This window comes from Lathyrus oleraceus, chromosome 2, assembly GCF_024323335.1.
Source record: "Lathyrus oleraceus cultivar Zhongwan6 chromosome 2, CAAS_Psat_ZW6_1.0, whole genome shotgun sequence".
In the NCBI taxonomy this organism is placed as follows: Eukaryota; Viridiplantae; Streptophyta; class Magnoliopsida; order Fabales; family Fabaceae; genus Lathyrus; species Lathyrus oleraceus.
Genome location: NC_066580.1, coordinates 443,602,346 through 443,715,213, shown reverse-complemented (window position 1 = coordinate 443,715,213; position 112,868 = coordinate 443,602,346). Strand labels below are relative to the sequence as shown.

At 38.6% G+C, this 112,868-nt stretch overlaps 5 protein-coding genes and 1 pseudogene across 9 annotated transcripts; 2 read left to right on the top strand and 4 right to left on the bottom strand.

The window, feature by feature from the left end:
* The first annotated feature begins 13,973 nt into the window (after positions 1–13,973).
* On the top strand, positions 13,974–14,732 carry LOC127123633 (uncharacterized). Its single transcript, XM_051053836.1, has one exon. The coding sequence runs from the start codon at positions 13,974–13,976 to the stop codon at positions 14,730–14,732; it is 759 nt and encodes a 252-aa protein (XP_050909793.1).
* Positions 14,733–36,976: 22,244 nt separating this feature from the next.
* LOC127123632 (cytosolic sulfotransferase 5-like) lies at positions 36,977–41,018 on the bottom strand (annotated as a pseudogene).
* Positions 41,019–44,883: 3,865 nt separating this feature from the next.
* On the bottom strand, positions 44,884–58,135 carry LOC127120176 (uncharacterized). 5 transcript variants are annotated; one of them, XM_051050583.1, is made up of 15 exons: positions 57,699–58,135; positions 57,356–57,437; positions 55,485–55,982; positions 54,951–55,116; positions 54,698–54,850; positions 53,023–53,120; positions 52,745–52,836; positions 52,558–52,628; positions 52,331–52,466; positions 46,738–46,797; positions 46,570–46,652; positions 46,149–46,225; positions 45,970–46,040; positions 45,369–45,426; positions 44,884–45,181 (listed from the first exon to the last, which is right to left on the bottom strand). In XM_051050583.1, exons 1-15 carry the CDS (start codon positions 57,920–57,922, stop codon positions 45,041–45,043), a joined length of 2,010 nt encoding a protein of 669 aa, XP_050906540.1. In that variant the 5' UTR covers positions 57,923–58,135; the 3' UTR covers positions 44,884–45,040. The 5 variants fall into 5 exon arrangements, 2 of the variants coding, with proteins under 2 accessions (XP_050906540.1, XP_050906542.1); XM_051050585.1 differs by having other exon boundaries at positions 44,884–45,194; positions 57,699–58,133; XR_007803148.1 differs by lacking the exon at positions 44,884–45,181 and having other exon boundaries at positions 45,970–46,067.
* LOC127120177 (uncharacterized) lies at positions 56,011–56,975 on the top strand. The gene is made up of 2 exons (XM_051050586.1): positions 56,011–56,407; positions 56,537–56,975. The coding sequence occupies exons 1-2, from the start codon at positions 56,177–56,179 to the stop codon at positions 56,729–56,731; spliced, it is 426 nt and encodes a 141-aa protein (XP_050906543.1). The 5' UTR covers positions 56,011–56,176; the 3' UTR covers positions 56,732–56,975.
* A 35,279-nt stretch (positions 58,136–93,414) lies between the features above and the next one.
* On the bottom strand, positions 93,415–94,425 carry LOC127123631 (uncharacterized). The gene is made up of 2 exons (XM_051053834.1): positions 94,347–94,425; positions 93,415–93,959 (listed from the first exon to the last, which is right to left on the bottom strand). The coding sequence occupies exons 1-2, from the start codon at positions 94,423–94,425 to the stop codon at positions 93,415–93,417; spliced, it is 624 nt and encodes a 207-aa protein (XP_050909791.1).
* Positions 94,426–94,468: 43 nt separating this feature from the next.
* LOC127123630 (uncharacterized) lies at positions 94,469–94,978 on the bottom strand. Its single transcript, XM_051053833.1, has one exon. The coding sequence runs from the start codon at positions 94,976–94,978 to the stop codon at positions 94,469–94,471; it is 510 nt and encodes a 169-aa protein (XP_050909790.1).
* Between the last annotated feature and the right edge of the window lie 17,890 nt (positions 94,979–112,868).

Here is a 112,868-nt window from a genome sequence, read left to right as displayed (position 1 = left end):
GATGAATACTCAGACCACTTATATAACCTTCCTCAAGAATACTCTTAAGCTCCGGTACATCAGGTACATGAACCTTGTCTCTGAACCTCATACACCATTCTCGTCAATTCTAAAGTCACCTCTTTTACCTTGAATAATTAACATAATTCGGACAACCAATCCCACATCTATCTTTTGACCTTCTGTGATCTTTTCAAGGATACCACTAGTAAGCTTCAACATATCCAACTTCACACTATTAGGAGTCTTTTCACATATCAAACTCATATCTCTGAATTTCTCAATCAATTCCAACTCTTGAACCACCATCATTGACATATGCAATGACTTCCTGCTCAATGCATCAACTACAACATTGGCTTTACCAGGATGGTAGTTCAAACCAAAATCATAATCCTTTAGAAACTCTGTCATATCCCAATTTTGTCCAAGCATTTCAAACTTTCATGCATCTAACTTCATTTTGTTTTTTTTAGAATAAAATTTCGGTATTACAGACATACTGTTTGAATTGATATTCAATTGCGTGTAGAGTTATCGGGCGAAATTTTTTGAGATCGGGCTTGCAGTTGTTTGTTTTATTAATCTAAGGTTTGTGTTGTTTAACCCGACATGCTCGTTTAATTTTTTTCGATCTCATTTACGTTCACAATTTGATCAATCTGAACCTTTTCAACTGAGCCTTTTTCACTACAAAAGTTGATCTTTGTCTGTCTGTTTTATGGAAGTATATTTTACGTAGATTATTTCAATGCATTCTTTTTTACTTTTTCGCGCATTTTTGCGTCCGATTTTTATCCATTTTAATTCCTTTTATTTTGTTCTTTTGTTAAAATATCAAGAAAAAATAAATAGAGACAAATAAATAATCATTTGATTTTTATTTTTATTTTTATTAAAAATATTTGAAATTTATTTCATTTTATTCTTTTAAATTCATATTTAACCATTTAAAAATATCCAAGGGGTTTTTTGGCAATGCATTTAATTGTGAAAATCCTAATTTGCTTATAATTTTGTGCTAACTCTCTTGGCCATTGGATCAAACTCATCAACAACTCACAATTGTTCCCATCATTTTCACTTGGATCACTATCCATATTTCTCTCCCATAACCAAATTACAATCTCATTTCAACAAAATTAACTTTAACAAACACACTTAGATGCAATTCTAACCCTTGATTAAACACTTTTTCACAAGGATCACTAATTGGTGCAATCCTAACCATTCTTCATTTTCATTTTTCACATTCTAACTCCCTCCAAAACTCACTCTCACATTTCACACAAATTTAGATTCATTCACATTCATCTTAGCCTATTTAAACAACATCATATCACCACAATGGAGAAAGAAAAAAATTCAAAAGGATAGCATATTCACTACTTGAATTTTGCTCAAAAATGGAAAATAATTGAAGAATTTTAAAGAGCAAAAGGACATTGAAGAGTGATTCAGATCACAATGATTGGTACCCGTTTGGAGCTTTATCGGAGGGTGACCGGAGTTTGCAAACTCGCGAGAAAACTCATCGGCATTCTTTGTGTTCTTGAGGCTTTTAGTGTCGGTAAAATTTGATTTTTGCATTTAACCTGATTTCTTGACATAAACTTGTCGTTGCACTTAGTATGTTTCATATCCTTTAATCATTCGTGCAAAATAGCTTGAAATGTGAATTTTCAAAAAATTGGTGCTCTTGAGCATCCCACTGTAAACGATTAATTTTTGAAAATTTTAGTGGTTGTTTGTTGATTTTTTAGCATGTCATTGTGTTCGTGAGATTAAGTAGATGAATTTTCATTATTCATTTGTGTGATTTTGTGGAAATTTGAGATAGTTACATGTGGATCAAATAGACTAGTAATGTGTTTTTCAAACTTGTCTTACTATTGTTATTGCATTTCTACAAATTGCTACTAAATATCCGTGTTTAGCATAATCAGAGAAGATGAAGTATGTGCGGCCCACGTGTCACCTACCACTTTTTTCTTTCATTTTTTCTTTTTTATTTAAATTTTGTTACTTTTTCTTTATTTATTTTTAGTTTTTTATAATTAATTGTTAAATTGGTTTTAATTAATTAATTTTTAATTAATTTGATTAATTGATTAAATTTATTTTAATTAAGTAATTTTGTTAATTGATTTTTATTTAACTTGATTTATTGATTAAATTTATTTTACTTGATTAATTTTGTTGAGTGATTTTTTAATTAACTTGATTAATTGATTACATTTCATTTTAATTGATTATTTTTGTTAATTAATTTTTAATTAACTTGAGTAATTGATTAATTTTATTTTAATTGATTAATTTGGTTAATCAATTAATTAAATAACTTGACCACATAAAATTAATCTTTCCAAATCAAAACCATCAAATGTCAAGCGGTAATTTTCAAAACTTGTTTCGTTTCGATTAACTTCGAATCAATGTGAATCAAACCTCGATTTTTATCGAGTGCATTTTTTCAAATTCAATCAAAACATCTAATCATTTTTAAATATATTTTCACAAAGGATGAAAAAGGAAATGGCTCAGTGCCTACTATTCTTTTCTCCGATTGTTTGGATACGAGTTGCCTAATTTGACCATCCGAACAATTGTCATCCGTTAAAAACCATCAACCTGATTCATCTCAAACCACTTTTGTAATGAAATCTTAAACAACCATATTTTCACAATAACTTGGACGAAAAAGGAAATGGTTAAGTGCCTACTATTCTTTTCCCCAAATACTTGAATACAAGTTACCTAACTCGACCATTCAAGTCTTTGTAGTCTATTCAAAACACCATAATGATACCTAATCCTTTTTCAATAAAAAGGATGAAAAAGGAAATAGTTTAGTGCCTACTATTCTTTTCCTCGATTGTTTGGATACAAGTTGCCTAACTCGACCATTCAAGCAATTGTCATCCACCCAAAAAACATCTCAACACATCAAACCATTTTCAATTCAAAAAGCCGAAATACTTGATCAATATCAAGTCCTTTTTTCGAACTAATCTGAAATCATGCTCCGCCCAAGTGTGAATCCTTTCAAACAATTCTTTCTTTGCCCAAGCGCAAACCCTTTCAATCATTGAGTCTTTATTCTCCCAAGTGCGACTAAAATAATTTTCGAAATTAAAATCAACCAACAAACAAAGTTCTTTCAACAAAGAACTGTGTAGCCTTGAGTTCCCCATCACACCTGGGGATACGTAGGAGCAGGGTTTTGAAATCTTGTCAGGTCATTAACAAAAAAAACCCTAAAAATTGTTTTTCTTTCTTTCATAAACTCGCAATAAGTAAAAGAAAATAATAACATAAGCTAACATTAAATCGCAAATTTAACTAAATGGTTCCCGTTGAGTATAATGAACGTGAGTGGTGCTAATACCTCCCCCTTGCGTAATCGACTCCCGAACCCGAATTTGGTTGTGATGACCATCTTCTTTTCCTTTTGAGGGTTTTATTGATATTTTCCCTTTCCTCTTTTGGAATAAATAAAGTTCGATGGCAACTATGTTCAACCATTTCCGTGAGCGTGCAAATGCCTCGTGAAAGATCAGATTTTTCGAGATGTGACAAACTCGAGCCATCTTCTCTGCCTCATATTCAACCCATTCTTATTGAAAAGATACTTCAAACTCTTGTGATCACTGAACACCTCAAATATGGAGCCAAACAGATAATGTATCCAAATCTTCAACACAAATACCACATTTGCCAACTCCAGATCATGCGTAGGATAATTGCTTTCATGAACCCTCAATTGCCTAGAAGCATAAGCCACCACCTGGCCATTCTACATTAACGTATCACCTAGACCCATCTTAGAAGCATCATAATACACAACAAATGACTCACTTGGATTTGGCAATATCAAAACTGGAGCAGACATCAACTTATTCTTGAGTTCTTGGAAACTCTCTTCACAATGTACATCCTAAACATAGGTTTGATCCTTTACAGTCAACTAAGCTAACGACAATGCTAACCTCGAAAAGCCTTCGATAAACTTCTTGTAGTAACCAACCAAACCTGAAAACTTATAATCTTTGTAACTAATTTCAGAGTCTCTTATTGCAACACAACGTCTATCTTTGATGGATCAACAGTAATGCCACCACTTGAAATCACGTGACGAAGGAAATTCACTTCCCGCAACCAGAACTCGCACTTGGACAACTTTTCATATAACTTCTTCTCCTTCAAAGTATGCAACATAATTCTCAGATGCTCCTCATGATCTTCATTTGACTTCGAATTTATCAAGATGTCGTCGATGAACACAATCACAAACTGATCTAAGTACGGATGGAATATTCTATTCATGTACTCCATGAAGACTCCATGCATATTAAACACTACAAACGACATCATTGAATATTCGTAATGACCATAACTCATTCTAAAAGCAGTCTTCGGAATATCTTATGGTTTCACACGAATCTGATGATAACCCGAATGCAAATCAATCTTGATAAACACACAAGCACCCACCAACTAGTCCATCAAATTAAAAATCCTCAGAAGTGGATACTTGTTCTTGATAATCACTTTATTTATTTGTCGATAATCAATACACAAGTCTCTGGGGCGGGATATTGGCCGCGCCTCTGGGGTTGGAAGAAGTTTAGTTGTGATCAAGTCTTTGGGGATGGATATTGGCCGCGCCTCTTAGTCTCTGGGGCTGGATATTGGTCGTGCCTCTGGGGATGGAAGAAGTTTAGTTGTCAATAATCAACACACAACCTCATACTACCATCTTTCTTCTTGACTAGCAACACTGGCACACCCCACGACGAAACACTCAATCGAACAAACTTCTTCTCAAGTAGATCTTACAATTTCTTCTTCAATTCAATCAACTCTAAAGTAGACATTCTATATGGATCTATCGACACGGGACTAGTACTAAGTAATAAGTCTATAGCAAACTCAACCTCGTGCTCCGATGGAAAATCACGGATATCATCTAGAAACACTTCTGGAAAATCACACACCACAGGTAGCTTGCTAATCCTAGCTTTGCAGCCTTCATAGAATCTAGTATCATAAACAACTTTGCCTCGTCCTTCACGAGCTCATCCACTTGCTTGGCTGACACAAATAATTCATCACTTGCATCAAACTTTGGAAATGACATCATCTTGTCATAACAGTTGATATGGACACGGTTGAACTTCAACCAGTTCATCCCAAAGATAACATCGAGATTTCTCAAAGGTAGACACACTAAATCTATACCAAAATTCTTATCGAAATTACTAAGTGGACAATTCAAACAAACCCACTAAGTGGTTACCGGACCTAGAGTCTGGGTATCAACAACCATATTCCCAACCATAGAAGACAAATTCAAACCCAACCTCTCAATACAATCAAGCGAAACAAACGAATATGTTGCACTCGTATCAATAATAGCAATCAGTAAAATACTATTAATAAAGCATGTACCTCGAATCAATCGAGCAGCTCTAGTAGTCTCTGATCCTAGCAAAGCAAATGCCTCTCCCTAGATTGTGCTTTCTTCGGTTTCTGATAATTAGCGTTGATATTTCCCTATTCTCCACAGTTATAACAAGTCCTCCCAACACTTGCAATCTATAATATGGTAACCTATCTTTCCATATTTGACACACCTCAAAACATTATTCTTGCACTCATTAGCACGGTGGCCCAACTCGCCACACTTAAAGCACTTGACAGAAGCGATAGTCTCTCCCCCACTTGGATTTTTCTCATCAGAAGCTCTCTGTTTCCCTTTGTCAGCTGAAGCACTATACAACTTCCCACGAGAATGGTTATTTCCCTTCCTCTCACTAACACTCTTGTAGTGAGCGGAACAAGCCTTGCAACCCTCGTTATAAATCCTACACTTATTCACCAGTGTAGGGAACTTGAGAATCTCCTGATAGTTGATTCCTTGCTTGATTTCAGGTTGCAGACCATTTTCAAACTTAATGCACTTCGACCCCTCCACATCCGCACCATTGTAGTGTGGACAAAACTTCAAAAGTTCCTCGAACTTTGCAACATACTCAGTAATGGCCATGTTTATTGTCTTAAGCTTAAGAAATTCAATCTCCTTTTTGCTATACACATCTTTAGGAAAGTGCTTCTCCAGGAATTGCACTCTAAACACAACCCAAGTGATCTCATCACCAACAGTCTCTAGTCTCTAGCATGCATTGTCCAATAAATCTTCATCTTCCTCAGACAACATGTGAGTCCTAAACAATAATTTATGTTCCTCGATACATGACATCACTCTAAAAATCATCTCAAATTCTTTGAGCCATACATGAGTAACCTCTGGATCGTAGCTACCCTTAAACGTTGGTAGGTTATTCCTCTGAAATTTCCCCAAACCACGTAACTAATCACCAATCTGATTTTGTTGACCCTACAATGCTTGAGCCATTAACTCCAAAGCTTCCTCAATAGCGCGGTCGTTTCTTCTAGTCATTTTTCACACCATCAAACATGCATTTGAAAAAATAATGCATCGACAGTGTACACATACATGTCACATTCTAGGGAATATACAACATTAAAAAACCTGGTCAGATGGATTGATCTGCTCTGATACCACTATGTAACATCCTAAACCCCAAAAACATATAATAAAATATTTACACGACTATTTAAGGTGCCACCAACAAAATTCTTTTTAAAAAATATTAAAATAATTGAGGTGGGAGGTCCTCTTGGTGGGTGACGATGTTAGGTTGCAGACAGACGGTTAGGTCGATGTTGTGTTACGACTACTGAGAACGTAATGCTCTTTGAGTAGTGGTGAATATGTATGACTTGATAATATGTCCTTCTTCTCCCTTGGGTAGAAGTATTTATGGAGGCCAATGGGCCAAAAGTGGGGGGAGTTATTTGTGCCCCACTACTAGATCATGGGGATGGGGGAGTTATTCCTCCTTTGACCCATTCCTCTAGTTTATTATCATGGGACACATAACCTCCCATGTTTATTTGGAAAAATGGGAAATAGTTTGGATGTACTAAGCCCAACTGGATAGTCGGTTACTGAGATATGGGTTGCCTCATGGCCCATTTTGGGCAGCCGATGACTTTGCCAGGTACCTCGCCCCATTGGTCACCTTCCTTGTTTTTACCTAAGCTACCCCTTATTGAAGCCCAAAAAAATGATAACACTAGACAATCCCTCATGCACGAGGGCTTGGTAAAAGGCAAAGTGTTTGATAGAACTCACATAAGGAGAGCTTAGGCCTATAGGCGATACGTTCAGGCAAGCCTATTTGTTGAGACTCTTAGTTGAGTCTCTTAGGAGAGACTTTATGTCGGGTTTCTTAGGTGATAATTTATACAAGTTTCCTCCGGAGAGACTTTATATCGAGTCCCTCAGGTGATACTTTATGTCGAGTCCCTTAGGCAAGACTTTATGCCAAGTCCCTCAAGTGAAAACTTATGTCGAGTCCCTGAGGCGAGATTATGCATTAAGCCTGACTGATAAGACTTAGAGTCTCTCAGAGGAGGCGTTGAGTCTCTTGGATGAGACTGTATGTTTCATTCTCCCTTGGGAAAGTCTAACTCCCTCAGGAGAGACGTTTGACGTCTCATGCGAGACTTTTATCGAGCCGTTAGGCAAGACTTGTGATCAAGTCTCTGGGGTTGGATATCGGTCGCGCCTCTTAGGCGATATTTATATGTTTTAAGAACAAGTCTCTGATGAAGGTGGAAAACCTTTTGATGACATTGACTCTTATAGAAGTTTAATTGGTAGATTGATGTCCTTAAAGACCACTAGGATGGACATTATCTTTACTAAAAAAAACTAAGTCAATTCCTCTATAATCCAACCATGATTCATTACCAACCTGCCTGCAGAGTTATTAGATATTTGAAGTACATATTTGGTAGAGATTTCATGTTCCATAGAAACTCAGAATTGCAAATCATTGGCCATTCAGACGTAGACTGGGTTGGGCGTATTTGTTCTAGAAAATCAATTTTTGGTTATTGCTTCTTTCTAGATTCTTCATTGATTTTTTGGCATGTAAAGAAACAACAAACTAATTCTCGATCTTCTTTTGAAGCCAAGTACATGGCATTACCATCAGGTGCTTATGAATTACTTTGGATGATGTATACAATAAAGGACCTTTGTATCAGTTGTTCTAAGCCTTATGTCCTATATTGTGATAGCCTAAGCGTCATGCATATTGCTTCCAATCCAATTTTTCATGAGAGGAAGAAACACTTAAATTCTTGACAAGAGCAACTTTCAAATTTCTTGACAAAAGCTTTACCTATTCCTAAATTCAATAATTTTATTTTTAAATTTGACATGATAAACATCTATCATTCTCGGGTTGAGGGAGACTCTTACAAATTAAAACCTAAGAATAATGAATTCATTGAATAACTAAAGTGCCATTGCATTTTCTTGCATTTACTCAATTTGAAGCCAATTGAATAAATAGAATTTCCCTCAATTAAATTCATTCAAATTGGTGAAATAAATTAAATTATTTGTCAATGCTTCCATTAGCTCATCTAATTGCATTAGTTCAATAAGCATCAAAGGATTAGCCTCATGATTATATCCAATATCTTAAAATCAGATTGAATTGGTCAATCAAACTGGCCGAATCGGAGATCTAAGAGGTCATCAATCTAATTTTATTATTGGATCGAGTAAACTATTAAGTCAATAGAAATTGAACAGAACAATTTAAAATCAATAAAAATCAACGAATTGATGATTTTAAAAAACCGACAAATTAAATGTAACTCTGAGAATTGATTAGCACGATCCTAATTCATTATGCAATATAAATACTTTCTGTTACAACTATTTACTCAACTTTTAATTAGATTTCATTTAACGTGGGTGGAATAATTTAACTAGTAGTAATAATCAGGATGAATGAAAAAACAATATAGTAATCTCATTAAAAAAACAATCTTGTAAAAATAGAAGTTGTCAAACATAGTAGCTTAGACTAAATAATACTTGTGGATAGTACAGTGAAGAAATTAGGACAGTGTGAGCATTACTCTTACTCTCAATCAAATAGAATTTTTATAAATCTAAAAATCGAGTCCATGTTTAACTAATTCCTTTTCCACAATAGTGTTTAACTGCTCAATCATTTCAGTTGTAAGAAGATTTTTCCAAAATGCTCCAAACGGACAATAGTGATTGGCACTATGAGAGTTTTCATCACTTAATATAATATAAGAATATAAATATGATTTTATTATTAAATAATTTTCATAATTCTTTTTGAAAATCATTTTATAATATGAATTCCAACTCCCACCCCACCACGTTCTGATTCTCCCTCCAAGCCAGACACGGCTCCATTATTTTTTTCCTCCATGTATGTCAGCGTGTATTTACTAGTAATAGAAACAGCCAATTTTTGCTACAGTATTAAAAAAAAATTGTTTGCAAGCAAATGTCATGATCAAATTGGTCCATAGTTAATAGTACAATAATGCTATTCTTATAACACATGTTACATTCAATACTTATACTATAATTATTTTTACTTTTTTAATAAATAAAAAAATATTTATAATTTTTTTTTAGATTATTTTTATAACATAAATATAAAAAATTTCATTAACCAATTTTATTATTGAATTAACCACAAAAATATAGATTATTAACTACGTAATTTTCTTATAATTTATTAACCAAATTTATTATTTCATTAACTAATAAAATACATAATATTAATTAAACTCTGACATTAAAATATGAAATACAAATTTTGGTCAAAAATTAATTATTATATTTTATATTAGAATTTGGTTAATATTATGTATTTTATTGATTAATTAAGTAGTAAATTTGGTTAATAAATTATAAGTAAAATATAGGGTTAAACCCTATATTTTTGTGGTTAATACAATAATATAGTTGGTTAATAAAAAAATTATAGTTGTGTTATAAAAATAATTATAATTTTTTTTATAAATACTATTTTTTTATTTATTAAAAAAATAAAAATACTATTCACTGTATAAATAGGATGAACAATATTTGGTGTAAGTATTGAGTATAACATTTAGTGTAGGAATAGCAATCCTCTTAATAGTAATAAAGATGATTATGTAGTCTTTATATCATTTTTAGGACTTTCTTAGATTTATGTTGTTGAATTATTTAGGAATATTGTTAAAGTATCTACAACTATTATTTTTCCATTTATAATAATAATAATAATAATAATAATTATTATTATTATTATTATTATTATTATTATTATTATTATTATTATTTATAATAAACCAAAACAATTCGATTTTATATTTATAATAATTTCTGATAGAAACCAGTTGGAAAGTCATCGGCCCCCGTGCCTTGAAGGAGAATAGCGATCCAAAACGCAACGGAAATTAAAAAAATTCTCCTTTAGTGATCCTTACGAATGAGCATGATCAGTGATAGAATCGTTACCTCTTGTGGCGATTGAAACCTTTGATGCGGATCTAAGGAGTGATCACGAACGTTGAATGGTGACAACGCCTCTACTCAGTCCACACGAACGAATTCCTTCAGTCTCAGTCCTAGCTGCTACGAATGAAGGCTTTGAGTGAGAGACAGAGAGAGAGAGAGAAACAAAATTTCATCTGAACAAATGCTTCTGCACAAGGGTTCTATTTATAGAACCACTTGTGTGGGTTGTAAGCTAAAAAACACACTTAAGTGTATGTGGCCCATATCTTATGATATACCAAAATCACTTAAGCGCGTGGTACCTTACCATATTTCGTATTCTACTTAAGTGCACTGTTACTTACGATGTTTTACAATTAACTTAAGTGTACCGTACCTTACGGTGTTTCTTATTTACTCTATCTCTCATCAATCCGTCCTTTTGTGTGTGGTATCTAACATAATAAATAGTGAGCGGTATCTAACAACACATCACTGCTACCCAGGACACGAAAATGTCATGTGATGTCACAAATCCTTTTGTGATAATACTTGTATGTATAATTACCCTTTTTCCCTTATGTCTATATTGAACACAAGGCATAGACCATGTCATCCTTGTCCAGTTAAATATTGGGCTCTTAGACAATTATCCTGTTACGCAGGATGGGTAAATTTTATCTAGGTCACTCATGTCCCTCAGCATGCTTCGTGGAGTACCCATCAACTGTTTTTATGGTCATCCAATTATGGACAACGTTTGATCAACAATAAAGCACTCGACTCTACATCTAGGGTCCATAGTGGTTTCAGGTTGAAGGGTGATATACACCACTATCACCATGAGAATAACTTATAACACTTTACATAACATTCTATATAGTATTCTCATAGTGGGTCAATCCAGTATGAGTATTACTCCTAATATTCATACCTATGTTTAAGACTTGATAACTCCTTATCCATGATCCATGAGATATGATCATCAGTCTATATACATAATAGTCTTAATGCTTTAATGTTATCACACTTCACAATAAAGCTCGACTATGAATACTTTAAGAATAGTGTCCTTATGTTTAATGTGATCTCATGATTAAGTCACACTTGATACATTAAATGGACTAGCTATTCTAGGGACTTTATTAAACAGACATAATAAAGAAAAAACATTTTATTATTAATAAATAATTTGATACAAGCACCAAAAGTATTGGCCTATAGGGCTTACATCAACATGCCTTCCACAGGTTCATAACGAAAACAACATTTTTAATCTCTTCTTTTTTTACCGTCATCTTGAGTTTCTCCAAATCCTCACTATTCAAGTTAGGAAGCGTGTATTGAGTTTAAGTCCACTCATTCCTAGTATCATGCAGAGCGGAGAGCCTCTTATAGTGCATATTAAATAGTTCATGCACTTGATTCTCATCTTCCATTCAACTGTGATCATCATTCGAAATGGTAATAATTTATTCTTCCATCTCCATTGCACGGTTTCCAGGTGATAGTACTTCGTATTCCTGTCCCCGTCGATCAACCATTTAGCTCGAGACCTTTGGAACCACGTTAACTCTTCCTTCTTCAATAACTCACTAAGCTCATACTGTGATTTATGTTCAAGGCTCCTGAGACGATCAACATTGTAGTGTGTATAGATACTTTGTTGGATACCTTTCAACCTTCTAATAATTCTATTCTTTTCTCGCATAACCTTATCAAAAGTGTAGAATCTTCATTCCTTCACACCTTCCTTTATTCTCTCAAGGTTATTCTACAATGATATATCATTATTCCATGTCTTATTAATCATATCTTCATACGTGTTATCAACCAACCACGCACTTTCAAAACAGAATAAAGGAGTGGTATTACTCTTATATGCCCCAAAAGGGAAAATAAGGATCGGATGATGATCAGATAACTCCATCCTAGGAAGATTTCTAATATACCCATTAGGGAAACTCAAGTTCTCCCATTTACATACTGAACCTTCATGTGCATAAACTGAAATTTCTTTTGAACCAATGTAACATACATATTATCCTCTTTCCAAACCATATCAATCCCCCTTACATAACCATTAACTTTCGTTGCAAGATAACCATCAAACCCCATTTTGGAAAAAGAAATCCTAAGCTTTTTAGGGTCACACTGAGTCTCTATGATAACCAATATTCCAGGTTCATGTATTCTAGTATATTGACTATAATACCAGTAAAATGCAGAACTAGCCGATCCTCTATAGTTCTAGACCATAATATCTTTATTTGTATTAACCATAATGACATGTAGATAATTGAAGTAAATTCCCAAGGTGTTAGCTGACAAATTTTTCCTGAGAGATTGGAAAGCATGGTCGACCAGAAGGTCTGTCGGAGGACTAGGTCGACGAGGAAAACTTATAGTCCAAGGTCGACATGGAAAGGGACCAATCGAAGTCGAAGGCCATTACTCCGTGATGGGGAGCGATCATGGGTGTTTGAGACGTGGGAAGTTACCTACAGACGTGGGGGAAGTGAGCCGACACGTGTCATCTCAGGAAAAGGTTGCAACCTCCCAACGGTTATTTTCTACTAGTATTTAAGCAGGTTGTATGGATCATTTCAAAGGGTAGAATTTTTAGCATTTGCAATAGGAGTACACTTGAAGTATCAAAGAGTTTACGAGAAAAGAGTCATCTCCCTACAAAAATTATTTTTGCTTCCACTTATATTTACCAATCATTTAACTTACAAAATTGTCTTTGTTTATTTCTTTTATTTCCACCAGACTTTTGTTTTTTATTGCATTACTTTATTGCATTACTTTATTGCATATTTTAACTTGCTAAGAGTTACATTCACTCCCTTTAAACATCCCAAATACTTTACCAACAAAATAGCCATATACTCAACACCAAGTCTAAGACTTTGTAGTCGGTCCTGCAAGTAAACCTCTGATAGGAAGGCTAGAGATTGTTGGTGAAAAACATATTGACACACCTAGTAGGACTCGAGGTGTTCTGTATATGCAACTACGCATTGGAAAAATGGTGTCACCTCGACCAGACGAAGATACGTCTTTGGCGGGAGACACAGTTGCGTCACAAATGACTGATGTTGGTTCTGGCGCGGTGTCGGGGGTTTCGACCGCATTTGTGGGGTGAACTTTAACACTGTGTTAGCCACAAACGTCGACGCCAACAATAATGGGAATTTCTGGGCAATACATGCCCAACTTTACAGTCCCCATGCACAGGACATTGGGAATGCCGACTGAGTTTATGGCAAGTATGCATTATCTCGCTTCGACTTTCGGTGAAGCATCATCATCGCCATTCCCACGTTACCAGGGGTTAGGACCATTGGCAAATCAATTTGGTCGACTCCCGGGGTTTGGGTTGTCGTCTCAGTCAGTCCCAACTTTCACGCCGAGTTCTATCGCTATCATGAGACATCAGATGGAGGAAAGTAATCATGAAATGGTCCATATGTTAACTCAGCAAATGGGTACCATACTGAAACCTTTGATCCAAGATTCTACGTAGAGTTACCAATAACTGGCAACTCAAATGACAAGAATAAGAGACTTTATGGGGGCTCCAAGGGCGCCAGTTCGTCAAAATCCAATGCCTCCTCCTCGATCGGAAACCCAAGTCCGACAAGAGGAAATGACAGACGACATAGTCGAACAAGAGTATCAGGAGTTCGAACATATTCATAGGGTGGCTCGAAGGCCTCCCATGGTTTTGGTCAACAGAAACCAGGATCCCGACCATGTGGTCAGGCAGATTCGACACGAGGTAGCTGTCGGGGAACAAAACCTAGAGACTATCATCGAACGAATCATAACACGAAATAGAATAAGCTCAGGCCTACAGCGGACGACTTACTCTTCACCCTTGTCAGACTTTATCTTACATACAGAACTGCCTAGGGGATGGAAAGTCCTGAAATTTACCAAGTTCATTGGGGATACTGAGGAGTCCACCATCGAACATGTTGCCAGGTATCAGACTGGGGCTGGCGACATAGCGAATAATGAGGATTTGAAGTTAAAATACTTCCCAAGTTCTCTTATAAAAAATGTGTTCACATGGTTCACAACGCTACCTCCACAATCGATCCAAACGTGGACACAATTGGAGAGATTATTCTATAAACAATTCTACATGGGGCAGTCGAAGATTAGCCTTAAAGAACTAGCCAACGTCAAACGAAAGATTGCTGAGTCGGTTAATCAGTACTTAAACAAGTTTAGACTGTTGAAAGCGCGATGCTTTACTCAAGTCCCTGAGCATGAGTTAGTTGAGATAGAGTCAGAGGGTTAGATTATTCTATAAGGAAAAATTGGATACTCAGTATCTTAGAGATTTAGCATAATTGTCTGACAGAGTTCGACGCATCGAACGCCTGAAAGATGAGAAGACCAAAATTGGTCGATATCATAAGAGTTGATCGAAGGATGCTCTTCCGACGATGAAGAGTTGATCGACATAAGTGAGGTTAACGTGATGGAACTTAAGACTGGACCTCCATACACGTGTAAGGTTTTAAAGCCCTTGAATGGGAAAAATCCCATCGAAGCTGAGAAAATAGATAATACGTAGTTAAGACTTACATGTTTGACGTGTCTAAGTGCGACGAGATCTTTGATCTATTAGTTAAAAACGGTCAAATTATCGTCCCTCAAGGTTTAAAAGACCCCTCTCTAGAACAAAAGAAGAAAAGGGGATTCTTTAAATTTCATAATTTCCTTGGTCATAAAACTCACCAGTGTGTTATTTTCAGGGATTTGGTGCAAAAGGCTTTGAAAGAAGGAAGGCTTCAATTTGGCGAAAGGCCAAAGATGCAGGTGAACTCTAACCCTCTAAAGGTGGAAGAAGCTTTGTATTCGGAGCCTCTCGAATGCATGATGGTCGAGACTACTAATGGTCTCGTGGATGCTTCTGATGTGGATTCCTTAGTTGAGTCTTTTGAAGTACTGATGGTCGAAACTACTGATGGTTTCGACAACAAGGCCGAAAAATAATTGGAGTCGTACTTTCCCTAACTAGGAGAAATCTTATCAGACTTTCAAGAGAAGTGCAGGGTAAATGGGTCAAAAGCTTTGATATGTCCTAAGTGCAATGCGGTGTTCGACGGGAAGACCGCTGAAAGATTGGGGTTTTGACAACAAGTCATTGAAAGAAGAAAAACATGTCGTCCCATGATTCGTGTTCGAGAACGTGGAGCACCTCGACGGAACGAAGAATACAGGAGGAAGTTTCAACATCCCCAAACAAAGACTTTCATTCCGCTGACGGACGTTCCACAGGAGAAGTGGGTAGAGTCAGTCAGCTAAAAAGGGGCAAGAAACCACAGTGGAGGTTGTTGGAAAAAGAAACAGTGTCTCCGGAGAAGAAGGGGGTTATGTGGTATCTTCTAACTACAAAGGGAAGAACCCAATAGAGGTCTTACCAGCGGAATAAAAAAGCTGGGAAGGATGTCACAACTCCACATTTGTAACCTGTGGAAATCTCTGAAAAAAAAAGCCAAATGCCAAAGGCGTTGCGGGTAGTACAAGGAAAAAGGTGGCTAATCAAATAATAGCCATGATCGTCGATCCGACCGTAAAGAAAGTCGTAGTAACTTCCCAAAGTAAGAAGTGTTTGTCTGAGGTTGAAAAACAACCAAGGGACATGGGTGAATCGAAGGAGGAAGAACCTGAGTACTCCCCTCAACTAGAGGAAGGAGAGCCTGAATACTCCCCCCAGTCCGATGAGGAGTTCGACAAAGACATGCACGACGAAACCAATAATGACATCTATGGTGATGACTTCGTTGTAAACTATGACATTGTATCAGTATTGCCGGCTGAATACGACATGGTATCTGAAGTCTCTAAAATGGAGGAAGACTTTATGCCAGATGAAACGGTCAGAGGGAAACCACTGTACTACTACATCATGAATATCGGTGTAGTGGAGGGACAGAAGGCCACGTTTGAAAGACCCAGCCCAGGGATGATATATCATCTAAAGCCTTTGTTCATAAGGGCAAAGGATGATGGAGTGGCAATAAACAAGGTATTTATCGACAAGGGCGCAACCGTCAATTTAATGCCTTATACTCTATTTAATAAAATGGGGAATGGCGACGAAGATCTCCGACAACACAACATGGTTCTATCAAACTATGAAGGAAAAACCAACAATATAGTGGGTGTTGTCTAGGTTAATCTAGCTGTGGGAATAACAATACACTTAACATTGTTCATGGTAATAGATTCCAAAGCTAACTTCAATTTACTCCTGGGTCGAGAATGGATCCATGGGATAGGAGTGGTACCTTCGACGGTACATCAGAGACTTATAATCTGGCGTAAAGACAAAATCATGGAGAATATTAAGGCTGACCAAAGTTATTATCGAATCGGTGATAGGGGTTCGAAGAAATCTTTTGACCAACACTTGGAGAATATCGCGTCGTGTGATGACGAATCAGGATCCTATACTTCCGTCAAAATCGGTCGTGTTTTGAACTGATATCCCGATCATGGGTTCATATGGAATACTGAGGAGGAGGTGTAGCCAGAGACTGTGATTCCACCTTCGGGGTGGTCTGCAGTCGATGAAGATGATTGCGGAGTCAGAAAGTTTGGCTCGAGTTTCGGCTTATCTGATTGAAAACAAGAGAAAGTCGACCCTGGAAAAGGAGAGGCTTCAAGACTTGGCTCGTAAGGACAAAGAAGTGGAAGATGGTCAACAAGACCAAATAACAGCTTCAGAAAGCCAGAGGCTTGATTGCATATATGACAATGAGCCTTTGGGGTTCGAGAAGAACCCATCGAACGAGTTGCAGAAGATGCAAGCACAAGATCCCCTCAAAGAAATCAATCTGGAAGATGGGGTCACAAAAAGACCAACGTACATAAGTAGCAAGTTTGGGTAAAAAATAAAGGCGAAGCTGATTGAAGTATTGACAGAATACATGGACTATTTTGCTTGGAATTATAGCGAAATGCCCGGTTTAAATCGAAATATTGTGGAGCATCGACTGCATATCCAACCTGGGAAAAGGCCAGTGAAGCAACACCCCCGACAATTTGCTCTGGAGATCACCTCAAAAATTAAGCAGGAGATCGAAAGGCTCCTCAAAAGTCGTTTCATCAGGACTCCGAGGTACGTCGAATGGTTAGCTAATATAGTGTTTGTCATTAAGAAAAATGGAACTCTTAGAATCTGTATAGATTTTAGAGATCTAAATAATGCCACACCAAAGGATGAATACTCGATGCCCGTGGCAGAAATGTTGGTCGATTCGGCCGCAAGTTTTGAATATTTGAGCATGCTTGATGGTTATTTTGGCTACAATAAAATTATTATAGCTGAAGATGATGTCCCCAAGACAGCATTTCGATGACCTGGAGCTTTAGGGACATAATGGGTTGTGATGCCGTTTGGTTTAAAAAACGCATGAGTGACCTATCAAAGAGCTATGAATGCCATATTTCATGACTTCATTGAAAATTTTATACAGGTATATAGTGACGACATTATGATAAAATCGTCATCACAAAGAGATCATCTTGATCACCTTCGACGCTCGTTTGATGGAATGAGAAAATATGTGTTAATATCTCAGGATTGGCATTAATTTTAGAAAACAAATAATGTAATCACCTCTGTTGTTTTAATATGTTGGGTTGAAGAAATTCAACATCTGGACCAACATGTCATGTACGATGTCACGACATCAGGTCTGTGACATCGCACATGTGTAGGAAACTGAATTAATTAATTCAGTATATGTTTTGGGATCAGCAAGGATATCTGGTGAATATCCTAACTCCCAGGTGGAGGTCTTGAAGACTAAATCAGAAGATATATAGGCTCAAAATATGGAGATATATATGGAGAGAGTTTAGGAACTTGAAGACCTTGTTTGTAGCAGAATTTTTCTGCTGAAGTTGCAACAGCAAAGAACAAGTCTGCTGCAACTTTCTGAAGGCCCAAATCCAGTTGGGTGATTAGGTTATAAATAGCTGATTGTAATCTAGTTTTTGTAAGCCTCTTAGAATGAATTTTTAAGGGTGTGTGTAAGGTAAACCTCCCAATCTGTGGGAAGGTTACCATGTGTCTCTCAGTGGTAAACCTGAGAGTGTTTGTCACTCAAAGCCTGTAGGCAAGAGTGATTATGTTCTTGAATGAAGCTGTGAAGCAAGTTCAAGGTGTTTGCACATTACATTGTATTTGTAGTGATAGGAATGGAAACTGGAGGTTTTTATCTAGGAGTTCCTAGGTATAGATTGCATTGGGTAGGGATTAAGTGATGAGTTGTAAACGGGGGAGTTTAACTCTGAATTGATACTACTAATAGTGGATCTTCTTCCTGGCTTGGTAGCCCCCAGATGTAGGTCATGTTGGACTGAACTGGGTTAACAATTTCCTGTGTTTGTTTACCTACTGTATGTTATAATCATGTCTGCCATAATTCAGGTTGTGTTACAGTCTGCCAATCAAGTTAATAACAAACCTGATACACAGCCTTCTGTTGGTATGTCAATCAGAATGTTTTGACATTCATCAACAACAGCACATACTGTTTAATAAGCTGATGAATTCAGTTCAGTATGTAGTGAAGTCTGGTTTTAAAAGGCATATCAGACCTGGCCAAAAGAGCAGTGTGAAATTGTCAAACGGGATGTCTTGACAGTTCTTCCAGTAAGCTGATACTGAAGTAGAGACTGGTTGGTCTTTTACAGTACAGTAAATTTAGCAGTCTGTGTTCAGGAACTAAACAGACTGAGCATATGGCTCTGGGCTTGGATGTCAGACGGAATGCTGTGACATTCATTCCTGACAACATATGCTATATTGTTGGATGGTTAGTTTTTCTGTTTCAGGATTTTTCTCAGGCTATTCTTCAGGAATCCACCAGCTGATCTAAAATCTAGGAAACTAACAACTAAGCTACAATTAATGAACCTAACAAATAATCTATTTGTTAGCTCCTTAATAAGTGGAGATTAGTTTAACTTGTTACAACCTTTAATCTAGGAAATACAAGTACATGACCAACAAACTGGAACAATGTAACAGAGGATGTCCAAAACAGGATTGAGACATCGTGCTGATAACTGTGTAGGAAAACAACAGTAGTGAATGTTATGGTGCCCATAACAAATTGTTCCTCCTCTATAGGATGACATAGAAGGAGAGGTTGTGACACTGTGAAAAGGTGCACAATAGTACAAAGTGTAATAACTGTCTTGCTGTAATAAGTATAATGTTAGATCAGATGTCATGACTTGAAGTAGAACATCTGAATACTGACTACACCAGAATTTCAATTGGTATCAGAGCAGGCATCATGTTCTGTCTCTGGATGAGATCCATGGGTGATACTTTCTGGTAGCTGGCAAGGAGTTATGTTAGTACTGAAGCTGGACCCTGTGTAAGGTTCTGCAATTCCCTGAATGGTCCCTTGAAGTAGGTGGATGGACTGTTCATGACAGGAATGGTGTGTTCCTGTCTCTGGAGATTGGCAATTGGCCTGAGTGTGAGACAGCTGTGCCAGTACTTAATCACATTCAAACCTGGTATGGTCTTGGAGGCCAATCTGGTGAAGTGTGTGTTCACAGGTTGAGTTGTATTATGATTTCCGCTGCATAATACCTGGCAGAACTCAAACTCTGATGTAGTTTCCCCTCATGTGGATGAAAGGCTGCTGTGTTCAAGATCTCATCATAATCTACTGAAGATGTCAAAGATACTTGAGTCTCCTCAAGTCCTCTCATCATGACGTTCTCACTTCAGGATGGTAAGAGTCACTTAATTACTGATTCTCTTACTCTCTTGAGTAGTGTATATGAAGACCTTAAAGACCTTCAAGGAAGGCTTGTTCCAAGGAGGTGGAACCAATGTTCTATGTGATGTTAGAACATGTTGTTCAACAAGTATGCAGCTACTGGTTGAAGAGCAGATGTATTAGGGTTCAAACAAAGGGATAATTCTGTTTGGAACCTACTCCTGACCTGGAAGAGGAGACATCTGTGTGTGCTAAGTTGACAAGAGCAGGGTCAACTGGGTGTGTGCTCAAGAAGGTCATCCCTAGAAGTTGAGCTGGTTGAGATGTGACATTGTGCAATCTCCTGCTGTTAGGCATCTTCCTGCAATTTGATCAGGATTGGATAGTTGTTCCCTGAAGTACTATGGTGTGTTGGAAGACAAGTCTCCTGGATGTTAGCAGTCAATAATGGGGTAACCTGATTGTGATATCATTTAAGGGGGTTGGAACCATGAATCTTGTTATTCAAACACCACGTTCAGAAGTGGCAGTTCTTACTAGGAGTGAGAATATGAAGATTCAGAGGTTGGTTGAGGTAATATGCTCTGGCAATGCATATCTACTATTGACTGGTGTGTGTCTCACAAGTACTTATGATCAGCTGAAGTCTGATTGGTCTAATTGGAGGAGTTAGTTGCCACTGGTAGGGATAGTGTATGTCATATTGAGACATATGTATACAATGCATGGATACTAGTGTGGAGTCTCCATGATTGTTAAGTTGAGGGGGAGTTTTGGTTAACCTCCTCAAGTTTGGTCAGCCTTGGGTCTGGTTGGCTGTTGACCTGTGTCACATGGGTTCTGGTTGATGTGTGACACATTTGCAAGGAAGGATTCATCTCTCTCATTCCTAAGGGTGAATCTAATCTGGAAAGAGTCTCAAGACTGTTGAGGTGCTTGCAAGCAGAAGATGTTGACACTAGAAGAGTATTTTCAAAGTATTCTTATGGTGGAAGTATCTGAAAGGATAATTGGGAAAGGATTTAAGATCAATGTCTACTTGTGTCAAGTACAAGTATTTAATTGATTATCCTTGGAGCTCAAGACAACTGATGTTCTTAAAGATATTGGAACATCTCTTCTTCAAGACCCTGTGAAGAATCACAGGAAGGATAGTACATTGAGTTATGATCTATCTCTTTGGTGGCAGCAAAAGCGTATGATCTCTGAAAAGGTTTCCTGGCAAGAAACATGTTCAGCCTTGGCATGTCCAAGAAGAAGAAGACATCGGAGCCTTGATGGTGGTTACTTGGATCAGTTTATTTCTGATCTAGGTAAGGAAGTGCATTGGCTAATGCACACTGTGGAGTCAAGAACAAGTGACAGCATTCTTGACATCATGGAAACAGCCTTGCTTTAGGAAGTGGAATCCTTGGCAGAGCTGAAGGGTTAGTTTCCAACTGGTCCTTCTGAAGACTCATACATCAGAGTGTCTGATGTCTTTGGAGAAGAAGCAGGGATTCATCAAGGTGTGAGCTTGGATGACTTAACTGCAAATCTACAGGATGGAGGTTGTTTACTCAAACTTGGTTCCACAATCAAGTCTATGAGAACATTGAACTCTTGTTCTGTGAAGGGAGGAAGTTCTTTCAAGTGGCAGAAGAAGGAGCTGAATTCAACAGCTGGATGTCAAGCACAATGTTGTGACATTCGGTTCTGCATCAGATTCTTAGTTGATGAAGTGGCACATCAACTTGAGATAGAAGGATCTACAGGGTTGTAGATTGGACACTTCAAGTTCAAATCTCACTTGAAAGGTCAGAATATCTTTGGGAGAAGTCTGATAAACTTGGGAAGGTCAAAAGGCAGCATTTGACCTTGTCATATGAGAATTCATGAAGGAGGTAATCAACCAGTGGCATTTGGTCTATCTCAGAAGTGAGTTCGAAGAATCAAGATAATCAACATAAGGCAGCTGATTATTCTTGAGGAAAGTCTAAGACAAATTACTTTTGGGCAGAAAAGTATTAAGTTGAAGACAAAAGGAGGTGGTTCCCATTCATCCCTTGGAGCTTGTGGTAGGAGTTCTGAGCTATCTATGGAAGACTGTCTCTGGTAGTGGGATGAGAGTGTATATATCCCAATGTATGTCTGGGTTCCTCTGGCCCAAGCTGAGGACTCAGTAATATCTGAAGTCTATCAGATAGTGCTCCCTGTGATGTTGTGAAGGAAGTCTCAGCTGATGTTCAAACATCTTGTGAAGTGATCTTCTATTCTGGTTAGAAGAGAAATTGACACAGAGTGTGGATGTGTTCAGCCAAGAGGGTTGGACAGAGGGTGCGCTCTTGAAGACATGAAGATGCGTCTTATGTTTTCCTTTCATCAAGTGGTCTGGAATCTCTTTGAATCAGGAAGTATGTGAAGGTCCAACCTTGGGGTGTTGGATATGATCATGTGTGACCTCCAAGAGAGTAGGTTGTCCATGACAGGGGGAGTTGTGCCTTTGTGCTGCAAGCAATCACCAAGCTTGCGGTCTGTGTGCTCTCAGATGACAAGGTAGTCATCAGGAAGCTGTGATGGTGTCAAGGCTGAGTGAGCAGAAGAATGTCTGACCGGATGTCATGACATTGCTGTTAATTCCTTCTGAATCTTAAAGTCATTAGGAATTATGAGGGTGATGTGGCTATGTCTGATAGACCAGAATAAGCCTGATGGCTACAGCTGTGTGGTACAGGGGGAGTAACCATCAACTGAAGTGTGGAAAGTTGGCTGTAGCAGTGCTAGGTGTCTGGAGGTATGACAGAGGTCTAAGTTGAATACAGGCTGAATGCAGGAATGTTAAGACATCGCGTGCAACGTGTCTGACTGCATATATGGAATGGTCTCCATGCACTGGAACGGCTGTTTTGGAAAAGAAACAGTCAAGAGCTATAAAAGGTATTCAAAGATAGTCTGAGATTTTGTTGGTGATTCTCTGACTGTTTCTCAGCAAAAATAAATGCATCTTGACCAAGCATTTATTGCTACCGGAAATTCCTAAGCACAGGCAGGGCTATTTAAAGGATGCAATAGCCCTCTTCCTCTCACAAGAAAAACACTCCATTCTCAGAATCATGGGGTATGTTAAGGTTTGGGCAAGCTGCGCCTGGATCTGGTTTTGTGAGGGCTTCCTTTACAAATGTTTAGCTAAAAAGGGGGAGAGAAATATAGTCCTGGGGATGAGAATGTACCAGAAGAAAGCCAACTGTGGATGTGGCAGCAAACAGAAGTTGGCATCAGGCACAAAATCCACCAGCTGGGGTTTCCACTTGTGTCTTGTGATCTGAGTTAAGAAGACAGTTGTGCCTTGTGATATGAGTTACATTGTCTATGTACTCAGCATTACATATTCTTCTGGAAGCTCTCCGGGTGAGGGGAAGGGTTCTGGTACAACTGAGTAGTGTCCCTCTTCTTCCTCATGTACACCAACGTTGGTGTTCATGGTGGGGGAGATAATAACAGAGGATTATTTGTTTTAGCTAAAATTTGCCAAAGGGGGAGATTGTTAATACCTCAGGATTGGCATTAATTTTAGAAAACAAATAATGTAATCACCTCTGTTGTTTTAATATGTTGGGTTGAAGAAATTCAACATCTGGACCAACATGTCATGTACGATGTCACGACATCAGGTCTGTGACATCGCACATGTGTAGGAAACTGAATTAATTAATTCAGTATATGTTTTGGGATCAGCAAGGATATCTGGTGAATATCCTAACTCCCAGGTGGAGGTCTTGAAGACTAAATCAGAAGATATATAGGCTCAAAATATGGAGATATATATGGAGAGAGTTTAGGAACTTGAAGACCTTGTTTGTAGCAGAATTTTTCTGCTGAAGTTGCAACAGCAAAGAACAAGTCTGCTGCAACTTTCTGAAGGCCCAAATCCAGTTGGGTGATTAGGTTATAAATAGCTGATTGTAATCTAGTTTTTGTAAGCCTCTTAGAATGAATTTTTAAGGGTGTGTGTAAGGTAAACCTCCCAATCTGTGGGAAGGTTACCATGTGTCTCTCAGTGGTAAACCTGAGAGTGTTTGTCACTCAAAGCCTGTAGGCAAGAGTGATTATGTTCTTGAATGAAGCTGTGAAGCAAGTTCAAGGTGTTTGCACATTACATTGTATTTGTAGTGATAGGAATGGAAACTGGAGGTTTCTATCTAGGAGTTCCTAGGTATAGATTGCATTGGGTAGGGATTAAGTGATGAGTTGTAAACGGGGGAGTTTAACTCTGAATTGATACTACTAATAGTGGATCTTCTTCCTGGCTTGGTAGCCCCCAGATGTAGGTCATGTTGGACTGAACTGGGTTAACAATTTCCTGTGTTTGTTTACCTACTGTATGTTATAATCATGTCTGCCATAATTCAGGTTGTGTTACAGTCTGCCAATCAAGTTAATAACAAACCTGATACACAGCCTTCTGTTGGTATGTCAATCAGAATGTTTTGACATTCATCAACAACAGCACATACTGTTTAATAAGCTGATGAATTCAGTTCAGTATGTAGTGAAGTCTGGTTTTAAAAGGCATATCAGACCTGGCCAAAAGAGCAGTGTGAAATTGTCAAACGGGATGTCTTGACAGTTCTTCCAGTAAGCTGATACTGAAGTAGAGACTGGTTGGTCTTTTACAGTACAGTAAATTTAGCAGTCTGTGTTCAGGAACTAAACAGACTGAGCATATGGCTCTGGGCTTGGATGTCAGACGGAATGCTGTGACATTCATTCCTGACAGCATATGCTATATTGTTGGATGGTTAGTTTTTCTGTTTCAGGATTTTTCTCAGGCTATTCTTCAGGAATCCACCAGCTGATCTAAAATCTAGGAAACTAACAACTAAGCTACAATTAATGAACCTAACAAATAATCTATTTGTTAGCTCCTTAATAAGTGGAGATTAGTTTAACTTGTTACAACCTTTAATCTAGGAAATACAAGTACATGACCAACAAACTGGAACAATGTAACAGAGGATGTCCAAAACAGGATTGAGACATCGTGCTGATAACTGTGTAGGAAAACAACAGTAGTGAATGTTATGGTGCCCATAACAAATTGTTCCTCCTCTATAGGATGACATAGAAGGAGAGGTTGTGACACTGTGAAAAGGTGCACAATAGTACAGAGTGTAATAACTGTCTTGCTGTAATAAGTACAATGTTATATCAGATGTCATGACTTGAAGTAGAACATCTGAATACTGACTACACCAGAATTTCAATATGGATTGAAAATGAATCCATTAAAATGTTCTTTTGGTGTACATGCAGGGGACTTCCTGGGTTTCGTGGTACACAAATGAGGCATCGAGATCAATCAAAGCAAGACAGGGGCGAGCTTAGATCTCAAAGCCTCGTCGATAAAGAAGCAGCTACAATCTTTGTTGGGGAAGATAAACTTCTTAAGGTTCACATCGAATCTAAGTGGCAGGACGGAGGTGTTTTCGCCATTGCTCAAAATTAAGAAGGAAAATGATTTTCACTGGGGACTGAAGTAACAAGAGGCTTTCGACGCCATCAAAGGATACCTTATAAAGCCTCCTATTTTGTTACCCCCTAGTAGGAGTAAAAATATGAGTTTGTATATTCCTGCGTCGGATACGACCATAGGGAGTATGTTAGCCCAAAAGGATATTAGTGGTGTCGAAAGATCCATATATTACCTCAGTAGAATGTTAATAGATGCTGAAACTCGGTACAGTCTGATTGAGAAACTGTGCTCATGCCTGTACTTCGCATGTATGAAATTAAAGCAATATATAAAACCAGTTGATGTTTATGTTTCGTCTCATTACGATTTTATAAAACATATGTTGTCTAAACCTATCCTGCATAGTCGAATTGGAAAATGGGCACTAGCTTTAACAAAGTTTTCTTTGACATATAAACCTTTAAAGGCTATGAAGGGCCAAATTATAGAAGATTTTATAGTGGATCATGCTATGATCGAACCTTCACTAAACATGGTTGACACAAACCCTTGGCGGTTATATTTTAATGGGTCAAGCCACAAAGACGGAACATGAATTAGGGTGTTGATATTATCCCCACAGGATATTCTGACAAGATTCAAGTGTAGAATCGACGAAAGATGTTCCAACAATAAAGCTAAGTATGAGGCCCTAATAACTGGTCTTCGAATCCTGAAATAATTAGGAGCCAGTAGAATAGAGGTGAGAGGAGATTCAGAGTTGGTAATTAAGAAAGTCACACGAGAATACAAATGCATTAAGTAAAATCTGTTGAAGTATTACGTGATGGAAACACGGTTGTTGGAGTACTTTGAGGTCGCTGACATTATGCATGTGCCAAGAAATGAGAACCAAGAAGCCAAATATCTAGCCCAGATTGCCTCTGGGTACAAGATGTCAAAGTCGAGACTCCAGGAATTTATTGAGTTCGAGAGAAGATGGTGTCGAACCCACCACTATTAAGGGAAGACATCCTCGACGGCAGTATCAGTTGTGATGAAGGTTTCGACGACGAGCGTCCCGAAGACTTCAAATTTGAAAATTTCTGGGGACATGAAGTTTTTACTGTTAGCAATTCGTCACCATCAGATTGGAGAAAACCAATTTTGGAATACTTAGAGAATCCAATCGAAAATACTGACAGGAAAATCAAACACAGAGCCTGAGCTATGTGCTGCTGGGGAATGAATTACTGAAGAAAACTCCATAGGGAGTATTGCTTAAGTGTATGGGAAATACATAAGCATATTTGGCCATATCTGAGGTGCATAGTGGAGCATGTGGTACACACCAGGAAGGCCACAAGATGAAATGGCTACTGTTTCGACAAGGCGTTTATTGGCCCAATATGCTGAAGGATTGTATCGAGTTCACCAAAGGATGTCAGGAATGCCAGATGCATGCAGGTGTTCAACACATACCAGCAAGTGAGCTACATGCGGTTATCAAGCCATGACCTTTTAGGGGTTGGGCGTTAGATGTCATTGGTGAGATTCGACCGACCTCATCTAAGCAACAAAAGTTTATCCTAGTAGGGATAGACTACTTTACTAAGTGGATCGAAGTTGTCCCTTTGGTAAAAGTAGGTCAGGAGGTCGTGATCTAATTCATTCAAAAGCATATTATATATCAATTCGGCAACCCAGAAACCATTACCACAAATCAGAGTTCAGTTTTTGTGGGGCAAAAGATGCAGGAATGCACCGTCGAAACAGGTTTCAGGTTGGTCACTTCCACGCCTTATTATGCGCAAGCAAATGGCCAAGTCGAAGCAGCCAACAAGGTGATAATAAGTCTAATAAGAAAACATGTTTCCAAAAAGCCAAAAAGTTGGCACAAGACTTTGGACCAAATCTTATGGGCTTGTCGAACATCCCCAAAAGAGGCAACAAATTCGACGCCTTTTCGACTAACATTTGGGCACAATGTCGTATTACCAATAGAAATTTGTTTGCAGTCAGTCAGAGTGCAACGCCAGAATGATCTTTAGTCGGAACAATATTGGGAGCTGATGTTTGAAGAACTGGTTTATTTAGACAAAGAAAGATTGGTTGCGATGGAAACATTGGTACGACAGAAAGAACGTGTGGCTAAAGTATACAACAGAAAGGTAAAAACAAAAACCTTTGTGGTAGATGATTACGTTTGGAAAATAATCTTGCCTATGGATCGAAGAGATCAAACCTTAGGAAAATGGTCTCCAAAATGGGAGGGACCATTTCAGATAATCTGAACGTTTACCAACAATGCTTATGAAATCCAAGAACTCGGTATAGATCGAGGGTTTTAAGGGTTAATGGGAAATATTTGAATAAATATAAGCCTATCATACAAGAAATCCAAATCTAGACATGACGAAAGATTCATTGATTCGTTAAGTGGCCTAAAAGGCATTACAAAAAATGGTTTGTTGACCTTACAAGATCAAAACAAAAGAAAATCAGGCGAGAAATCTATTATCTAGAAAAAATATCTTCCCATGCAGCAGCTTGATGTTGGCCTCAATTTTTAGGGCCTTTTCACCATGAGAGATTCCCTTCAGAACTTCGGGTTCGAGGGCTTCTTGGGCATGAAGCTCTTCAGCCGTTTCCAAGGAAGCCTTTTTTGCTTCCACCTCAGTAATTTTCTTGTTAAGTTCAACTATTTGCGCTTGGTAGTCTAAAATTTGTTGGTCGAAGATCTGTTGTTGGCGGAGATGCTCCTTCTTCTTGGCTTCAATGTCACTAAGTTTTTTCTTGCATGCTTCAGTGGAATCCCACTCAAGCCTCATTTTGTTGAGCTTCATCTTGATTTAAAAGTCAACATTTTGACGGAGGTTAAGGTCTTTGACAAATTATGTGAAGAAAGCCTCAAACTCGACAAAATAGTTGACGATCGAGTCAAGAAGCTCATGAAGTGCAAGGGCGTCAAGGAATTTGAAGATGTCGCGGGCTAGCCCTTCTTCTTCTTCAAGAGCAAGTAAAAATTCGCACTCGAATAGTGACACCTTCAGTTGTTGGAGTGTGAAAGTGGTTGTAACATTCAGCTCTAATGAAGGAGTCATAGGTGAAGACAGAGGTGGCGCCTCAGTCGAAAGTTGACGGAGTTGTTGTAGTTTCTGAAGAGCCTCTGTTGGGTTCCGTTGTTTGATGACCCTGATTACACCCGGAGTCAGAACGCTGGTGGACACACCTTCTTCAACAACATTTGGAGGATTTTGAGTTGGTTGGGAGACAGGATTCTGGTGGACCTCTGGCGAGACACTTTGGAACTCAATCTTCCTTTGTGGTCTCAAGACAACTTTGGCAGTTGGATTGTCGGCCCTATCTTCTGCCACAGGTTCGGCTGGAGTCGAAGCGGCCACAGATTCCTGGGGGATAAAAAATAAGAACTCACGTCAAAAAGAAGCCCACATGTTGTTGGAATAAAGACATACGAATACCTGAAGGGCCACGTGAGGTGGAGAAACTGTAGGAGTCTTCTCTGGATCATGAGATACGAAAACCTCCTCGAGATCATCTTGGATTGCAGAAGTCGAAGTCGAAGGAGCCACCTTCGAAGGAGTCTTTTTAGCCTGAGGTTTTTTCCTTCGAATGGGAGTAGGGGGCATTTTGGGTGGTGCCTTCGACGTCGGGAAAATGTACGAATGCACACTACCATCGGACTCCTCGTTATCGACCGAAGGGACTTCTTCAGGGACCTGGACTCCTCGTTGATGCGAAATACCTTCGGGTTTGGAGTCGATGGCGCCCGTTGCTTTTTTGAGGGCTTGGCCAAAGCTGGTTCAGATGAGGGAGAAACACTCTTTTGACCCTAATAATAGAAACTTTTAGCTTTAAGTCCACAGGAAAAGAGGGAATGAAAGAGTAACATTTACCTTTCTTGGGGCTTCATCGACATTGTCAATTTGGATTATGTTGTCAGGAGCATTAACAGACGGTGGCGGAGGCGGTATGTCACCGACGATGGTGGAAAGAGCATCTATCATATTCTGAAGAAATTGGTCACTAGAAAAAGGCTTGACTTTGGTAGGCAGCCCATCATTCGTCAAAATCAACTGTTGTTAAAAAGGACTCTTAAAATTTGAACACAGGAAGTTCATAACGTTTGGTAGACTTGCAGAAATGAAGGCAGGATTTGTGGTTATCAACATTTAACGATCGACCATACCACACAATATCAGTCACATGTGATACTAGAGGCTTCTGGACCATTTGACTTAATCCAAATTGGCGAGCCACTAAATAGGGTTGATAGCTCATAAAACCGTACCCCTTCGACCCTGTTTCAATTTTGAAAGATAGCAATGTAGGGGTAAAAAATTCTCTCCATATTTCATTTGATTGTGCTGCAACCTGAGCAGAGCCACTTGGGAAGGGATCTTTGAACCATTTTGGGTCGAAGGGTCAATCAACAAATGGGGCCATTCCAGGGGCAAACCTATCAGCCTCGACAAACATATTCAGATACTTCATGAAGAGGTGTTTGTTGGGAGTCTCCTAGCATGTTATCAAAGCCAACCTTTCCCATTCGATTGGTCGATCTTCATTCAACATAAGGATGCGTTTTGACACTAGGTAGCCCAACTAATACTCGAAGGTGGCATTTAACCAGTTTTGTAAGAGCCACAAGGGACCTGACAGATTCAGGGCATTGGGAGTGTTATGGAGGAATTTCAGTTTCAGGGTTGCAAGCCCCAAAGATTAACACAAGGAGGCTAATATAAGTTTACCCAAAGAAACCTATCGGCCCTCGTGAATTTGGATCGCCGTGTTGATATAGCTCTTTGCTATCTGCAACGAGTCGGGACAAAATACGTAATACGAAAACCACAATATGAGGAAGGTTATGCGTTCTTCGTTGGATACTTCGACGGAGTCTTTGTTGTGGTGATCCTCGATATAATTCTGGAGACTGGCTCGACTGAACGAGAAAGTGTTTTCTGTCGGAAGTGTGGGGTCGAAGGTATCTCCCAACGGCGAAAGGCCAGTAATGGATGCTACATCGAAGAGTGTGGGCGTCAGCATCCCACATGGTAGTTGGAAGGTGTTGGCCGAACCCTCCCAGAAGTACATAAAAGCCAGTAACATGCAAGGATTGACGTGATGAGCATACCTGGATATTTGGATGACATCGAAGATCCCTGCACTCCTCCACTGATCTTAGCGTTTTCTTTGGACTTTGTTAAGCCACGCCAAATACTCTTTATTACATGGAGTAGGCATGGATATGAAGACTCTGGATTTAGCCTCCATAAACCTAACGCCAATAACACCGAATTTATCGAAGGAAGGAGGAGCAGCAGGTTCATAACCAGGGAAAAATCTTCGAATGCTTTTGGTGAGGATTTTGGTTCTGCAAGAGGCCCTTGAAACGCAACTAACTTCCTATCAACCACAAAAGGAATCAGTATCTGGCGCTGCCGGATTTTCATCACCGCTTCATCAGAAGAAGCATGTTTAGGGATGTAGTTCATGCTCTCCTTTGTAGTGAGCTTAAAATCGATTGGGTTGTTCCCAGTAGCGAAAGAACATGCGTCTTTAGTATGTGTAGAAGAAGCCATGGATAAATAGTTTGAAGGAAATGTGGTAAGGTTGAGTTTTGGATGAAAAGGTCGCTGCAGAAGTTGCTGAAGAAAGATGCAAGGAAAAATGCGTGTACTTAGTTATGGAAGCAGAAAAGTTTGGAGAATGAAGAGATAGCTATTTATAGGCTAACAAGGTGAACAGTCAAGTACTAGTCGACTGACAAATGTTGAACTAGGGAGTAATGAGAAAGTTAGTGGTGTTGGTTGTAATCTCACGACCTAGGGGGTAGCTGATAATGATGATAGTGTGTATGGGAAACCGCACTGCAGGAATGCCATCATCACACATAAAACCATCATTAATGATTAGAAGGTTAACCGAAATTTGGACAGTCAAAAGTCAGGTTCCTTGGTCGACGAGATCAAGTTGAAACCATCCTTTTCAGGGGGCAATTTGTTAGCTGACAAATTTCATATGAGAGATTGGAAAGCATGGTCGACCAGAAGGTCTGTCGGAGGACTAGGTCGACGAGGAAAACTTATAGTCCATGGTCGACATGGAAAGGGGCCAGACGAAGTCGAAGGCCATTACTCTGTGATGGGGAGCGCTCGTGGGTGTTTGAAATGTGGGAAGTTACCTACAGACGTGGGGGAAGTGAGTTGGCATGTGTCATCTCGGGATAGAGTTGCAACCTCCCAACAGTTATTTTCTACTTATATTTAAGCAGGTTGTAGGGATCATTTCAAAGGGTGGCATTTTTAGCATTTGCAGTAGGAGTACACTTGAAGTATCAAAACTGTTATAAGAAAAAAGTCATCTCCCTTCAAAAATGTACATTTTTTTCCACTTATATTTACCAGTCATTTAACTTACAAAATTGTCTTTATTTATTTCTTTTATTTCCACCAAACTTTTCTCTTTTGTTGCATTACTTTATTGCATCTTTTAACTTGCTAAGAGTTACATTCACTCCCTTTAAACATCCCAAATACTTTACCAATAAAATAGTCATATACTTAACACCAAGTCTAGGACTTTATAGTCGGTCCTGCAAGTAAACCTCTGATAGGAAGGCTAGAGATTGTTGGCGAAAAACACAAGGACAAACTACTGTGGAGTTTCATTCACAATTTCCATGTCTGTTTCAACGTTTCCATCTGTTTCTTGACTGGTGTTGTTCACATTATTATGCACGAGGTGGTTATTTAAGACTTTATCATCATCCACTATGCTCCACATGTCACCAGGCGAGCTAGGTATGTTAGAAGGCCTGGGCATATTAGGGTTGATAACTCCTACTATGGAGTTTGCATACTGAGTTTGGATTGGTCCACTTTCTGGCCTTGATGACATCGAAATGATCTCTTTATTATTTTTTACATGTACTGGTTCCACATTACTTACTCTTATGGTACCCTTAGTAAGGTGGGCAATTGTAAATAGTTCCTCAGCATGATTACCGTTAAGAATCCTTACTATATACTACTTTTCTTTTTTTTATTGGTTGAAGCCTTTACTTTGAAATTAACCCTCTTAACTCAGTTTTTTTTGTAATGAGTTGGAAGTGATGAATATGATATTTATTTTTATAGAATTAATTAAAAAATTTAATTAATTTTCTTAGAAATTTATTTGAAAATTAGGGGATTATTTTTCCATCCTTGTTGGTGTCTTCCACACCCTTGAAAATCCGAAAATATCACTCATGTAGTTGCATGTCCCTAATACATTCAGGGGGAACACCCTGATACAGTTATTTTGTTGCTTTTCTTATCTATTTTATTTTGATTTACTTTCGATTACTGAGTCAGCTTCATAACTGCACCTCTCTGGATCAAGTTTTGAAATGATTCGTTTTTAGCATGCATAAATCATTGGTTAGGTTTGAACTTAATCATGATGCTTTTAATAAATTGCATGAGTTAGTGGAATAAAAGTCATATATGTTATTGATTCAAGTTAGGTGGAAATAAAAATCTCAAAGTCTTTAGAAAAACTTGAAAAATTGGGATTTTGGGTGTTTGATTCGAATCAAACACAAATCCTGATTTAAATCATTTTGGACAGAGGCAAACCAGAAAATTTTAAAACAGTTTGATTCAAATCACATTTTATACATGATTCGAATCATCAAACTCTGGGTCACCTCTGCCTCAATTGATTCTAATCAAATCTTACACCTGATTCAAATCATGCAATTTTTCCATATTTTCTTAGTTGAGTCTGCCTGTTTGATTCGAATAAAAAATTTAACACATGATTCGAATCACGAGGTTTTTATTCGAATTACACTTTCCACTTGATTTAAATCAACTAAAAAATTAGGTATTTTCCTAATGTGCATTTTCGGATATGCATCTCCAAACAAAGTTAGGTATTTTTCGGATGTGCATCTCCGGATTGTCCTAATAGTTTGAGTTTTCACATTGTTTTTGTGTTGTTGGTGGTATCAGATATGGTGCACCCGAATATGTTTCCACAAACTATTTTGAGTGTGGATGTTAAATAGGTCAAAGTGAAGCATGATATTAAACCAGATGAAGTGAATGATGATGTTAAACCAAATGAAGTGAATGATGATGTTAATCCAGGTGCTCGACCAGTTGTTGTCGAGGTAGATGTTCGTGCAAAATTTACAAATAAACAAGTGTTTATTTTTCATGAACATATGCTACAATAGGTTTGTAGGGAGGCCAAAAAACTGGGGTTTGGTGTTGTACTAGAAAGGTCCAACAATGGTTTGGATATAAGATAAGCATTTGTAACAATGATATGCAAAAGAAGTGGCATATATCAATAAAAGATTAGGAAGTTGAAACGAGACGACACTAGATCGAGGAAATGTGAGTGTTTGTTTAAATTGAACAGATATCATATAGTGGATATGAGACATAGAAATTTAATGTGATTCTGGTATGCATAATCATGCGTTGAATGACAAGCTAGACGGTAATCCCATTGTATGTCGCCTTGTTTTGGAGGGGAGGGAACTTGTTTCGGACATGACATCAAACATATTGGCGTCGAAAAACATACTCACATCTTTGAAACGGAAAAAACCTCTAAAATTTTCAAACATCAAGAAAATATACAATATGCGTGCTCGAGACAATAAGGTCGTAAGAGGACTGAAATTATGTTCCTTAGGGGACAGATGTCGGACACTGTTACACTTGGATTTTCAGCTACTGGAAAGTCAACAAAGAATGTCAATGAAAATATGTTTACTATGTGAAAATATTAATGAAGCGTCTTTAAAGGGGCATTAATGGCAAGTTGTTGATAGACCAACGGAGAAGGGTCGACCGAGCTGCCGACACATCGAGACATGGTTGGAGGACTCTCAAGGATAAATCCCCAAGACTTAGATCATTGGGGAAACATGTCCAAAATCTCGAAAAGGAAGGTCGACAGATACATGTTCAGAATCTCGAGAAGGACAGTCGATAGAAGCCCACATTCCATCAAAGGGACCAGTCGACAGAACAACGTGATATAACAGACCTAGTAAATTTACAAGTCTTTAGTCCTTGGTAAGTGGCATCGACAACACGTTAGAGCAGTTATCATCGAAGGTTCATGAAGAAGTGGAAAGCAGTTACCACTCAACGTGGGTTGCAAGCAGAGAGGGTCTTGGAAGACATGTAAGCACACTAGTGGGAACTTGAAGGATTGAACGTGGAGCAAATGCAACAAATCTTCCAGTGGTCATAACCGATGTCGATGGTTACTTTGTAAATAGAATAAATAGCTGACTCTTACATGGGATCGGGGTCACAAAATTGCATACATACTCTCCATGCCACTGGAGTACCCGAGTCAAAGAGCGAAACAATTGAGCGAGAAACATGTATACGTCTGCGTCCATTCTTTTTTCTTAGTCTTTTTTGTCTCCTCAAACAGAACATGTACTTTTTCCTTTGCTTTATTTAATGTTATTTATTGCACTTTACCTTATCATTTATCACAACTTGACTTCATTTAAAGTCTTTTGCTACACTGTATGCAATTTACATGCACGTGTGTTCACACAAATTATTTGCACAAATTGCTTTGGATATTTTTCGAGTTAATCTCATAGATTTTAAAACTCGTGATTGTTTAACAAAAACACCGCTAAATAAACTGGCACACCCGATGGGACTTTCTTGTGCGAATATCTTTGCAGAAAAGTAGTGTCTTACACTTTGTTTTTGTGTCTTCTGTGTTTGTGATCTTTTGTGTTGTATGCACTTGAGGAGTGGTAAGCGTTTTCTGGTATGTCTCAAAAAAACCAAACCCCTTTTCAAAGTAATACTTCAAACCCAGAAGAAAAATTGGAGGTTACTAGTGTCGGCAGTTTTGTGGCTCCAACCTCAGTCGAGTAAATGCCCACAATCATAAGTAAAGAAGTGGTGTGTTCTATACATCCAGATGTGAGAATTTCATCACCACAAGTGTCAACCGCACGAACCTTTTCTAGGGAATTACATAATCCATGAGAACAAAGACTTCCTTATTTAGTATTCTCGTTGCCTCAAAAGAAACAACCGTATGGCATGCCAACTGCAATGATGGCGAGCATGCACCCTAGTACGTCAATATATTCAGAGAGCGCGATGACAACATCATCGCCCTTTAATCCATATTTGGCTTCAGTGTCCACCATGGACAACTTTGGCCAACTAGGACAACCACCAGGAGGTATGGGGTATTTCCCTTCACGAGGTGTTTTGTCTTTAACCAATAACTCTCTCCAAGTCATGAGACAGTTAGTGGATGAAAGCAACCACGATATGGTTCACACGATTACACAACAAATATGCAACATGTTTACCCCACTTATAAAAAATAGGACTATGAGTTATCAACAGATAACCCACCAAATGGATAAGATTGCTGGCTTTTTTGGGGCGCCACAAGCGCCATCGACTCCGGTGCCTAACATTCCCCAGAGGGCTAACCCCCCATAAAATAGGGTTGTCGAAAACAATCAAAGGCCAGAAGGCCTCGACATGGTCTTAGTGCAACACAACCAAGATGTCGATCAAGCCCTGAGACAAGCCCAACATGACAACATAGGGGTACATGATAATATCATCAATGTCTTCGAACTTGTTTTGGTCCAGAACGGCCTCAACATAGGCCTCCACAGGCCAAACTATATATCCCCATTGTTTGGGTATGTAAGACAAGTCGAATTTCCTAGGGGCTAGAAAGTCCCAAAATTCACAAAGTTCATGGGCGACACTAATGAGTCCACCGTCGAACACATCGCCTGATACCAGACCAAGGCTGGTGATTTAGTCAATAATGAGAACTTGAAAATCAAGTATTTCCCAAACTCATTGATGAAGAACGCTTTTATGTGCTTCATCATTCTTCCCCCAAATTGCATTTTTACGTGGGCCTAACTAGATAGGGTATTGCACGAGCAATTCTATATGGGGCAATGTAAGATTATCCTCAAGGAATTAGTCAGTGTGAAGATAAAGGTGGCTGAAAGCATTGATGATTGCCTCAATAGGTTTAGAACCTTGAAAGCGATGTGTTTTACTCAAGTGCTAGAACATGAGTTAGTTGAACTGGCAGCAGGGGATCTCGACTACTCCATTAGGATGAGGTTAGACACCCAATACTTGAGAGACATGACCCAGTTGATCCATAGAGTTCGACAAGTCGAACGGTTAAAGGCTGAAAAAGCTATAACTTCTAAGTTCAATAAAAAGAAAGTTGCTTATGTCGAATTCGATAACATAGAAAACTCATCTGACTCAGAATATGAGTATGTGTAGGAAAATGAGGTTAATGTGGCAGAACTAAAGTCATGGCCTCCATATACATGCAAGCTGCTAAAACTCTTAAACGAGAAGAATTCCATAGATCCTAAAAAAGAAAAAACTTATTGCTAGAACATACATCTTTGACGTTGCTCAGTGTGACAAAATCTTTGATTTGTTGGTTGCTGATGGACAAATCGTTATTACAAAAGGGACTAAAGTTCCACCATTAGAACAGAGAAAGAAAAAAGGTTTTTGTAATTTCCATAATTTTTTATGTCATAATACTTCTCAATGTGTACTTTTCAAGAACCTGGTGCAAAATGCTCTCAAGAATGACAGACTCAAGTTTGATGGCAAACAGAAACCACATCCGGTGGAGAAAACTGAAACAAAATTTGAGGAGACCGTGGACATCATGATAGTGTTTAAGTGCTCAATCATATCAGTTGTAAGATGATTTTTCCAATCTCCGACTTGGCCGCATTGAAAAAAATATTTGTTTTCAAATCAGCGGTGGCCGCTTTTTAGATCTTATTGACTTCCAATTCGCTCAACTTCTCAAAACTACACAAGTATAATATATCATCAACCACGCCTTTGGATTCTTCTTCTTTAGAAAATGGACACTTTAAAAACTCATGAAGTTTTTTCAAATAAAAATCCGGCTTCATTTTCATTTCTTCATATTTGAGAAACATAACCTTATTTGATCTTTCCATCAAACTTTCCTTCCAATATCTTAGTATATGCTCCCAAAATGGTCCAAAACACTCACTCCTCTACAAAAACTTTTAAACAACTCATCTAATGTAAGTTTTCCCATACTTTCTGGTCTTAGCTTGTTCATGAAATGCCAAAATGAAACAAAATTGTCTTTAGGATCTCTACAAAGATACACAATCTCACATCTTGATTCTTTCACAAATTCTGGCAACGAACCATAAGGAAGATGTGTAGAAAAGAGTCTTGAATGGGATAATGAGTTGAGATTAGGAAGAACATTTTTATTAATGTAAAGATCATGCTCAAAAAATGGAACGAGATCATGAGGGTTGGAAATAAGCAATGGGTGGTTGTTAAGATGGATATTTGGATATTTGTTGCGGTTTAGCAAAGCAAAAGTCAAGATTTTGAGCCAAATAGTACCTTATTTGGGAGCAGTAACTAAGAGGATATGAGAATCAAATACTTGAAAATGTTGATGACAAGATAAAACATTTTGTAGAATTGTTGTGCCAATCCAGCATCCTTGATATTGATGAAAATGCATTTTTATCCACCTTTTTCTAATGGTAAGGTGGGATATCAGTTCCTTGTATTCTCCAGTTAAGTCAATTTCTTGCAAGTATATTGGCACTAGAGAGTTTTCATCATCACTTGATTTTGCCATAGAATGGTTTGGTCTTAGATGGTTTAAGTTGATTCATATATAAGTAGTAACATACCATTGGACCTGTAATAATAATATAAGAATACAAATCTAATTTTATTATTAAATAATTTTCACAACTTTTTTAAAATTATATAATATGATTCCAACCCCAGCATCACATCAACTTCCTCAAAAATCATGTGCATGCATCTCATGCTCTCTAACCAACACCACCTTCTGATTCTCCCTCTCCGTCAGACACGGATCCATATATTTTTTTTATATGTGTATATTATGAATTTTACTATTAATTTTTAGAAATTTCGTAATACATTCTATATTCTATATGTTTTTTCCGCACCTCGTGATAATACTAAAATACATTTTGATTTTTAGAGATATATCTTCGGACGCATCCAATATACATCTAGCACAGGTCATTCTGAGTGATGTCTTGTAAATTGGATATTTTTTAATTCTGATGATGCATCTCCAGAATTTTTCAAAAAATATATTCATAATTGATTAGTTCAGTAGAAATTCCGAAGATACATCTTTGGAAGTTTGTTACCATTGTTATCATTGTTGTATTTCTCTACAAATCTTCCTCACCAAAAATCCTTCCATTCTCAATCCATTTTTCACTCCAAATCTCCAATTTTATGGTTTATCACATCAAAATGAGCAAAAGAAGTTAGAATTTCGGGTAAAGATCATTTATTTCACACTGCATTGCTCACATTAATCATGATTTTTGTCTGGAAAAACGAGCGTTTTGTCCGAAAATGTATCTCCAGAACGAGTATGAACTTTTCTGGAGATACATTTTCGATAGCAGTCTGTGTTCATTTTCCAATTTTGTTTTCAGCAATAGCGCTTATATACTGTTATGTGGTAATTGTTTTCATTAGATATAGTGCACTCCACTATTTTCCCCAAACAAGTGTAGTTGACACATATATTTCTATTTGTTTTAATTTCTTACTTATTTGGACAAATAAATGTATGCAATTGTGTCTCAATATTAATGAAGTGATATATTCAACATTTGTTCATATTGTATTTTAATGCATTTTTTATCTTCCCCATAACAACATATGTTCTTTTGTAAAAAAAAAGGTTATGTTTCAAAGATTTTGTTTTCAAACTGTTCAGGAGAGGTTCCGAAGATGCATCTCCGGAATAAGATAGTAAAGCGCGAAATCAAAGATATATCTCTGGAATCAGCACGCCAATTTTTGAGTGGTTCATATTGATCTATGGCTTCTATAAATTAAGGTGCTCTTATGTTATATTTTACAAACTGAAAATGTCTCAAATCTCACAATTAAACATCAACAGGTATGTCGCAAATGTCTCCTTCTCCAGCTCGACACTCGGGCAAAAGTTTTAGCTCCCCAAGTACACCTCTCTCGCAGATATTAAATACGAAATCCATAATCTCCTACATTACGGAGATAATCGAAGGATTGTGAAGCTCGAGTACCGTTCACCGTCGATTAACAACGGAAGGAAGATTGAGTTCAGCAAATTTGAGCTCAAGACGCATGCAGATGTAAGGGCTATGTGGAATACGTATTTTCGTTTCGAAAAAAAAGTTCGGCTAGAGTTAGAAGCGACGATTTCAAGATCGGTCGAAGATATTGAAGTGTCAACCTGGATATTAAAGTCTAATGTTACATTTTATGTAGAAATGATATGTGTTACGTGTTTGAAACGAAGCAAGATGAGAGTTCAATCTCTGATTTCATTCTATAACAGAATTCTGTTATTTTCAGAAGTTAGTTACAATGAGTGATGACATCATGTTACTCACCAAAGTAAGTCTGTAGTGGCTTATGATAGGCTCATGAATTCTGACTCAGTGTTAAACCTGACAACTACGGGCTTCTTTTTAGACCACCAAGAGATCAAATTGGGGCCAAAGTAAATAGTTGCACCTGAGGTGCTTCTTCTGTCATCGGGATTAGAAGTCCAGTCTGCATCACATAAAACTTGTATGGATGGAGTTGTATTGAGGGGCAGTGGAATCAGATGACGACCATGAGAGAATGTGCCTTTACGATGCCTTAGGATTCTTTTCACAACCACCCAATGAGCTTCAAGAGGATGAGACATGAACTGGCATACTTTGTTGACTGAGTATGCAATATCAGGTCTGGTAAGTGTTGCATATTGCAGTGCACCAACAACTGATCTGTACATATCGGGATCAACAAAAACAGGAGTCAACTTTAGTTAGTTTACATGTAGATTGCATAGGTGTGTTAACAGAAGTGCAATCAAGCATGTTGGTTTTTAATAAAAGATCTTTGATGTACTTGGTCTGAGTTAGCACAAGAGATTTAGAGGTACCCTTTTTAACTTCAATACCAAGAAAGTAGTCTAAGTCATCTAAGTGTTTAAGTGAGAAAGCTACATTCAGCTTAGAGATGATAAACTGTACAACGACAGTGGAGCTTCCAGTGATGATGATGTCATCAACATAAACTAGAAGGTATAATGTTTGCCCTTGAGAGAAGTAAGTGAAAAGAGATGGATCGCAATTGCTTGGCATGAACTAAAGTTGAACTAAGAAAGCTTGTAACCTCTCAAACCACTACCTTGGAGTCTGCTTAAGATCATAGATGGTTTTGTTTAGTTTGCACATCATATCAGAATTTGAGTTTTCAAAACCCTTTGGCTGAACCATGTTGACTTCCTCATCTAATAAACCATTTAGGAATGCATTGTTCACATCAAGTTGTCGAATGAACCAATTGTAGGTGAGTGCAATAGATAGAATGATCCTGATGGTAATAGGCTTTACTACAGGAGAGAGTGTCTCATTGAAGTCAAACCCTTATCTTTGGTGAAATCCCTTGGCTACAAGTCTAGCCTTGTATTTGTTAACTGTGCCATTAGGATTTTCTTTTATCCTGAAAACCCATTTGATTCCAATGGCATGTCTTTGAGGAGGAAGAGGAACTAAAGTCCATGTATTGTTTCTCATGAGAGCATCATACTCTGCTTGCGTAGCTGTCTTCCACTGCAAGTCAGCAAGAGCATGCTTAACTGCCTTAGTTTCAAAGAGGGTAAGCAAAAGTTTAGGTTCCAGTCTAGGTTGGGAAAAGCCAAATTTGGCTTTAGTCTGCATAGCATGACTATTGACTAGTCTAACATCAACTGGAACAGCCTTAGGAGGAATAACAACTTGAGTAGTGGACTCTAAATTAGTGGAACTAAGGGACTCAGCAAGAGAGATAGACTGAGTGGAACCTGAACCAGGAAAAAGAGGGTGAGAGGTTGGGGAAGAAGTAGCAACCTCTAAGGAGAATGTGTTGTGGAAGTACTTGGACTTTCAGTATGTGCAGTGGTGGATACTCTGACATGATTAGAGGATTCAAAGGGACTGTTAGCTCTTGTAGTTGGGTTTGAAGAAACATTCTGAGTAGATGTAGAGGATGGCCTAGGAATGGAATTTGAAGGAGAATGAGGGAAACATGATAGAGAAGAAAGAGAGACAGTAGATAAGGAGTTATGTGTGATAGTTGAAGGGGAGATTGAAACAATTCAATATAAGGAAATCTTGACTCATTAAACAACACATCTTTGGAAATATAAAAGCCTACCACTAGGGGCTAGGCACCTATATCCTTTGTGAGATGTGGAGTAACCAAGGAAGACACGCTCTTGAGACCTAAAATCAAGTTTATAACTGGTGTATGGCCTTAATAGAGGAAAGCATGCACAACTAAACACTTTGAGAAATGCATAATCAGGCCTTAGGTTGAACAAGAGGGAATAAGGGATTTGGAAATTAACGGATGCAGAGGGAAGTCTGTTAATGAGGTAAACAGCAGTAGAGAAGGCAAAGTCCCAATAAATGAGAGGCAAAGAGGCTTGGCTGAGTAGAGCGAGACATGTGTCCACTATGTGTCTATGTTTGCTTTCTATCACACCATTTTGATGATGTATGTGAGGGAAATAACTCTGTTGAATTCCCAGTTCATACAGATACTTGTTAAATGGTCGAAATTCCCCTCCCCATTCAGATTGAAAGGCTTTAATAGGCAAACCATGTTGTAATTCAGCCATAGTTTAAAGCTTTTTGAAGATAGATAAGGCATCAGAATTATTTTTAAGAAAGTAAATTCGGGTGAACTTAGTGTAAGCATCAACAAAGGACATATAGTATTTGAAGCCTAAGGTAGATTCATTAGGAGATGGTCCCCATAGGTCACCATAAATTAATTCCAATGGTTTGAAGTATGCTGTGTGTGAGGGTGGTGATGGAATTCTATGAGACTTACCCATACAACAAGATAAACAAAAGGAAGCACAACCTTTATTATTGAATGAAACATTACAACTTTGCAGTACAAGTTTGAGGGCATGCACATTGGGATGTCCTAACCTAAAATGCCACATAGTGGTAGGACTAGTACTAACAAATGTAGAGTTGACACTATGAAACAATGAGCTAGAACACACAGTATTGGGAGTTGTCTTGGGACTAGAGCTGGACAGGTTGATAGAAGAAAACTCATATAGTCCATCAGTTCCAACAGCACTCTCAAGTAACACCTCATGGGAAGCCTGGGATTCGACAAGACACTTATCAGATGTAAACATAAAGTAGACTGCATTATCACGACAAAATTGACTGACATTAATAAGATTATTAGTAATTGAAGGAATAAGTAAAAGTTTATGCAAAGTGAGAGGTGTGTCAGAGTGAGTATTTGATAAAAAGATACTAGAATCGATTGAGTTGATTTGCAAACCTTGACGATTGCCAATGAAGATCTGATCAGGACCTTCAAATGGTGTCACCTGTTGCAAATTTCTTAAGTCATTGGTAACGTGATAGGAGGCTCCAGAATTTGAATACCAAGATGTGCTTGGAGAAGCAGATTACTAAGAGTTAGCAACAAAGGCACTAGGCACATTTAGTTGTGGAGGTGTTCGATTGGTTGAAGCAGGTCTTGCCCACACATTTATAGCCTACATAGTAGAGGGATTTACAGAAGAATTACAAGGTTAATAAAGATAAGCAAATCCAAAGTTAGAAGTAGGTTAAAACTGTTGACTAAATATGTGTCAGCAGTTGAGAGCTGGGTGGCCTACTTTGAAATACACCTGACATTACACAACATTACACAGGGGAGAATCTACCACTTCTGCCATGACATGAGCGACCACCTCTTGGACCATTGCCACCACGAAACTAATGAAAGCCCGTTTCAGAATTTTGTGCAACCACCGGAGAAACTGAATCTGGTGTAGAGGAATCGGTATCCTCGATGTGGGAACCTATGGAACCTGCATGTGTGAGATTAAGAGACACTATATCTGGAGGTGATTACTCTTGAACTTAGTGAGACGCAGTTCATGAGCAAGGAGGAAAATCTCTACTTCATCAAGATCCATCAATCCAAACTTGCTCTTAATGACAGAGACAACTGGTACAAATTCAGAAGGTAAACCTTCTAGAATGACATCAATGTGATGTGAACTAGGATTTGGATCACTAATCGATGCAAGTGCATCAACTGTATTATTTTGAGCAAATACTCTTGCATAGTGGAGTTCTCAAGTGTTGGGGCACGAAGCTCAACACTCAATTGTCTTGCTCTGGCACGAGTTTGTTTTTGAAAATAGTTGAATAATCAATCCCATAGTTTATGAGCATGAGTGTAGCCAAGAACGAGTGAAAGAATTTCACTCGACAACGTCGATTGCAGCCACCACAACAACATCTGATCTTTCTGTAACCAACAAGTGTATTCAGGATTAACACCACCAGAAGTGCGAGCTTCATCATCTGCGAACTAAGACGAAATGCGCGAGCAAACAACGAACTTCGTGAGGTTGTGAGCGTTGATGTACGGTTTGATTTGTTGACGCCACAAGTGGAAGTTCTTCTCATCGAGTTTGTGCGCAATCTTGAGCGAGAAATGAAAATGAGTCGAATCATCTGTGGATTTCGACACTTCCACAGCAGAAGCCGTCAACGATGGTGGTTCATCATCGTATGGCCTGGATCAGTGACTTAAACTAATACCATGTTAGAAACTAAGCAAGATGAGAGTTCAATCTCTGATTTCATTCTATAACAGAATTATGTTATTTTTAGAAGTTAGTTACCATGAGTGACACCTTCTTACTTATAAAGTAAAAAGGTGACTTGCTATAGTAGATAACTTATATACATAGAACTTGTTGATACACCTACACTAATGAGCTTAACTCTATATTTACTCTAATATTACGGAACTGTATCTACGAAAATATTTTTAAAATGCATCTCCGGAACTAAAAATACTCAACTTATAGGACGTCACTCAAAAATGACATGTGTTGAGTGTGTGTTAGATGCGTTCGAAGATGCATCTCCAAAAATTTGGAGGCATTTTAGTATTTTCACGTAGTATCTAAAAAACATATACACTAGATTAAGAAATCCCCTGCATTAAGAAATCCCCTAATTTTTTCTCTATCAATAATGTGACAGACAAATTTAATGAACCATGCTTTGATTTATGGTTGAAAATGATATATTCAAAAGATTAATCTCTCACAAACGATGCTCATTTATACACACTCATTAGATATCAAATTCATGATTACATTTTTGAAAGAGACTATTATACGACAACAATATACAACTCGTGCATATGAGAGAATCTAAATCCACTGAGAAGTGACACTAGAAATTTATCTTCCTTATATTCAGAAAAGAAACGGTGAAATTGGGATGGGTTTACTCTTTAGGAAGAATGCTGTTATAAACAGGATAATAAGTTTCCAGTTCAAGTTTATCCAAGATATGCTGTGTAGCCCACAAATAAGAAGAGTGACCTTCAATGTGATCTGTAACGTCAACCTGAAAATTCAGGGAACCGTTTGGGCAAAATGTCCAAATCTAATAAATTATGAATTTTAGCACTAATCATACAAATTAAAATATCAACTTGCAATTGTACACAATAATATTATTAGAAAAATATCCAAAAAATAGTAATAAATACTGTGTAGCAAAGAAGATGGAAAAACTTACATTTTGGATCCCAGGTATATCGATTGGCTGGATCCCAGCTAAACCTTGAGAAAGTAGGCTGCACAAAACTCGCAGATTAGTTTCTACTTTCTGTCTACTAAGAGTGTGCAAGTAGTCCTATTTTTTTGAAAAATATCTTAATAGAAAAATCTATTCAAATCACCTAAGCATGCACTTAATCAGGAAAAGAAACAATTGTGGCAACTGTCATGTGATGTGAGTTCAATATTTCTCTTCATGGATTAGTTGAGATGGTGGATCGCGGTCATACACAAAAGGTCTAATGCAAACTATAAATTTGAAGTCATGATAAGGTTTTGGGTAGATCAATAGATGAAAGTCATGAAACATTATCAATGAAAATATGAAATATCATTTACTGTTGCAGCATTAGAGTGCCCCGTGTTTTGCAACTTAATACATATAATTGCATAAAATACTGACCTATAAGATTTTGTAGAGAGACCTAAATACAACTTCAAGCCATTCCAAAAAAAAAATGTTTTGAACTGAGTTCCTACAAGAATTGTCCCTATGTACTGTGGACCAATTGTAAGAATCCACAGCCCAGCACAAATTCTATCACTACATTTTCACGTACCTGGCACGGAAAGCAACTCCAAGCATCCAGTCAGTCCTTGAATAAGCATTTATAAATCTTCCTGCTACCATCTACAGAATACCAGGGTACCATTGAAACTAATGAAAACTATAGTTTTGTCATACATGTAAGATTGAGAATGCACTAACTATCAAGAGCAAATTTGAATTCTTTTCTACCTTTCTAGCAGCTTCCCAATTCACATCTTTTATTGCAATGGGTGCTCCAAGAAGGACAACTCTTTCCACAAGTTCAGCTGCAAATAAACAGAAGGAGCACCTTTTGAATCAATAACAAAGGTAAACCGTGTTTAACTGATAAATTTCAGCATCCGATAAACAGAAGTGCCTTCAAATCAATAATAAAGGTAACATCTTATTAAACCGATAAACACACAAAAGACCCACATAAACACGAAACCCACATAGACATGAAGTTTTATGTAATGTTACCCCTCACCAGAGTTGAAAAGCTTTAAAGAGGGAAAAGCTTGTCCTTTGACCAGTAACCGATAAGATTAAAAATCCCCAAGCAAAGAAAGGAAAATAATCTATCATATTGAAGACAAAAATTTACAAGAAACAAAGTTGAAACACCTACCGTGGTTTTCTGTTTCAGCCAAACACTCTAAACATTTGAAAATAACTCTTGCTCCAAGTGAGTAACCTATAAGTGTCACAGGCCTGAAACTCAGATTAAAAATATTGCATATTCCATGGTTTTATGGGAGCTGAAATGTTTAAAGAAACTTCTAAACAAGATAAATACCTATTTCCTTGCAATCCTCCTAATAATACTTCAGCAAGCAGTATCCCTGCCTTGTCTGATCTGAAAAGAAAAATAAACTTACAGGCATAATAAATAATAAACTTTAAATGGAATCAAGACAGTGAAACATCCCTTTTTACCATGCCGCCTATCTAAAAAATAGAAACGTAAGATATATATCCTAGCCACCCCAAGCACATTGACTTTTCTAAATGGTTTTGGCTAGATATTTTTGGCATTAGACACAAAATAGGTAAAATGCAAGACTTCATGGATATGATGAAGCCTTGGAGCTATGAAATGCACATATGACAACATGCAGCTGTCAACTGCCATGGCAATTTTTCAAGCATATGCTTATTAGAATAGAATACTCTACCGTTTGTTTTATTCTCTTATCGTATGTATTAGTTTGTTAGGGCACAGCTGTAAGTTTGATAGTGAGCTGTCCTCTATGTGATAACAAACTATTCCAGCTATATATAGCTACTGATTGTTTTCTATTTTAATATGAATGAAATACAAATCAGTTCATTCTCTCTCTTTCTATTATCTTAACATGGTATCTTGAGCCTTTCTTTCCCGTGCTCCCATGGCTTCTCCCTTCAATTCCGATGGCGGTTTTCTCTCTCCTCACATCAAACTTTCGCATCTCATCTCTGTCAAGCTTGATGAGAAAAACTTCAAGCAATGGAAACAGCAGATTGAAGGTGTGATTCGCGGTCACAAACTGCAACGATTTGTGACGACGCCGCTTGTTCCTCCGCGCTTCCTTCCCGGAGCAGATCCGGTCACCGGTGGTGCGAATCCTTCGTATCTTGACTGGGAACAGCAAGATGCGCTCATCTGCACCTGGCTCCTCTCTACAATCTCTGATTCCATTCTTCCGAAACTGGTTGATTGCACGTACTCATGGCAAGTGTGGTCTGAAGTTCAACGTTACTTCAACACCTTGCTCACTACCAAGGCGCGTCAACTCCGATCGGAACTTCGCAATCTCACCAAAGGTTCGCGCACGATAACTGAATTCATGATTCGTGTTCGTGACATCAGTGAATCTCTGGTATCCATTGGTGATCCTGTTCCTCAGTGAAATCTCATCGAAATAGTACTCGATGCTCTTCCTGAAGAGTATGATCCTATTGTTGCTGCGATGAACAGCAAAGAGGATCTCAGTACGATAGAAGAGCTTGAATCGAGTCTCCTTGCTCATGAATCGCGTCTGGAGAAGAATCGTAAAGCTGTGGTTACTGAACCTATTTCGGTGAATCTTGCTCAAACACCACCGTCTTCTCAGTCGTTCTCGACTGAAGCTTCTGGTGTGGATATTGCCTCCAATTTTCCGGTTGGTACTAGTCATGTTAACGCCAACGCTGACAGTAATGGTTATGGATCTCGTGGTGGTCGATCTGGCTGTGGCGGTGGAAGATTTGGACGTGGAGGTGGTAGATCTGGTAAAGTTTCTTGTCAAATCTGCCACAAACCTGGCCATGAAGCATCTATATGCTATCATAGGTACTCATCTTCAGGTGCTCCGTCCTATCCTTCACCAAGAACTCCCTTCAATCCTTTCATGATGATGCCACGCTCACCATATCCTCCTTCTGCCTTTGGTTATGCTCCTGCACCAAGACCTACACCACCAAGGCAACCTCAACCTCAAGCTTTCTTAGCAGGTTCTGATCCCAGCTTTAACAACCAATAGTGGTATCCGGATTCAGGTGCTTCGCACCATGTCACGCCTGAGATTTCAAATTTGTCTGATGCATCTTCACTGCCTGGAACTGAACAAGTGTTCATGGGGAATGGTCAAGGTTTGTTTATTGATTCTGTAGGTTCCACGAGTTTTCCTTCTTCTAATCACTCTAACTCCTCATTAATCTTGCATAATCTTCTTCTTGTTCCTCACATAACTAAAAATCTTATCAGTGTCAGCAAATTTGCTCAGGATAATCGTGTCTATTTTGAATTCCATCCTCAATTTTGTGTTGTAAAATCGCAGGATTCTTATGAAATTCTTCTTCATGGCACTGTTGGAGCTGATGGATTCTACAAATTTGCCAAGCCCATTGCCTCTGTGTCCAAGTCTATTAGTTCTAAGCCTCCTAGTTCTAATTTTTGTTCTAAGTTTAGTTCTCATTGTAATCCTGTTGCTTCTAGCAACTGTCTATCCTATTGGAATGATGATTTTCACAGTAATGAAATTGCTTCTACCTCTATTTTTCATTCCTCTCCTGCTGTGCATTTATCTACTGCTCCTAATTCCTACTCTACTTCAGTCATGCATAATTTTGCTCCTATATCTAGTAGCAAATATGCATTATGGCATCATCACCATGCACTTCTTGAAGTTCTAAAACTTTGTCAAATTCCTATCCCTCAAAAGCCTCCCACTGATCTGTGTTTTGCCTGCTGTTTAGGCAAGTCTCACAGACTGCCATCCACACTGTCCAATACCACATTCACTTGTCCCTTTGAACTTGTTGTGTGTGACCTTTGGGGCCCTGCACCCATGGTCTCCTCAGGGGGTTACTCTTATTTTCTGACCTGTGTTGATGCCTTCTCAAGATTTGTTTGGGTTTTCCCTTTAAAACTAAAATCTGACACCTCACTCAATTCATTCATTTTAAGCCTATGGTTGAACTTCAGTTCAACTGTAAAATCAAAGGTATCCAAAGTGATGGAGGTGGTGAGTTCAAGCCTCTCACCAAATTTCTTGCTCCCTTAGGTATTACTCATAGGTTCTCTTGTCCTTACACTCACCATCAAAATGGCATAGTGGAAAGGAAACATCGTCATATAGTTGAAACAGGACTTGCTCTCCTTGCTCATTCTAAACTTCCTTTCAAGTATTGGGATCATTCATTTGTCACTGCTGCCTACCTTATCAATAGGTTACCTAGTGCTTCACTTCAAAATAAATCTCCTTATTCCATCTTAATGAACAAATCTCCTGACTACTCTTCCCTTAGAGCCTTTGGCTGTGCCTGTTTTCCTTTCCTTAGACCCTATACCTCTCACAAACTTTCCTTTAGATCTCAGGAATGCATTTTCTTAGGGTACTCTTCTGTTCACAAAGGCTATAAATGCCTTTCAGCTGATGGAGACATCTATATTTCTAAAGATCTTCAGTTCCATGAAGCTAGATTTCCCTATCCTGAGCTCTTTCCTAGTTCCTCTACTCCTGTTACTTCCACCACTTCTGCCTCTTGGTTTCCTTCTGCTTCTCCTCCTATACCTACTTTTAATATTCCTCCACTGCAACATGTTTCACCCATTGCTTCCTCTCAGCCATCTTCTTCTACTGCTGAGTCCCACATTGCTGAAAACCCCCCTTCTTCCATTCCAACTCAGCCTATATCTCCTATTGTTTCTAATGCAGGCTCTCCTTCTTCTCCCATGCATCATTCTGCATTCTCTGATCTGGCTGAGGCCAGCACCATTTCCCCTTCCTCAAACTCTCCTGACACTGCTTCTTCCCTTAATTCTGTCCCTATTCCTCCCATTCATCCTCTCAACATTCATCCTATGCTAACTCGTGCCAAAAATGGCATTATTCAGCCTAGAGTCAATCCTACCATGCTCTTAACTCATATGGAACCTACCTCAATCAAGCAGGCTTTGGCTACTCCTCACTGGTTTCAGGCTATGCAAGATGAATATCAGGCCCTTTTGAAAAATCAGACTTGGTCTTTGGTGCCTCCATCTGAATCCAAGAAACCCATAGGCTGCAAATGGGTTTTTCGTGTAAAAGAAAACTCTGATGGTACCATTCTCAAATACAAGGCAAGGCTAGTTGCCAAAGGTTTTCACCAACAGGCTGGAAGTGATTTCTCATAAACCTTTTCTCCAGTAGTGAAACCTGTTACCATCAGACTTGTGCTAACCCTTGCAGTCACAAATAGCTGGCAGATGCAACAAATTGATGTTAATAACGCATTCCTTAATGGGCTTCTTGAAGAAGAGGTGTATATGATACAACCTCCTGGTTTTGAGTCTACTGACAAGTCCTTGGTTTGCAAGTTGAACAAGGCTTTATATGGTCTAAAGCAGGCTCCCAGAGCCTGGTTTGACAGACTCAAGGGTTCCCTTCTGCATTATGGACTGCAACCTAGCAAGTGTGATCCAAGTCTGTTCTATCTTCACACCAGCAGCCTCATCATCATGGTCCTAGTCTATGTTGATGATATCATCATCACAGGGAATTCCACTTCCTATATTGCTCAACTTATTAAGAGTCTCAACTCTAATTTTGCTCTAAAAGATCTTGGTAAGTTGGATTATTTTTTAGGGATTGAAGTCTCCCATCTGCCTAATGGTTCTATCATTTTGTCTCAAACCAAGTATGTGAGTGACTTGCTTGCTAGAGTGAATATGGCTACAGCTAATGCTATGCCTACACCTATGGTATCTAGCAGCAAACTGTCTAAGTTTGGGTCAGATACTGTTGCTGATCCCACCTTGTTTAGATCTATTGTTGGAGCATTGCAGTATGCAACCTTGACCAGGCCTGAACTGTCTTTTGCTGTCAACAAGGTGTGCCAATTTTTGTCCAACCCTTTGGAGGATCACTGGAAAGCTGTCAACAAGGTGTGCCAATTTTTGTCCAACCCTTTGGAGGATCACTGGAAAGTTGTCAAGAGAATATTGAGGTATCTCAGTGGGACACTTCACTATGGCCTTCTCATTCAACCTGCACCTAAACAGCAGCCTCTTTCTCTCTTAGGTTTTTGTGATGCAGACTGGGCTGCAGATCCTGATGACAGGAGATCAACCTCAGGAGCTTGTGTGTTTCTTGGGCCAAATCTGATTTCTTGGTGGTCAAAGAAGCAACAACTTGTGGCTAGATCAAGTGCTGAAGCAGAGTACAGGAGCATGGCCCAGCTTGCCTCTGAGATGTTGTGGGTTCAATCTCTGCTCACTGAATTACACTGCACTTTTCAGATTCCCAAGATCCTATGTGATAATCTAAGCACTGTTACTCTAGCTCACAACCCTGTGCTTCATAACAGAACAAAACATATGGAATTAGATATTTTCTTCCTCAGAGAAAAGGTCATCAGCAAGAGATTAATTGTGGTTCATGTTCCTGCTCAAGATCAATGGGCAGATGCACTAACCAAACCTCTCTCTGCTGGCAAATTTCTGCCTCTAAGAGACAAGCTAAGAGTTTTTAGTAAAAGGGAGTTACTGAAAACACCCTCTGATTCTAAGGGGGACTATTAGAATAGAATACTCTATAGTTTGTTTTATTCTCTTATCGTGTGTATTAGTTTGTTAGGGCACAGCTGTAAGTTTGATAGTGAGCTGTCCCCTCTGTGATAACAAACTATTCCAGCTATATATAGCTACTGATTGTTTTCTATTTTAATATGAATGAAATACAAATCAGTTCATTCTCTCTCTTTCTATTATCTTAACAATGCTATCATAATCCAGTGACGATCAATTATGTCACAGTATACTGTCCAGCAAAAACGATAGAAACTCCATGAATTGCCTACATCATGTTAAGTAACAAAAGGCAAGTAGATGATTTTCCTTGAATTAGCAAAAGTTATATTCCACTTAGAACGAAGAGATAAAATTTTACCTGTCAATAGCAATCGACCAGGTGCTGTCTATGAAATCAGTAGCTGAAAGCAATGCAGCTGGCCAAGCCAATGCAGTTAAAAGTGCACTCATGACAGTCAGCATTGCCCCTTGCCTCATCAACTCCATCGCAAGTCCTAACACATCACAAAAATATTGATATCGCAACTCACGAGTCTACTTTATAATATTAAAAAACATCAGTAGCCTGAAACCCAAATCAATTACTTGAAGTTAGCCAATCCTGGATTGCAGTGCTCACGGCCATTAGATTCTTGGATTCCCACTGCAGTGCATACCTAACTTTTGGCAAGGATCATAAGTCATTAGGGTATTAACTTGAATATCAATTACTTTTACCTAAATAATGATTATTGAAACATGTTTAGGAGATTGAAAATGGAAAAATGTCTACCTCTCCAAATTGTCATTCTGCCCTTCCCATGGCCTTACAAAATCATCTTCCTCAAAGACAAATCCGGAGACCAATATCTCAACCCCCAGAATCTGCAAGCATTTGTCGAACAAAAATATGATATGGAACAATGAACTAAGTGCAAAAGTATTGTCATATAATACAAGAAAGGTTAGAAAAGGTCCGTGCATACATGTCCTTGCATGCACATAGATCATAACTCGATCAAGCAAAAAATATCACCAAAAAGTAAGAATATGAAATCAACAAATGCTTACGCCTTGGTTATGATTGTCTCCTATCGCTCTGAATTCAAATTCGTCAACACTCCCAACTCTCCTAGCCATTTTGGTTCCAGTAAGTCCTGCTCCAGCAGCTGGTAGAACAAAGAGATACATAAATATTTGTGTTATCTAGAAACGCAACATCATTTCAAGGTAAAAGTGAATTGTTCTTCGTATCATAAATATGTTCTAAAACAAATAGAAATAGTATGTAGTAGTGCTACAAAGAAATATTGTAAATTGAATGTTAAAGAGCTGTTAAACAAAACAACAACAACAACAACAACCAAGCTGTTTCCCACGGTAGGGTTGGCTACCATTCTCGTGTTTCTATCCAACTCATTTATCTCGAAACCATTCTTAATAGTTTCTCTTATAGGTTTTCTAAACCTTCCTCTACCTCTAGCAGTTTGACTACCCTTCAATTGGTCTACTCCCCTTTCTCCATTGCGTTTCTTCTCTTCTCGTGTTTTTCGCTCACTGCTGGTCTTGCTCTAACTCCTCCTCTGCCTCAACTGCTTCAAGCTTCTATTCTTCTTCTTCTCTAGCTTCTGACTATTCTTCTTCTTCTCTACTTCTGTATTCTGCTTTTCTATTTTATTCTCTATCTTGTTCTTCTTTATTCATTGTTTTTCTATTCGTTTTCAGGTTGTTTTTTCTTTCGTATCATTGTTTTTTTTCCTTTCTTTTTAAATATATTGATTATGGGATTAATATATGTAGATTATTCATATAATTAGTCCAATAAGTTATTTAATCTACGTTAAATATGTAGGTAGATTTTTATTCATATAATTAGTCTAAAAAGTTATCCCGCTATCCCATTTTTGGGGTTGGCCGCTCCACTCCGCTACCCGGGATTAATAACTCTGACTTTATCTAATAATGCCATTTTTAATCCCATATAATCTTTATAACTCGTCTTTTGAAAAGAAAATTTAAGCAGTTCCCTTTACGGCATTCAATAAATTACTGCAAACAAGTTATCAACAAATTGCAGCAACAAAATGTATAAATTGACCAGTAATGTAGCACAAAAACCACCACGTCAAGGATCATTCCAAAACCGCAAATTAAAAATGATGCCAGTCTAAACCTATACGACACACAAGCATATGAATAATGTCTAGGTAGTTCTGATATTATCATTAAACAACACAGAAATCACAGAGACCTACTTAGCATGAGAAGATTCTAAAAATCCAATCATATACAGGGGCATGTTTGTTTTATCTTTAAAAAAAATGTATTTTTTCTTTGTATTTTCAAAAATGGATTTTATAAAACCTTTTTTCAAAATATTACAAGTTTTTTTATATTTGTTTTTTCTAAATTGAAAGACTATTTCGATATCCAATAACATAAACATACACTATTGAAGATCAAACTATAGTCGAAATCACAATTTTTTCAAAAAATTGTATTTCAAAAATGATTTTTATGAAAAGCTATTTGAAATTAGCTTCAAAATTAAGTAGTTTTTTGAAATTTTGATATGCAAAAAAAGTTTCAATAAAATGATGAAATATCTAAAATAACATTTTAAGAATAATTATTCAAACCAAATTTTCACTATTATATTACACTATAAAAATCATTTTTGAAAAAAGCCAAAACTAACGGACTCATAGGCATATATAAATATATATACACAAACACACATACATACCTCCAAATGAGGCGGCAACAGCAACAGAACCAACAACAGTTCCTGCAGCACTAGCAGCTGCTGCAAATCCACCTGCTCCGATTACAGGGATCAAAGTACCTAAAGTTGGAGCTAAAGCACCAAGTCCTGCAGCAATTGCCGGGGCAGCTAATCCTGTTTTATGCTTAAAAGTGAAAACAGTCAAATCCACAAGAAAACTTATTCAATTCAAATCAAAACACAGAAAATATGTTTTGGAGGAATTCATTTATACCACCGGTAATAGCCATCAAAGTTCCCCCTGTTAATGCTGCAGCGCCAATAATACCACCCCGCTTCCATTTAGCCCAGCTGCTTTCTTTTGATTGAGTTTCTTTATTTAATATTTGCTCTTTAAGGATAGCCATTGCAGAACTAGAAACTATCATCTCAATGGCCTCCTGCAAAGTGAAATTTCACTATCATTATTAGAAGTAGAAGATATGGAGCTATGAGGCCAGCTAATACACAACAACTAAGCCTTATCTCACTAAGTGGGATCGGCAAATTTTGTCTTCAACTTGTAATAAGGTAATTTAAACCAGAGCTTATAAGATATAACAAGGTAGAATCAGGCTCAACATGTATCTTTAAAATTAAGATGAATTTATTGGCAGTATTCACCATTGTGAGGATTGATACTTTATATGCTTTTTAATAGATTATAAACTTTAAAAACAACTCTTATGGTCATATATCATGATCACTTCAACTTTAAAAATTTGGTTTACGATCACATAGTTACTAATCAAAAGATTTATTGACAAACCATTTTTGTCCACTTGATATTGAGCCAAGTTGCAAGCAACCGTAAAGCCACACGATGTCGAGCATCGTACCCCTTTCTTCTCCGAGTATATTTTGTGTTTTTCTCACCTATATCTGACAAACAAGCAGCGAGAAGTTGATAGAGAACTGTCATTTTCCTCTGATAGCTGAGCATCATTACCTCTTCAACTGGACCTTCATCAGTATAACTATTAGAAGACCCCTGTGGACCTTCACATTCAAAGAAAAGAGTATCTTCCTCTTGCTGAGTTTCCAAATGCGTGTCTACCTTCTCAGAGTTTGGTTGAACATCAGCAGTTGAAAACTTCTCACGACATTGATGCTCGTATTCACGCAACTTCTCTCTTTTTGACTTTGAAGACTCTGACTTGTTTTCCAAGCTAAGAACCATTGCTTCAACTGCTTCCGATAAAGCAAGTTCTTGATCTAACCTTTGAGAATTATCATTATCAAATTCTTCTGACAATAGTCTCAAGAACTGCAAAATTCACATGCTTTATTTTTAAGTGATTTATTTGGTTAAAAGAAAATCAACAAAAAAGTTATATGAACACAATAAACAAAAAGTTATGCCACACAGCACCAAACTCTATACACAAAATACACTGACTCCAATGAAATAGTAGGTAAAGAAGAAGACGGAAAAAAAACAAGAACAGTGGAACAGGTGACATGAGTAATAATAATAATGCTTGGTGGTTTTTTGGTCAAACATTTTGTGTTGTTAAGCTCCTTAAAAACAAAATGGAAACTTATATATTAAGTATGTTTTGGAAATTCTTTCTCTCTGCTCGTGCCTTAACAGCTGCTCTTCATCTTCTTCAAAACTCAAGCGCTCAACCTCTAGCCACCCCCGCCGCTCAACCTCCAGCCACCCTCTCGCGCTCCTCCTCCGCTCTTCATGTGAGTGCCTTTTTTCTATCAGTTTCCCTTTTCTCTTCTATTTTCTTCTATTTTCTTCTATTTTCCTTTTTTGTTTTTCTCTTCTTCTGTTTTCCTCTTGAGTTCTTTTTCTGTTTTTATTCTAGACAGTATGACAACATCTTCTTCTACACCGAATTCTACCTCGGTTGCTTCATGTGGCCAAGGCAACTTGAAGTTGCAAGTACATCTAGGGCAACAATGGCACAACAAGTAGTGGTAGATGATGTTGAAGAAGATGTTGAAGATGAAGAATTGGAGGAATATTTTGAAGAAGAAGAAGACCTCTTTGATGATGATCTATGATTTTTATGTTTCCTTGAATTTTCATATAATAGTACTAAGTTTGAATTTTAAGATGAGATGTTTGAAACTTGATGTTTTTAATCTTCTAGTATGTTTTGAGTTTTCTATAATGTTTTGAATCTTGATTAAGCATTGTTCTTTGACATTTGATTTTATAAATCTTTTATGAGTATTGTGTTATTTATGATGTTTTGAATCTTCTACTATGTTTTGAATTTTCTATAATATTTTAAATCTTAGATTAAGCGTTGTTCTTTAACATTGGATTTTATAAATCTTTTATGAGTTTTGTGTTATTTGTTTAATTTTACATTGACATATGTTTTATAGATTATTATATAATTATTAGTACACAAGTTATCCCGCTAACCGCTATCCTGCTATCCCACTTTTAGGGTCGGCCGCTCAACTCCGTTATCCGAAATTAATAACTCTGTCAATCATCACTGCCGCATCAAATCATTGAAAACGTTACTTTAATCATAACAACTTTATAAAGTTACACACACGGCTATGTGATTTGCTGACGGTAAAAAATTTACTCTATAATATGAGCACATAATTACCCTATGAGCATGTATACGACACATTAAGGGAAAGTGAAGAAATAGTAGAATGACATACTGGTCCCACATGACTACTAGCCAAAGAAGATCCAGAAGTTTCCTCAAGTCCAGACCATGCTCCAGAATCAATATCTAGAAATCTGCTCAGAGAAAACAGTCCCAAACACAGCACAATAATAATGTAATTAACTTCAAAACATTGATTAGGAAAAACCAAATACAACAAGAATGAAATTAATTTAGCCTAGTTTTCTACCATGTAGTACATCACTAAAATCATCATTTCCAAAACAAAATTGCAATGAATTAAAAAAAAAAGGAAGCAATTGTAATTTTGAATATAACCAATTAGGTATCGTGTAACCGAAAAGGTGAACACGAAAAAGATGATAGAGACGTACATGAAAATAGGGCGAAGCAAACCGGAGGTGTGGTGGACCCAAAGCTCGGGATCTTCGAAAACCGCACGGGTAGTGGAACTACTCGAAGAAGGAAATTCGTCGGTTGATAGACCTAACGGATGAGTCTGGTGAAGTTGCGCTTGATGTAGAGCCAGGCCAAATAAGGCTCCGGCTGCGTACTTCTGCGTCGGCGTAAGATACGACGACGGCGTTGGCGACACCATCGCTTTCGTGCGGTGTGATCGTGGTTTCGGTGATCGGAATTCAATTCTGATTCTGATCTTGCGGTTGGAACTTTCTAACGCGGTGGCTTTCGTAATTCAACGTCAAACTATTTCAAAGCAGTAGCTTTTTGTTTTTTCTGTAACTGATTTCTGTATATTTTTGTATTTGGTATTTCTGTACTTTCTATTTTTGTGGGTATTTGTTTTCTTTTCGAACAATAAATAAGTTTATTTCTTTGAGAATCACAGGCAGTTTGAGAAAATTACTAAATTTTAAGAGTTTAAGCAGATTACTAACCGTTTAAAATTTTGAATTTACACAGAATATATGATTATGTTATGTTATATAAATAATGAGATTAATTGAAATGCGATTTAGTGGAATAAATAATCATTATTATTTTAGTTTACATTATTAATATATTATAACTACTCAACATTCTCTTGTAATTTCAAATTAAAAATGGATTAAAGAGAAAGACGCTTCAATTGAATGAGTGTTCCCTATATTTTTTTTCAATTGTCCATAGATTTCCCTATAGTTTTGATGTTACTTACCTGGGATTTGTTTAATTTTTTGTCCGTAAATAAATTTGGAGATAAATCAAATATGCATTAAAAATGACGTATAATTAAAAAAAAATTAAAAATATTAAATTGGTGCCCTCTATTTAAATTTTTTTTGGAAAATTATGTTAAAAATTATGCGGAAGGTTGATTAATTTTGTGTCAAAATTTCAAAACGGAATGATTCATATAAAATTTTCAGAGTTTGAATTTAGCTTCTCTTTTAGATAGATTTTTATTTAGTGTGATTAACGTATTCTCTTTAGCAAGAATCAACATTCAGAAAGATATTACTCTGTGTCCGTCTATCTATTTTCTTAATAAACATAAGTGAAAATATATATGATATTATTTTATTTAATATTAATTTTAATTGGAAATTATATAAGAAATTAATAATAGGAAATTATGTGAAAAATGATAATAGCGGTTTTAATAGAAGTTATTAAAAATTATTATGTAAGTTATTTAAGGGTAAAATTGATAGAAAAATAAATTATACTGAAATCAATTTTTTTTTTATATATTATAGATTATAATCTTCATTTATTTTATCTTGAAAGACTCAATTTTTTATTTATTTCTCCTTCTTAATGCATTATCTATTGAGGTGGATAAATTGAAAGAAATTATAAGTGAAAATTTGGTTGAAAAGAGTTTTCAACTCTTATATTTCTTTAATTTTATTGTTTTGTAGATGAATTTTTTTTTTAAGATTTTGTTTTGAAATTTGAAAGAAAAGAGAGAGAGAGGCTGCTATGAAAAATAAGATGGTCAGAACAATGGAAAGGTTTTGCTGTTAAGAATTTATTTTTATCATAATTCTAAAATTTCCTAGTATAAAGAATTCAAAAACTTATATTAGAGATTGAGTTTGAAGAATTTTAAAAGATTTATATAAACTTTTCAATTATAATATATGTTGTTATAATATTTTAAAATTTTAAAATGTCAATGATAAATATTCATGTATTATTTTTTATAAAATTATTTTTTTTAATTATTTAAAATTTTTTTATTTTTTATTTAAATTTTTTTTCTTCGAAATGCTCCCTTCCTCTATTCTTCTTTGTAAAAATTCTTCTAATTTACAAAGAGAGTATAATTAAGCTTATTTATGTCAACAGTTCGCTTCATGGTTACTTTAAGTGTGCACTAGAGGAGTCCGTTAAAGACATTTTATCTCCATAAGTCTAATTAAGTTGGTCGTTTCTTCTGAAAGTTCTTCATCAGTTTGATTTCAATTCAACACTTTGTCAATGGATCAATAGTATTATGTATTTTGCCTGACTCTTTATTTCTGCCAATGGTTCGCTTCATGGTTACTTTAAGTGCACTAGAAGAGTCTGTCAAGGAGACTCTTTATCTCCCTTATTATTCTGCCTATCAGCGAAAGGGGTGCTCAACAGGAATATCTTGAAGTTAGTGAATTCTGGTTCTTTAGATTTGATCAAGGGTCCTAAGCAAATCAAAGTTCCTTCTCACATTTTCTATGATGACGATGTTTTTATTTTCTCTAAAGGTAATAGACCTAATATAAGGGCTCTTGTCTGTGTCTTCAAAGAATACTATTTAGCTTCTGGTGAAGTTGTTAACTATGTGAAGTCTTCTATCTATGGAGGGGTTATGTTTACTTCTTGGCTTAGTATATTATCGAATTTATCCGATTTCACCATAAGCACCACTCCTTTTAATTATCTTGGGGTGCCCATCTTTAAAGGAAGGCCAAGGCTAAATTTCTTCAATTGATAATCGATAAAGTCATCAACAAACTTACATCATGGAAAGGTCCGCTTTTATCCTTTGTCGGTAGAGTCGAGCTTGTTAAATCAATCATACAAAGTATGCTCATTCATTCCATGTTTATCTATGTGCGGTCGGTTACTCTTGTAAGATATTTGAAGCGTGTTGCTCGAAACTTCATTGGTGACTCTTCTAAGAGTAAATATGTCGCGGTGGCCTGGAAAACTATTTGTAGACCAATTTCTGAAGGTGGATTAGGTGTTAGATCATTGGTTTCTCTTAATGAGGCCATCAATCTAAAGCTTGGTTGGGATCTTTCAATTTAGAGGAACCTTGGGCAATTCTCCTTAGGCTTCGTGTTTTAAGGAAGAATAAAATCATTAAGCATCACATTTTCTCCTCGACTTAGTATAGTGTCAAGAGTGAGATTCCATTGACACGTGATAATTCTTCTTGGATCCTCAACAATGACAACTCGGATAACTTTTGGTATGATAATTGGTGTAGTTCCCCTTTGATCCTAGACATGAGGAACATGACTATTGATGAAGATTTACATGTCAACTCCTTCATCATTAATCACAATTGAATTTGGTCGAATACCATTTCACCCTCAAAATTGTTTTTGGTTTGGAGGTTGCTATTCAACAAGCTTTCGACTGATGGCCAATTAAAGAGAGGAAACTATTGTGTTCCCTTCCAAATGCAGCCTCTATAATCTTGTTGAAGAATTTGCGTATCACAATTTCTTTGAGTGTACCTATGTGGCTCACCTTTGGAATTGGTTAATCAAATCCTTCAAGATTAACACTCGGATTCACAATTGGGAGGACGTCTGGATCATTTGCAATAGGTTCTGAAGAAACTAGGACCTAAGACTCTAAAGTCAAAGGTTCTGAAGAAATCAAAACCTAAGACATCAAGATATAAGGTTTTGAAAGGTTTAGAACCAAAGGACAAGATGCATTCAAGACAACAAACTTTCAAATCAAAAGTCTTGGATGATCATAAGTCTTACTATATGAGAGCTACTACTACAAATAACACATGTCATATCGTACGCGAAATGGATTTCACCTCGGTTACAATGTCAAGGTAACGAATGGTGAAATGGATTTCACCTCGGTTATGTGTTTTCCAAACTAGCACCATATACCTCTCGGTTTAATAACAAAATCGAGGGAAAAGATATATATATATATATATATATATATATATATATATATATATATATATATATATATATATATATATATTACACTATTTACACAAAATATTAAAGTAAAAATATATAACAAACTTTGAATCTGATTCATCGTCATGCTGTCAGTGAAGAACAAATGTTGGACCCTCGTTTCATTGAATTTTGGGAAAGATCAAATGTTTGATGCAATATATTCTCTATTGCTTTTGCATTCATTTGTTTCTGATATAAAAAAATATTAGATAAATAAACTAAATATTCAGTTACGAGATTTTGTTAGAACACAAACCTTGAACCAATTATTTTTTTCTGCACTTGCAACCCATCACATAAATCTTTGACAAAGTAAATACACTCTCACCAACCACATATTAAATAAACCTAAATATTTTCTACTCTTGCAATCTATCACATTGATACTTTTACTTTGTAAAATCTCATGGCGCTTTGATTAAACATAAAGGGTTTCACAACAACGTTTGAGTTTCTTGTGAATTCACTACTATCAAATTTTAATATTCAGAATGATTTTATAATTAGCGTTTAAGGTTTCACGAGGATCACTAATGAGAGTGTCTTGAGCATTGATACTCATTAAATGAAACACAAAGATTTGTTTAAAGACGGTGAAGAAACTGAATAAACACATTTATATTTTACCTCTGATATTACTCAAACCGAGGTAAAATGTGTTTATTTTTAAATTAAAAAAAAAAAAAATTCAATCCAAGCGCCACATACCTCTCAGTTTCTGTTAAAAACCATGTGGGAAGCTTTTTTTTATATTTACATTGTTTACACAAAATATTAAAATAAATTGTTAACAAATCAAGAGTTTGACAATGAATTCTTGGAGAACAACCTATCTTTTCAAATTTCTAATAAGTTATTTGTTCCAAATAAAATAATTTTTTTCTGTACTTGCAATCTATATTAAAGAGATTTCATTATGTTGAGCAAATATTTTCATGGCAAATGCTTTCACATGAAAGAGAACATGAAAGAGAACGTAAAAGAGAAATGAATAATTGTTTTTAGGAATAAATTTCTCAATATTGTTAACCGAGGAAAGCAATCAATTTCTCAATATTTTCTTTGATTAACAACATAGGAAGTTTAGTACAAAAATATAACAACAACATCAACATCAACATCATTATATGAGATAGATTGCAATGGCAGAAAAAATGTTTTGTTCAATATTAAAGAACATTGAAGATTTTTTCTATCTTGCAATCCATCTCAAATAATGATTTGTAAGACTTTGGAGCCGCTACATATAAGTTAGGTTTAAGGTAAAATCTTATTAATGAGTGCTTTTATAGTAAAATATGATAATCTAATCCTTCGATTATTAAATAAAACCGAAGGAATAAATCATTAATATAAAAATTAAAAATTAAATAAAAATAAAGACACCATTTTTAAATAAATAAAAACATAAATTGTTGATGTTGGGATTTGAAGCATGTCCTGAAATATTTTTCCCCTTGGTTTTAATTAGAAACCGATGGGATATGTGGTATTTATTAAAAAATAATATAAAGCATGGTACACCTTGACCTTTTACCTCGGTTTTTGGTTGGGTGAGGTAAAAGTTTTGTCATAAAATATAATATTTGTAGTAGTGAGTTAAGGTACAAAGTAAGAAGAAATTTGTCAAAACTAACCCCAAAGGACCCATAAGACTATGGGTACCTAAATCTGAAATTGTTTTTGCAAAAAATACGCTTCAATGGAGAAGCAAAGCAGTGGTCATGGTACTTGGACAGTGGATGCTCACGACATATGACAGGAGAAAAGCATATGTTCCAAACCCTAACTCTGAAAGAGGGAGGAACTTCGGGATTTGGAGGAAACTAGAAAGGAAAGATCATTGGTACGTGTACTATTAAAGCTGGAAGTTCAGGAGCTAACAATCCATCAAAAGCTGAATGTTCAAAAGCTATCAGAACTTCAGAAGTCGGTGGTCCAGAAAGTGATCAAACCTCTGAAGCCCATCCAATTGAAGAAGATTATGAAGAAGCTCAAGATGGCTCCTCATAAGCATCATAGTGCAATAAGACATTCAAGTACAAGTCTTCACATCTAAAAGAGTTAATTATTGGAAACAAAGACAATCCTATAAAGATAAGGTATGCTTTCATAAAATAACACTTAATGTTATGACTACTCTCCATGGTTGAACCTACTTCTGTTGATGAAGCACTTTCTAATGATGGATGGATTGTGGCAATGCAAGAAGAGTTGAATCAGTTCCGAATGAATGATGTCTAGGATCTGGTACCCAAACGCCATCAGAAGAACATCATTGGAACAAAATGGATATTCAAAAAGAAGTTTTATGAATAAGTAGAAGTGGTAAGAAATAAAGCTAGACTTGTGCTCAAGGCTACAATCAGCAAGAAGGTATATATTTCTCTAAAACCTTTTCACATGTTTCAAGGTTAGAGGCAATCAAGTTACTTCTCTCATATGCTACTAATCATAATATTATTTTATACCAAATCGATGTTAAAAGTTCTTTTTTAAATTGAGTTATTTCTGAAGAAGTGAATGTAAAATAACCATTGGGTTTGAGGATCTAGTCCATCCAGATCATGTTTTCAAACTTAAGAAGTCACTCTATGGACTCAAACAAGCTCCCAGAGCTTGGTATGAGAGATTGGGTAATTTTATATTAGAAAGTAGTTTTTAAAAAGGACAAGTAGACACTACACTATTCAGAAATAAACTTAAAGTTGATATCTTAATTGTCCACGTATATGTGGATGATATTATCTTTGATTATAGTAATGCTTTCCTTTGCAAAGAATTTTCAAACTCAATGCAGGTTGAGTTTGAGATGAGTATGATGGGATAGTTGAAGTTATTCCTTGATATTTAAATCAATCAATGCAAGGAAGGAGTATATGTTCATCAGACAAAATACACAAAATAGCTTCTGAAGAAGTTCAAGCTAGATGATTGCAAGATCATGACAACTCCTATGCGTCCAACCTGCAATCTAAGCAAAGAGGAAAGTAGCACCAAAGTATGTCAAAAGTTGTATACATGTATGATCGGATCTTTACTTTATTTAAGAGCTCCCAGACCAGATATTTTGTTTAGTGTCTCATTGTGTGCAAGATTTAAGTCATATCCTAGAGAGACTCACTTAACTACTGTTAAAAGGATCTTTAGGTATCTGAAGGTAACAACCAATATAAGGTTGCTTTATAAAAAATCCCTAGAGCATAATCTAGTTGGATTATGTGATGCTGACTATGTTGGAGATAGAATTGATAAAAAATCCACTAGTGGAAGTTGTCAATTCATAGGTGAAAACCTTATATCCTGGGCTAGTAAAAGACAAGCAACTATTTCTTTATCCATAGAAGAAGCATAATGCATTTCAGCTACAAGCTATTGCACACAGCTACTCTTGATGAAATATCAGTTGGAAGACTATCAGATAAGTGGAAGCAGTATTCTTATTTTCTGTATTAATATTGTTGGTGTAAGCCCTAGAGGACAATACTTTTGGTACTTGAATCGAATTATTTATTAATAATAAAAGGCTTTTTCTTTATTATGTTTGTTTAATAAAGTCCCTAGAATAGCTAGTCCGTTTAATGTATCAAGTGTGACTTAATCATGAGATCACATTAAACATAAGGACACTATTCTTAAAGTATCTGTAGTCGAGCTTTATTGTGAAGTAGGATAACATTAAAGCATTAAGACTATTATGTATATAGACTGATGATCACATCTCATGGATCATGGATAAGGAGTTATCAAGTCTTAAACATAGGTATGAATATTAAGAGTAATATTTATACTGGATTGACCCCCTATGAGAATACTATATAGAATGTTATGCAAAGTGTCATAAGTTATTCTCATGGTGATAATGGTGTATACCACCCTTCGACCTGAAACCACTATGGACCCTAAATATAGAGTCAAGTGTCTTATTGTTGATCAAACATTGTCCGTAACTGGAAGACCATAAAGACAGTTGATGGGTACTCCACGAAGCATGCTAAGGGACATGAGTGACCTAGATGGAATTTTCCCATCCTGCGTAACAGGATAGATGTCTATGGGCCCAATATTAAACTGGACAAGGATGACATGGTCTATGTCTTGTGTTCAATATAGACATAAGGGCAAAAGGGTAATTGTACACATAAGTATTATCATAAAAGGATTTGTCATATCACATGACATTTTCGTGTCTTGGATAGCAGTGATGTGTTGCTAGATACCGCTCACTGTTTATTATGTTAAATACGTGATTTAATATAATTGTCAATGCCGCGAAAACCTACAGGGTCACACACAAAAGGACGGATTGATGAGAGATAGAGTAACTAAGGAACACCATAAGGTACAGTGCACTTAAGTGAATTGTGGAACATCGTAAGGTACGGTGTACTTAAGTAGAATACGAAATATGGTAAGGTACCACGCGCTTAAGTGATTTTGGCATATTATAAGATATGGGCCACATACACTTAAGTGGGCTTTTTAGCTTGCAGCCCACACAAGTGGTTCTATAAATAGAACCCTTGTGCATAAGCATTTGTGCAGTTGCAATTTCGTTTCTCTCTCTCTCTCTCTCTCTCTCTCTCTCTCTCACACACACACACACACACACACACACACTCAAAGTCTTCATTTGTAGCAGCTAGCACTGATATTGAAGGAATCTGTTTGTGTGGACTAAGTAGAGGCGTTATCATCGTTCAACGTTCGTGATCGCTCCGTAGATCTGCATCAAAGGTTACAATCGCCACAAGAGGTAACGATTCTACCACTGATCATGCCCATTCGTAAGGATCACTAAAGGAGAGATTTTTTAAATTCCGCTGCGTTTTGGATCGCTCTTCTCCTTCAGTGGTATCAGAGCCACTTACGAAACCATGCATCTGATAGCTGTTTATTTTCTGTATTAATACGGTTAAAAGACAGAACGAATCAAAGAATAAATGAGTAATTAAATTTGGCATCATGTGTGTACTGTAACAACCCATTTTTTTTAGTATTGAATTATTATACTATTATTATTATTATTTTAATTTAATTATGTGGAGTATTAATTAATTAATTGGTGTATTAATTCATTATCTAGTGGATATAAGAAATAAGTAAATAATTGAATTAATTAATTAAATTGGTGACATAGTGAGTGGTTAATTATTTAAATTTAAATAGAGGTATTTAAATATTAGGTATTATTGGGCCTAGTGATTAAATTAGATGATTTAAGCCCAACTAGAATACTATTATAAATAGTAAGAGGTGGAGGGAGTGAGAATTAGAATTCACTTGAGCACTGAAGGCAATAGAGAAAGAGGAGAGGAAAAGTAAAGAGGAGTCAGGGTTTCCATCAAATTGACAAGGTAAGGGGGGAATCCTTATTATTATGGGTTAGTATGATTGGGTCAATGGGTAGGAACATGATTTTGGCTGAAATCCTTAATTGACATGGTTTTGGAATTATTAGGTCTTGATAAATACTCTTGAACTGTGATGATTAAATTATGCTAAAACTGTGAATGAATATATAATTGGATGAGTCATAATTTTCTGAACGTATAGCTTTTTACGAAATCGAAATCAGAGGTCCGGAAGTCCTCCAACGATGAAAAATGTGGGGAAATCTGCATTCTGCTTCGTGTTAGTGCAGGAACAGCTTTCTGTTTTGCGTTAACCGGTTAACCCAGGGCGTTAACCGGTTAACACTGTTATAATATTGAAAAAAATTGAATTCTGTCTTGCGTTAACCGGTTAATCCAGGGCGTTAACCGGTTAACACTGTTATAATATTGAAAAAAATTGAATTTTGTCTTGCGTTAACCGGTTAACCCAGAGTGTTAACCGGTTAACACTGTTATAAATTGCCAAGAAGCACATTCTGTTTTGCGTTAACCGATTAACCCAGGGCGTTAACCGGTTAACACTGTTTGGAAAGTGAAAAATTGATATTTAAATGTTGTGTGCATTTTGGAATGAAATCTATGTGTACATATTTGATGATTGGCCTATATTAGTGAATAATATATTGTATGAATGTGTATGTATACCATTATTGAGTTGTGAATGATTTATGCGTATGGATGTGTATATGTAATCGTAATTGATGTGTTGTGATGAATGTGTATATGTACCAATTGTGAGTCATGGTGATATGTGGGATGTTAAGACGGTATATAGATGGTCTTAATTGCATATGTGTTGGTATGTGTGCATTCATTCATAGCATGGTTGACTTCATTGTGGAAGTGGTTAAGCGGTGATCCTTCATTAGAAACAGACGTAGCAGACGTTAATCCTTAATTGGGATTAGGCGTAGTATTTAAACGGCGATCCTTCATTGGAAACAAACGTAGCAGACGTTAATCCTTAATTGGGATTAGGCGTAGTATTTAAACGGTGATCCTTCATTGGAAACAGACGTAGCAGACGTTAATCCTTAATTGGGATTAGGCGTAGTATTAAGCGGTGATCCTTTATTGGAAACAGACGTAGGGCTTTGGTCTTGTCCGGATCGGAAGCGTGGCTTGGATTCTAGATATTGAATCGGAAAGCGGTGAAACTTTGAGTTCACATTGAGGTACCACATGCATAGAGTCACATTGTCTTGCATTGAGTCGTCCATAGTTATGTGATCATCGAATGCCTGTATTGATGTGAATGTGATGTATGTTTGAAATATGTGAAATGATTGTTGGTTAATATTATTGACGTGATTATACCAAGTGTGATGAATTCTTAAATTGTGTTTTAATTCATTGTGTCTTATTATGCTATTTCATAATGATTTGAATTCTCACCCTTTCAGTTTGAATGTTACCTTTACATGGGTATCGTGCAGATACTACAGAGTAGTATTGCTGGAGTAGGGGGACGGTAGCTCGCTTAAGATTAGCGGGAGAGTTTCCGTATTTAGTTTGAAATTAGGTAATGAGTCAATGCTCTGGTCATGTAACACTGGGTAGATTAGTGGTATTGAACTCATATCTTATTTTGATATGCTTTATATCATTAATTGTTTTATTTTATTTGAAGTGATTATTGAGAGATGATCATGGTATGGGACATGGATCATATTATGAATTACATGAGTATTCTTTATTTTCCGCTGCGAACGCATATTGCTTGAATATTCATGATGAGTGAAATGTGTTATTTGGAATGACCAGGTGTATTGTTGGTTTTTGAAAGTTTTAAGTTTCGAAAACGTCAATGTGACGCCCTTTTCTTTATATGCGTGCTTAATTACTCTGATTATATGCTAAATAATTTGGGGTAGAAAAAGGGGTGTTACATGTACAATTTGGATCGATCAAGTTATATATATCATATAAGTAATTCCGACGTTAGTATGGTGAAGAGCGATACATCGATCGTCCATAGGTTACGCAATTGCGATCGATCAAGTTATATATATCATATAAGTAATTCTGATGCAAAATATGGCATATATGATAAAATGTTTCTGTTTCGTTCATTCAAACACTTAATGGTTGTTTTCCTTTGAGCGATCAATGGTCATTTGCTTCTTGATCTGACATTAGTATGGTGAAGCAATGACGTGTTGATCAATCATACTGAATTAACAATCGAGGTGTGTTTGACGGTATGAAATTGGTGCATTAGGGTTAATGACGGCACAAGGGTTGTGCTGTCAAAGAGTTATGCGAATAGGGTTGTGACTGCGCAAGAGTTATGCTTTAAAGTATCAAGTTTTGATGCGAAAAACAACGTCGATTTCAAATGAATTGTTCATTAAAAAATTTAGTCGGGGCGCTGCCCCTACAACTCCGCAAGGGGGCGCTGCCCCGTTGATCGGTCAGCGGAACCCCCATCCGCTGACCGGGCAACGGACCCCCGGCTAACTCTACGTAGTGTGATTGGTCGCCGAAATTTAATTTGGTTTTAATTAATTAACAAAATTTAAATTAATAATAATAATGTGGTTATTATTATTTTCTTGTGGTGATCGGTTATGGCCTTAGTTTTCCTTTATTTTGTTTTGGGATTTTAAAATACGACCTGTGTGTCGTTCCTCTCTTTTAATCTTTTAATGTAACTTCTTTTCTCATCTCACTCCCTCGTATGTAAAACGATTTTCTTTTATGTAATGTAATGTTATGAAGAAAGAGAAGAATATAATATTAAAGGAGGACAACCTTGAAGATCTTGCTTGGAGAAGCTTAGATCGTTATTAGGTTAGTTTAGGTTCTCTCATTGACTTGGGAGAACAATTGCGCTAGGGGCCATAACTGTTTCATTATGTATGTTGATGCATGTGAGAGACGATTTATATGATAAATAAGTCGGTGAGATCAGAATAATTGCAAATTCCCTCAAATTAAATATTAAGTTTATGCTTTCCAAGTTTTAACACTCATCAAGACTAGTATCGGATAATGTAGGTTTCGCCTACGCGAGGTGCATGTTCTATATTAGTAAGATGCAATGGGATAATTGTAATATCCAATTGCTAAAACAATGGGTCAAACTTAACTAAACAAATTAAAATAAGATTATATATGTTTAGAAGCAAGAGTTGGAAATAATTCATGTGATGAATTGGAATAAGGAGTTATTCACCCAACTAAAATATTCGAGAGTTGTATTAGATACAATTGGAAGGAGTTCCTACCTAAATAACCTAGTTTTGTGTAATCCGCCTACGCGGACTTAAAACAAAGTGAAATGTGGATCTCGACCCACTAGAAAATCTTCCAACGGGATTTTCCGAATCAAATGGTGAGGGTCATTTGTTTTGAGTAAAATAGTGGGAGCATATTTAATTAAAGGCCTAATTAAATATGTTATTGATACTTATATTTTCATGTAGATTACCATGACAATAAACACCTCTAACAACATTTTGCGATCAATCCTTGACAAGGAAAAATTGTCTGGGACAAATTTTCTGAATTGGCACCGAAATCTGAGGATTATCCTCAAACATGATAGAAAGTTGTATGTCTTGGAGAAACTTGTTCCTGAAGAGGAACCTCCTAGCTCTGCACCTAAGGCAGAAAGAGATGCTTATAAGAAGCATGTCGATAATGCCAATGAAACTGCTTGTCTCATGCTAGCTACCATGAACTCAGAGTTGCAAAAGCAACACGAGAACATGGCAGCGTTTAATATGATCGAACACCTGAAGATGCTCTATTAAGAGAAAGCAAGGCATGAAAGGTTTGAAGTTTCAAAAGCCCTTTTTCAAGGCAAGTTAGTTGAGGGAGCCCCTGTAGGTTCCCATGTGCTCAAGATGATTGGGCATGTGGAAAACCTTGAGAGGTTGGATTTTCCCCTCGGAAAGGAACTTGCGACTGATTTGATCTTGCAATCGTTGCCAGATAGATTCAGTCAATTTGTCCTTAATTTCAATATGAATGATATGGACAAATCTCTTCCTGAACTGCTAGCCATGTTAAGAACTGTTGAGCAGAATATGAAGTCAAATGGGAAGTCCATTCTGATGATCGGAAATGGAAAGAGACAGAACAAAAGACCCACCATACAGGGTGATAAAGGGAAAGGCAAGGAAGTTGCCAAACCCAAACCCACTATTGCTGCTTTGAAGCCTAGTGGAGGCATAGCAAAGGAAGACACCTGCTTCCATTGCGGTAAGACCGGACACTAGAAGAGAAACTGCCCAAAGTACCTAGAAGATAAGAAGAATGGAGTAGAGACTTCAACTTCAGGTATTTTTGTTATTGAAATTAATTTATCTACTTCTGCATCATGGGTAGTAGATACTGGATGCGGTTCTCACATTTGTACCAATGTGCAGGGGCTAAAAAGGAGTAGAGATTTGGCAAAAGGTGAAGTTGACCTACGAGTTGGCAATGGAGCAAAGGTTGTTGCTTTAGCCGTAGGAACTTATGTATTGACTTTACCTAGTGATTTAATAATTCAGTTAGAGAACTGTTATTATGTACCCGCAATTAGCAGCAATATTATTTTCGTTTCTTGTTTGGATAAGTTTGGTTTTTCATTTATAATAAAGAACAATTATTGCTCAATTTATTTGAATGATATATTTTATGCTATTGCACAGATGAACAATGGACTATATGTCCTTGATCTTGAAATGCCTATTTATAACATTAATACTAAAAGGATGAAACCTAATGAGTTAAATCCAACTTACCTTTGGCATTGTCGATTAGGCCACATAAATGAGAAACGCATTTCCAAACTCCATAAAGATGGACTCTTGGACTCTTTTGATTATGAATCATATGAGACATGCATATCTTGTTTAATTGGAAAGATGACAAAGTCTCCATTCACAGGAAAAGGTGAAGGAGCTAATGATCTTTTGGCCCTCATACATACTGATGTATGTGGACCACTGAACATACCAGCCATAGGAGGTTTTCAGTACTTCATCACATTTACTGATGATTTTAGTAGATATGGTTATGTGTATTTAATGAAACACAAATCAGAGTCCTTTGAAAAGTTCAAGGAATTCAATAATGAAGTACAAAACCATCTAGGTAAGAATATTAAAACTCTTCGATCAGATCGAGGTGGTGAGTATTTAAGCCTAGAGTTTGATGACCATCTAAAAGAGTGTGGGATCCTATCCCAACTTACTCCTCCTGGAACACCCCAATGGAATGGTGTATCTGAGAGAAGAAATCGAACTCTGTTAGACATGGTTCGATCCATGATGAGTCACGCCGATCTTCCAAACTCCTTTTGGGGACATGCACTATTGACAGCAGCTTACACACTTAACCGTGTTCCATCCAAAAAGGTTGAGAAGACACCATATGAGATATGGAGTGGTAAGAAACCACATATGTCTTACATGAAGATTTGGGGTTGAGAAGTTTATGTGAAACGACAAATTTCAACTAAGCTTGAGCCCAAATCTGACAAATGCTTATTTGTGGGGTATCCTAAAGAAACAAGAGGGTATTACTTCTACAATCCTTTTGAGGGCAAAATGTTTGTCGCTCGAACTAGAGTTTTCCTAGAAAAGGATTTTATTTCCAAAGGAATCAGTGGGAGGAAAGTAGAGCTTGAAGAAATTCAAGAATTACAAAGCGTTGATACACCTATGGAGGAATTAGAGCAGGAAACGCAAGTAGTTATGGAAGAGCAACCTGCTCAAGTAGAACAAGACCAGCGTAGGTCAAGCAGGATACGTCACCTACCGGAGAGATATGGATATCTCATAACTGATCAAGGTGATGTATTACTCATGGATCAAGATGAGCTTGTGACCTACCAAGAGGCCATAACTGGTCCCGAGTCTGAGAAGTGGCTAGAAGCCATGAAATCTGAAATGGATTCCATGTACACAAACCAAGTTTGGACCTTGGTAGAACCTCCTGTAGGAGTTAACCCTATAGGATGCAAGTGGTTCTTCAAAAAGAAGACTTATATGGATGGTAAGGTACATACCTATAATGCAAGACTGGTTGCAAAAGGATATAAACAAATTCATGGGGTTGACTATGATGAAACCTTTTCACCAGTTGCAATGCTTAAATCTGTTCGGATTTTACTTGCTATCGCTGCATATCATGATTATGAAATATGGAAGATGGATGTCAAAACTGCTTTCCTTAATGGGAATCTTCTTGAGGATGTGTACATGACACAACCTGAAGGATTTGACATACCAAAAGAAGCCCAAAAGATATGTAAGTTACAAAGATCAATCTATGGATTGAAGCAAGCTTCCAGAAGCTGGAATCTTCGTTTTGATGAAACAGTAAAACAATATGGATTCATTAAGAACGAAGATGAGCCTTGTGTCTACAAGAAGGTTTGTGGGAGCATGATCATTTTCCTAGTATTATATGTAGATGACATATTACTCATTGGAAACGATGTCCCTACCCTGTAACAAGTAAAGTCTTGGTTGGGGAAATGCTTTTCTATGAAGGACCTAGGTGAAGCAACCTATATATTAGGAATCAGAATCTATAGAGATAGATCACAAAAACTGCTTGGCCTAAGTCAGAGTACATACATAGACAAAGTGCTAAGACGCTTTAATATGCATGATTCCAAGAAAGGATTCATACATATGCAACATGGCCTGTGTCTATCAAAAACACAATCCCCTTCAACTAAGGAAGAAAGGGATCGCATGAATAAGATTCCATATGCATCTGCAATAGGATTTATCATGTATGCCATGTTATGTACTTGACCAGATGTCTCGTATGCTTTAAGTGCAACGAGTAGGTATCAATCTGATCCCGGTGATGCTCATTGGGTAGCTGTCAAGAATATCCTTAAGTATTTGAGAAGGACTAAGGACTCATTCTTGATATATGGAGGTCAAGAAGAGCTTCTTGTAATTGGATATATCGATGCTAGCTTCCAAACAGATAAGGATGACTTTAGATCCCAATCTGGTTATGTGTTTTGCTTAAACGGTGGCGCTGTGAGCTGGAAAAGTTTAAAGCAAGATACAGTTGCTGATTCTATAATCGAGGCCAAGTATATTGTTGCCTAAAGTGTAGCAAAGGAAGCTATTTGGATCAAAAAGTTAATTAGTGAACTTGGCATAGTTCCTAGCATTGTGGATCCCATTGGTCTCTATTGTGATAACAATGGTGCTATCGCACAAGCTAAGGAGCCTAGATCTCACCAACGATCCAAACACATACTTAGGCGTTATCACCTCATTCGAGAGATAATAGATAAAGGAGATGTGAAAATATGCAGAGTACCTACACTTGACAATATTGTTGACCCACTGACAAAGCCTCTTGCGCAGCAGAAGCATGATGGCCATACTAGTTCTATGGGCATTAGGGGTATGCTTGATTGGCTCTAGTGCTAGTGGGAGATTGTTGGTGTAAGCCCTAGAGGCCAATACTTTTGGTACTTGTATCAAATTATTTATTAATAATAAAAGGCTTTTTCTTTATTATGTTTGTTTAATAAATTCCCTAGAATAGCTAGTCCGTTTAATGTGTCAAGTGTGACTTAATCATGAAATCACATTAAACATAAGGATATTATTCTTAAAGTATCCGTAGTCGAGCGTTATTGTGAAGTGGGATAACATTAAAGCATTAAGACTATTATGTATATAGACTGATAATCACATCTCATGGATCATGGATAAGGAGTGATCAAGTCTTAAACATAGGTATGAATATTAAGAGTAATATTTATACTGGATTGACCCGCTATGAGAATACTATATAGAATGTTATGCAAAGTGTCATAAGTTATTCTCATGGTGATAATGGTGTATACCACCCTTCGATCTGAAACCACTATGGACCCTAAATGTAGAGTCAAGTGCCTTATTGCTGATCAAACATTGTCCGTAACTGGATGACCATAAAGACAGTTGATGGGTACTCCACGAAGCATGTTGAGGGACATGAATAACCTAGATGGAATTTGCCCATCCTGCGTAACATGATAGTTGTCTATGAGCCCAATATTGAACTGGACAAGGATGACACGGTTTATGCCTTGTGTTCAATATAGACATAAGGGTAAAAGGGTAATTGTACACATGAGTATTATCACAAAAGGATTTGTCAGATCATATGACATTTTCGTGTGTTGGGTAGCATTGATGTGTTTCTAGATACCGCTCACTATTTATTATGTTAAATATGTGATTTAATATAATTGCCAATGCCACGAAAACCTACAGGGTCACACACAAAATGACGGATTGATGAGAGATAGAGTAACTAAGGAACACCGTAAGGTACAATGCACTTAAGTGAATTGTAGAACATCGTAAGGTACGGTGTACTTAAGTAGAATACGAAATATGATAAGGTACCACGCGCTTAAGTGATTTTGGCATATTATAAGATATGGGCCACATACACTTAAGTGGGCTTTTAGCTTGCAGCCCACACAAATGGTTCTATAAATAGAACCCTTGTGCAGAAGCATTTGTGCAGTTGCAAAACTCTCTCTCTCTCTCTCTCTCTCTCTCTCTCTCTCTCTCTCTCTCTCTCTCTCTCTTTCTCTCTCTCTCTCTCTCTCCCTCTCTCTCTCTCTCACTCACTCACTCACTCAAAGCCTTCTGTCATACGGTGAACTGACTTGGGGTGTTTTGCTTTTAATCTCAATGTCGCGGATAGCAAGAGTCGCCACCGACTTTTCTTTTATCCAATAAGGAAAGGTGGAAAAGAACAGGAAAGACCTCAATAGATTTTGGGTTCGGGAGGTACATTATACAAAGGGAAGGTATTAGCACCCTTTGTATCCATGGTTATCCATGGGCTCTTAATTGCTGGATCACTTATGTTATTTTTCTTGTCTGAAAAAGTGCTTGTGAACGGCTTAGAAAATGTTTTGAAAAGAGGGTTTAACTTTGTAATGATTCTCGTATGAATGTATACAAAGTGGTTATCTCGTTTAGTTTTGAAAATTGTTTAGAAAAACATAACTCGGTAATGATTCTAGTATGAATGTATACCCAGTGGTGATTTTCCAAAAGAGGTTTTGAAAGGTGTGAGGTGTTGAAAATATTTTAGGTTATGATCCAGTAATTGAGAGTTATACCTTCCTAAGGTCGTTATGAACGTTTCCTATCCTTATGAGGGTAAAACTGTCCTTACTATTGAGAAGTAAGTAGTTTTATCCTTTGGATGTAAAAGGGTCATCGTAGGGTCATCGATAGGTCATTGAAGGCAACAGTTGTAAGGATACCTTAGCATTCGGAGGGATGATCATCATTTAACCGCAGGCTACACCGAAGGGTCATCGAGGGACGAAATCATATATTCGAAGGCAACATCCGAGGGACTATGATTTATTTTATGATGATTTAATCGAAGGGCCATTGCTAAGTGTATCCCCACATTCGCGGGACATGACCGTAATACCGTAATATCATAAGGCAAAAGAGAGGTCCAAGATCACATATTTAAAGGCCGCATTTTAAAGTTAATTAGGTGATTATGATGAATCTCCACATTAAAATCAATACATTAAAAATAATACATTAAAATTAATACATTAAAATTAATTATTAAAATTAATTATTAAAATTAACACATTAAAATTAATTAAGCAATTTAGGGTGAGCCTCCCCAAGGGTATCCCACAAATAAAGTGGAAGACCTAACGGCGGTCTTTTTTTCTGGGACATATGAACCTTTGCAAAATTCAACAAACGGGTTAGCATACCAAATCAGGGTGCAATCGAGGATTACACCGCAAAAGAAATCACAACAGTAATAGGATCAAATAAACAATGCCTGGCTATGATAAAACATGAATGAAAAGTCATAACAGAAAAGATGGCTACTGTTAGGTTCGCGCCTGCCTCGCCTAGCGAAGGCCTAGCGAATATTCGCTACATGCTCGCTTAGCGATGTGCTAGCGAGCGGCTGCGGGTTTTGAATTTCATAATAGTATGACTTCAACCTGCGGCATGGCTTATGGCATCCAACACATAATTACATGGTTCAGCATTCACAATATTCAGGCACACTTAAATTCACATGCAAAACCTCCAATATGTTTATGAATTCAATTATAATATCACATGCAAGTTACGAACATAAAGTGGTATCACATGCAAATTAAGAAAATAAAGCGATAATAGTAGTGCAAACCTGTTTGCAATGGAGTGGTAATGCTGAATTGGCGAGCCGGATTGAGTTGGACGGAGGTAGCTTTGCGGCCGCCGGCTTTTCCTTCAGGGTTTTCCGTCTGTGAGCGCTAGGGTTTGCTTGCTAGAGTTCTCTTCTCTCCTTTTTTCGTCCTCCTTTCATTACTGAAGTGCTGGTATTTATAATGCTCTTTTTCATGACCTAATGGGCTCAGAATGAAGCCCGAAATTTTCTGTTGTCTGTCAGCTTCGCTAGGCGAGCTGGTAGCGAACGTTTGCTTCGCTAGGCGAGCGTGTAGCGAGCGCGTAGCGAACAGGCCAGTTTGGGCCATTTTTTGGATTGGGCCATTCGTGAGCTGGGCCTTCATTCCTTTGAGATCAGTGTCATAAAAATGAGTCGGAGTGCCCTGGAAAAATGTCTTGAACTATTGATGGGCAAATTTTGGGGTATGACAGCTGCCCCTGTTCAATATTCTTGAACCGAGAGAGTCAGAATGGTATGTGCCGTTCGTGGTCTGGAGGTGAAAGATTATTGAACACTAGAATGCCCCAACAATTTGCGCTTGTCCATCAGTCTTGACGGAGATGGGCTTAAAGATGCCATCCAGGAAGTTTGATGAGGAGATTTCCAGATTCTGTCGTACGTTAGACGATATCGGGAGACATGGGTGTCACACCGGGTCGTACATCAGACCGTATAGTGAGTCATCCATTATGCTGTCGACTTCGCCGGGGAGTCGAAGTATGCTATATACTGCTGGGGATAAGGGATCAGAATGGATCATACACTGGACCGTATCTGAATACCAGAGTGAGCTGTTCGTTAGGCAGATGACTTTGCCGAGGATGAAAAATCAGAATGGATCGTACGCTAGATCGTCTCTGAGTTGAAGATCCAAATGGGTCTTATGATAGACTGTATTGGAGTTGCAGGATGAGCCGTCCATTAGGCTGAATCTGACGATAAAAGGGGGTAGTCGTACACTAGACTACACTTCAGAAATGTACCGTACACTAGGTAGCATCTGAGGAGACGAAGGTCAAATTGGGTCGTACATTAGACCGTATCTGAGCAGACTGAGCCGTCCATTAGGCTGAATCTTGATGATAAAAAGGGGGTAGTCGTACACTAGACTACACTTCAGAAATGTACCGTACACTAGGTAGCATCTGAGGAGACGAAGGTCAAATTGGGTCGTACATTAGATCGTATCTGAGCAGAATGAGCCGTCCATCAGGCTGAATCTGATGATAAAAGGGGGGTAGTCGTACACTAGACTACACTTCAGAAATGTACCGTACACTAGGTAGCATCTGAGGAGACGAAGGTCAAATTGGGTCGTACATTAGACCGTATCTGAGCAGAATGAGCCGTCCATCAGGCTGAATCTGATGATAAAAGGGGGGTAGTCGTACACTAGACTACACTTCAGAAATGTACCGTACACTAGGTAGCATCTGAGAAGATGAAGGTTTAACTTGGTCGTACATTAAACCATATCTGAGCAGAATGAGCCGTCCATTAGGCTGAATCTGCTGAAAAGGGAGTAGTCGTACACTAGACTACCATTCAGAAATGTACCTGCCCGAAGGTAGCATCTGAGTAAGGGAGTAGCCGTATATTAGACTACCATTCAGAAATGTACCTGTCCGAAGGTAGCATCTGAGTAAAGGAGTAGCTGTATACTAGACTACCATTCAGAAATGTACCTGTCCGAAGGTAGCATCTGAGTAAGGGAGTAGCCGTATACTAGACTACCATTCAGAAATGTACCTGTCCGAAGGTAGCATCTGAGTAAGGGAGTAGCCGTATACTAGACTACCATTCAGAAATGTACCTGTCCGAAGGTAGCATCTGAGGAGATAAAGGTCTAACTTGGTCGTACATTAAACCTTATCTGAGCTGTCCGAGGACTTGATGGTCTAACTTGGTCGTACATTAGACGGTATTTGAGTAGTATTTGAAGATTTGAAGGTCTAACTTGGTCGTACATTAGACTGTCTTTGAGTTATTGAAGGTCAGAATGGATCGTATGCTAGATCGTATCTGAGTTGAAGGAGTCAGGTGTTGAGATGAATCAGAGTGAACCGTACGTTAGGCTGTATCTGATAGTATTTGTATATGTTGTATTTGCGATAAATGTCTGGGATGAACTCATAGATGCCATCGTTATGAGGATGTCAGAATGAATGTTGCCATGGAGTTTATCTGAAAGATGTATCTGAAGAAGAAAGTAGTCGTACGCTAGACTACACCTCGGAATGTACCATATGCTAGGCAGTATCTGAGGGATATAGTTGAATCTTGAATGTAATTGATAAGGATGTCCGTCTGAATGGACCTTTGTTTTGACTGTGTCAGGGGGATAATTAACCTGAAAAATAAAATTAACTTCATGCCATGTCATGATGCATGAGATGCAAATGTTGTATGCATGCGTATGCTGTGAAATGATGTAATGAGTGAATTATGCGTCTGGAATAAATGAGAGCATTGTATACATGTATATGTTATGAAATGATGTAATGTATATGATGCGGAACGAAAATTGTATGTAGGTATGTGATGTGAAATGATGTAATGAATGAATTATGTGTCTGAAACGTTCTTCCAGGGGACTCTACTGGGGAAATAAATCTCAGTCTTCTGGTCGGAGATATTTGTATTGATGACCCTTTCTTAGCTGAGGATACTTGATTTCTGTCTGATGGTGGAAATATCCAACAGAGCCTGACTGGGGGTGGAAGAGATGACCCATTTGTCTAGTAATGCCAATTTCTTCTGGGGGAATAACTGGCGTTGCCGGGGAATCGAATTAGCAATGGATTCATTGGGAAGCATGGTTAGACCTTCTCCTCGATCCTGAAGTCGTATAGTAATTGCTATTACCATTCTAGGCATGCATTTTTGGTAAACATTGATCGTATTCAAATGCATAAATCAATTCAAGTTAAATCAATGGACGTTTACGCAAACAAAACAGAGAAAGTAAGACAAAAGCATCTTTTTGGAAATGAAATTGTATTGATTTTGAAAGAGGGCCCATGAACAGGCAAATCGTGTACAAGGAGACAGAAATCCTAGTAAGAGGAAATTGCCGAGAAAACAAAGAAAAAGCTATGCAGGAAAAGTCCTATTGATTTTAAATCCACTACCGTCATTATGTCTTCAAGCATCTCATCTCCTGCTGTCGGATAGAAATGATTGGCTTGTTCGGTCCCTTGAAACTTGGGTGAAGCTGACAGAGAACGGGACATAGTCATACGCTTTAATCCCTAATTTTTGCCTGGACCGCCTTTTCAGGTTTTCAGTCCACCAGGATACCCTTTTTTGCCCAAGCCGCCTTTTCAGGTTTTCGACTTGTCGGGTGTACGTCTTTATATGTTTATCCCTAACTTTTGCCCGAACCCTTTTGGTTCGCCGGGATGCCCTTACTTGCCTAGGTACGTCGACCCAGCGGGTCTCTTTTATGCGTAGTATTTTTTTAACTATGCCCGCGTTCACAGGAGGAGGGAAGTCTTCGCCATCCATTGTAGCAAGCATCATGGCTCCACCAGAGAATACCTTCTTAACTACAAATGGCCCTTCGTATGTGGGAGTCCATTTGCCCCTGGGATCACCTTGTGGTAGAATGATACGCTTGATAACTAAGTCGCCGATTTGGTACACTCGTCTCTTGACCTTTTTGTTGAATGCCTGGGTCATGCGCTTCTGATATATCTGCCCATGACAAACAGCCGCAAGTCTCTTTTCATCAATCAGATTTATCTGATCGAGTCGAGTTTGAATCCATTCATCCTCATCTAAGCCTGCATCTTTCACAATTCTTAGAGAGGGAATCTGAACTTCCACTGGTAAAACGGCTTCCATTCCATAGACTAAAGAGAAAGGGGTTGCCCCTGTCGAAGTGCGGTAACCATGAAGAGCAAAAGGTAACATCTCATGCCAGTCTTTGTATGTTACTGTTATATTCTTGATATTGTTAGCAGCCTCCACGGCGCCGTTCGTCTTTGGCCGGTACGAAGAAGAGTTATGGTGTTTTATTTTGAACTGCATGCAGAGTTCAGTTTAGTACCATTATCAGTGATAACTCTTTCAGGAGACAACAGGTTTCTCGAATGTATATTTGATAAGATCCATCTTAGAAATCAATAAAGTGGTATGATTCAACATATACTGTCTTAGTCGGCGAGCAGCCTAAGCCAAAGCACAGCAAGCTTTCTCGAGCTGTGAGTATCTTGTTTCACAGTCGGTACCTTTTGCTAAGGCAGTGTATGACATGCTCTTTTCGACCAGACTCGTCATGTTGCCCCAGCACACCCTATTGAATTTTCTAACACGGTCAAATACATGATTAGAGGTCTTCCTTCAACTGGTGGCATCGGAATTGGGGGTTCTTGGAGATATTTCCTGATTTTGTCATTCATCATTCCATACCATCTCTTGATTTTTCCTTTTTAGTAATTTGAAGATGGGTTTGCAGGTAGCAGTCAAGTGCGGGATGAATCGGGCAATGTAATTCGAGTGCCCCCAAGAAACCTCTGACTTCTTTCTTGTCTATTTCAGTACCTATTGCAATTTCAATTGATTCCTCCTTCGGCTGTATGGTCTTTTCTTCTTGTAGTAACAGTCTGGCAAGTTCTCCAGGGACTTTACAACCTTCCTCACTTCCATCCTCGGCTTGGTAGATCGGATTTTCAAAGTCATAATGAACAGTAGTAGAACTATTATCAACAGGATCCAGAGTGGATATGGATCGACAAATTGTTACGTGGGTGTGTGCAAGAAAACATAGCTTGTTTGAAAAATGACAGGAAAGATAAAGAGTGCAATATTTGAATGCAAAAAGTCCATTGATTTATTGAATATGAATATGAAAATGACAAAACCCTTGAAAAATTAGCTATTATGCCCCGGGCCTAGACACAATGCTTTGAAACACTAAAATAGCAATAACAATTACTCCTGACTAAAGGAAATCGGGATAGTGTCTTCAGCCTTCCAATTATTGAGTCCATCATCAATTATTGGGAGAATCCAGCTATCCAAGTCACAACCGCTATCAGTATCCTCCACAGCATTGACAGTCTTGTCATGATTAGGCAGAGGGGCAGTGATGACATTAGGAGTCTCCGGAGGCTCGAACTCAATTTCCCCAGCGTCGATCATGTCCTGAATTTTATTCTTTAACAGCCAACAATCGTTTGTATCGTGCCCGGGGCTATCGGAGTGATATGCACACCTGGCATTGGGATTATAACGAGGCGAAGTAGTGTTGACATTTGTAGGAGGACCTCTGAGAGTGATTAAGTTTACCTTTAGCATACTTTGCAGTGCTTGTGCTAAAGTCATATTGAGCTTGGTAAACTGCCTTCTTGGTCTGTCTGGTCTTTGCTGGAAGTTTTGAGATGGTGGTGCTGCAATCGTAACTGCTCCAATGTCGTGGTCACGGTTTTTCTTGTTACGACCCTTTTGACCGTACACAGCATTTGATTCATTCCTCCCCTGATAGGACCTTTTAGTACTTGCAGAGGCAGCCGCCTGTATCTTTCCACTTCGGATGCCGCTTTCAACACGTTCACCTGTTAATATAAGTTCAGTGAAACCTGATGAAGAACTTCCCAGTAGATGGCTGTAGAATGGGCCGGTCAGTGTGCCCATGAACATGTCCACCAATTCTCTGTCAGTCATAGGGGGTTTGACTCTGCCAGCCAAATCTCTCCACTTTTGAGCATATTCTTTAAAGCTTTCTTTAGATCCCATAGTCATATTCTGCAACTGTAGCCGAGTAGGCGCTAGTTCAGAATTATACTGGTACTGTTTATAGAAAGCAGTTGCTAAATCAGTCCATGTGTGGATGTCAGAGCTCTCGAGCTGATAATACCACTCCAATTGTGCGCCAGACAGACTCTCTTGGAAGAAATGGATCCAGAGCTTCTTATTAGTGGTATACGGCTGAATCTTTCTCACGTAAGCTCTCAGATGCATCTGAGGACAAGATGCCCCATCATACTGAGTGAAAGCGGGGACCTTGAATTTGCGAGGAATGATCACATCGGAGACTAGACCCAAACTTTCAAAATCCAGACCGGGCGCCTTCTGACCCTCCATGGCTAGCATGCGTTCTTCCAGCAATTTGTACTTATCATCTCTTGGAGAGTACTGTTCATTTTCATAGTTCTCATCGTCATCCTCAAGGTTGGAGAAATCAGCGTTCTCTTCCTCTGAGTCATTCTCCGCCCCCTCCTCTGGACCATTCGGGATTCCAAACTTGATTCCCGTAGCCTGTCCTTTACGCCTTCTTCCTGGGTTAATGAAACTCACAGCTTTCTTGTCTTTCTTCTTTTCGACCAGAAGAGCCTTCAGTTCCTCCTGCCCCTTGGATAAGCTTAGCATCATCTCCTTGAATTGAGCATTCTGAGTCTGGAGATCTTTGACAGTTTGTTCGAGATCCATTTTTCTATTTGGAGGAAAACCGTGAGAACACTGATCCCTTTAGAGTATCTGTTATGCTATGTTATGCTATGCAATGTATGAAATGTTTTCAAGGACTTTTGGAATTTAACTTTGCATAAACTACCAAAAAAAGGAGACTTTTTTTTTTTTTTTTTTTTTTTTTTTTTTTTTTTTTTTTTTTTTTTTAAAACAGAGCAAAGTTAAATCCCTAAGTCCTTGAAATGGTTAGTACAATGTTATGATGTCATGATGTTATGATGTTATGAGGTTAAATAAATAACAAGCACAAGCAAGTCACACAACCATCATTCCTAGGTTTTAAGGCTTGCATGAGTTCTATAGGTAAGTACCCTCCCCACTGAAGTTTAGTTGGTTCAACCTGTCCTAGAATAGTAACCGGGTTCTAAAAGGATCTCAGATCATCGACCTTCCTTTAAGTCCACTTCAGTGCAACACCAAGTGGTTGACCGAAGCTTCCCTAAAGTCCAATCTCAAAGAGTGTAGTATCGAGTCTCAACCAACCCCAGTCGGAACCGAAGCCAGTTATCTCACTACTTTCTAATGGCTAGGATGAGTCAATTAGGGTTCTAAAGGTCTGGTTAATGCTTTAATGACACCACGCAGAAGCCAAATTTTTCCTCAAGTAAACATGAGGAACATCAGGACATCCAAAGTGTCACATTAACCGTAGCCATCATTTTAACCATTCCAGTATACGCCGGATAGTCGCGATGATCTATTGCTACTTACCTAAGGTACACTAGATCCGGGTGTAGGATCTTTCACTCAAGAATACCCAAGCAATCCCTTAAAAGTAAATCAGACAATTTGGAATAAGTGATCTTGTTTTTAAGGTAACCTCTCTTTTTAGAGCGTCCCCAGCAGAGTCGCCAGTTCTGTCATACGGTGAACTGACTTGGGGTGTTTTGCTTTTAATCGCAATGTCGCGGATAGCAAGAGTCGCCACCGACTTTTCTTTTATCCAATAAGGAAAGGTGGAAAAGAACAGGAAAGACCTCAATAGATTTTGGGTTCGGGAGGTACATTATACAAAGGGAAGGTATTAGCACCCTTTGTATCCATGGTTATCCATGGGCTCTTAATTGCTGGATCACTTATGTTATTTTTCTTGTCTGAAAAAGTGCTTGTGAACGGCTTAGAAAATGTTTTGAAAAGAGGGTTTAACTTTGTAATGATTCTCGTATGAATGTATACAAAGTGGTTATCTCGTTTAGTTTTGAAAATTGTTTAGAAAAACATAACTCGGTAATGATTCTAGTATGAATGTATACCCAGTGGTGATTTTCCAAAAGAGGTTTTGAAAGGTGTGAGGTGTTGAAAATATTTTAGGTTATGATCCAGTAATTGAGAGTTATACCTTCCTAAGGTCGTTATGAACGTTTCCTATCCTTATGAGGGTAAAACTGTCCTTACTATTGAGAAGTAAGTAGTTTTATCCTTTGGATGTAAAAGGGTCATCGTAGGGTCATCGATAGGTCATTGAAGGCAACAGTTGTAAGGATACCTTAGCATTCGGAGGGATGATCATCATTTAACCGCAGGCTACACCGAAGGGTCATCGAGGGACGAAATCATATATTCGAAGGCAACATCCGAGGGACTATGATTTATTTTATGATGATTTAATCGAAGGGCCATTGCTAAGTGTATCCCCACATTCGCGGGACATGACCGTAATACCGTAATATCATAAGGCAAAAGAGAGGTCCAAGATCACATATTTAAAGGCCGCATTTTAAAGTTAATTAGGTGATTATGATGAATCTCCACATTAAAATCAATACATTAAAAATAATACATTAAAATTAATACATTAAAATTAATTATTAAAATTAATTATTAAAATTAACACATTAAAATTAATTAAGCAATTTAGGGTGAGCCTCCCCAAGGGTATCCCACAAATAAAGTGGAAGACCTAACGGCGGTCTTTTTTTCTGGGACATATGAACCTTTGCAAAATTCAACAAACGGGTTAGCATACCAAATCAGGGTGCAATCGAGGATTACACCGCAAAAGAAATCACAACAGTAATAGGATCAAATAAACAATGCCTGGCTATGATAAAACATGAATGAAAAGTCATAACAGAAAAGATGGCTACTGTTAGGTTCGCGCCTGCCTCGCCTAGCGAAGACCTAGCGAATATTCGCTACATGCTCGCTTAGCGATGTGCTAGCGAGCGGCTGCGGGTTTTGAATTTCATAATAGTATGACTTCAACCTGCGGCATGGCTTATGGCATCCAACACATAATTACATGGTTCAGCATTCACAATATTCAGGCACACTTAAATTCACATGCAAAACCTCCAATATGTTTATGAATTCAATTATAATATCACATGCAAGTTACGAACATAAAGTGGTATCACATGCAAATTAAGAAAATAAAGCGATAATAGTAGTGCAAACCTGTTTGCAATGGAGTGGTAATGCTGAATTGGCGAGCCGGATTGAGTTGGACGGAGGTAGCTTTGCGGCCGCCGGCTTTTCCTTCAGGGTTTTCCGTCTGTGAGCGCTAGGGTTTGCTTGCTAGAGTTCTCCTCTCTCCTTTTTTCGTCCTCCTTTCATTACTGAAGTGCTGGTATTTATAATGCTCTTTTTCATGACCTAATGGGCTCAGAATGAAGCCCGAAATTTTCTGTTGTCTGTCAGCTTCGCTAGGCGAGCTGGTAGCGAACGTTTGCTTCGCTAGGCGAGCGTGTAGCGAACGTTCGCTAGGCGAGCGTGTAGCGAGCGCGTAGCGAACAGGCCAGTTTGGGCCATTTTGTGGATTGGGCCATTCGTGAGCTGGGCCTTCATTCCTTTGAGATCAGTGTCATAAAAATGAGTCGGAGTGCCCTGGAAAAATGTCTTGAACTATTGATGGGCAAATTTTGGGGTATGACACCTTCATTCGTAGCAGCCAGCACTGGGATTGAAGGAATCTGTTCGTGTGGACTGAGTAGAGGCGTTGTCATTGTTCAACGTTCGTGATCGCTCCGTAGATCTGCATCAAAGGTTACAATCGCCACAAGAGGTAACGATTCTATCACTGATCATGCCCATTCGTAAGGATCACTAAAGGAGAAATTTTTTAAATTCCGCTGCATTTTGGATCACTCTTCTCCTTCAAATACTGTTGCTATATGTTTGACAAAGAATCATGTTCAACATTCTATAACCAAACACATAGAAATAAAACATCATTTTATTATAGACTATGTTCAGAAGGGTGTGATAAATATACAGTTCATTGATATTAATCATCAATGAGTTGATATATTTACCAAGCCTCTTACTATAAAATAAATGATTTTATTAAAAAGAATTTGAACATGTATTTTGTAAACGAATAATGCTTGCTTATGAATGGAGGATCGGAGTCTGATGATGATCTGAAGCTATGAACTAGCTTATGATAAATAGGAGCCTCTGATGCTTAGAATATGATTAGTTGCCTCTGACAACATATACGTTGAAAAGTTTCTAATTTTTTTAACATATGTCCACTTATGTGTAACGAATAGGAAAGGTCTCCTGACACGTGGTTTCTTAGGTATTAGATAATAACTGCTGGATAATGATGAAATTATTTTTGAATATTGTGTCTCACACCCATTTGTCATTAACTTTTATTTTATTCAAAACAAAAACCTTTTTTCACTCAAGGAACTTAAATGTTTTAATATATCACACACATTCTCTCTCTCTCATATCACCAATCCATACTTTCGTTCTTAAGCATTCTAAAAAAACACCCATTTTTCTCTAAACCCCTTTAGAACCCTAAAACTCCATTGTAATGGCATCTACCTCAAATCAAGCTCCCATGGTTGTAGATTCTGAAAAAGAATATCCATATCAAGCATAGAACTATGAAGCTCAAAGGTGAGGATCTAAAGGTAATTGTAGAACAAGTTATTGACTTCAAATCTTTTAGGATTAATGGGTATCCTTTAAAAGAATATTTCAAAGCTCAAGGTTGGATGAACTTCTTTGATATGCTCAATGGTCCAACCTTTCCCTACCTGGTGAAATATTTTTAGGTTAGGGTTGAGGTCTTTGATGAAGGTGTTGCTGTTATTGAAGAAAGTCAAAAAATTACCGAGAATAAAGATTTCAAAGGGAAATCTAGGGTTGAAATGGGTCTGAATTAGTTCAAGGAGATGGAAATCAAGTCTGTTTTTATGGGGGTAGAAGTGACAACCTCTCATAATCACATTGCCAAACTTATGGGTATAGATAACAAAGGAAGATGTCCTCTGAACACAAAAGATGACGGCCCAGAATCAAGTGTGATCAAGCAACTTATATTCCTCAAATCTGATGATTTTGGTAAAGTGAAGAACATGAAGATTGAGAATAGGCTTTTGTTCAGAATATTGATTGGTTGTTTGATTCCAAGAGAATGGAGTGCTTATCAAATCTCTTGGGATCACAAACACTTTATTTGGTTTTTGATCAATATGGAGAAAATCAACTTACCTATTGTTTACCAGTGATTTCTGATAAACAACCGCTAGTCTTCCAAATTTATATATTTTTGGCAACTTACAGGATCGACTAGATTGATCCTAGGACTTGTGTCTCAAGAACTATCATTACGGTGATTTGCCTCATGGTTAAGTTTGTTTCTGGTTTATGGATAACGAAAAGTGTTTTGACAACAATTCTAAACGACACTTATGACTTTATGAATAAAGTAAATGACGGTCACTTTGTAGTAAAAGGTTTTTTAAAGATAACGAAAATACTTGGAAAGGGTAAAGATAAGTGACTCGAAGTAAATGCTTTAAGTTTCGAGAAAGTACTGGAAATGAAGACTTGGCGAAATGTAAATGCAAAAGTAAAAATGATGATAAAATACTGAAAATAAGGGCAATTCGACAGAATAAAAGGCAGTGAATAACTTTAATTTAAATGACTTGCATGAAATAGATAATATGAACGAAACTTATGGTGTTCTTCATACATACATTTTCAGCGTAAAACTCTTTTCTCTCGCTCTGGTACTTCGAGTATATTTTGTGAATTTCTGTATATCTGTTTGAACACACCTTGAAATCTAAAACTAAGACCCCTATTTATAACAATTCGACCCTAACGGTCTCTACATAGATGACTGCCACGTTCGACATTTTCAAGTGTTGCATGTCTCAGATGTTTCCACGTGTTGGTCTGACGAAACTGCTTCGTTTAAATTTCAAATCTTCCTGCTTGAAGCTTCGACTCTGCCAAAACGCCTACGTCGAAGAGAGCTTTGTGGAAATCCAAAAATCTTCTAAGTCTCAGGCTTCGACCATAAAGATTTGTTCACCCAAGAAAAGAATTCAACAAACAGCTTCGACACAGCCATTTTTTATTTATTCTCCAAAATTCAACATTTCCAAAGAGCTTCAACTATTTGTCGAAATCTCTAGTTAATAAATTTCCCCCAATAAATGTCCATTTCGAGTCAATGTAGAAATGGGCATTTTTTGTAATCACCAGATTTCGATCAGAGACCTTTCATAGACCTAAAATTCCACATTTGTCAGTTAATCATGATTAACTTTTTCAAAACGTCTCATCAGAACGTGTGCGTAGTTATTTGTCATCATGAATTTCAACTTCCAAGAAAATGAATAGTAATCCATGTACCCTTTTCTCAGAAAAACCACCACGTGGCCCACTACCCTGGTAAAGCGTGACCAGTCAGCTTCGTAGGTTGACACTATAAAAACTCACTTGTCATTTCTTTCTTTCTTTTTACAAAAATCTTCATTTCCAACCTAAGTTCATCTTCTAAAACCTCTCTGAAAACGTTTCTTCTTCCCTAAAACCCTAATCCTTCAAAATCTCCAAAAACCCATAACAATGTCTTCTGATAAACAGCAAAAGCAATCAAAGAACATCAAAGGTGATGGATCCTCAAAAAGTTCTGCTTCTCAGAACATTCCAACTAGCACAACCATCACTGTTGGGGATCGGGAGTACATCACTGTTCCAAAACTTATGAAAGAACAGAAAGCAATTTTTGCTTCTCAGGTAATGGTTCATTCCTTAATTTCTGGAAATGCTTTAGGGTTTTTAGGCCCATTAGTTTCTGAAGAACATTTAGAGAAATGTGCGAAGTTTTTTCCCTGTTATCATAATACCAAACCCATAGCCAACAAAACTATTTCCTCCAAGAATAATGAGGATCCAGTCCAAAGGGAGGCTTTTCAACTGGATTTTATTACTGATAGTTTCAGACCCTTTCGGTCTTGTCCAACCTTGGACAAATCCTATCTAGCTTGGTTAACTAAAGTTGAGAAGAAGAAAGCTTCATTTTGGAAAGAATTGGGTATTTTTGACCTAATCCAGATGTCGAAATTGGGGTTTAGTTTCTGCCAGCCTTTATTATTATCCAGCCTATATTTCTGGGATAACACATATAACACCTTTCATCTCCCTTGTGGAATGATGACTCCTACGCTTTTCGACGTAGCTGTCATCGCTGGACTTCCTCCAACAGGAGAAACCTTCGACCCCTACCAAGACTGCGAAAACTTGATTGACTTCAACGTCAAGAACGCTTCGTTCAGTACTTACATTAATCTGTATCACGCTGATGGGGAAGAAGTTTCTGATATAGAACATATAGCATTCTTAGGTCTATGGTTGTCCAAGTTCTTCTTTTGCTGCAAATCTCTGCAAGTTGCAAAGATATTATTAACACTCGCTAACCAATTGCATGCTGGTTGAAGACTGTGTTTGAGTGAACTCTTATTGGCTAGTTTGTATGAAAGTCTAGGATCGGCTAGTGCTAAGTTAAAGGAGTATGAAGATGGTACCAATTTATTACTATCTGGGCCTTATTGGCTTCTTCAATTGTGGCTTAATGCCACTTTTGAATCCTTTTTGCCAACACGAGGAAACATCGATGAAAGTGCCCCAAAGATAATAAATCGAAGCATTGAGGGCACCAGACTCCTTCGACTGACTCCAGCTGATGATGTTGATAACTTACAAACTTCCCTCACCAAATACACCTTGATGTTCTCGAAGCGTCACCATTTCCTTCCTTCGATGGCTACTTTTGCCAGTCGAACCCATGGTCCTTCCTGGTTTACTGCCTCGCTCGAAGATGTTGTGAAGGACGCCAACACAGAGATCGAAGATATATGGCGTGCCTTCCTCTTCTCAAGGTTGCTTGTTTCTAGGATCCTACCAGTAAAGAGCCATGTGTGTTTGTTGGCTTATCAACCTAATTTTGTCTCTCGATAATTTGGGTTGTGTCAACTTATTCCTGTTTCTTTATTCAAAGGAAAGCACGAGATCGGCTGTGCAGGGACTGAATGGAGCACTCGAGACATTGCCATCCACAAAGAATTCCATGCAAATTTTGCTGAATTCCAATTAATAGCCTACCAACCGTCGTTCTACTCCACCAATGGTTTTGCCACTTGGTGGACAGATTTCTATTCCCAAAATATGTTTTCTACTGCTGAAATCAAAGAACGTCTAACGAAGGCCTTTTCATCTTTGCAGGAAAATGTCCACAAGGGTAAGCTTACTCACTCTGAAGAAATCTAAGCATTCCAAAAGTACTTTGAAACTGTCTATGACCCAACGGACCTTGTTCGAACCGTTTGTGATGCAGCGCCAATTTTAAAAGAAAAATTCGAAAAGCAAATTGCCAAAAGAAAATCTCTCAAAGCGGTAAAACCTGAATTTAAATATGATTTGGCCTTTGAGTGCGAACCACCCAAATTTCCAAATTTACCCAGTGCAGATTTTGCTTTGTCATTTTTTCCCCTTATCCAGACTGGTTCATATGTGGGGACATTTTTCATATAATAAAAAATGACAAACAAAAACCTGCCAAAAGAGTAATTGCAACCAAACATACCTTAGACAGTTTCAAAGGCTTTCTTCACTTCGACTTAGATGTCGTGAGAATTACTTCTCCGACATGTAAAGGTGTGGAATGTTTGGATTTCTTGGTTTTACAACTCCCTTTCGTCTTTTTGCCAATCTTTTAAACATTTGCATGTTTCGACTAACTCACATTCTTCTTTAGCTGTCGAAAGGAAGGTGGCGAAGAAAGAGAAGCCTGCGGCAAAAGCTAGTTCGAATACTGCTTCTAAGCCAACCACCTCTTCAAGCCAGGGAGTGCCTTCTGGTGCTGCTCCAGAGAAAACGAAGAAGAGTTCAAAGGTATTACATCAAATAACTTCTTTGTCTCTTTCGTATTTTTCTAACTATGTATAATTTTCTTTTTCAGGGTAGTGGCAAGCCCCCTTTGACGCTCAAGAAAAGAAAAGTCTCTACTGCTAATATAATTCTTGTCGAAGATGATGAAAAAGATACTCCTCCAACTCCACTTAAGAAAAAGCAGAAAAAGATTAAGGCAACAATTGCCCCTTACCAAACAAATAAACAACAAGGTGTCGAAACCAACATTCTCCCTCCTCTTCCAAAGAAAACTCAATCCCAACCCTCTAGTGGCGCAGCGCTGGAGCATACTGGGAGCAATGCTTCTGATCCTGAGGCTCAACAAGTAGACTTCGACCTTGAGTGTTTTATCTTTCGACAAACTTACACTTTATTCTAACACTTTGCTTTCAGGACAAACCCAACACTCCCCTCATTTCTACCGCCAATCAGAGTGATCCTTCGAGCGGCATGAATCCATCTCCTCCTCCAACAATCAACGGTGTTGTCTAAAACAAAGGATCTTCGAATGGGGTCCAAAATCTCGAAGCAGATAACGCCCAGAACGAAAAAGAAACCTCTTCCCCTAGTGAAGATGGTAAAAGAGATTCGCAGCACGCTGATGAGAAGGACTCAGCAGAGAAAGAAGATTCTGAGGATACTCCCAGTAATTCTCCTGCAAGAGTTGCGTTTCCTTCGAATGATGCTGATGAGGATGATCAAGATTCTGATGAGATTGAGGGGTACTTTCAAGACGATGAAGACATGAATGTGGGAGAAGCTGATCCTGAAGGAAATCAAACTGGAGCTGGTGATGCCAATGTCGACACGGTCCCAAATCCAATTAAAGTTCGACCATCCATCACCCAGACTTCGCCTATATCACTTACTGAGGAGGAGAAAAAAGCTTTTAAAAAATGATCCCCTCAAGTATGTAAGGTTAATGATGGCTCAAAGAGAGTCTTCTTGAGAGCAAAGCATTTCTGGAGCTTCGACCCATTCTGGTGCTAGTGCAAACGAAGCATCACATGACGAACTCCTTCAGCAAGTGAAGAAGGCAGTTTTTGATGTAGATCTCTTTGAGGAATTAAGGAATAATGTGGGATCGAGATTTAGCATAAAGAAGCCGATAAGCAAGATTAACATCACTGCTTGCCCCACTGATATAGGTGAAGCCCTTATCGACATTCAAAACCTCATTGACCAGGTTTGTGCTGAATACCATAGGGAGGTGGATGCCAAAGCAAAGCTTCTATCAACTGAAAAAGCTTAAGCCACTGAGTTTGACAATGCCCTTCGAACTTCACAAACTTCTGAGGAGTTAGCCGCTTCCAGAAAATCAGCCCAAGCAGAATTCGACACTTATACTGCTCGATACCTCTCTGGGAATCTCATATTGCAGAATTGCAGAAGAAGATTTCCGATGCTAAGGCGAAGCAGACTGCTATTCAAGGCTTGGATAGTACTGAAACTGATGATCTGGCGAAGTAGAGCGTAGATCATGTCGAAAAGGCTACTGCTATGAACGAAGATATTGCACGCCTCAGAGGGGTTCAAGCGGCTGTTCAATATAAGATTGGCTTGGCGAAGAAAAAGTATGATCAGATGAGGGCCACTATTCCTTTTTGATTTCCACCTGTATTTGTTCTATTCGACTCTTGTTTATTTGTAATTTGATTAAGACGAAAGCCATTTTGGCAAAAATTTGGAGTTTAAATATCTTCACCATTTTGGCCTTGATAGTTCTTTGCTTACTATGTTGTTATGATTTTAACTTCATGCAAAAATGGTTTATACTTCTTTAAGTATTTCCCATTTACTTTTAGGATTCTTCGATCCTCTGTTAATTCTTCTATTTCGTATGCGTTATTTGAAAAGGCTTTTAAAATTTGAAAAGGTCCTTCCCAATGTGGAGACCATTTTCCTAATGCTTTATTCTTTCGATCCATAGGTAATATAACTTTCCAAACTAAATCATTCATAGTGAAAGTTTTACCTTTGACCCTCTTATTGTATGCCCTTGCTACCCTCTCCTTCTGTCTTCTTAATACTTCTAGCGCATGCAACCTTTCTTCGTCCAAATCCACCAGCTCATTTATCATCATTTCCCAGTATAAGTCAGATGGAATTTCTCCTTGGCTTTGGATTCTCACTAATTGCGAGTAGATTTCGACATGTAATACTGCATCATGTCCAAATGTAAGCTGGAAAGGTGTAGTGTTAGTAGCTTCTTTAGGGGAGGTTCGACAAGCCCAAATTACTTGATCTAAAGTTTTGTACCAATTTTTTGGCTTCTTCCCTACATGTTTTTTTATTAAACCAATTATTACTTTATTGGCTGCTTCGACTTGCCCATTGGCTTGAACCTAATAGGGTGTGGATGTTAATAATTTGAAACCCATTTCCTTTACAAACTCTTGCATCTTTCGACCAGTAAAAACTGGTCCTTGATCTGTTGTTATACTTTCTGGGATTCCAAATCTATATAATATTTGCCTTTGAATGAATTCGATAACAGTTTCTTGATCCACATTTACTAAAGGTACTACTTCGACCTATTTAGTGAAATAGTCAATTCCCACAAGTATGTACCTTTGACCTTTGGATGAATTGGGTCGAATTTCCCCAATTAGATCTAATGCCCACCCCTTGAAAGGCCAAGGCTTAATAATTGTATGAAGCTCACTTGTAGGAGCATGTTGAATTCCTGCATGTATTTGACATTCTTGGCAACCCTTAGCAAACTCTATACAATCCTTTAACATGGTGGGCCAATACATTCCATATCTGAAAAGCAACCACTTCATCTTATGGGCCTGCCTGGTGTGCTCCACAGGCTCCACTATGTACACTAGATAATGCCAAGTAAGCTTCGTTTTCTCCTAAACATTTTAACAGGATCCCTTCAGGGGTTTTCTTGAATAATTCATTCCCCATCAAAACATAAGATAAAGCCCTGTACTTGGTTTTTCTTTCTGCATCTGTCGAAGGGTCCTTAAGATAATTAATAATTGGATTCCTCCAATCTGTATCTATTAAAGTATCAATGGCCAGTACTTCAAACTCCTCTTTGTTAGAATATCCTAACTGAGTGCTTTCCAAATCTGTCGGAGACAATCTGGCAGCCATTGCCTTTCCTCTTACTTCGACAAGTTCTTCTAGCTTCTCTTTTGAAATTCTATACCCTGAAGCTATTTGTGCTAAGTCATTAGCTTCTTGGTTTTTTATTCTAGGGACATGTTTTATGTCGATATATTCGAATTTTTTTAGTAACCTATTTGCAATGCGAAGTACATAATCAAATTTTCTTTTATACATTTTTACTCCTTCGTCAGTTGCTTGATTACTAATTCTGAGTCTCCTTTAATTTCGACCCTAGTTGCCCCCAATTCCAACAAAGCCTCAAGTCCTGCAATAAGGGCTTCATATTCTGCTTCGTTGTTAGAACAAAGGGGACCTTCAATTCTATATTTGAGTTTTGTTGGAATTCCGTCAGGAGAAATTAACATGATCCCAACCCCACTTCCATCCTTATGAGTGGAACCGTCGAAGAATAATTTCCAAGGTTTCAACTCAACTTGAAGTTGAGGATTTTCGACCACTGCATGGTCTACAATAAAGTCTGATACTATTTGTCCCTTCATTGCCCTTAATGGCATAAAGGTTAAAGAGTATTCAGTGAGTGCTAAAGCCCATTTGCCAATTCGACTGTGCATTATTGGCTTAGATAACATATACTTGATGACATCAAAATGTGAAGAGACGTATAAATCAATAGGTTTTATATAATACTTGAGTTTAGTACAAGAGAAATGCAAACAAAGACACAACTTTTCTATTGAAGTGTATCTAGTTTCTGCATCATTTAAAACCCTACTAAGATAATAAATGGCTCTTTCGACGCCATCTTCATTCTCTTGCACCAACATGCTACCTATGGTAGTGTCGGAAGCTGATATATACAGTCTCATAGGCTTCTTTCCACATGGTGGTGCCAAGATAGGAGGATTCGTCAGATAATGTTTGATCTTGTCGAATTCCTTTTGATGTTCGTCATTCCATTCGAACTTGCCTTGTTTCAGGCGTAGGAGGGGAGAGAAGGCTTGAGTTCGACCATTTAAATTCGAAATGAATCTTCTTAGGAAGTTTATCTTTCCTAATAATGATTGCAATTCTTTCTTGGTTGATGGTGCTTTGGTCTCCATAATAGCCTTCGTCTTATTTTGATTGATTTCTATCCCCTTTTTATGGACCACAAAGCCCAGAAAATCTCCAGCCTGCACAAAGAATGCACACTTAAGAGGATTCATTTTTAAGCCATGTTTTCTCAATCTTTCGAATGATTGGCTAAGATGGGTTAGATGATCTTCATCTGATGTAGACTTTATCACAATATCATCTATGTACACTTGCATAAATGTCTCTATATAATCATGGAATATAGAATTCATTGCTCGTTGGTATGTTGCCCCAACGTTTTTTAGACCAAAGGGCATAACTATCCACTCATACGTGCCTATTTCCCCTGGGCATCGAAAGGTTGTTTTAGAAACATCCTCTTATGCAATGAAAATCTGGTTATAGCCAGAATATCCATCAAGCATGCTGAGATATTCATAGCCTGCGGCTGAGTCAAACAGCATCTCTGCCACAGGCATTGGATACTCATCTTTAGGAGTTGCTGCATTTAGATCACGAAAATCTATACACACTCGCAAAGAGCCATTTTTCTTGATAATAGGAACTATATTTGCAATCCAATCGACATACCTTGTGGTCCTAATGAAATTGCATCGAAGAGGTCTTTCGACCTCTTTTTTTTATCTTTGAGAGGATCTCTGGGGCGAATCTCCTTGGAGTCTGCTTGATGGGTTTCTTGCCATCCTTGATAGGCAGCTTTAATTCGACTAAGTCCCTCTTCAAATCAGGCATCTCGTCGTAGTCCTAAACAAAGCAATCTTTGTTTTCTCTTAGCAATTCAATTACTCTTACTTTCAATTTGGGGTCCAGTTTAGTGTTGATGTAGGTGATCCTTTTTGCACTCTCATTTCCGAGATCAATTTCTTCAAGAGGATCTTGCGCCAATATCTTCGCACTTGACATTACTGGATCTTTTTCGAATCCCATAGGCTCTTCATTATAGATGGCATCTAACCTCTGTTTTGTTAGTTCCACAGGTACTTGTTCGTCAAAGGGTTTTGGTTTAGAGTACTCCCCAGGTCCTGTATTATAGATTTCACCATATGTGGCTTTGTCAGCCATGTTTGTTATCTCGGCTTCGAGAGCCGCTTGTCTTTTGTTCTCAGCCATGTAGGCCGAAATCTTTTTGAGAAAAGAAGACTCAGTCATAGTACAGGTCTTCATCCCAGCCTATTGGCCGTATTTCATATGACTCCCCTTCTTCTGGGTCTCCCATAATCTCCCTATCCCACTGAAAGCCATTGGGATAAAGAGTCAAGAAGTACAAGGAATTTTTATTTGGGGCGTAGCCTTCTTCCGTTGGGTGGCATGGTCCTATGTGAGCCAAGTTCATGTCGAAGTTTCTCTTGTCTACATGGTTTACTTCTGCCATGAAGTAACTTTGGTTAGCTTCAACATTCTCTACCACACCATCTTCTCTCCAGATGGATATCCTCTGATGCATGGTCGAAGGGAATGCCCATATTCCATGTATCCATTCTCTTCCTAGTAGTAAGTTGTAATTTGCCTTCGCGGGTATTACCATGAACATTGTTGGTCTTGTGATTGAACCAACAGTCAGATCCACTTGTATGACACCTAGAGTCTGTCCTATCTTACCCTCATAATTTGACAATACCATATTGTAAGGTTTGACATCAGTGTCGAACATACCTATCTTCGTTAACATGAATTGGGGCATCAAATTGACTGCTGCTCCTCCGTCCACCAAAACTTTATTCACCCCCACATGTCCAACCTTGGCCCTAATGTATAGGGGCTTGAGGTGACTCTGCATCCCTTGGTGAGGCCTTTCAAAAAGAGAGTTCTGCTCTTCGACAGCGCCGCTGTTGAGAAGATAGTAGCACACTGGTTTGTGCTTCACCATCTCCACAGCATTCGCTTCCTCATTATCTTCAACCTCCGTCTCCTGGTTATATTCGTATGGCAGGACTGAGACTACGTTGCAATTCATATTAATAGAAAACACTCCGTCGGACTCGAAGTCGTCAGTGAGCATTTCCTCCTCTCTTACTTGTTCCTTCTGAACTTTCTGACTTATGTTTTCATCTGGAAACAACTTCCTTCCTACAGGTGGTTTGGTCGAATTCGTGACATTTGGGGGAACCTTGACGCTGCTAGATTCTCCAGTCTCTTTTAGATTCATCTCTCTTTCAGCCTTCCTCAACCTCTGATGTCTTCTCCACTGGGATCTTGACATAGGATTCTTTCCTTTGTAGTTCTCTAGCCTGGTAGCCTCTCTCTTGGATGCCTGGAACTGTTTTCTATAAGCCCAAGAGGTTCTTCCTCCATCCACAAAACTTCTCCACTTTCCTTTCTTTGGTCCCTCCTGAGTCCATTTGTCCTCAGGGACTTCTGCTAGCAGTTTAAACATAACTCTTTTCGCCCTTGGGTGAGGGTTGTCTAGCCTCCTAGGTGCTCCCCTCTTGTCGAAGCTATACATGTTTGGGTTACCTCCATGTCCGTCCCAACCTTGGTCATATGGGATTCTTTCGAATGCTTCAGCTAATTCTCCGTTGTACACTGCCCTACACCTGGGACACATCAAGAATTCTGTTTCATACTTGTAGCAACGCACAATGAAACCAAGAAGGCTTTCTCTTGGCGTGGGATACACCTTCTGTAATTGGGTTTCCTTCCTCCAGTTTCTCTTAGTCTTTGTTTGTTGCCATCTTTCATAATCCTCAGCCACCCTTCAACATATCCTGATGTTGCACCTTGGGCACAACAACATGTCAGAATTTCTTTTGTGACATCTCCAAAGGTATTCACGTAGGCTTTCGTTGGCTTTGGGATGGCCAAACTTCATCCCCTCTTGCTCCATCTTCAAACATTTCTCCACTTCCTCCATTTCTGGGGGGGGGGGGGGGGTTGTTTCAGATCCACCATGTTGACACCTAGACTGGCGCCATCAGTGATTGAAATTTCTTCGAATTTCTTTCTTAGGCCCTCAGTAGCCTCAGTTGCTTTCCCCTTGAGACCGTCAGTGGCCCTTGGTTCGACGTTAGCAACCTGTTTACCTTTGACAGAGATTCCAAAGGAAACATCGTTATTTAGGTCATCGGTAGCCTGCTTTCCATCCAGCGCATAGCCTTCAGTTCCTGTTGCCTTTACAGCCTCCACTTCCCCTACGTCAATCATGTTGATTTCGACAGGTTCAGCATAGTTTGTCTCAACAATGTTGAGGGGATCAGCATCAACCTTCAGATGGTTCTTTCCTTTGTCAGCTAACTTGAGGCGGTCATCCCTGATTGCATTCTGAATAAGATCCCTGAAAAGAAAGCATTGTGAGGTTTTATGGCCTAAAAAATTATGATATTTACAGAAGCCTCTTTTCTTTCGTTGTTTTAACGGAGGAATTTTGGTATTAGGAGGCACTATCATTTGGCCATCTTTTACTAATAAATCGAAGATCTCGTCACATTTGGTAACATCAAATGTGTAAGTCTTTTTGGGAAATCTATCATTCTTTTCAGTTTCGACAGGGTTCCTGCCATTCGAAGGTGTAAGTAATTTGCAGGCATAAGGTGGTGCTTCTTTTAATTCAGCCAAATCCACTTCGAATTCCTCAAGACCATACGGGTCATCAGAGATTTCAGACTCTCCGTCTTCGAATTCGACATAAGCAACCCTCTCTTTCTTATAATTCTTATTTGCTCTAGCATTTTCAGATTTTAAGCGTTCGACCTGTCGAACCCTATCTGCTAATTGGGCCATGTCTCTTAGATGCTGAGTATCTAACTTTTTCCTGATGGAATAGTCTAAACCTCCAGCGGCCATTTCGACCAACTCGTGTTCAGGCACTATTGTAAAGCATCTAGATTTCAACAAACGGAACCTATTCAGATAATCATCTATAGGTTCGGTGAATTTTCTTTTGATGTTGGCTAATTCCTTAAGACTTATCTTAGTTTGGCCCATGTAGAATTGTTCATGAAACAATCTTTCCAACTGGGGCCAAGCATCTATGGAATTTGGTGGCAAAGTTGTAAACCACGTGTAGCACCTCAAATTTGCACCTACCTTTTGTACATACATTTTCATATTAGGTCATAACATTAACATAGTCCGCTGCATAGCATTGCATTGTCCATTGGCCCAAGTGCAAGTTCAACTGACAAATTAGGTCAAACTGGTCAGGAGATCAGTCAGTCAAGCAAGCAAGTGCAATTTCCATTGAGACAAGGCCCTAGGGTTGGTCCAACATGTTCAAATGACCTAGGTGTCCTTTTGAAGTGTCTTGGTTAAGGATTGGGTGATCAGAAGTCATCAGTCATGGTTCAATTCACCAGAAACCCTAGAAAGTCAACTATAGTCAACTGTGGTCAACTGTGCCTGATTTTATGGATTTCAAGGTGGGAGATGGTTTGAAAGGGTTCATTCATGTCCATACAAGTCTCATTTGACATTTCAAAGATCAAGATTGGAGAAAATAAAGTCAGACAAAAAGTTTCCTAAAATGGCAGGTGACCTGTAATTGGAAACTGCCAAAAATAGAAAGTTTTTCTCCTCAAATTTACATCATTATACAAGCTTCAAATGAAATTTTGTCCAACATGAAAGTTGAAGATCTTGCTCTCACCTTTCCAATAAGTCCAAGAACACTCATTTCTCATTTATGGTTGGCAAGTTATGATCAAATCATTCTCAAGATTTTTTGAACTTCAAAGTGGCATATCTTCCAAACCATTTGGCCAAATTGGGTGAGGTTTTTTGCTACAAGTCACATTTGATATGCTCTATCCAAATCCTTCATCACAATTTACCAAAAATCATCCAAGCAAAATGGCCTTTTTCAAGTGGCATGAATTAAAAAAGAGAGAGGTGAAAAAATGAGCTTTCAAATTAAACATTTCCAATGCTTTTTACCATTTGCAATTGTTCAGAAATCACATTTGGAGGTTGTTTAAAGCCCATTTTCGTGCATTAGCATGCACCCCATGCATTTTTGGGTGGTTTTTAGCAAATTGGCAAAACATTTCATTTAAGCTAAAACCAATTACCATTTTCACTAACCACACTTAAGCAATGTTAAACAGAGTATATATTGATTATTTCAGACTGAAAACCCTAGCCACTATTCACCAAATCAGATCAAAACTTCATTTTCTCTCAAGAACACTCAATTCTTCACTTGGAATTTTTCTGAAAATCTTCAGAGGACTCTTGCTCTTTTCCATTGTGCCATCACCTACAAACCTTTTTGAAGCTTTTGCAAGCCTTGAATCACAACTGTAGAGCTGTTTCATAGCACTGTTCCATTGAACCCCTTCCATGGCAGTTGGATTTTTGAGCTGGATTTGAAGCAATTGGACATCCAACCTACTTCCATTCACCTCCTGGAGCATGGTAGAATTTCTGTTTGCACAAAACAAGGACAAATAACCGTGAATTCAACTGCTGTTCTTCATAAAGGTCAGATTTCGACCATCTCGATTCATGAATTTGTTGAGTGTTACTTGTAGATCTTTGAACGCTGAGTTAAACGAGCTTTGAACCGTTGATTTTCGTGCCAAGTCGAGTTAGTTACAAGCATTTAAAGTTTTGATGTTAATGTGTTTTTCCTTCGATTTGCATATACCTTTTGTTTTCTTGATGAATCGTTGTTGGATTGTGAATATATGCTGGAAGACGAACGCGACGGTGTGATTGTTTTTGAAATCGGAGAGAAAAGTTCTTGAACTGGTATTGGCATGATGAACATGTGGAAGGCTGGAAAATTTTCTTTGAAATTCCTGTTTTAATCTGCTGTTGGCCTTCATCCGCGACCTGCATGTGTTTTTCGCAAAGCACTTCATGCATTGGTCCGATCATCTGCCACGCGAGCAGTGCAATTGGCTGGAAAGGCGTTGATTGGGTCCAAGCGGCCACATGGGATTAGTGATACGGGGCGTTTTGGCCCCGACACTATTCATTTTATTAATTAATTCCCAAATCATTTTTATGGCATTAAATCATTTCATTTCTCAATTTTTATTTCATTTTGCATGGCCAACTTAGAAAATTCATAAGTTCTTCAATTTTAATCCAAATTTGATGGGATTTTTTGTGAAATGCTCCTCATGACCTCTAGTTTATTATGATGACTTTTCCAGATTTTTTGCACGTGTAGATTTTTAAATGTGCTAGGGTTTGTCATATGTGTCCATTTTGTGTATGCCTTGCCAAATTGCTTGTGAAATGATGATACATAATCCAATGCTTCTCAAATTTTTTGTGCTTAAACTAGACATGTTATTGGTGATTTTGGTGTAGAGTTTGTAATTTTATCATTGCTGGTTGTGGAGATATGATTTTTTGAATAGGGGTGTGACAATTTGTGTCACACCATGCATGTCCAACTTCATGATTTTAATTACCATGCTTAATGAACTCAAAATGGTCTGGATTTTTGCATGAAGACACTTGTGCATGTTGAGAATGTGTGTGAAGTTTTCTGGAATTTTTGAATGCATTTCTTAATTGATTGGCAATTTCTCCCCTGTTTGACCAAATTGTTGACTTTTGTGACACATGATGCCATATGATTTGTGAAATTCTAATGCTTAATTGGATGGACTTGAAATTTAACATGTGGATTGTAGACATCTTATAGCTTGTCATGGTTTTAGTCCCATTCATTTATCATATGTTGTTTCTGTTTTATGATTAATTGAAGTTGGTGCATGTTTTGATGCTTTGTATGAGTATGCTTTTGCTTACCATGACTTTCTGATTTTCATTGACCTACTTCCTTTGATCCAAATGAGCTGAAATTTGGTGTGCTTATCATGTTGTGAATGATGTTTGATCATGATTTATTTGAGGATTTTTTTGGAATGTTTGTGATTTAATTTGAGTTGAGACATTCTGTTGACTTCTTTGAGGTTCTATATGCCATGCTTTGACCTAATTTGCTTGTGAAATGATAATGGTGAATGATATGATTGTGAAACCACTTGGGTTTGTTTCTTGATTGATTTGTCTTGACTTTGGGCACTTGTCCCTTGCTGTTTTAATTTTTTTTATCTCCTTTTGACCCTAGGCTTGTCCTAGTGGTCTTGTTACTCATGTTTAAGTTTGATTTTTCAGGTTAAGCAGCAAATGCTCCAAAGAGATTAATACAAGTTGATTGAGTTTGATTGTTTATCATGAACTAACTTGTTTGTTTTGTAGGTTGCTTAGCTCACTTGTTATGAGCTTATGCTCTGCACATCTGATTGACTGTGTTGTCTGTTGGCTTATGCTGTTTGTTTTAACTTTGTGTCTGGTATACTAATTGTGTTTGACTGATTTCAGGTACATTAGTTGCTAATAGTTCTTTGAGAACTTTGCTTTGCTTTGCTTGATAGCAATTTGCATTGAGGTATAACTTCCTTACTTCATGTAGTCTGGAAGACCTGGCCTGTTACTTGGCCAGGCACCTGTCTGAAGTCCTCCTTAAGAGGCAATGTCTGTGACTGTTTACTTTTGTCCTTGCACATATTCAAAGACCTCCTAAGTGAAGAGGCATTGGCAGATACAAGGGATGTGCAATCCATCCCCTGCTATTCTGTGTGTCATCTGCTTTGCTCACACCACTGTGTTGATGCATTGCAGATACTAACCCAAGATCTTGTACAGTTGTACAGTTGAGTCAGTGTCAAATGTGTAGAAGGGTTCCCACTTTCTGAACCCACACATCCTTGTCTTAAGCTCTCCCAGGCCAGGGATAAGAGCTGTGAAGTCTCATCTTCACTCACTTTTCATCAGCTTCACCCTAACTCTCAATGTTAGGGTTAAGAGCTAACACTACCCAGTTACAGTGGTTTGTTTGTTGAGGTTGATATGACCCCTCGACTAAAACCTAACCTTGATTGAGCCCATTGCTTGCATATAGTGTGTGCTACTTGTGCTTGTGTGTTTGCTTTAGCTTGCTTCCTGTGCAAGTTAGGTTTGGTTTGGCTTGCTTCCTATGCAAGTCATGTTTAGGATAGGCTTGCTCCCTGTGCAAGTTAGCTAGAAACCTTAACTTAGGGATGAATTTGCATGATAACATCTAGGCTCGAGTCATAGTCTCCCTAGTTGTGTCTCCCTCTGTTATCTAGTTAAGCTAGTCCTGTATCCCTGTGTAGGGGAACTACGTCGCCCTGATCCTCATACCAGATGAGGTACGTAGGCAGGAGATGAGCAGATCTATCCGGGCGCCTGTGTCTTTGTTTTGTTGTGTGCTTGGAAGCCGATGTAAGTCCATCGAGTGGCGTTCGGGTTCCAGTGTGGGTGTTTTGGTTCGGATGCTGATGTAAGTCCAGTGATTGGCATTCAGGCTCCACGTTTGCCTTTGTCTGTTTGTTTGTGTGCGTGTTAGCCGAGCTACGAATGCTCTGATTCTCCTTCGTCCAAAGGAGATACGTATGCATAGGATGCGGTATCCTAGCGAGCATGTGTCGTTCCCTAGTCCGAACTACTTAGACTCTGATGTCTATGCCTGATAGACTAAGTAGGCCCAGGATGCGATATCCTGCCGAGTCAGTCTCGTTTGTTTTCTTGTGTCTCTTTCAACCAGTGTGTTTATTTGAGCAGTGTTTGAGCAACCATTTTCCTTCCTTTTGTGCGTGGATCCCGTCGAGTACGACGGATGCGTAGGGGTGCTAATACCTTCCCTTCGCATAACCGACTCCCGATCCCATTCTCTTTGGTCGCGAGACCATGCTTTTTCCAGGTTTACTCTGAGCGTTTCCTTTCCCTCTTTTGGGATAAATAACGCACGGTGGCGGCTCTGTTGTTCTTGTTTCCCGCCGGTTTTTCGCGTAATGCGACAGCTGGCGAATCTGCTGGGGAACGAGAGAAGTTGACCTGTGCTGGTCCATCTTCCCTAAGCGTGTCTCTCCTAGCGCTCTCTAGGTTAGGGTTTTGGTTGCTTTGTGCTGTTATTTATTGCATTCATTTGTATATATGTGCATTTATCGTTTGCATTTATTGTTTGCATTAATGTTTGGATTCGTTCATATTCATCTGCTGGTTGTGCTGTGTCTCTCTGTTTGGGGTGGGATTACTCGAGGTAAAAGGCCCAGTACCCAGGCTATGAGTGAAATCTAGGAAACCTAGGAATAGAGTGATTCATGGGAAGCGGGTGGTATTGCGCCACCTAGCGGAACATTGATATCACGAGCAGTTCAGACCCTGGTGGGATATTATCGTTGCATACTTCGGGTGTGTACATGATGATATTCTGCGAAAGGTTATTTATGTTGCGTTTCTCTCGACTTTACCCTGGCCTAGACAACACCCGTGAGTGGGGAAGGGTTTGATCATTATTACAGGTACAGTTGCTGATTTGTTGATGACTTGTTGGTGACTCGTGGTACTGATGGTGACTATGAATTATGGACACTTATTTCTGGGACGCCAGAGTTCTGTCCGTGGTGTATCAGCGGGTTCCGTTTATTTCGGATCCCCGGGTTGAATTTGAGAGTACCTGTTCAGAGGATCTGATTGTCATCCGTTCAGTGGATGTTCCTGTGAAGATAGTGATGTAATCTCCGGTTCCGTTTATTTCGGAACTCCCCAAGTTGGATTTATGGTGACTTGGTCCCACAGATGTGACTGGTTCAGAGAAATATTGGGTCTTCAAATGACTTGGTGGCACAGTGGCCTGCATTCATGCATTTTCATCATATCATTTCGCATTCATCTGCATTCAACTCATGTCTGTCCGTACTCAGGGTCCATTATTTTTAATTGAGACTCAGGTTGAGAGACATCCAGATGTCAGAATGTTGTAGATAAAATTTTATCTGTCTCGATGAAACCGGAATCAAAGGACAGAATATTCCTAGTACGGACAGACATCGCATGTGTGAGTCATACTAACCCATTTGCTGTTTTGTAGGTTTCAGTGTTCAACCGGGGCGCATAGCTCGTCTATTCAGATAACTTGCTGGGGTCAGCAAATCCAAGCTGATGGATCTTCCCAATGCCGACATCCTTGAGTTGAAAGAGATGATGAGGGACTTGTTCAGTGTTGTGCAAGGGCTTGCCTTGGGGCAGAAAGCCATGTCTGAGAGATTGGAAAAGATTGAGAAGTGGCTGATAGTGGAGAAAGTTCAGGGGAAGGCTCCGTCCTCCGAAGTGATCAAACCTTCTTGTACTGTAGCAAAGAAACCCTCCGACAGTGGTCCACTCAAGAAGGAGGTTGAGCCAGTTGGTGTGCCAGCAAAGAAAGAACGTAGTAAAGATCGTTATCACCCTTATGCTGCCACTGTAACTACTCCTGTCAGTAATCCACCTGCTCAACAGCAACAACTGCCACCTCAACAGAAGGCACCGAGAGCTAAGAGCCAGGTGAAGAAGAAGAAGGAGGATCGTCAGTTTGAGGAGCCACCCGTGACTTATACCCTTCTGTTCAAGAGACTGAGGGATTTGGGGTTAGTCCGGCCAAGGATATTGATTCCTATAGAACAGCAGCGGAGGCCTGCAAATTATGATGAGAGTGCCAAGTGCGAGTTTCACTCTGGGGCACCCGGACACAACATTGAGGGTTGTAGAGCTTTCAAGCATATCGTCCAAGATATGGTGGACTCCAAGGCTATCAGCTTGGCCCAGATAATGAATGAGGATGTCAACCCCGTACCCAGGCAGGGTCCTGTAAAGGTAAAGATGGTGAAAAAGAACAAGAGAGGAATGGAAGTGGCTGAGGAGAATCAGTTAAAGGTTCCAATGTCTGTGGTCTCGAAACCTCTGACGCAGGATGGAGCTTTCCCTGTGGTGGATAATTGTTGTGTGGCCGTCACCACAGAGGGATTGATGAGAGACACGACCCAGAAGATGAAGGAAGTAGAAATGGACAGTGAAGAACTTGAAATACCCAATCAAGTAATCGAAATCGTCCAGGTGGAGAATGCCCTTGTTGCTGAGAAAGAGAAGAAGCTGTCCATTTCTTCTTATAAACAAGCTCTGGAAGTGGTGAAGAACAAAGAGGCCCAAGGCTGGGGAAGGATCATTGACATCGTGGTAAAAGCAGACATGTTTGGGGTCGGTTATCAGCCGGATCAAGAGTCGTCTAGACCAAACAGAGGATGTCGTCCACCGTACCCCTTTGTTAGTGCAGGAATGCTGGATCCTGATCACGCTTGTTTAGTGAGTGGAGAGATCGACTGTGACCGCGAGCTCGAGTTGTGGATAACGTCGTGCGTACCAGGAAACTGGAAGGACTCCAAAAGCATCACTGTCGCTCATCCTGAAGTGTAGTATTTCTGTTTTTCAATTTTTGCTTGCATGAAAGCCATACGTTTTGCCCGAAACGTAATGGTCCATTGTAAGGGCCACCTCATGTGTTTCATTTTGCAACATTTTGCATCAGTAATAAATGGATGTTTTTGTAGTTAAAAGCGGTGTTCCCTGTTTTTCATTTAATTTTGCAGTTTTAAAAACAAATAAATGGCAATGTTTTTCGTTCTATTTCCTTTTGAATTTGTCTCGGTCCAACCTCAAAAGTGATTACCCTTCTGATCTCATCGATAACAATTTGGTTACATCTCTGTATGACTTCGACAATCCGATCTATCATGCCAAAGAAGAAGGCGAAGAAGATTGTGATCTGCTGGAATTAGCCAGGTTGTTGAAACAAGAGGAGAAGGTGATTCAACCGCATGAGGAGTGTTCAGAATTGTTGCTCCAAGCACCGCCGAGGTCAGAAAGCGAATATTGAGGCCGCTTCAGAGGCAAGTCAAGAACAGGATGGTAGCCCTGTTGAAAGAGCAGGTTGATATGTGTGCCTTGTTGTATCTAGATACACCAAGGTAGGATACCAATGTTGTGGGGGCACGAGTTACCATAGAGAGAAGACTGTCCTCCAGTGAAGCGGAAACCGGTGCTGAAGGATGAGAATGTGTACGGACCACCAAGATGCGAGCAGAGCTAATCTGAAAGATGAATTCCCGGTACGTCATAACGAGGTATCGGTTGATTATATAGCTCGGGTCTCAGTGTTTATCTTCATGGATGGCTTCTCGGCCAAGACCAGATTGAATTGTTGCTAGATGATATGAAGTAAACCATGTCCATCACACAAGGGGCACCTTCTGGTTATAAGGTGATGTCGTTCGGTATCGAGAAGGCCGGTGCCAAGTATCACAGGTCTAGGGCGACTTTGTTTCATGATATGATTCATCGTGAAAGCGAATGCCATGTTGATGACCTGATGACAAAGTCCCAAGCAGGAGTGGGGCATCTGGTAAACCGGAGCAAGTTGTTTGACCGGTTGAGATAACTCATACTGTTGATTTCGAATCAGTGCACTTATGGAGTGCTGTCCGGTAAAAGGCTTATTGTGAGCGGATAAGAGGAATCGAGGTCGATCCTGCAAAAAAAAAAAAAAAAAAAAGAGCAATACAAGAGAGGCCTGAACCGAAAACGAAAAGGAAAAAGAGATCAAACGGTCAGGTGGAATAATGATTGCCAAGGGGCATTGGAAAGAAAAAATAATAAGTGGCAGGAACCTCTGATTCCGATACCTTCCATGGAAGAAATAACTGTTAAATCTGGTACTGGACAGCCCTCGAGGGGTCTACGAGGTGTGTGGTGGGTCAGCATGACAAGGCTTGTCGAAAAGAGCATGCAATTTACCTAAGCAAAAAGTTTATCGACTGTGAAACAATACACTCACTGCTCGAAAAAACTTGATGTACTTTGGCATAGGCTGCTCGCCGACTGAGACAGTGTATGCTGATTCATTCCATTTTGCGGGTGTCCAAGATGGACCCGGTCAGGTATACGCTTGAGAAGCTAGTATTGACCGGACGAGTTGCGAGAGGGCAAAGGAGGTTGATGGGACATGGTGTTCAAAGTACCTTCCAGAAAGCAATCAAGAGGAGGGTATTGTATGGTTATCTCGCCCAACAACCCACTGATGATTGTCAACCAAGGAAGTCTGAGATCCCTGATGAGGACATCTCGAGGTACTCAAATCGAAAGATTGAGAGTGACCGATCCCGGAGGAGGGGTCTGACCCTGAATCCGAACGGATTCTGATGTCTGATGGGGAGAGTTTAAAGTGAATAAGCTAGTGTTTACCCGATAACATTTGAACGCACCAATGGTGGTGGCTAAGTACAAAGTTGGTATCCTGAGTGTCGTACTTCGGTACGTGCATCTACTGGGGCAACGCCTTCCTCATTCAGTATGGGATGGAAGTGATATTGCCTGCTGGAGGCTAGATCTCATTGTGGAGAGTCCGGATGGATGAGGAGTTAGCAAAGGGCGAGTGGATGAGGACTCGGTATGACGCGTGGAGCCTGACTGAGGGAGAGGGCTGGCAGTTACTTGTCATGGGGCAGTTGTACCCAGTAAATGAAGCGTGTTGTTAACCAAGAAGTGCGACCTCGTGGGTAGCATGGAAGAGATGTGGTTTTGAAAAGGATCCTTCCTCCTCAACGATCATGGGGCAAATGGATAAATAGTTATGAATGTCCATTCGTGGTCGAAAAGGTCTCCTCTGACAGAACCTTGTGATTGATGACCACGAATGAGGAAGATTTTCCATCCCCTGTGAATGTGGACGCAGTTAGAAGATACTTCGTGGAAAAAAAGAAAAAAAGAGACCCGCTGGACAAAAAGAATAAAGAGTCCAGGCAAAAGTGGGCATCCCGGCGAACCAAAGAAAAAAGAGAAAGGTTCGGGCAAAAGTTAGGGATAAAAATGAAAAAGAATTGGCACACCCGACAAGTCGAAAACCCCACAAGGGCGACTTGGGCAAAAAAGGGTATCCCGGTGGACTGAAAACCCGAAAGGGGCGGTCCAGGCAAAAGAGGGAATGAAACGAACAACTGCGTCTGGCATGATCGTCTGTGCTCATGATGGCGGGGATAATCTCCGACGGAGATCGATCGGAAGCGTCTTGTTCAGCAAACAGAAAGTGTGGAAAGTCTTGAGGACATATGAGGTGTGACCGAGTTGGAACCCGATGAGATCACGGTTTCACATTGCCATTAGGATAAATTTTTCCTTTTTGTATGCAATCACCTCTTTCCAGGGTTTGCTTCCTGTGTGTTGCTCGGTTTCGAGCCACTCTTCTTTTTCAGTCAATAAAATGCGTGTTCAGTCAAATAGTTTTATTTTTGTTTTCATTACCGCTTTGATTACGAAAACATCCATTCGTTTTGATAAGAATAGTTGCATTTTGAAACATAGAAGTCCCTTCCGATGCATGCTTATGAGGTTGAAATCTGGAAATCTTATTCGGAAGTCTGAGTGACCTAGGTGTTGAAATATTGGAACGCCAGGGGCATACTTGGGGCACGCTTTTATCTGACGATCTCTTGTGCGGGTACTGTTAGATATCTTCATTCACTTGCCGAGGGTAATGTGAACTTTTGACAAGAAATCCCTGCAGAGCCCGACCAGGGGCAAGGATAGATGAACGGTGAAAAGATGGTGAAGGATTACGACGACGATCCTGGAAAGTTAATCAAGAAGACTCTTCAAAGTCTGATAATTGGAAAGTATGTATGAACCCCAGGGGTTTGATCTCCGTGGAGTACGGATGAGTTGGGAATGCAAAATGATGGAGCAGAAAAGTCCAGATGAGTCTGGGAGACTATCAAAAGTGGAAAGTCGACACTGTGAGTGGACGATGAATACCAGTGTTCAACGAGTCGACCGGCATCCCATGTCAAATAAGCCGTATCTCCCCGACAGATTCGAGGTCGGTGTCTCTTCAGCGAGCCTGAAGGTTGTCACATCCCCAGTGGGAGTGTCAGGGGCAGAATGTTTCCCAGGGAGGAGGGTGTTTCCCCAGCCCAAACCAGTTTGAGAGCTGTCAGAGCTATGTTCCCCTGCAGAGGTGTCTGTGGATGGTACCCTCTATTCCTCAGCAGATTTAAGGATTGCCTATCCCCAGCAGGCTTGTGCTTGAAGATTTCCCCAGTTGAGATTCCCCGTTGAGTGCCTGGCAGATGTTTCCCCAGGAGGATTTCCCCAGCGGAGTTTGTCAATGGAATGTTGTTCCCCAGCAGTCGGGATTGTGACGTTGTTATCCCGAGCATGGCCGTGAGCGCTCCTCCCCAGCAGGGTTGTGGAGGTTCATCTCCAGTATGATATGATGTGTTATCATCCCCACCAGAGTTGTTCCCCTCAGCAGAAGGGTGTGGATTTTCCTCAGCAAGTTCCCCGAGTGGAGCGGGTTTCAATGAAATATTTCTCCAGCAGTGTCCATCTTACTTAGGGATTGGACGAGTTCCCGTGGCAGATCAGTATTTGCGTCTTCAGTTGGGTCTATCCTACTTGTAGATTGTGCGGGTCGTCCCCAGTGGAGTGGCAGTATTCCCCAAAGCAGAGTTTGTCTTACCTGAGGTTTGGTTGAGTCTTCCCCAGTGAAGTTGCTTTATCATTCCCCAGTAAGGTTGTCTTGTTACTCCTCAGCGAGTATTATCCCCAAAGAGTTGCCTGGTTTACTTCCCCAGCGGAGTATTTGTTTGCTTCCCCAGCGGAGTATTTGTTTGCTTCCCAAGCGGAGTCCCCTAGTGGATTGGGTCCTGTGAAGGATGTTCCCCAGTGGAGTCTACCCCTTCCCCGGCAACAGTGTTGTTTCTCCAGCATGAGTGAGAAGTCGGTGCTTTCTCCTCAGAGCATTCCCCGATAAGGCTCTCCCTGCAGAGTATTCCTCAAGCAGAGTCCCCCTGCAGAGTTGGAGTATCTGATCGTTTTGGCTCCCCAGCCAGGGTTCATGTCGCATTTTGCATATAGTGATCATTTCATCCTCAAAATGCGTAGCATTTCCATTCATAAATGGAGCATTACGCCATAGAAAAATTCAAACATATGCATTCATGTGTTCGAAACCCATCAGACCGTATCCCCGGCAGAAGCGGATCTTTGTTCAACCTGTACGGCACGTTTGCTACAGTTGCTCCAGTCAACATTTGGTGGTGACAATCCCCACAGAGGTTTATTTCCTCATCCGTTGGTGAAAGGAAAGTTTATTTCTCCCCAGTGAGACCCCCCGCAGGTGTCAAGCCTTGCCCTGTCATCTTGTGGATGTCAGTATCCCGTCAGCACCCGCGTGTGTTGTTTCTTTGGTGTCGGTAAACACCATCTTTCGGTGATTTCCCAGTCATGCGTAAGTGTCTGTTTTTCTTTGGTGTCGGTAAACACCATCTTTCGGTGATTTCCCAGTCATGCGTAAGTGTCTGATCTTCTGTGGTGTTGGTAAACACCATCTTTCGATGCTTTCCCAGTCATGCGTAAGTGTCTGGTCTTCTTTTGATGTCGGTAAACATCATCTTTCGATGTTCGTAACGTCGTCCTCCCTTCCCTAGTGAAGATTTCTCCTCTCCGTTGGTGTCGATAAACGTCGAGTTTTTCCCGATCATCCGTTGATGATTCGGTTGTGTTCGCTCTCCCCAGAAGAGTTTCCTCCTCTCTGTTGGTGTCGATAAACGTCGAGTTTTTCCCAATCGTCCGTTGACGTTTGGTTGTGATTAGTTTTTCCCCCAGTTGGTTACCTCTCCGTTGGTTTCGGTAAACGTTGAGTTTTTCCCATGTCGTCCGCTGACTTATGGTTGTATCCCTTCCTGGTCGTCCCCAGTTGGTTACCTCTCCATTGGTCTTGGTAAACGTCGAGTTTTTCCTGGTCGTCCCCAGTTGGTTACCTCTCCGTTGGTCTTGGTAAACGTCGAGTTTTTCCTGGTCGTCCCCAGTTGAGTTACCTCTCCGTTGGTCTTGGTAAACGTTGAGTTTTTCCCATTTCGTCTGTTGACGTATGGTTGTATCTCTTCCAGTCATTCATGTCTGGTTACCTCTCCGTTGGTTCCAATAAACGCTGAGTTTTTCCTAGTTGTCCGTTGGCATCTAGTTGTGATTTCTTTTCCCATTCATCGTCGTTGTGATGTCTGGATGTGGCCGTATCCTTTGAAAAAAAAACCAAAAATACCCAGTAATAAATATCAAACCCCAGTGGACGTTTCCATTGGTGGATCCCTGTATTGTGCAAATTTTTACGGTTCTTTGGTATTCAATCCCTGAGTACCTTGAAAGTCTGACAGTCGTTGCT

What these genes read in the sequence shown, in the direction of transcription:
- LOC127123633 (XM_051053836.1), top strand. Translation starts at nt 13,974, where the DNA reads ATGACAAGAATAAGAGACTTTATGGGGGCTCCAAGGGCGCCAGTTCGT.
- LOC127120176 (XM_051050583.1), bottom strand. Translation starts at nt 57,922, where the DNA reads ATGGTGTCGCCAACGCCGTCGTCGTATCTTACGCCGACGCAGAAGTAC. An exon ending in CTAGTAGTCATGTGGGACCA is followed by an intron (nt 55,983 to 57,355) that starts GTATGTCATTCT and finishes TGAATTTTGCAG; the next exon opens with TTCTTGAGACTATTGTCAGA. An exon ending in TGGTCGATTGCTATTGACAG is followed by an intron (nt 46,798 to 52,330) that starts GTAAAATTTTAT and finishes TTTTCTTTTCAG; the next exon opens with ATCAGACAAGGCAGGGATAC.
- LOC127120177 (XM_051050586.1), top strand. Translation starts at nt 56,177, where the DNA reads ATGAGTAATAATAATAATGCTTGGTGGTTTTTTGGTCAAACATTTTGT. An exon ending in GCTCCTCCTCCGCTCTTCAT is followed by an intron (nt 56,408 to 56,536) that starts GTGAGTGCCTTT and finishes TATTCTAGACAG; the next exon opens with TATGACAACATCTTCTTCTA.
- LOC127123631 (XM_051053834.1), bottom strand. Translation starts at nt 94,425, where the DNA reads ATGTTAAAGGATTGTATAGAGTTTGCTAAGGGTTGCCAAGAATGTCAA. An exon ending in AATTCAACATGCTCCTACAA is followed by an intron (nt 93,960 to 94,346) that starts GTGAGCTTCATA and finishes AAAAACATGTAG; the next exon opens with GGAAGAAGCCAAAAAATTGG.
- LOC127123630 (XM_051053833.1), bottom strand. Translation starts at nt 94,978, where the DNA reads ATGTATAAAAGAAAATTTGATTATGTACTTCGCATTGCAAATAGGTTA.